The sequence below is a fragment of the Chelmon rostratus genome, chromosome 18 (assembly GCF_017976325.1).
Source record: "Chelmon rostratus isolate fCheRos1 chromosome 18, fCheRos1.pri, whole genome shotgun sequence".
In the NCBI taxonomy this organism is placed as follows: Eukaryota; Metazoa; Chordata; class Actinopteri; order Chaetodontiformes; family Chaetodontidae; genus Chelmon; species Chelmon rostratus.
Genome location: NC_055675.1, coordinates 16,852,040 through 16,996,218, shown reverse-complemented (window position 1 = coordinate 16,996,218; position 144,179 = coordinate 16,852,040). Strand labels below are relative to the sequence as shown.

Below are 144,179 nucleotides of genomic sequence, written 5' to 3'. Positions count from 1 at the left end.
TTTTTTACAGAACGACCATGTAATCTGACTGCAAGCCTCGTGTCCAGGCCGTGTAGTCAGCACACACGACTTGAAGATTACATATCCAGCGTCGTCCTTTGTCAGAGGGTGTTTAATTTCCAGGATGTACATGAATTAATTAACTTTTACTCGACACACTACTTCCAGGGGACATGAATTCTTGAATACTTACAATAATTCGAGTAAAATTAACTTAATGATTTAGAAGATGTATGAATCTTAATTATGTGCATTCAGAGTCTAATTTCCCATAAATCTTGTTGAGTTGAGATCTGATGAGCTGGCTCACCGGCAGAAGGCAGCTCAGAATAGATGATGGCAACCCAGAGTCGTCATAAATTATCCTTCTAATGATTTTTTTGTTGCAGGAAACCCCCTAAAGCATTCAAAAATTCATATGCCCTCCAAGTCATATGTCAAGTAAAAGTTAATCAATTCATATATGTACTACATTGTGGAAATTAAACACCTTCTGACAAAAGACTGGATTTCTAACCTCTGTGTCTATGCACTGGTTGTATGTGTGGCAGTTCACTGTTGAGAGCTACATCAGCACACTTCTGGTCGATTGCAGGCTCAAAACTTTTGCTCCTTCCTCCCTCCAACAACAAGCTGCTGGCCAAATGGCAAGGACCATACATCATCACTGGCAAGATAAGCCCTCTCACCTGTGTAATCCATCACCCGGACAAAAAGGAACAGAAACACATCTACCATGTGAACCATCGGAAAGAGTGGAAGGAACAACCCACACAGGCTCGTTCTGAGGTCGCCCTCTTTGTGAAATGGATTTGGAAGATGTGGACTCTGGTGTGGAGGCCTTAACAAAGATCGCTAACCCCGGCCGTGCACACCTTATAGCAGAACAGCTCCTTCATGTCTTTCGGAAAGCGCTATCGCTGTTTGCTGCCAGTCCAGGCAGAACAGCAGGCACTGAGGCCGTCATTCGGCCGCTCGATCGCCCTCAACAGCAGCTGGCGGAAAACCTTCCTCTCCTGTTCAAACTGTGCCACCCACAGCCACCGACAGCAAGCTGGCATATTGAACGACGAGGCAGCGTTTCATTAAAGATATCAATCTTTATTAAAAAGCCCCAAATCCAAAAAAAAAAAAGGGGTGCTGTGTTAAAGATAAATAGAAAATAATTTGATTATTTGCATTAGTTAAATAAGGATTGATGTAGGTTTTGCAAATGCCTCTGATCTTTATTCAGAATGTTTCCCCCTTTTTAACGACAAAAATATGACACGCTAAGAGCTAAGCTAAGAGGAGAAAAAAACAACTTTAATTACATAATGAAATGTCAAAGCTGCTCAAAATTACTGTTAATTATTAAATTCAGAGCGGCTCAAGCGTCAGCCAGAGGTTGGACGCGATGAGAAGACTCAGAAGACATTTCATACGCACAGCTCTTCAGAAGTGTCTATATTGAGTTAATGTATGAATTGATTTGTTGGTGTGACACTGTGTGGCCGTTTTTCTCTTGTGGTAGAATGTCCCAGATGATAACAAGAAGGTCGTCGGGGAAACGCAGACGATGGAGGCAGGTGAAGGAGAGCTGGAAGAAGGAAGAAATATAGCAGAGCAGTTTAGATGGATTTTGCTTGATTTGCTCTCTTGCTAATTTTGCTAATGGGAAAGCAGTTAATAATATTTGACATGTGCTACAATGTGGTATGAAGAAATAAGACAAGACTTCAGTGGAATGGTAGATAAGCTGCATTTATATGGGGCTTTCATCCAAAGTACTGCCAACCTTGTGATAGAATGTAATCTGTAACCTGTACCTGCTGAGGTCAGTTTTCCTAATGACGATGGCTCCATTGACAGTGAGCACTTTGTCATTCAGGCACCATACTCAGGGTCGCAGCGCTACAACTGAAATGGGAGCCATCTTTCTGTTGGCTGTTGTTTTTGCAAACTAGTGCTTCCAAGTCAATGATGTCGATGCCTCTGGCAAGAACGCTGAGGCTGGTACACTCTGTGCATCAGCCTTTAGACAGGGACAAGGAGAGCTCACCGGTAATTCCACCACCTACACCTATACTTGGAACAAGGCCTTCCCCTTGAGAGTGACCTCATGAGGACATACTCTGGATGCCAGAGACCCAATCAAATCCTTTATTACAGACTGCTCAGATTGGTGGAGTACACTTTTTGGCATCTCAGTAGAAGATTTAACAGGAGAAATGCCACATGTGCCTACCACAGCTGCTGCTGGAGGACTGCCCTGAAGCCATCAAGCATGAGTCGGCCATGGCAGGTGGTAACCAAAGCAGACTTCGGAGGCAAGAGTGAAGCTGACCGCGTTTGTTCCCTCAGCAGCACAAAGTGACACTGTTCAAAGACCAGCTAGCAACTGGTGAACTCAGGCTTGGAAAAAAAAAACATTTATTAGGCTATATTAACGTCTTATCTTTCTCTCTGAGCCCTTGCTTCTCTGAGCTTAGAGCTCTCCAGGTCCAAAAATATGAGCGTTCACAAAGGCGGGAACCAATGAAGATGGTGTTGGATAACAGGCCATAACCAGTTTTTCACCCGCTATATCTCAAAGGTAACACACTCACTCTGACCTATCATCCTCCATCATATGTCTACAATGTACACACCTTATCAAAGGCCAACACAGAGGCTCAATGAGTGGCCAAAATAGACCGTAGAAGTGAGAATCTGCTAATAAATGATTGTCTATGTCTGTTTTTTTTTGCTTATTTGTTATGCTGGCGTCATTCAAAATGACTTTATATTCATGTTGCATGATAAAACGGTACTTCACACATGCCTGTAAAAGGCAAGATAGCGAGCAGACTCAATTAAAAATCAAATTATGAGTAAACTTTAAAATCTATATTTCTCTGGTAAAAAAAAAGTGTACAGTGTACCCAACAGACACTAATTAAATCCATGAAACCACAGTCTCTCTTCAGCACTGAGACAGAACATTCATCCAAGTGTCTCTGTTCACACACACAGGCCTGCTGACAGATGAATACTGCATCAAGAGCGAAAAACAAAAGGTAAAGCACAGCCAAAGATGGCGCTTTTCATGCACAATCCTCGGGTTTACATTCCCCTGTTAACTGTCAAAACTCTCTTATTCCCCATGGTAGCGCAGTGTCATGGATAATGAATGAATATTATTGCAGCAGGAAAAAACGTCTTCACAAAAATTTGGAAATCATTTCCTGTTTAAGTTACTTCAAAAGAACTTTGAGCCCACTCAAAATGCTTTAATATTCCTCAGCATGACAAAATAAATGACTGAATTGACAATTTCTGTCTTTCTAGGAGAGTTTTTCTCAAAAGAAGAAAAAAAATATTTTGTTTTGTATAAACCACAGAGACACAAAACTAGGTCTATTGACAGCCGAGGGTAAAGTAAAACATAAATAAATCTTTGCATGAACACAGCAGAACTAACTAAACACACCAGAAGATAAAATAGCTAAATTTCATGGCAAAATCAGTTCATTCCAAGGCATTGCTGCAATTAGCTCGTAAACCCGTGCTCATTCTCTGCATTGAGTACATGATTAGCAGCCCAGTACAGAGAAAACAGACTAACCACAGCTAGCATGTAATACTAGCGTGTTAGCAGTTACCTCACCAGAACCAGTAGTTCAGCAGCTAGCTGTGAGTAGCCTCTAACGCAAATATTATGAAGATGTGCAGATTACTTTTTTGCTGTGCCATGTTCTGGTGTGAGGCAGCCAGCGACTTCAACTGTGGCAAAAAAAAAAAAGACAGAGACATTAATATCAGAACATTTGTCTGCACTGAATGTCTCATATAAATGTTACCTAACAAACTCTATTTTCAAGACTTAAACTTGCAGCCAATCTGTGTCATAAAGAAGCTGTTAATTTTTCAGCTCTTTTGTAGTCGGAGCTGTTTAAAAACTGGCACAAAGCATCTGGCAGGCACTGTATCTTCATAATTTGCCTCACTTTGTGCTGATTTGGCACGTCTCTCTCCAAAGGAATGAAGAGGGGCAGGCTCCATGGCGCCTGATAACCTGGATTCGCCTGGCTCCAAGACCATTTTCGCCGCAGCTGGACCCAGAGGACGCACAGTGGACTGGAGCACCAGTAGCAGGAGCAGTGCAGAGAGGTATGCATGTTGTTCCAGAAGCCGTGACGCTTTAGAAGGACTCCGTGTTGGTAATGATGGAGGGAGGAAGAGGGGCTGCGATGCTAGAGAAAGTCATCGGACCCCAGTGTAGGCACACAAAGGCTCTGTGGTGGTGCAGTCATGGGGGCTGGATCAGTAAGAACTGGCATGGAGCTAAAAATGTCCACAGCAGGCATGAACTCATTGATGATGGCAGCGGGAGACAAGGCCACGACGGTGCTGGCAGGCAGGGAGGCCACGACGGTGCTGGCAGGCAGGGAGGCCACGACGGTGCTGGCAGGTAGGGAGGCCTCAGCAGCTGAAGGTGAATTACAGCCGGTGTCAACCGGTTTGAAAGCAGTCAGTAGCTTTTTACCCGCTTATGTTTGTGACTCATGAGGAGGGATTGTTATCTGCAGGGTGCTTTACATCCATGACACCGTGTCCCTGATCTCTCTCAGACTGCATGACATGGCTTTTGAAGAGCTTTCGGATACACTCGGGGCCAGATGCATAAAACTCACGACCGAAGCTCTTTGTACGCACGAAGGCAGAAATATGCACACGCGTTCTTTTCATCGGATTTATAAAGCTGTGCGTTTGCCTGGTTCTGTTTTATAAATCTCAATCATTGCAGAACTGGGCCCACAAACCACCATTTCCAGTCCCGCGTTTGCCATAAATGGATGCAGAAACGCCTTGAAACCTTACTTCTGCCCTCTCCAGCACTTAAAAAATAAACAGTTTCACCGGCTGTGTTGCATCGGCGCGGTTCTCCAACAGCGTCAGAACAGCTGTCATTATGCAGGGCTGTGGCTATTTATAGCGTCTGTACCGCAAATTCATCACATGGATCTGTAAGCCAACACCGCGGTGATATCTCAGCCTTTATTAAACATCAGAAGATGAGCCATGATGAATTTATGGAGTTCATATTGCAACTTTGCAAAGTGCTTTACAAGTTAGGATAAAATTGAAAAGATCCTTAATGAAGGTGACACAGTGGCTCAAATGTAAATAAAAAGAACAATGAAATTCACTCATAAATCATTTAAAGGTAAGTTTAGGATGTGAGTTTGATTGACAGTCTCTCACCAGATTCACATCAGCTTCTGTGTGTGGTGCATATGTGTTTTGTGCATAAGTATTGTTTATAGACGATGTGTGGCCTTTACAAGCTAATGGCCCTCTAACCTATAGGGCGGCTGTAGCTCAGGAGGTAGAATGGATCGTCCACTGATCGCAGGGTTGGTGGTCCGCTGTCCATTTGTGGAAGTGTCCTTGAAGGGTCCTCAGAGAACTCCAAATTGCTCCCAATGCCAGCCCCTTCTCCATCAGTGTGAGTGAGTCATTTTAAAGCGCTTTGGATAATAGCACTATATAAATGCAACCATTTAACCCCAGTCCTACCGCACCGTCCCCTTTGTCATTCTGCTTAACCACTGCAATTTCACCGTGAGAGCAAGCCACCTTTTCCCACATGAGATGTTACCAAGTTGGATTGTTTACACTCTTCTGTATGCCGCAGTTATCACTACAGAGGACAGGATGTCAGCGGCTCCTCAAAAGATCTTAAAATTCCTTAAATTTAAATGAACAGATGCATACTTATTCACCCGCAACATCTTAATCTGTAAAACATGGCTTTTTTTTTTTTTGGAGCATCAGAGCATAAACACTATTTTTATCTTTAATGGTGACTTTTCTTCATTAGTGAATAGAATCCCTGAAACGTTCTTGACATCTGCATGTTGTTAAGTCTTCTTTTTAGAGAGTTTTGCAGGTTTCATCGTTTTGGTTTATTATTTTGGAGCCTTTTTTTTGTTTTGGAGGATTTTTTTTTGTTTTGCTTTAGCTCTTTTTTGTGATGCTCCTTGTTCGGTCAGTGGATGAAACCACACTTCTTTTGTCACCTGCCTGATTTGCAGTTGGTTTAGTTTGTCACTCTCGTGTGTATGCATTCACACCGTGCACGTGGATTTGATAACTTGTTTGTTTGCTCGGTGCTTCCCAACTACGCTCAGCACTGATGAACATCGCCTGGGGAGATGTCCAGAACGTACCCTGCTTGTTGGCCTTGGTTGATGATTTTAAGTCTGCGGTCAAATTGGATCCAGTGTGTTACATTCTTTACTCTAAGCTGCCATTTTTTAATGCCAGTTTCTTTTTTCAGTGCCAGTGCAAATTTTGCCAGCACAAGTTTCTGAAGGCCAGAGCTTGTTTTTTTTCACCTTCAAGTTTAGATTTCAGTGCCAGTGTCCTGTTGTATAATGCCAAATTTTGCAGTGCCAAAATAACTGTTTTGGCTTTACAAATTGCATAATTTCAAACATAACCATTAATTTTAACCTTAACAAATGCACAAATGACAAATTTCAACCGGTATTCTGTTCTGTTCTGATTCTATTATGTTCTTTGCCTCTTGTTCGTGTTACACTGAGGTTACACAAGGCTGGCACCAAGGGAGAGCAGTTAAGTGATTGAACTCTTGTTAATGCACATTGTCATGGCTGTACAAGAAGATTACACCTGACATTTTGTAACCAGACATCATCAAAGGTGCAGCTTCCATCAATCTGCCACTTAGCACGTGCTGTCCCTCGGTATGTGGGTGATCTCTAATTAGCTGAGGCAATTTCCTTGTCTGGGTAACATTTACATCCCGGCATAAAAAACGACTTGACAGCCCATCTAGTTCCTCCTTGCATGGCATTTCCATAAACTTATCTATCAAAAGTGTTTTCTCATCAATTCACAGACTTGAACAGCATGTGTTTATGGTACTTGATGCTATAACTCGCACATCGGCCCCACAGGAGCCCTATCAGCCACATACCCCAACATCTATGAGGATTAGAATGATGGCGGCTCACAACAGAGGAGCGCAGTCGCTGAGAGGGAAATCAAATGCAGCAAGTCTCACTTATCATATCAAATTGCTTGTTTGTATTCCTTTGCAAAAACTCAGGGTAAATAGAGACAAACAGCTGTTCATGTGCCGAGCAAATTAATTCACCCACGCTCTCTGAAGCTCTTTCTTCCAATGTCATTGTTTGGAAGTTCAGCACTTTTAAAATGATTTTCACCCCACGTGATAGCCGAAATGACGGATCGACATTCTCCCTAGTCTACTTGTACACAAACACACACAGATACACATTCACCCTTGACTCCACTCCAAAGTAATTTACAACTGGGATGGCCGCCATCTCTGAAATAGCCTCTCAGTTTGTTTGGAAGAGAAACGACACACATTGCTGCAGCCAGAGGCCACATGTCTGTCAACAGAGAGCAAAATAAAGCAAATAATCTATATTAATCATTTACAACTTCCTCTCATCAATTATTTTAATGTTCTGTCCAATAACATACATGCACAGACATGTAGCTGCTGAGTCAACAATGGACTCACTCCTCTTGCATGCTCCTGGGCGCTTTGACAGGCCACCCCACTGTGAGTATCAGTGCTAGCTAATCCACCCAGAGGGCGCATTATGTCTCTTTCTGAAACATATTTCGACTGGCTACAATCCTGCTGAACCATCTCTTACGTGTTCTCCATCCTGCCAGCTTTCAATCTTGCTTTCTTCCAAAGGAATCACAAACGCCAAGCCTGTTCTAACCACAGGGGGGGATTACAGAGGGTTTCGTGCAGAGGAGAAAATGTCTAATGCACTAATGTACCTTGCTCTGGCATTGTGACTGAAGCCTGTGTGTGTACGTGTGTGTGTGTGGGTGTGTGTGTGTTGTAGCTGTGTGTTTGCGTGGCATCTCAGAAACCTCCTCATTGCTCTAAATAGCCCAGCAGTGCTGTACTGTACATTAACTGACAAATCGTCAGCTAATGTACCTCGTCTCAGGGATGCCTTCAGATGCCGCTCCCAAATTTGTCTGTGTGGACTCTTGGCTGTTTTACTTCCTCTCATCTGGGGTTCTCCAAAGCCCTTGTAGTCCCATCACAGCGACTGTACCCCACCTTTGGAGCTTCTTTGGTGACAGAATCAGGACAGCTCCGCTGTCAGCAGCATCAAAGCCACAGCGAGACGGAGATGGATTAATAAGTAAAGAAAAGTGTGACAGAACAAGAAAGGCGCCCAGATCACACAAAGGCGGTAAAGTCACCTGGGGCCTCTGAAGGAGAAGAAGTTTTCAAACCTGTTTGTTTTGTCGCGCTCACTCAGAGAGTTTCTATGCATGAGCGTCTACCATTCCAGGAACAGCGGGAGCAGAGGAGGAGGGAGGATGGACTGCCGCCGCTGTCGCTGGCATACAGAAGTTTGAAGAGCAAAGGCAGGCATGTGTTCGCGCCCGCAATCACCCAGCATGCCGCTGTTCATTATTCCACCGATCTGTCAGCTCCCACCGCTGAATCATCGTGGCGACACAGAAGGAGGCGTCCCGATGCCGTGCGGTAATTTTTGATGTTTGAGGACATGAATGGTTCCTTGATTGTAGGACAGAATTTGAACAACGCGCATTGATATGCATGAGAGAAGACTTCAGATGAGTTCGAGCTTCGCGTCTTATTGGAACGACGGTCGACTCGTGACGCTGTGGATTTGAATTTTTCTTGCCCTTCGTCCCCTCCCACACTTCCTCGCTCTCTCCATAACTGCACTGTCTGCAGCAGCACATCCGTCATAACTGCAATAGAAATTCTTATCTCAAAATTTGAGGCCCTACTCCGAGTATCAGAGTTGAAAACCACAGGCGCCTACACTCTATTTCCCCTGCAGTCAATCACACTGAAGTTCAACTCTATTAAAAAAAAAAAGCACAGCCTGACGATAGGGGATAAGGCCTTTTTTTTTTTTTTTCTTTTTTCGTATCAAATATGTCCTGCTTGGAGCAAGGTGGTTTTATCAGATGCTTAGAAGTTTATGAAGCATCACTGTTTATCAGCTGCTATCTGGTGTTTAAGTTTAATCTTTATGACACCTGAAAAACAGCTGTGAAATTTACTGCATGGTGGTAAGGTCACCCTGCCGACGGGCTGTGGCTAACTGCTACTGGATTTGATCGACTCTCCGGCGTCTCGCCGGGCGCAGCCAATCGAAGCTTCAACCTGCCAGGCCCCTCGTGTCGCAACAACCCAACGCCCGTCACGGGTTATTACCAAAGACACACAAACAGAAACAAGGATGTAAACATGGTCCGTTGTAATGCAGGCATTACTGCACACACGCACACACTTTTCTGTGATCTTCCTTGACCCAGGAGTGAGGCAGAGGCGTAATGAAGCTAGCTCTGCTCCCTGCCTAATCTGGTCTGACAGGTCCTGACTCTCAGAGTATGATTAATGTGAGCTGCAGCTGCAGCCGGACGCATTTAATGTCATCTGCAATATCACCCCGCTCCAACAAATGAGGACCCAAATGTCATAAATTCCTGTGGCACGTTGTCCATATCCATTAGCAAACAATTTATTGCCTAGGTGAGAATTTTGTTGTTATTTTCTGGTACGCCGTGCCTCCGTATCCATCAGTCAGTCAGCCCCTGAGCCCTGGAGTGGCACAGAAAGTCAAAGAGTAATAGCCTGTATCCAGCTGCCATGAATCATTCGTCTAGTATTCACTCATTAACCAGGTGGTGGTTTGAATTAGGCTTTTCATGGGACCCGTCTGGTTTTCCCCCGAGGAAGCAGCAGGGGAGCAGCCTGAGCATATGGGCTCTGAGCATTCATACCGGAGTCTGTTAACCTGTGTGCCCATGAGTCAAGCAAGTGTTTATGGCCGTGATTGGTCAGGAGCAGCTTATAATGAGAAGGGAGATGCCATTGGTCAAGGCAGTGATTAATTCAAAGATGCAGAGCTCAGAACAGCTGCACTTGTCCCAGGATTCATGAAATTCGTCTGGCACCGTTAAAAAGTCAACATGAGTATAAAGGAGTTCGCAAAGTCGGCTGCGAGTAAGCAGATGAATTTTAATTCACAAGCAAAACTTTTCCGACTCGCACACCTGTGGCTGACCTTGGCGCTTAATCTTCAAGTGGTTTGTTTGCTTTCTCTTTTGTGACATCCCACCCATCTCGATAGCGTTACACTCACCACCAAATAGCCCACCTTGATGTGTTTTGAAGAGTGTGAAACGCAGCTTTTCAATTCCAGTTCTTGACATTTAGCGCTTGACTCAACAGAGCTCTGAAAGTCAGAGTAAACAAAGGGTTTCAGGCTCAAATGGATAAAGTAGCACAAATTACAGCCGAATCGCTGTTGATGTTTCACAGTGTTGCCCTCAATCCGGCAGTCGCCGCACCTCACATAGACACCGCTTGCAACCCCCCCACCCCCACTCGCCGCCGATTCAGCCTTACAATATTTTCTCATTCACTGCACGTCGCACGGTAGCATGCATCTTAATCTGAAGAGACGGTTCCATTTCAGCTCGCTCCCGATAACCTTCCCATTCATCGCTCCCCACGTACACCTTCAGTGAAAAGAGGGAAGCGCCCAGAAATAGAAATGAAAGAAGATGATTTCAGTGGCTGAATCACAGATTTAGTGGGAACAAGTTGAGAGAAGTTGAAAAATGGAGGGAGGAATAAAGGGAAGGGGGCAAGTTGGGATGTGAAGAAAGGAAATGAGGAGACGCGCAGAGAGAAAAATAGATGCCGTGTTTGGCTGTGTGGCGTATTAACTTCCTCCGGTTGGGAGTATTAGAGCTGGATCTCATTGCCGTCGCTCTCCGCCTGGTTAAAAATATGCGGAAGCGGTCTTTCAATATTTGCTGCGGTGTGCACAGAACGTTGCGTCATGACAAATGGACTGTTTAAATACTCCACTCCCTCTATATCATCCTGTTTAAAAAGCAATCAGTCTGCTTCCCTGCTTTAAAAGACAAATCCCGAGGGAGCATCCGAAAATTTGAGAGACAAATGAGGTTCAAATCGGAAATGAAATAGTCCAGAGGAAAGTAATGAGTGGATCCCGTTTGCCTGATGAGCATTATGCTGCTGACAAATTACTGGTAGACTTAATATAGAGCGCTGATAGACTCCGTGCAGGAGCGAGAAACCCTGTGGAGAGTGAAGACCTGTAGGCTCTTTTCAATTTCTCTTTTGTCTCCTGGAATGAAAACAAAAGGGAGGCTAATAAAGAGTGGCCTTGATTTAAATGTCATTGCGCTATGTTTTTGTTGCCATGGAAACACTTCAGTCATACTTTGTTGATGTCATGGCTGGTTGATTGTCTGGAGGGGACCTAAATAGGCCACAGAGGCTATATTTGAGCGTCGCCGTCGTGCCCTCCCTCCTCCGAGGTAACCTCAGCAGGGCTTTCGGTCAAACGAAGCGAGTGTTTGTGTAAGAGCGAAAAAAGGGAGAAAATAATAACAACAGCTCCTCACCTTTTCCGTACCAGTGGGGCGACAGAGCAGCGAGATGTGTGGTTTTTTGTCCTCGGGCTGCCAGAAATGTCAGCAACACACACCGGTGGTCACCAGTGGAGGTGGCAGGAGGGAGGGGGACTGAATGCTGATGAGGAGGCTGGAGGGAGCAGGGGGGGGGGGGCGAAGACTTTTGCTTACTGCACACACATGCCCCCAGAGGCAGATGTGTAAAAAGACGGCCGAATGCACACACATCCCCGGACACGACTAGTCGCGGCGCGGGCTCAGAGGAGATAAAATACTCAGGCGCACATATGTTCGTGCACAAATGCGCACAGTAGCCTCAGTCTGACCTCGGAGGCCGCAGTAGCTCAAAACCGGCTCTCGCTGAGCTGTTGCAGAGGGCGACAGGAGCAGACGGAGCTTCCGAGAGGGCCGACCTATTGGCCGCACCGCCGACCTTTTGCGGATCACCTGTTCAGCTCAGCTACGTCTCCAGGGAGTGTTTGCTCTGTCAAATGTACAAGCCCTAGCTCGCTGAAAGAACACACCGTATTTCTGATGCAGCAGACAGACGGTACGGCTTATGGAGAATAGATAAATCTAATAAAGAAGCGCAGAGATAGAACGACGAGCACCAGCTCGAGCTCAATTACACCTCCAGGGATGGTGAATATTTTTAATATTTCCTTTTAAAACCTCACTGACCTGCCAGTGGTCCCGTCATCATAAAAACTAAGCGTTGATCAAACTCACGGAACTTTTCCTTTAAAAGTCAAGCAGAGATCCCAAGGTTTCCAAAAATACCAAATATGTAGGGGTGTAAAGAACAACAATTCTACTAATATGAGCCAAAGATTGAGCTGAATCAATACATAAGACGTGACCCATTTTCTGCAAGAATCTTCTGAAAATAATTAACTAAACTGGACTAAAGTTGGATGTTATATGTCAAGTTGAGGCTTTTTCTTCCATTTAAAACACTTTTAACTTCACATCAGTCTGTATCTGAGCTTCATATAACTTACTGTAACGTTGCATGGTGCAATACTTTTCCTCTTTATCTACTGTACTACAGATATGTACCATATCATACTCGAAGGTTAATGCTCCCACTGACCCTGTTTTCCACAGCGACAGGCTACTGAAGCGTACTGAATGCAATATCTTTCAGAAAGCTTGCATAATGTAATATTATAATATATATATGATGTAATAAGCTAATATAATGTTGTTTTAATGCTCAATGACCTTTGTGACCTGATTCCAATTTGCTTTGCCCTGCATACCTATTAGGTTAGAAAAAAACCTTCACCTTATAAAGAATAAAAAACGTTCACTTAAATGTAGTTTCAGTGTGTTGCAGAGCTATGAAACTATAAATATATCATCATCTGTGTGACAGAAAAGAGCTAAAGGCAGCAGCTTCTGCTATAAAAATTCTTTTAAATTGTACTATTATTTCCACTTAATATATGTCACTATCTATTCCACCTTACCTATTTAATCAGTGTTTAGACTGATGGATTAAATGTCATTTAATAGTTTAGGGTAAGTGTTAACAAGTATATATTTTAAATACTATTTACCGGTAGTTAGTGTCAGGGCCCCTATTCTTATACTTCAGATAGTTTAAAAGGGTGTCTCATATCACATATCTCCAGTTTTAACTCATTTCATTGTGAACCTGCCCTCTCCAGCTAGCCTGCAACAACCACAGACCACGTCAAGCTACCGCGCACAACGCCGACTGAAGACCTTATGCTGCATTCGCAGTCTTCAAAATATGCACATGTGCTGTAAAATGTGCACGGTGGTTCCTTGAATGTCGCCGCTCATTTAAAAAAGACCACAGGAGCGCAAACAGTGAAGGCACTGAGAGGAGCAGTCAGCACCTGCAACTAGCATCAGCGGCTAGGACCAGCAGCTAGCCTGAACTGATGCTGCTGCAGGGTTAAATTCAGTCGAATGACAGTGAGCAAACTCAGGTAGGCCAACAGAATCAGCAGGTCAGCAGCATTTAGTAAAACACCAATCCTCCATGGAGTCAGCTAACAGGTTAAACAGTACATATCTGTGCATGTTTACTGTTGATGATAACAGACTTTTTTATAAGTCAGTATGGAAAAAAAAATTGAAAAAATAGTAATAATGCTAATCCTAAATGCAGCTGAATCGAATCACATCAGACCTGAAATCTGAAAATCTGAAGCATCCATAATCGGAGGCTGGTATATAAATGTGCAACAAATGACAATATAATAAAATACAATTATAAGAATATAGGTCTATATATATGTCTATATGTGTCTATGTCTTTGTTGAAAACACTGTACATAAAAAAACACTTAAACTGGCCATATGGCTTTTTTATAATATCATTATAATGTGTTATAAATAATCTATTAAATGTTAGTGCTGATAAATAATAAACACGTGCTAAATGTTGGAGTAAAGAATTACAAACTCAAGGTGCAGACATGAAAATAACAAGTCTTGGGTTTGAAATAATCAGTGAAATTAAGTAGAAATGCTGCTCTCACAGTAAAGAATAAGATGATTTTACTCAAGGGGAAAATAAAGGCTATTTAAAAAGTACTCATAGTTTCATCTCTCAGAAGTGCCTGTTTGGTATGCCAGTCAAGAAAGGTGGAAAGTCAATTACAGTGTTATTGTCTAATTAGTGTGAGAGGGTTGTAATTTGGGCCTCAAACTCACTTTATCTCCTCTTTTACAACCCCCATTAGTGGACTCACAAGGTAGATAGACAAGAGCCAGTTCTCCAGGAGAAAAACCCATAATAATTATGGTTTAGTGTTTCCTTCACCTTTCTCCTTTCGGCCGGCTTCAGCCTGGCCACAGCTCCGGGGAAATCAGAAGCAGTCCACGAATTCACGCTGACCAAATCTGTTAATTGCGAAATGCTAAATGTCTGTTTCGAGGGGCACAAATCCTGGCGTTGGCACTCTCGTTACGCGAAAATGATTCTCGTCGTGCTCTCAGCTCCGAAGCTGTAAAGTCAATAAGCTTCAGCTCCGCTCGAGGCCTCACAACTGGCCTTGGTGAATCAATGGAAGGCCGTTTTCCAGTGGCTTCACGACATCCCCTCACATCACAGTGCACGTGCTCATTATGTGCCGCCTTCCTGTGTTCTTGTCGGCCTCTTTGCCCGCTGCCTCGTCTGCCTGTCTGTGCCCCCCCACCCCTCTCTGCCTGTCTTCCTCTCACCTCACTCCATCTCCTTTGCTGGTAATATATGCTGAGACCTATTGATTTTTATCCCGACTACTTCTCTGTCTCTTTCACTTACGCTGCGAGCAGTTTTTTAAGGTCGGCGAAGGAGGATCAATTACGCCGCCTATTGGATTTTAATTTCCAAAATTTTAATTCACCAAGTGCAGCTGACATTGAAGCTCTTCCGCAGCATCCGACCAAGGGGATTTTCAAGGATTTGTTGTGAGGTCTTCGTATTAGCACCCCTGCTGAGGTGCTTCAAGGACTAGCTCCCTGCTAAATGATAGGACAGTTTGAAATAACAGACCATTTGTCCCTTAAGCACCTCATAAAAAGCCTCTAATGTTGTTTTCTCCCCATTAATCCAAAAGTAGTTTTAAATCACCACAAATTGACACCCTTGAGCAGAAAGGTCCTGGTTGCTCTTTAGAAAACGACGCCTCTCCTCCTCTCCTCGCTGCATGTGGTAACGAGGGGAAATTGAGCAAAATGTGTTTTTAATTAAAAACAATAAAGCGGCCATATTTCATGCCTGAAATGCACTCTGAGATTCAGCGAAGATGCAGTGGAGAGCGGGCAAGTCAACAAAGTCACAGTTAAAGCAGGAAACAAAAGGAGCGGCTCTCGCAGACATTAATCAGGCTGTCAAGGGGTGTCCAGATAGTAATTGGAGACGACGCGCATCATGCCGGTGTGTACTATCTAATTACTTGACAATCCCCGGCTCTCGGACCCTGAGAGGCAAAGTGGGTGAGAGCAGCACAAGTGCAGCCGCCTGCTGCCTGACGCCTCTGGGCTCCGCGCTTGAACAGTGTGATTTTTGTAGCGCGCTGCAGCTCAGTGACCATTACTCAGAATGGGAACAGATACTGCAGCCCGGCCAGGGACTATTGACGAGGGTTATTTTTACCGTGCAGTTTGGCCTGAGGGTAAAGATAATGATTATCACACATGTATTATTCTGAAAGGTTTTTCTTGTTGCCCTCTGCCCCGCACACACAGCGGATCAGAGGCTGCTCTAACGCTGCCCAGTTTCTCCAGTTACTCAAAGAAACATTTGCACTATTAAAGCCAATTAATTCATCTGTAGACCTTCATATAACTGCAGCTCAAATATTGGATTCTAATGTACTCTGAAGATAGAGATGAATAACATGAATCATTTTTACTGTTGTAGTTATCTTATTCACTACCTTGGCGAAAACATCAGACTTAAATAACACTTTTTGAATCATGCACCAAGTACACCGTGTGCTATTTTATTTTTTGCCTTCAAGTACACTGAAGTGTACTCAAGAAGTCCTTGATTGGCGCAACTTTTCACAAACTTCAAGTTTACTGAAGTCCACCAGTGAAAATCAAGATTCATGAGCATTCAAAACAAACCTGCAGTACAATCGTATTATATCACCAAAGTGTTGGAAAAATGCTTAAATATACTTAAAATGAAATAAAGTTAAAGTGAATTGAATTAAGCATGCTAACAGTGTGTTACAAAGAACTAGACGATAAGTCTACTTACTAAAGTACACTTTATTACTATGAAAAGTATTTGTAATTGAGTACACTTTTTTAAGTACAATTTATAATACACTTACAATGAAGTAGACTTTTTATAAGCACTTAAATACCTCTTTAAGTATTGCAGAATTAGTATATTCATTTTTAATACTTTTAAATAGAATTTAATGACGTCTATAAGGAAGTACACTTTTTAAACGTATATGTCAAACATACTTTAAGTTAGGCACAAAAAGTAAAAGTGTACTTGGAATGACTTTTCTATACTTAAGTTATATTTTAAATACATTATTCTACTGTTTGACCTGAGAAAGAGGAATTTGGTCTTTAAACATGGAAAAGCTCCCTGGAAGAGGGCAGAGGGCCGCAGATCTAATGTTACTCCACTGAAATATTAATCCACAGTCAACAAATGGTTAAGTTTAAAGAAATTCTGGCACAGAAGAAGCCAACAACAACAACAATAGAATGACTTCATGTTTATGTTCAGCTCCGAAACATGAATAAGTGACATTCCTAGAGCAGAGGGAAAGTGGGTTACCAAACAAAGTGAAATTCAATTTCAGGGTGTATGAAACGAGGCCAGTAATTGCCTCCCTTGTTGCCTCATTCCTCCTCCTTTCCAGCAACAATATAAAAAAGGTCGATTCACAAATTCGGAGCTACAGGTGCGCTTCGGCAAGAAGCCTCACCTACGAACGCGATGCGGCGCCGCGTTTTAGATCAATTCAAGATGTCTGAGAGAGAGCATCTGAGATGAATTAACATTTCATGAACTCAGTTAGCACATTAGGAATAAAGTAATCTTCAAAAACACGAGTGAGTAACTGGAGCAGGACAAGAAGTAATATTTGAACTGTGACTAATCTGCGGCGTTCGAGCCGAGAGTCGTATCCAAATATATCTGCTGGAAAAGTTAAAGCCCTGTGGAGTTTCCTTCTAAATAAACACAGTTATGTTTACCTGCTTCTCACCAAACTGCACAGCGTGAATCCTTGAGGGCTAAAAATGGATTGGATGAATGAATACAATAGTTGCACAGCCAATGTTTTGAGTATATCAAAACCCGCATTGCTCAGATCCATGTTATTACAGGAATTGGCTTGTTGTCTCCTCAGCCTCTCGCTGGTGCATTGCTGCATTTCTTGACGTCTTCCTGCCGCAGCCGGTTTGAAGACAGTAGGCGATATGCATCCGACACCCACGTGCTGGTGTGTGCATGTGCTTCCTTGTTTGAAGAGCATGAAGCAGAAACTCCACAAGATGCCTTTACTTTAATAACTCTATAGAGCAAGTTTCCTCTCGACCATCTCTCAACACGTCCCCGCCTTTCGATTCCTGTGTTGTAGGTTCAAATGATGTGTTGTCATCCGACCACGCCAGAAGGCAATAGTGTTTACAGGTGTTCCCGACGGCCGCGCTTTCAGGCGGGGTGAAAGCCCGCCGTCGTAGAGAGATACAGTAGCGGTTTGAATACGGAGATAATGGTGCACATTTTCAGGCCGCCTTCCCTGGAAGGTCATCGCAGTGTTGCACCACCACACACCTGCTCAATCCCCCTTTTCCAGCAGGTGGAGGCGTTTTCCACAACTGTTCGACCAGTATTCTGGTGCCACAAGGCTTTAAAATATAGTCTTTCATTTTGTTTTTAAAAGGCTAATATGTCCTGAAACAGCTGGGCCAAATGTCACATGTGTATCACTCAAACGTGATAAAAAGTGTATTTTATCGGGAACTCTTTGGCGCAAACGAGTTAAGATTTACAGCACCAGGACAAATGTGGGATCGACTCAAAGTGAACTCACTTGCCCGTGTTGATGGTAATGAAGGGACATGAGAGTGTGCCTCATTAATGCGTTTTTAATAGTGTTTGGACAACATTAGAGCTTTACGGCTCAGAGGAATAAACTACATCATGCTCGGCTGCACGTGCTGCACTTGGATTTGCTGACAGTAAGAAAAACAGAGAGCATCAGCAGACTTTATATATGAAATGAACCCATAGCCAACAAGCCCGAATCAACACGTGGCATGAATTAAACCATCTCCCCCACACGATTAGCTCGCACTTATTACAGCGGCGGAAAGTTCGATAAGCCCTATTCTTATCTATCAATGCTATCAATAACTCCTGGTCGTACATTTGGCGCCAGCGGACAGGCGCAAGACGACAGGCGTAAAACTCTGCTCGCTCGTCATATTTCACGAGGACACGCAAGGACAAAAGCACACACACGTGTGTACACTTCTTATTATCAGGATATACTACAGCTGCTGGGAGAGTGAGTGAGGTGTGTGTGTGTGAGTGTGTGTGTGCTTTTTAGCTCTTGCTCAGGCAGTTGGCCACAGCGATTTTGCAGGAGTGAACAGTGACCTTTGACTCCATTACAGCTGATTGGATTGGTTCTCCGCCTGCGGCTGGCGGGCTGCCCGGCACTACACCCTGTAGTGACACAGCCAGGGCCACACATTGCCTTCAGTCCCCTCCACTTACCCCTCCTCCCCTCGTTCATCCCTGTATCCATCTACCTCACCTGTCGTATCGCGCCTCCTTACTGCTCCCATTCATCCATCTGTGCCTTTTCCTGCCCAGCTACTCTTTTCTTTCATCTGTACAAATCATCCTTGATGCCTCTTAGACTTCCTCTTTTCCTCTTTCTGTGATACATCTCTCCTCTTCATCCATCCATCTCTTCCTATAACCCTCTCTGCCTTTCTGCCTTTCTCATGCCTCCCCCTTTGCTCCTGCCTTCCCGTTGTCCACCATTTTTTTTCCGAAACACACTAACTCGGGCATGCAGCCGCATGTGATTGCCGGGCCTCTCATTTTAAAACAATGGGCATTGATGTGCTTCTGTCGCAGCCCTCTGTGAATGTTTTCCACAATATTTTAGCACCTGGCTGCAAAGATTTGCTCCCATTCAGCCACAAAAGCATTAGTGAGGCTGAACACTGATGCTGGGCGATAAGGCCTGGCTCAGAGAGATGGGGTCAGATGGGGTTGAGATCAGGGCTCTGTGCAGGCCTGTGAAAGGGAGGCTGTCGCTCAGGTTGGTAAAGCCGGCGGGACATTAATTGCAGGGTTTGGTGGTTTGATCTCTGGCTCCACATGTCGAAAAAATAGCGAAGTTGCCTCGAACAAAAGCAGATAAATTCCAACAGCTGCTGCAAAGTTGGAGGCACGCTATTGTGTAAAATATTGCTCAGGTTAACATTACAGTCACAGTGAAAAAAGAACTGGAGCATCTTTATCTTTTTTGATATCACCATTTCTGAGGAAAACAAAATATATTTGCATTTTGGCAAATACAGAATAAGCTGCAGAGGTCTTTGCTTTTGCTGACGTCCAACTTGCTCTGCTGGCTACCTCAACCCATGAGCTAATGGTCAAGACCGATTGATAATGATGGGCAGGGTTAGCCAAATCACATCGGATAGATTTAGAATTCAAGGCGAGCCATCAAGAATACTTTTAGATTTTACCCGAAGGGAGAAGAAGAGGAGAAAATACATCAAATATTCTAAATGTGGCTGATGAAAATGTGTTTGTATTTCTCTGTGTATCCAAGAGTTTCCTTAATGGAAGCTAATGGGCTGAACCCAAAACATGAAAAAGCCCTCAAGCCTAAACAGAAAGGGAGGTGTCCATATAGTTTTGGCCATATAGTCTATTGCATTCTTGCTTTTCCCCATGTTTCTCTCGCTCTCCTTCTTCCTATTACCACTTTATTTCTGCTATCTCTTCCTCCCCTCCATTCTGACGTCCATCACTCCATCCTCTCTCTCTCTCTCTCTTTGTCTCCATTTTTACCTGCTGTCTCTCGCCCCGTCTCTCTCTCTCTCTCCCTGTTCCAGCTCACAGCCCAGAGCTTTGTTCCTGGTTAAGGTCACTGTCGGCTTAGATTAACTGTGGCTCAGTAAATCCATCACCCGTGCTGTGCCCATGTATTCCTGCACACAAACACAAACAAACACATGTTGCTCCCGTCAGGTGAGTTGTGTAACAGTCCGTGTCCAAAATGCCAACATTTCAGGTTAGCACTCATCTATTTTATAGTTATTCAGTGGGTTTTGTAGGCGCATGGAGGCGTCAACAATGGATGCTGCTAGGTTCTAATTTGAAAGAGTGTTCTACTGATTTGGCATTGCATTCCTATGACGTTGCTGGACTCACAATGGCCAGTGAGCCAAACTGATGCAGCAGAATAAATGGTATACAGCTACATTTATGTCGCGCTTTCATCCCAAGAGCTGTACAAGGTTTTTGCTGCTCGTTCAGCGATTCAGACAGTGATGACGGCGAGCTACCACGCAGGCAGCTTGCCCGACCATCCAGGGTTCAGTGTGTAGCCCAAGGACACTTAAACATGTGGACAGGAGGATCCGACCGTCAACCCTGTGATCAGCAGACGACTCGCTCTACCTCCTGAGCCATGGCGGCGGCAGCACCGGAGCTATTTTTTCCCCAGGCACTCTTCTTCTTCTCCCCTGTCAAATCCAACGTTTTCCACAATGCAACTCGGCGGCCGATAATTTGAGTGTTGATTTTGGTGTGTTGTGCTAGTGATGGTAATGTAGCCTCGAGCTAGCCTGAAGCAGAGGGGGCTGCAGAGGTCTGGTAAACTCGCTTATTTCTAACTCCACGCCACCAGATTGTAGTCTCCAGCCCCAATAATGTTGCCTCATCACTGGAGGACATTTATCAGACTTCCTGTGGAGCCCCAAAAGGCTTCATAGAACTTTTTTCACTCATAAGTAATTCTCCACAAAACCTGCAAACTTTGAGTTGTTTTTAAAGTTGTTTTCATTCAAGGCCAATGGCTATTAAGAGTTATCGCATTATGTGTGTAGTGTTCAAGGTCTTTCAGTAAGTTTATAACCAGAAGGTAACCTACTGTACATCATCACAAAGCAGGCAATGGCGCTTTCAGTCATCAGTAACCTTCAGTGAATGCATCAGCAGCTTGATTCCATCACATTCTGGCTGCGATCCAGTCTTGTTCTGCCCTCCACAAGTTTTTTCAAGAACTGAGGGTTTTGCCTGCCTGATTTTGTTGACTTGCTCTGATTTTATTGATTTGGTCATGTTTTCTTGATGTCTGTGTTTCTGTCGTGAGTAAAAAGGCTACGTGTGTAAAATGTGGATTTATTGTGTTTGTATCATACATTTGTATCGTACAATCAGGAGTCTTCACAGGGTGTTTTTATTGAGAAAACTGACCAGATGCTCGATGCTGTTCCTGTGACCGACCAACTTCCTGACTGACTCAATCTGCTCTATGCAGCATGTTGTGGCTTCTGTCATAAATAGACAAGGTGCACATTTTCAGAGTATTTTCCGAGTACTTCTGGTGGACTAACAAGCATCGGAGCCAGAACGCCACGCAGCCGTGCCCGCTGTGAATTCCGGCCTTTTGATGAGCAGCTGACTTCACTAACAATTTTGGCATAACATTAATCTTCACAGCCAAATTAGGTAGCTTTGCTTCCAGGCGTCCACGTCTTTGTTTTGTTAAGGACTTAAATGCATTTGGTCTGGGGTTTTGCTGGGTGGCGGCCCATTGCTAGATAATCAATTTACCAATCAGAGCTATGTGGGTACGATTAAAATGTGTACGTCGTCTTCCTTTGCCAAAAGCCAAAAAAACAGTTATATCCACGACAAAATGCTACAAAATAAATAGAAATAACAGCTCTAAAATTGGGATATTACCTTGATCATTGCGACAGAAGCTAACTGCTAGCTTCCATAGCTTCCGTGTTCCACTAAAAATGACAGCCACTGCAGATCTTCAGAAACTGGCCAATGTGAACAGCATGTCAGAATGAATGAATGAGGGAAACAAAACGGCAGTTTTTTTTCTGATTATCAGGCTACAGATTTGGACAAGTGCTGCACAGCTGGCTGCCACAAGCGATTAGACCGAGAGTCAACCACAGCAACATGACAGTGCTGCTGCTGCGTAGAGCTGCAACAATTAAGCAAGGAGAGTCAAAAAGTTTTTCAAGGCTGTTCATCACTTAATGACAACGCTAATGCTACTTGCAGATGCTACTCCGGAGCCTGTTTTTGTCGACAAAGCACTTACTTACTTCTACAAATACCACGCCGCCACCGTCTCCTTTAGCTTGTGCATTAATCCCAGGGCTGAGTTCAATCCACCTTCAATACTGTCAGCGTGCAGATTTTCTCCAAAGGCGGGATGAAGAGAAAAAATGGATGTCTTTTACCTTTAGAAAAATCTGTGTGTACAGTTTTACTGACCCTGACGCTACCACACGAAAGCAAACAAACACACATGTGCACACACCCTCGCATAAAATCAATCGGATTAATTCAGCCCTGCATCGACCAACTGGTGACTTTCAGTGGCATAATTGTGACGGATTATCCGCCTGCGTGAGAATGTGACTGAAAGCTTACCGTTGCTCACATTATTTCACACCTCGTGTTTGTACCGTTGTCCTATGCTCCGGGGTTGTACTTTTGTTTTTAGTGTGTGGATTGTGCAGAACAATAAGTCTGTCTACAACCTAATTTATGTGTGTGTTAATGGTGATGTAACAGGTAACAAGGCACTGAGGTTGTGAAATTGCTTTGTGCTTCTTTATGTCCTTAAACCATGTTTCTGATGTATTATTCAACAGTGAATTCAAGCAAAGCATTTAAAATCTGTGTGGGTGTATGAAGAATGCTTCTGTGTGTGCATGTCGGGATCTATTATCCAACAGTGGGTTCAAATGAAGCTTTTCAAAATCTGTCTGCACAAGTATGTGTGTGTGTGTGTGTGTGTGTGGTGTTAGTATACACTGCCCAAGAGTCAGCCTTGAGTTCATCAATTGTGGACCATGGCCACAAGGGCACCGTTAATGAACCGGGAACTTTGCTGCTATTACTGAAATTAAAAATGCAGCGTGATTTACATGGTAATGAAAGTGTTAGCTGGTCTTTGACACAGCTCCAAATGGACAGAACACAAATATCAATTAGCTCCTTTAATCCTTTGATGTGTTTCAAATTCGGGAGCAGTCGGGACAGAGGGAAGGGGGTCGTCCACTTTGGCCCAACAAACTGAGAGTTAACTGCAATTATGATGAAGCGCTAATAGACGTATGGAGTGCATTTCCTAACTGCTGTTTTATTGATCATCAGTGTGTTTACATGCGCTTGAATAATGACCAATTTAGCATTAGACACCTATAACATTGCTGGACTGAATGAAAAAGGGATCAATGCAGCAGAACCAGAGATCTCTCATTTTTTATTCTATGTGTTCTTCAAAAGCTGGTGCCATTTCTTTCTAACTCCACACCCCCAGATTTTTATTTATTTATTTTAGTGTTTGTATTTGTAGTCCTTAGCTGCAACAGATGGCACTCAGTTGACGTCACTTAAGTCATCTTATTTGGCTTTGCAAAGTTCCCTTTTTGATTATGTGCAGCAAAACTCCCCATGACTTTGCCCTTTAAGTAACCAGGTTACTCAGAGAACCCAGGTTATGTAGGTGACTGGAGGATGGATTGACATGCAATGTATGACCTTGTTACTGTACATTTAAATCAACATATGCATGCAACAGGTCCATAATCTGTTTTCTCCCTTACAACCAGCCTTATTTTGGGGTGATTTCTTACTTATTTGATGAAAGACGCTTTGACAGTCCTGACTTCCTGACTGTTTTTCTTCTTTTTTTTCCTGGTTGAATGTCACAATGAGGACAGAACAGACTAGACAGAGCTAATGTGTCTACATTTTACTAACAGTCAAACATTCAGCTCCACAAACCAACTTGTTTAAACTTCTAGATGCTACTTTGTGTAAATTTTAATTTCAGCCTGACTTTGGCAATACCACAGTGCATTGTGCATAATTACCGCTCCTTTCATCCAGCCAATCTGCTGCTCACTCAGACTTCACCCATGTACAAATGGCGAAGAAATCTGCATTCTCCAGGAGAAATCTAGCTGGGGAAATCAGGTTGCTCTAATGCCCTACCCTGATTACAGAGAGGCAAATGACATTAGCGCCCAAGTGTCTGCAGCCAGCAATGCAGCCAAACCATGATCGCGAGCGCTTTTGGTGCCTAAAGTGCGAACGAAAACTGAAAATAATAAGCTGAAAAAGTCAGCACTGACTTTTGGTTTGACACTGCTTGTTTGGAAGTCCTGTGTTTGACCCATTCATCCACTAGGACCTCCCCCCTTCTGTGGACCCCTTCAACTCTGTATCCTTCATCACCTGGTGACAGGTCTAAATAGCCAAATAGCTGCCATGTGACTGTTACTCACTTACAGAAACCAGGCGTCTTGTTTACATGATATTCAAGGATATTTTGGATTTTTTAAACAAGATAATGGTGGAATCAGAATCAGATTATCACAGTGAAAGGATGTGGTTTTCACACTGAATATGAGACTCTTTAAAAGCAGAGGGTTGAATGTAAAATCCCATTAGCCTCGAAAATGCTTGTGCAATGTGGGGGTGTCCGAGTGTTTTAATTTGCTTAACTCTTCCCTAATACCCTGAACAACCTTAAAAGCAATGGGAAAAAAACAGCTGTATATGCCCACATTTTTCTATAGGAGGCTTTGTTTGTGTGTGTGCTCTCTGTTGGGTGTGTGTGGAGGTTTTCTGCAGCTTCTTTTGAGTTTGCCCTACAGTCTTTGACAAAACCTTGACTAGGCTTTGATCTCTTTCCTCTCCTTACCCTTTCACTACATCTTCCTCCCGATCCCACATTCCTCCCTCTGTCTCCATGTACATCCTGCCCCCTTTCTCTTTCTCTCTCCCCCGGTTTTATCTCTATGAGCCCTCCCTGAACCCTCTTTGCCTCCTCTCTTTTCTTTGTCTTCCCTCTCTGAACGGATTCGAGAGAGAGACATCCGTCTAGGAATCAAAAGTTCAGGGCGTTGCGTCTCCACATGAATTCCTGCACACCTTGTAATTGCTGTCAGCGAGGCCTCCGACAACTCACTTAATTGCCTGCCATCCAATTTATGGCGAGATTGGGGAGGCAATGAGAGTCTGAGCTAAAGGAAAAAGCAGAGAGATGACAAAGGGAGTAAAAAGGGCAGGAGAGGTAGAGAACCAAGCCTGAAAAGAAGAGCTATGGGTCCATTCTGTTCAGGCGCAGACGAACAGAAATAGAGAATAATATTTCATAAAAGTGCGGATTATCATGACATGAAGCACAGTTATTGGATTCCCCCCACACTCAGGAAGGAGAATCTCAGAATGGACCTGCAATTAGACTCATTAGTGACTTGAGGTAATGATTCTAGGTGGGAGGACTGCACAGAAGCTGCCATTGTTCGCACAGACTTTCTACTACAGTGTAATTGGTATAAGTGCTGCCATTAACGCTGCATTGATGTATACTGTATATACTGTTGTTTTATGCAATGGTGTGTTTAGAGCTTTCTGCAACACATACAGATGATACCAAGTGTGTGTGTAGCCTGCGCTGGCATCTCTCTGCCGGGTCGTGCATCACATCTGCAGGTAATTCTAACAACAAGGCTTAAAATACCACAGGCCAGAGAGGGAGACCTTTGTGCTGGTGCTGGAGTGTGTCAGAGCTCTGCCAGAAAGGAAGAAGAAGATAAATATACACCAACAGTGATCACCAGCCAGTGCTGAACTCATAGACCCATCCACCCAGAGGACGTCGCCCCACAGAAGCAGAGGAGGAGCAGGGCAAAGCGAGGGAAAAAGTTAAAAAAAGAAGGTTGCCATGTAGTCACTTACTTGCTTTTTACTGTAGGCTCCCAACGAACCCACGTTATTTCCAGACAACTGGTGAAACATATCAAAGCCGAGTTGGCTTTTACAGATTTTACCTTCCTCTGATGTCAGCAGTCTTGAGGAACGATAGCTTTGCATTGCTAACAAGCACAGAGGCAGGCTGCTAGCAACGGCGGCAACAAAAAACAGATCCAGATGCACTTGTGGGATTATTCCATCTGTGAAGGAACTTGGTGTCAGTATTTATTCTTTTTTGGAAGCTCCTATTTGCCTCATCACACACACACACACACACACACACTGCAAGGTCTGAGCAGAACATATGCAGTAGGTTTGCAGCAATTAAAAACTACGGGTGACTGAGAGACAATCAGCCAATCCTCAGGCAAAAAAAAAGTCCTGATCCTAAAAACACTCGTGGTAATGCACTGGTAGCTTCCTTAATGTTTGTCTTACATTTAACGTAGTGTGTGACAGCCTGTGCTCTGCTCCCGTGAAGATTTCCTCCAGCACTAGCTGTCGTTCAGCTCTTGTTTGATCGCTGTGCTCTCACAAACTGCCATGAAGTAACATTTCAGGAAGCCAACAGCCAGCCAGGCTGGAAAAAAATATGTTAATCAGTGCAAGAAACTCAGCTTCTTGATGTAGTCTAGTTTAATTAATCAAAGGAGACCCATGCGTTATATGTAATCGTATGTAAGCAGACTTTTTTAGTCTCCTTACAAAAACTTTGCACAGTACACTGTGAGGAAAACTACTGTACAGACCCCTGAAATGTTCATTATGTTGACAAAAGTAATGCATAACAAGCCCATTTGTGTTTCAGTAACTTCCAACGCTGCTTATGGATAGATGACTTTAATAAGTTCATCACTCGCAAATCAGAGCTGAGTCATGGCTGTGGGCTTAGACCATGAGTAACTGCATGTAACCACAGTCAGGCTCACACAGGGACAGACTTGTACATGTACCCCTGAAGTCCCTTTGGAGACATGTGAACAAATAATTGACGACAAACATGCAAATCCACACAGAGAACACGCTGCAGTGATTTCTTACAGTGCAAGTTCAGGCTGAGGCAGAGTAAAAACAACCAGAGCTAGACCTAAATAAGCCGAGTGTTGTTCCTGAAGATGAAGTGGCCAATCCCTGCCGCTCCCCAAAATGAGTCTCCCCTCTGGGCACTGGCTTCAGCTTTGATGAATATTCATGAGTACATTGGCGGTATGGGAGCGGGAGGAGGCGGGGGACATTAGCTCCGGCGAGGAGTCGGAGGGAGGGTGCTGCTGTATCAGATGGCAGCAGGATGTGGAGGTGGTTGGAATGAAGGTTGTGGAAGTGTGTGTGTTTGTATTCTCTTCCTCTGGGGAGTGTGACAGTAGAGACCAGAGACAGATGAACAGGTTGTTGCCGTGGGGACTGCTGGCATATGGATAAGCCAGTGATTCAGAACCCAGAGGTCAGAGGTCACAGATATAAGATGAAAACATGTGGGTGAGTGCTGTAGTGTTTGTGCGTGTGTGTGTGGATGCTGCGGCTTGCAATACTCCTCAGGCTTACATCAATTCCTGTCCGTGAGGAAGAAGAGCAGGTGAAGCAAGAGGTACAACACGCTGGTGTAAGCAGCAGATGTTGGAAGCTGCACACGGTTTCTTTTTCCCGCCTTCTGCCTTAGTTTGACATTTAAATGTGACAGAAAGGGAGTGTAGCAGAAGGATGAGGACATGCAATAAAGGTTGCTTGATTTGCAAGTTAAATGGTTTGTATCTTTAAGGTAAAGGCAACACAAATGGCAATCAACACCATCAAGAAACACCATTTCCCTGCGTGCCATTTTATCACATTCTCTCCCGCCGCCCGGCCTTGACAGCCTTGTGCACGTCTTCTGTCTGTGTGGCGTAAGTGATGTGCACTACAGGCATAGCATGACCCAACACTGCAGGACATGCAACTGCAAGGACGCCAGAGCACCCACAGAAAGAACACGGCTGAAAGTCAGCAACTTATGCAATTGCCATTACAGCGGATGCATCCAAAGATTCCTGCAGAACTCTGTAACAGCGCTAATCACCAGGATGCGGTTGCACAGTAGTTGGTGAGTAAACACCTTTTTATGTTCTACTAGCTAGTTTCAATCTAGTGATTTACTTAATTGGGTAAAAGTGCGAGGAAGGTCTTATCTAGTAAAGGCTTTAATAAAGTGTAAATCAGATGCTAGGAAACATCTATAGTCCAATCAAAAACAATCAACTGCACAGCGACAGTATGAAAAACTGGAGCATGTGGAAGAAGTACTGAGATCCTTCGCTTTCATTACAGATTCTTCACAAAGTGAAAGTCCTGAACTCAAAATCTTACTTGAAGGATTCATTTGGATTTTTTAAAGTGAAACTATATGTATGTATCCAAAGTCAATATATTACAGACAGTCGATTTCAGGTCGGCATACCTCCCGTTTGAAGAAGCAGCAGGAGTACTGGCAAGGACGTTAAGCTATTCTAGCCCCCTAAAAAAAAATCTATATTAGTTTAAGTGTAGGCTATGTTTGGAATATTTTCACCGCCTTACCTTGGCCCCGATGGCTTTCCAACGGATAACTCGAGTCGTTTTCTCAATCTATGCTCTCTTCAAAGCTGACAGACTCCTTTGACAAGTAGCGGCGCAGGAGATAAGCAAAGTACAGCTGTGGACGGGGGCACCACAAAACGCATCCATCAGGCCCGTCCACAGCAGTACTTTGCTTATCTTTGTTGCAGCTACTTCTGCTGCTTCTCCAAATTGGGGGCATGCCACAAAACCCCACTTCAAAAAAATCCCGACTGACCCTTTAAGCAGGATGATGTACCTAAAGCATCAAAAACAGAAGTATTCAGTTAAGAAAAATTAGCATTATCCTGCTATTATGTTTTATATCATTAATTGTCAATCAAGCATTAATGCGTAAGCAACATTTCCTGCTGTAGCTGGTTGAGTTGAGTAATTTTTAACTATTTTGCATGAGCAACTAATAATTATTTTCATTATGGGATAATGTTTTCGATTAATTTTCTCAATCGAATTGGCTAATCATTTCAGCTCTGCTCATGTATGCTGCTGGGTCGTTTAATTTATAACAGGGCACCATGTTTTATAAGCACTTCATATGTTTTATGTGCAAAATTCTTAATGTGTAAAGCTGGTCTGCAGCCTCGAGGATGCGTGAGAATCCTCCTCCTTCAGCAGGGAGACTGTCGCAGGCCAGGCTAGACTGCGGGCTACACCACAAGTGTGCTGACAGGAAGCATCACAGGCAATGAGGGCCTTTTGGGGATGTGCAGACACCTCGCTGCACTCTGGGATTAAACTCGGAGGACTCAGGCCAAACCGCATGACGTCTAATTGTCTTGACGAATCCCCGCCAAAATAAATTCTGGACACTTTTCTAGGTGACAAACTGTCCTCAGGAGGTGAGTGCTGCATTCCTACCTCTGCTGCAAGAAGAGCTGCAACAAATGTGTGCTTTACAGTTGTTGTGTTGCATTATTTCTTAGAATTACGTTACTTATTAATGTTGAGAGAGCTAAGAGAGTTGGAGAGCCTCATTTAATGTATAGTTTAAAGATTGTATCCTGCACATCACCTGCAGCACAAGTATATTTCTTGTGGCTTCTTGATTACAAAGTTTTGTTAACCCAACTTTGTTGTTTCTTCTGCAGCACTGGGAGAAAGGGAGCAGGAGAGAGGAGTCAGAGGATGAATGGAGGCAGCTGGAGGGATGGAAAGAAAGGAAGGTGGGTTGGGAAGATCAATGAAGAAGGTAGAGTTTGAGCAGCAGAAGACGGTAAGAGTTATGCTGGATCAAAGAATATTGTTCTAGGCAACACAGAGAATCAGACCAGTGGGACAAAGGCAGAGACTGAGAAAGACCTCCAAAAATCTCAACACGGGGGAAACAAGTTTTAATGATTTATTCAGCAGAACATCTATTAAATCAGGGCAGAGGGAGGGCATTGTAAAAATACACTTTATTGCTAATAGTTGAAGTGTGTGTGTGTGTTTTGGCAGGGGAACAGGTGAGATGTGACTACAGAGGTTTGACTGCGGCTGCTACCAGCTGCAACGCGGGGATAGAGGCCCGTATCCCCAGAACCCGGCGAGCGGAGAAAGAGCTTTAACGGATGGAGGGTAAAAATAGTAATGGCACTGGAACAGAGGCTGATCCACGCTGCCAGCTTGTAGTCCTGCGGAGGGAAACCGAAAACCAAACCGGCACAGCTGCCAACGCTGCCTGGCGTCCCGTGAGCCTACAGCACCTTCGCAGCTTCCCAATCAGCTTTGAAAGGTTTTTCGATCTGTTTCGTCAATGCTTTAATTGAGTGCATTGTTCAGGAGTGTGCTGCTGTAGATTTTATCCAACTATCTGCCTGTCTACCTATCCATCTATCCATCCATCTGTCTGTTTAGCTTAGCTTAGCTTAGTTTCCAAACTGAAATATCTCTAACTTTGGGACGTTCATGCAGCCTGCTGAGCTCAGTGATTCTCTGACTTTTCCTTGAGGTTGTCATTTTTGTTTTTTATTCACTGAACTATCTCAACACCTGTTGGAAGGATTGCCATGAACGATCCTATGGCTTTTGGTCTAGCACCACCTCCATGTCGGCATTTGTGGTTCAGAACATGCAATTTGGTGCAGAAATCCATCTTTCTAAACGTTTGTGATGGCCTCACTTTTTTTTTTTTTTTTTACTACCATCACAATGTCAAAATTAATTAATCGCATTAATTAACGACATCCCCATCTGCCTCAGCTGTGCTTTGCACTAATTAGCAAATGTTGTCATTCTAACATGCTAACCCAAGATTGCAACGGTGGCAGACATTTATGACAAAACTGATGTTGTGTAAACTATATGACAGCCTTACGCATTATAAATACTCCATGCCTGAATGTTCAGACTCAATAAATCTCTATTTCTTACTTGTCTGTGGCTCATTTTCACATCTTTGCACACCCAGACTCCCAAGTGACTTCACGTGTTGACCTTTCTGCTTGCATCCTCACACAAACTCTGTAATACTGCCACGCACACCTCTTAACTTTCATCCTCACAACATATTAAACCCTGGTTTTCTTTACAATGAGCACTGCCTCGCCTGTTTAAACACCACATGCTTCTTAACATGCAAAATATAATACTTTATTTAATATGACGTCTCATGTTTCACATGTGAAAGTATGAGAATACATTTTTATTTTTTTTACAGGTAATGAGGACATGCTTTTTAATTATTTTAGCCTGTAATTAAACATGGTACAAAGTCTCCAGCCAGATCTTAATTGAAATGGGAATACTTGACCTCCAGAGGACCCACCCGAATAAATAAAGGTTGCAGTGTTTGAATAAAAACGAACTCCCACTGCACATTCCTCTTTGCTCTAGCCTGATGTCAGTGATGTGAAACATAAAAGAGCCTGTCTCATATATATTTTTTTCTTTTTCGCGGCGAGCCAGTCAAGATGTCAGGACCGTACACGGTGGTGCCGCTAACGAAGAAGCACGATGTTACGCCCGTGGCTGCACAGGACGGCTCTGAGGTCAGAGTGATACTGTCATAGCTCTGACTCCTTAGTTTGATTACCAGCGGCCCTCCTGACTGCAGAGTGTATTGACTGAGAATGTGAATGGGCCATCTTAGATATTTATGACCACCCTCCGCTCAGGCATTCCTGATGCTGCGGGAAAAGCCAGAGACAGATTGAGATTGTTCAGTGAATTGTCTGGACTTTATGTGTATATATCTCTGTGAGACTAAATATGTGTATTACATTTATGTGTGCACAGGCAAGAACGATGTTTGGGTGATTTATGCCTGCATGGGCGAGGGAAGGGTCAGGGGTTCAGTTCAGTTAGTCTGTGAGTATATGTGAGATTTGGAAATCCTATCTACGGCAAAATGTGTTTATATACTACTAACCTGCCTTGCCAAATATGTTTTGAAGGAAATGTAATTGCTGCCCAGAGTAAGTTCACAGCTAATCTTCTTTCCGCTCCAGAAAGTGTGATATTTTTAAGTGGTGTGGAGGTTGGTGGGGTGTACAAAGCACAAGGGTCTGACCAGAAACATGGACTCACACCCTGCATCAAGCATTATATATTGCGCTGCAGGTCAGTGTCAGTATTTAACCAACAATACAATCATTACCTTGTCTTAACCAAGTACTTTGAATTGCTGAAACATAACCGTTAAACCATTAATCATGCTTGTTACCAGGAGCAGAAATTGTAGTGAAAAGGAGCAAAGACAATGAATCGATTAGTCAGTCAACAGAATATTAATATGCAACCGTTTTGATCACATTTTATACCCCCGTTGAAACACAATGTGCTTTACATGGAGATTAAGAAGAGAAGACAGAGAAGACGCAGGAGAGAAAATAAGAATAATGCTAAAGATTAACAGTAATAATAATAATAATAGGCATGTAGGACGATTCACATATAGAGTATTCAGTTACAAAGGATGTAGAATTGTCTTAAGGAAAAATGTCATTATTCTAGCTTCTCAAATGTGAGGATTTGCTGCTTTTCTGTTTTGTTCTATAGCAAAATGAAAATATTCAGCAGTTTGACAGACAAATCAAGCAAACTGGAGACTCATCGTGGGCTCTGGGAACTAACGATGGGCAGTTTTGTCACTATTTCTTGAACAAAACGGTTGAACCATTTATGACTCTGCTCATGTGACGCTCTGAAATGAATCCGAGCAAGCTTGACACACACTCTCCCTGAGCTCACAAACCTCAGTGCTGATGCAACGTGGACACGCAAAGAAACTCCTCACGAAAACACACTTAATAAAACTGCCGTAGGAGACTGAGGAGGTGGAGGGAGGTGCACTGCAAGCAGCAGGAACATTGAGGAACAGCATGTACAGTTTGCATCTGCTCTAAGCGTGTCCTCATTTTATATATTGAATTCAGTTTTCAATTCAGTTTTATTTATATATAACACCAAATCACTACAACAGTTGTGTCAGGAAACTTTCCATATAGACCAGGTCCAGCCTCTTTGATGGACAAATACCCAACAATCCTCCACGAGCAAGTACTTGGTGACAGCTGCAAGGAAAAACTACCTTTTAACAGGTAGAAAGCTTGAGCAGAACCTGGCTCTGCACAGCAGTGACAATGATAATAATAACGCCTATAATAATAATAGACATATGACTAATAATTTAATAGTATTGTATATGGTATGAAAACATAAAAAACAATATATACAAAGAATGATGTGGCAATAAACAATAATTATTTTATTTTTATATATAATTTACGTATCATGTCATTTAATTTGTGACAATACATGATAGTATATGATATTATGCGAATAATATACAAAATATGTTATTATATACATAATAACAGTGATGTTATGTCTATCATAGTAATAATGGGAATACGACTGATAATGTTAACAGTTGCAGTGGGTGTTAAACTGGGACCACAGCAGTGAGAGCAACCATGATCCACAATCCAGGCACAGCCTCGATTCATGGGAGCCTCCGAGACGAGAAAGCACACACACACAAACAAATGCATTATTTACACTCACTGTGTGAAAACACATTATACAGGCGGCACTTTGATTCCTACAGAACATATTTGCTTTTACAGATTAAATGCAGATGAACATAATTTCCAGGAGAGTTGGCGTTGGGGGTTTGTGTGTACATTGATTAGTCATGTGTATCCATTGGGGGTAGAATGTGTCCTGGAGCATCATTCTTGTGTAGATGCATGTGTACGTTGGACTGATGTGCGGAAATTGGATAATATGTGTATGTTTGAACGAGGGTTCCCCCGTTTGGGCCCTCTTCCCGGCTGCTGCCATTCATAACTCATTGTCATGTTGCAAATAGCTTTAGAAAACAGAGAAAGGAAACGTGCAGCCCTGTTATTTTGTCAGTGTCAGTCGTTCGGTGCAGTGACAAGGATAGGTTGGTTGGGTTTGACGACGAGGAGGAGGCGGGAGGGTGGTTGGACCTTGAATTCATGCAAGCAAGAGACTGGACCCAACCGAGCAACGGGCTGGCAAGGCAGGCGAAAATAAACAGCGGGTCTGAGGAATCAATTCAGCGTGCCTGTCAGAGGACTGTCAAACTCCCCTCCATGATGGACAGTCTGGATGTTCACAGTCTATTTGCCGCCAGGCTGTGGAGCGGTGAGTAAGTGAACCGTGCCGGGCCGAGCACAGACAATATGAAGAGGGAGTGCGGAGCAATATCTGCTGTTGCCATGCTAGATCAGCATAAACGTCAAGGCCACTCTGGCGTGGCCTGAGGGGTCTTCTGGGGAGAGCTACTATATGTGTGTGTGTGTGTGTGTGTTTGCGGCGTGACACGTATTTATCAGCGTCAGGTTATAAGTGTAAACTGCTAACATCAATCAAGCCTGAAATCTTAATTAGCTCAATCCATTTATCTGTGGTGTGGTTTGGTTTCACAGTGCATATATCTGTGCATATTCACACCCACACACGATTAATTCACTGGAAATTCAAGATAGTGACGCCAAAGTAAGTAATTAACAGCCAGTTTCTGCTCTCAGAATTAGGCGGAACAGCCCGAAAACAAACAGTATCATCTGTAATTGCTCGTAATTATCACCCATGTGGTAGCCATGCTGTGCCACCCGCAATAACACGTTCGCTTTAAAAACTGTCTGTAGTTTCAGAGTGGAGTTCATCCAAGAGCTGCTGCCAGACAGACAACATCGTCCATCAAGACCCAGCTTTATCCCTGAGGCTTGACTTGTCATCGTTGCTCAGTGGATTTCTGTTTAAGCAGATTACTGGTTACCTGGTTAACGACACCTGACTCCTTCTGAACATGGGCATTCAGCCGAAATCATCCACAACCGATATTGATAATTGCTGCAGGATTTGGGCAAATGATCCCCGCAGTACTTGTTTGTATCAGGCCACGTAATTGTGGAAACTGTCATTATTTCTGCTCAAAAACATCTGCGCACATGCCCGCAATAAGTTATTGATCACAGTTTCCTCGCTACCTGGATTTGCATCATTAGAGCAGCTTCTGCCACACACACAAAACATTCAAATGAAGACTGACTATTCCTACGTGATGATGAAATGTGGAGTCACAATGACAAAACCCTCTGTCCTTAAACAGGATGAATCTGTAAATCAGTCGCTCCTGCACAGACTGGTGTTTTCTGAGCATCATGCCTCTGCACGGGATATTAGGGAAAGGTTTTTAATTCAAATCCCAGAGATGAGAATCAGGCTGTATGATTGCAAAGTTGGTTGTTTTGAGGGTTAAAAATACCATCTATTCACAATAAAGCTCCGTATCTGTTCAATGTAGGTGCAAAAACACAACATCTTGGCGCGTGGCGTCTCTTTTTGTTTTGCTTTCAGGCGCCTCCCTGTTGTCAGACACATCTAAGCTTCCAATGAGTTAGTTTTGCTAAGAATTAAAGCCCTGATCAACTTTTCACAGCGAGCTGTGTAGTCCTTTTGTTTGAGCGACTCAAGTCTTTGCCTTCAGGCGAGAGGCACCACACTGTCTGACAACTGATGAAGGCAGCCAGTGTTTGGCAATCAGATTACTGATCTGATCACACATAATCCAAAGCCCACCAACCCTGCTACAGAGCTGCACATTCAGACTGCGATTAACGTCCTGCTACGGCCCATAAAACACACACTTTTGTGGCATTTGCTGAGAAAAGTGACAGCCCTGCGTTCATAGTAATGCTACAAAGGCTGATTCTGGCCGTTACTGAGTGGAAAATTAACAGTCAAACAATAAATAACATTACATCCAACATATATTTTTTTGTACGAATTACCCTGTTGCTTATCAGTCAACATGCATAAAGGCAATATAATAAAACCAATTAGCATGCGAACAAACCAAGATCTGTTTCCATTCTCAGGATGCAATCACAAAACGGGGACCCCCCTCTCATAAATACATTTCTCAATAGCGCTGCTAGGCTACCTTTAAGTTTTGGGTAAATAATCTTTAAAAAATGCATTTGTTTTCAAAGTGCTTTTTTTCATTAAGGTGGAGTGGTGAGGTCGTTAGCAGGCTGGCTGAGTGACAAGATGGTTTGTATTCATAAGGGTCCATGTTAAAAAAAAACTGAGGAAGACAGTGGTTGCAGTCCATAAATGCACCACTGTATGCAGCACGACACAACGTGCGCTGTCTGGGGGCAGAATTAGGGAAGAAAAAAAAAAGAGGTCGATTGTCCTCTCCGTCCTCTGTGGACCCTCCTCCCTGTTTGCTCTCTGTGCCGGAGCGTTCATGCTCCATTGCTCTGGTCTGAGCGCTCAGCTTGCCTTGGGGTGTCTGGGTCCTGCAGCACAAGACGGTAAATCCTCCCGAGTCCTGATGGCTATTGATTAGGTATTCACATCCTGCCTCCTGCCCAGAAGAAAACAGCTCTGGCCCCCGCTCTCTCTCCCTCATCATCCCCCTCTCCCTATTCACAGTTGCACTTCAACCAGCAGGCCCTCATGCACATATAACAGCATACAGTATATGATGCAGGGTGCAGCCACAGCTCCTCGCCTCTTTTCTCAGCATCTGTTCGACTCAACAAACATCTTGCCTCTGCCTTTGTTTATCTGGCGGCGTGACTCTCTTCCCTTCTCTTTCTGATGTCCCTCTCACTTCCTCCTTCTCCCCTGTCATTTTCTCTTTGTCACTCCGCCTCCTCCCGTCCTCCTCTCCTTTCCTAACCTGTCACTCTCGTCCGGTCTCTCCGGGATGCGAGGAGCGCCGCGGCTGTAATTGCCACCCGCCGAGAGAGCGTGGCAGCGTGCTGTGGCCGCGTGTCGTCCCCGATCGTGACAATGTATGCAGATGAGATACGAATCGAGCGCTCCCCGTCGGTGGAAGGCCTAAACTTAGCTGACCAGGCGTTCACCTCAACCGCTCCGTGACACCGGTCGCAAAATGCTGAGTGAGCAGCGGCGATGAACCCGACGGCGTAAACAAACAAACAAACAAACAAACCCTCAGCGGAGTCCGAGAGATGCTGCTGCAACACGTACAAACAGCACAGACTTCAAACACAGACAACAAAGGACGAGCTCGGCGTGATTAGTGCGCTTCTCTCTAATGAAAAAAACCCATTCTGCCCAGAAACTCACTTCCTCAAACACTAGAGGAGTGTCAAAGCGTGGCAGTAAAGGTAATTTAGGAGGGAAAAATTGCAGCTTAGCTATTTATAGCGGGGAATGTGAGTAAACAGTACACAAGCGAGACTTACAATCAAAACTTGAATACATCATTTTTATTTGCTCACTATATCTCCATGCTGCAGTTTGCTGCGTGTATTTACGACCCCTCCCCCGTGTCACATTTCAGCACACAGCTTTTACCTAAAAATATGAGCGTAATATAGTTTCCAGGTGAAACTTGCTCCCTGTTTTGTTTTTTTTTTCTTTTTTTTACCGCATTGACTCAATCGCAGCGAGCTTTTGTGTTTGTGTGCGAGTTGGAGGGTTGTTTGTGTGCTGTTTATGGCCGTGTGTGTGCGAGAAGGAGACAAGGTGTGCATTCATGATTTTGTGTGGGTGAGCAGGAGCGTGTGTGTGTGTGCGTGAAAGTGAGCAGCGAATGTGTGTCTGCGGGTGCGTGACAGAGGGAAAGATAAAGAAAAAAAAAGCTTGTTTATTTGTGATTTTCTGTCTGAAAGTAGGATTGAGTGCATGTGGGTGTCGACGTGTGACTGTGTGTGTGTGTGTGTGTGTGTGTGGGAGAGAGACGTGTTTTCAGAATTTTGTGTAGGGATTGTCACTGTGGACGTCAGCGTGTGTGTGTGTGTGCGCATGTGTGACAGGAAGGGGGATTACTGTATGTGTGTGGGTGTAGGTTTTACCGCCTGTGTGTGTGATTGTGAGAGCGACAGAAAAGTATGCATTCTAGTTTTGCAAGTGGGTGTGTGTTTATTTGAGAGACACATGAAGATATGTGTGTTTCCAGGATTTGCTGGTTGTGCGCGTGTGCTCACATGTGTGTGTGTGAGAGAGACAGCGGATCCATAAACTGCCAGTCCCTGAGCTGGAGGGCTGCCCAGGAGCCTCTGCTAACCCTCTCTTAGGTGATTTAGGAAGCTATCGATTTCATAGTCTTGCTTTGTTTTTCCGCTTTCTCATAAATAGCAGATCAAACTCGCTATCGCCCCTGTTTGTTTTGTTCTCTTTCTCCTGCGGGCTATTTACGCTGACATTTCCACCACTATCCTTGTTACATGGTGCAGGAAAATCATTTCATTTTTCTGCGCCTCTGCAGACTTTCAGAGGCAATACCGGTGACGATGAAGATAATGATGGTGATGAAGAGCCTGAGGACAATGAAATACCAAGGATGAAAAGCTTTTTATGGGCACATAGTCGTTGTCATGATGAAGCTAATGAAATAATAACTATATGCTGACAGTGTTAAAGGTACTAAGTGGAATTTTCAGTCATCCTTGTTATTAATGACACCAGTGGCCATTAAGTGAACTGCAGCCAGCATCCTGTTGCTCAAGCTTGCGCTCCATGTTTCATTTTCATATTTAGATTAATGTTACTCTCTGCATTGTATGTTGTTTTGGACCACTGGCTCCATGATAGTTTACAGTTTCTACATTACTTAGGTCTGAAAGCCTGATGCTCCAGATAGCATATCAGACCAGGGCAACACCTTCAGCTAAATGTCTAGATTTGTGTGTGGCATTTCTTAAATTGTGTATGCGTATAAATGTCCTTATACAGCAGCCCCAAATGCATGCAGAAACACTGCTAATGGAGTAAACCGACTCAAAATGGCTATATTTCAACACATAGTGGGTTATACAGGATCTCTTGTTTAAGCATTAACATTACAAAGCAACGAACACCAGATATGTGCTGTGCAGCTACATTGGCTAACCTTAGCTTAGGTTACAATTAGCTCGTTGGCCCCTGCCTTGCTAATAACTCTTGGCTAGTAGAAAGCAGTCTAGTTATACACCTTTGCCTTGCCATTACATCATTTATTGTTGGCTAAAATCAACACAATTTGTCATAATATTTAAATTTGTATCATGGACCACTGGTAATAAGTAAGTAATTTGGCAAGCTAGCTAACATATTCACTTAGTTTTGCGAGCGATAACACTAGTGATCAGGCAAGCCAATCTTAGCCAGCTAGCTGTAATATAGCTATGCTTTGTGGATTTGGCATTAGTCGCTTTGTAATGTTAATCGAAAGTAATTTGCAAACCATAAGCTAACCAACTTACCAGCCAGAGTCTGGACGATTAGCTGGCGTTGTCCACTCAAGACTGTATTTTGCTACATTAGATTTGTCCAGCAGTTTGTCCGCATTAGTGAGCAAGCTAATGCTAGCTAACATTAGCTAGCCAAAACCACAATATCATAATAAATATATTATGATATTTTTTTGTAAATCTATATCATGCAAAGTGTGCTAGGTTTGACTTTAGACGTTTAATTTACTATCATAAGGTTAATTTAGGCTTTTCTGTGCTTATGTCAGCATTTGAATTACAATGACATAATCAGACAAATGAATTAAATCTGAATCCAACTTGATGATGAAGAGGTTAACGATGGGCTGATTGCAGCGTTGACAGTAATTGCAGCATCGCGCTAGCTCAAGCAGAGCACAGGAGTTACACTAATTGTTAACTAACTGAGCCAACTGTTTCATTCATGCCTCATTGATCAGCTGTTTCGCCACCAGCCGACTTATCGTGGCCATCATGGTCATGCAGGTGTGCAGCACCGCCATTTTAATCTGACATTCCTGAAACTGGAGATATGTGTATGCCAGCGGTTTATGCATGCCTGAGGTCCCTCCATCACCTATCCTCCCCCATTATTGTTAATTTAACATTTCATGTTCATGTGTGTGTTTGTTAATGGGGAATTTGCACCCAGTTGAGTCCTTGTGGCTACTCGGGTTCTTTGAAGGCTCCTTCAAAGAGCGGAGCCTCCTGATGACGAGCAAGAACACAATGAGAATGTATTAATACAAACGTTATACCAGGAGTAATGGCATTTATGATGATGACAAAGATAATGATCATGATCATTATGAGGTTGATGAAGATGATAATTCACTGTCTGTAATAATGATGACAAATACATTGAGGACACATGCGGAGGGCAATAAGGTTTTTAATAATAACGAGCCCATATGAGAGTCAAATGTTTGTCTTGCTCGCGCATGTTTATTTCTCACCTGCGCCAGTTTCCCATTTTGGGGATTTGACACAAGCATGAGTGCAGTGGAGTGAGAGGAGGGGGTGTGTTTTCTTCTGTGCTATTTTTGAGGCTTTTAGTCAGGGCTATAATATCAGATTGCCATACGAGACTAGATAATGTCTGGGTCTATTATAATCTGGCGCAGCTCGAATGTTGTAGTTTTTCTAGCCATTTGGCACATGACACAGCATGATGCAGTTTTCCATCCTCGTTAGCCTGATATATCTAAGTGAAATAAACAGTAAATATATCTGCCTGTTTGGCTATGAACTCCTCTCCAGGCTGATTTTTGTGATGCACTCCCTTGTGACACAAACATTACCGCACAGGCAGAGTCAAACTGAGCATAATTTCACTGACTGTGAACGCACAAATGCTTGGATTGATCATGTTTAGCGATCATGCCCTCTGACAGACCTATGTGGATGTTTTTCTGCCATAGTCTGGGGTTGTTTATGACGGGCTTTAGGAGAAAAACATCAATGTACCACTTTTCCATGACGGTCACAGGAGGGTTGTTGAATTGCCGTACAGTAATGAAGACCGAGCCGGCGTTATGTGGAACTTGTACGCTTATGCTTCTAAATCAATAAACTTAATCAGTGACTTCTTGCAATGTAATCAGATAAAACACAGTAATAAATACACGATTTAACAAAAACCAGCATGTGAAATTGAAACTGTGGAGTGAAACTCTCTTCAGTGTGTAGTTATACTGTAGATGCAGCATTAGGATTTCATGGAGATCATTTAAAATGGAGAATGAGAGTTTGTGAATTTTACTTTCTCTGTTTTCCAAACTTGAGGTTTCGTGTCGATCAGCAGATAACAGCACAGTCCCGTAAGCCGGTTTTGGTGGTTTGTAGGTGAAAAGATACTTTGTTTCAACAGCATTTCAATTACTACATTTCAACACATAATGGGTTATACAGGATCTCTTGTTGAAGCACTTAAAAAGTACATGCAGCAGAATGACTGTGCAGGTTTACAAGTGGCCAGGTATATTTCTAGGCCTAAAACCCAGATTAGTCTATAAAACCATCATACCTGGGATTGTCACTGTGTAAATATCTTCTGAAAGGAACCCAAAAAAGAAATTAATTGGGGATTTGGCCCCAAATATTTTGAAACTTATGTCATTACCACCCATGGATACTTTTTCTGTGTGATAACAAACAGGTTGTTGCTGAGTAGAATTGATGACATGATTTGTTGTTTGCAACAGTGAAGAGTACAGATACCAACACTAATGAAGTCAGAGGGAATAGAAACTAGCGACAGGCTAAACCTGATGAAGGCCATTTTCACCACATTTACACCTGGTATTAAAATGGGATCTGTATCCAGATACGTTATCCAGATAATAAATGATCTGATCTTACCTTTGCATTTATCAATAGTATTTTAATGGGTTCTTGTTATCCTTGTTGAGATCAGATCTCTGCCCTCCAGAGCAAAACCTGCATGAGTAATTTAAGGTGACGACAAATTGGCCCCAGACTCCCTTAAAAAATCACAGAGTTTTGTGAGTTTTTTAGTCAGGGGAAACTTTATGAACCGGCGCTTCCTCGTACCGCAGACCAGGTCCCAGTTCATGCCAAAACCTGACCTCAACCCCAATCTATGTCAAGTCCATCGCACCTGTCAGAGACCAGGCCACGTCTCGAGCCAGGTCACGGACCGGGACCATGCGCAGGGTCTGACCGAGGACCGAGTCTCCTCTCTGAAGGTCCGTCACTCGCTTCTGTCCCTCGAATCTGATCACATTCCGATCATGACGCGTTCGCACCTTGCATTAGCACCAGGTGTAAGTGGGGTCTTAGTGTCTGAGTAATCCTCGCAAGTCAGCAGTAGCTCATTTCCATGTCAGGGCTACAGCACTAAAAGACTGCTGCCTCACGATGACACGAACAATGCGGGAAGCTGAAAGGCAACCATAGCAACCATTTATCTCAGTATAATATTACTGATGGCATAAGGGCTAAATTAGTTACAAAGCTTCGATTCACACTTGCATTTAGCTAATTTCCCACTAAATTATCATCCCGATTTATCCTACAAATGGCGTTCCAATTTGTCTCTCTTTTTAGGGGATTCATTTGGGGTTTTGAAGCAGCCCTATTCGTTGCGGATATGCATCTCCAAGAACACAGATGCTGTGTTGTTTGCCTCGCCGAGAGCCTCTAACCCCCCACAGATGTGCTCATTTCCCCAGGCAAGGGGAAATGACATGCCTCTGTGCAGAATTTGGACATATTCCCCACTAATGATATAGAAATACACCACTAAGCAATTCTGCTGGGGACAGAGCCTGTCTCATTTGGCAAGATTTTTGTTTATATGTGTACAGCTCTTTGACTCAAAATGTGTCCTTAAGTCACTTCAAGTTCCGGTGGTAATTGGGTCGGAATCAGAGGAAAATCGCCCATTTTGTGTGATCCATAGAATAACGTCTCAAGGGCGTTAATGAATGTGCAGAATGTGAGCACACATGCTCACAAAAGCACAGAACTGAGTCAAATTGAAAGAATAAGCGTGGCTAATGCACCTCATCTGCCATTGATTGTGGTTTCTCCAATTGTCCGTTGTAATTATTTTGTTGGAGCGCCGCAGAGAGCCGCTGACCACAACCTTGCCCTGGGACACGCTGCCAGCAGAATAATAATAAAGCTCAGGAAGAAAATTGAGGCCAGTCTCTCCAGTCTCAGGTCTTTCATTCGACATGAGTCAGACAGCAGAATGTGTTTGTATCATTTTGTGAAGCCTAAATTAAATCTAAATAGATGAGAGCAGGCCCCCAGCACTCTCAGGACTTTGTTTCAGCGCAAAAGAAGGAAGGAGGAGAATTTAATATGGCTGAAACCAGCATTTGTGTTGGCAGTGTTGATTGTCTGTATGAGAGGGGTTTAGAAGAAGCTAGGCCAAACTGAACCACTGGAGTGAGCTCTGGGGATAAGATGGAGGATTAAGGGAAAAGGGAGAATGGGGAATGGGAAATAAGTTATGAAAGAGAGAGAGTCCACAGCGCACAGAGAAGGAGGTGAGCGAGAAATGAAGATGAAGTGAGGCAGAGAGAAAAAGGGAAACTGTCTCGAACGTGTTGAGACAGAGGATGAATGTTTGAGGCTATAGCTTTTAAAAACTCCAATAAAGCCAGCTGGCTCCTGGCCGCATTGGAAAATGGAAAAAGGAGGCTTTGAGTGGCGAGTCCAGGGGCCAGTGGAGCGAGGCGGGGCCCGGTGAGGCCGAGCAGCGGGGCGGCCTCCCTTTGTGAGCGAGAACTCATTTACAATGGTTAGGGCAGGGTGAGCCGCACTTAGCTGGGCCAAAACAGCACTGCAGCTTTCATCTGCAGTCTTCACGAGCCCTCCAATCCATCATGTGTTTGTAATGAAACTCTGGGTATTCACAAAACACAATTATTCATCATGCTCGTCCATACTTGAATATAGGCACGCTTTCTGGCGTGCCTTTCCCTTTGGACCGGCTCTGTGCATGACTTACATACAGCAGAAAGCAGCATGGGGTGAAGATGTAGAGGAAATGAGCCTGCTGGGCAATGATATGACTAAGAAGATGCTCCGCTCACAGTAAACACCAATCCTGTCTGGCCGGGCTGCAGTGATGAGTGAAGAATCCTGCTGCGGCCTCCCTGCCCGCTGCTCTCCTCCTTCAATATTACCATCTTTTCTCAAAGTCTGGCAAAAACAGGAGATAGATGCGGTTGTTGAACATGGGAAATTTGCTAATTCGCGTGTGTTCCGAGAGTGAAATTAGCTTAGCTTAGCATAAATATTGGTAGGTGAAAGACAGCTGAAGCCCCGATTTCAAAAACGTTTGGACGCTGTGCAAAACGTGAATAAAAACAGAATGCAATCATTTGCAAATGAGCTGTGTTCACTGACAACGGTTAAGAAAGTGTTCCTGAGATCATGTAGTAACATCCTTTATACAGTCATGTGTTCACAAAGTGGTGAACCTCGCCCCATCCTTGCTTGTGACGGCTGAGCCTTTCCAGGATGCTCCTTTCATACCCAATCATGATACTATCACCTGTTACCAATCAACCTGTTTACCTGTGGAATGTTCCAAACAGGTGTTTTTGGAGCGTTCCACAACTTTCCCAGTCTTTAGTTGCTCGTGTCCCGACTTGTTTGAAACATGATGCTGGTATAAATTCAGAATAAGCAGATATTTACACAAATCAACGAAGCTGATGAGGTCAAACATTAAATATGTTGTTTTTGTGCTGTTTTCAGTTGATTATATGTCAAAAAGGATTAGCAAATTATCACATTCTGCTCACTAATTATCACGTTCTATCTGTTTTGTTTAACCTGTACACAAAAATGACACAAAAATTTGTGGTTTCAGGGACCAGTATTTGAAACTTAGATATAAAAAATATCTACACTGTAGCCGCTTAACTCATCCAGGAAGGACTCTGCGAAAGACCGCAGGATTGTTGAGCTCTAAAGAAATGTCTACTTGTGGCCCAGTGGCACATCTGTGGGTTGTAACCATTCAACCAAAGAGCAGCCAAAGCTTTATTTTTAGGGGCTTGAAGAGGTAAAGTTAACGCCTACTCAACAAGAAAAAAAAAAGCAAAGATTAGATTAATGTCTTATTTTGTGTAGCATAAATCTTTTTCCTGTCCTATTAATCATGCTGCCACCTCCTTGAGTTTATCTTGCGATTCCTTGGGGGGTCCGGACCACACTGCTTTATCCTACAAACATGTCAGGTACCTGCTCTTAAATTGTGTTGCCATGATGAGAAACCGCTCCCAGGAGGAAAAACTGTTTATTTTTGGGGCATGAACACAGCATTATCCAGGCCGAAAGCGTCTCCTAAGGGTATGATCAGTGTTTGAATATATTTAGCAAATGTGTATTCTCCCTATCCCACTTTTCTGACACCTGTGAAGTCTTGCAAAGTTAGCGAGTGAAAACAGGAGAGATTTATTTCTCTGTCAGAGCCATCCAAATATTTCTTCTGTCTTCTTGGCAACAGGGCTCCTCGCTGTGATCTGCATATATAGAGCAGGACAGGCTTCATCAGAGGAACCGCCGTCGCTGGCGCTGAGCGCTGCAGACAGATTGAAAAGGTGCCGTATGTATGACTGCTAACATCCACAGAGAGGACGTGAGTCAGTGGATTTGGTTGGAATTAGGCGCCGGCGCCCATTGAGATATGGGGCTCACCTCGCCGTTACCCATAAATCCCAAATGCTCTCATTATTAAGTGAATTCATCTTGTCAGAGGCCGGGACGTGGCTCAATTTAGACTCCAGATTGCCATCCGGCTTTATTGAGTGGTCTCGCTCCTCAGTCAGAGGGAGGAGACGCCCTTGCCAAGCGATGCTGGCGCGATGACGGCCCGCCAACGACATCTTTACAGCTTCATCCTCCACTGACTTTGCATACGCTTACACCGCATCTCGCATTGTGCTGAGTCACTGTGATTCGGGCGGCAGGGATTTGCTCTGCTACGAGCGGAAAGGACGCGTTCGTGTAAATGTGTTTACTCAAAGATCGTCCGTTTATCATGTGAAGTCGTGCTTTGGCTCCTTTGTTTCTGGCACTGAATTCCCAATCAAACGGCAGGTCGGCCGAACTGCTTTGATTATTTCAACACCCGCCTGTTGTTTACTGCCTCTGCCAATGCATCAAAATCAAAGTCCTGACACACAAGCAGAGACCTCTCTATCTTTGTGCTGGTGCGTTTCTGTGGGCGGTCTGTCGTTATTCTGCTTTGCGTCCTCTCTTACGTAGATTGAGGAGGCCTGTCTCCGATCCCGCTGGTTAGCAGACTGAAGCCAGCGTGGCCACCGCCGCAGCCGTGCTCGTCACGCTGGGTGTGTTATCATTAACGGAGGCCAGATAGCGGGGAGAAACGAGACACGTGGCGACTCGGCCGTTGCTTTCGCAGCTGTGTCTCCCGCTCGCTCGCCGTCCGAAGCCTTTAGGTGTGCTGTTCTTTCGGCGTCGGAGAGTTCGCTGTGCTTTAAGGTCGCTGAATGGTCTGTGTGATAAGCTGGGGGAGGATTTATTTGTGACCAGGTTTATCTTTGGGTCTGTGTACTCTGCCCGAAAGAAATCAAATGCAGTTTTAGTTAATTTCCTGTTAGTTCAAGCTCAGCTGGCCATTTGGCAAACTCCTGGAAATAAGATGAGAGGGTTTGGTAAAATGAATGCTGTGCGCAGGTTCAAAGGGATGGTTTTTGCTTGTGTGGTTTGAAATATATAATAGATGTTAGCGAATGATGTCAGTTGAGTAAAAGCATGGGGTTTTAATAGCGTTTTCTTACTGTGGGAGCAGATGGTACCTTTAAATGTGCCCTTTGAAGTTTTCTGATAAACAAACAGTTGTATGCGTTCGGCTTTTCTCATCAAAATGCATTGTGTGCATCTTCGAGGCCTAACAAGGATCATGGTGAATGCATTTTCTTTGGAGTATTTTGAAACCTGCACGGTGTATATCAGGCTCGAAGTCTTCTTTTCCTCGTTTTTGTGCTGCATTGCTTCCTCTGTTGGCACATTATCACCACTGACTGCTGATCAGTGAAGGAAGTGAAGGAGTGTGAAAGCAAGGGAGGCGATTATGAAACGTCTGTGTTTATTATAGCTTCAACATTCTAACCGCATGACTGTGACATTGTTGGAAAGACTGGGTAAACACCTCGTGCTCGCCATTTTCTGAATACCAGCTCGCTCATCTATTTTCAGTGTTACGTCAACCAGATTTTTTCTAAGCAGGGGGTCAGACATTGAAATAAAAAAAAATACATATTTAGGCATATTTAGGCTATTATTAATATTTTCACTTTCTTATGCAATTCATGTTATTTTTTATTAGCATGAATGGACTCCTAAAACACACAGAAATGCTCTTACACCTCTGCCAAGGCTTTGGGTTACGCAATGAACGAGTCCTTATCTCAACAAAAAACTCTTTCAGATCCGAGAAGGCAAACAAAAATACTCGGTTTGAGACTCAGTGGAACAGCTGGCCAGCAAAAATGAACACAAGTGACGCCTCTTGCCTCTATTAGACAAGCTCGGTGATTCCAGACAACTGGTGTTACCTCCTATAGTCCAGGGAGCGCCGCTCTTGGAAATGGCCACCATTAGAGCCAGGTGGTTTGATGGTGGGTCCACGGAGGAGAGACGATAGAGTTTGAGAATAATCTGATTCTGTAGAGTGGGTGAATGGGCTGGACTTCTTGCAGAGGTGAGTAATGTTAGATACGCACATTTTCTGAATTCATTAATATTCTGTGGGCCACATGGGAAGCTTTGACGGGATATTTGCTTCTTTGTTTGTTAATACACAAAGTTTCAGATTCTCTAAAAACGGTTACAAGTCAGAGTCACTCTTCTTAATTCTTCCACACCTTCTTTACCAAACACAGAGTGTTTTGAAGTTCTGGAAAATAAAACACATGCTCGCTACTTCCTGTGTCTACAGCCTGCACAGGCGTGCAGTAAACGCTGATACCTGCCACACACACACGGTGCACACAATATAAACGATATCTCTCCAACCATTCACTGCCGCTGCACCTCCCATTTACAGCACGAGATCTCCCAGATAACCCACTATCTCACAAATTAGAATAGTCACTCAGCCAGCTCCTCTTCAGCACATTCTTTAACGGGTGCAGATTTGTGACAGTCTCAACCACCAGGATTCAATTTAAATCTCCACTTGACATGCTGAGTATGAGATGGTGCTTTAGCACAATCTTTCCTGCGGAGGTGACAAGGATTTTCCACCAAAGCAAGTCTCGGTGCTGAGTACGGTACCGGATTTCGACGTGCCCTCATGTACAGAGCGTGACCTTGCGAACTTGTTTTACAATGCAGTCAAATTGGTGGCATTTTCAAACTCAGTGTAGCTGCTGATGAGTTACATAGTTGTGCAGCTTTACTTCCTCATTAAGTCTAAATGTCAGGCAGTGCCACAGATGGAAGAGCTGGAGTCATTTAACCTAGTTTGTGACAGTAAACACAGGTACTGCCATCAACCACGAAGCACAGCGATTTGAGAGCAGATGTCAGCTTCACTGCCAGTGGAGAGCTCTTGAAATCACATATCATAAACCTTGAAATCTTTCAACTTAGCTCAGAATGCTAAAAGTCGTTGACCTCGAGGTATTGTGCAGCAGCGCGCAGAGCAGCCATTCACTACATTTACTCTGCGGAGCGGAAACTGCCATGTGACTCAGCAGCTTTCATGAGGAATAAAGGTGTGAATCACACAACAGATGAGATTGGAAATGCTGGGAAGTGTTCATTGAAAATGAACAAATGGTGGGAACTCGCCACACGTCAGTAGAATTAATGAACTCTTATGAATGAGTGGTGTAACATCTGACAGGCTATACAGCAAGTGTATACAGCTTTGCTTAATGCAGAAGGGTGAGAGAATTGTGATTCATTCCAATTAAGACTGCAGACAACATTATCCATTAATACATTCTATTAATTATTTCTTCAGTGCTTAGTCAGCAAAATGTCAGAAAATATTAAAAAATGCGAAGAGAAGCTGTAAGCAGTCAATGTTCAGCATTTTTGTTTGATACCTAAATGATAAATAATCAAAATTATTGCCAATTAATTTTTAGTTCATCCATAAATTAGTGGACTGTACCCAGAGCAGCGCAGGTCTTTGCCTAATATGGGAGTAAACTAAATATCTTTTGGATTTGGACTGTTAGTTGGATAAAACAAGCAGTTTGAAGATGCCACCTGGGACATTTTCTGACAATTTATGCACAACAATTGAAAATAAGCAAATTAATTGATTATGAAAATGATAAATTAAAACTTCAGACAGCTGCCGCACTACCCGTAGCCTGCTCTATATATGGTGCTGTGCAATGATTTTACACGTTGAATGCATATTTATATGACATAACACACACAGTTTATTACCAGGCTAGGTATATCTTTGAACGTCAGTAATGCTGCCATTTTCATACCATGTGCATGAGTTTGCCATCTTTCTTCAAATCGTAGAATTTGATGGTGATGATGATCATGATTAGGACAATGCCAGTGGTGATTGGGAGCTGTGAGAGTGGACAAAGATACAGGCATGGTTAGATAGATATGTCAGATGCTGCAGTGAGAGCTATGCGGAGGCTTCAGTGACACCTGCTGGAAGCATGACAAGCATGCGAGAAAGCTGCCTGTAACAGTGATGTTTAACTAATTTACAGTGTCACTTTCTTTCCTCAGTGGGTTTAACTGCTGGCCACATTTACATACCTCGAGCAGCAGCCCTGCAGACGTAATGTACATGACATGAACCAGCAAGGTGGACAGAGATTACAGTGTGCACGCAACAAAACAAAAGATTTGACTGATAATAATCCATGCACACAGTCCAGCACAACCTGTCATTTAAATATAGTCACCGACATGTATAGATGCTGCTGTAGCCTGCTGGATTTACTGTGTGTGAAAAGACTGAGAGTGTGCAGCCGTGATGCAACACCACCATCTACTGTTTAAAAGCCATAATGCATTTATACGTCACTGAATATTTGATTTCTTTGAGGTTGCTCCCACATCCAAACGCAGTTTCTTGTATTTAAAATGCATTTGGTGCAGATCCTGATCTAGATTTTATGTGACAGCTGTTTTACAGCTGTAATAAGAATAAATGGCGACTGTGGCCTAATGTAATTTACGTGGAGGTGGCTGACGCAGTATTACTTGGGGAAAACCCTGAATGATTCACACGGTCCAGGACGGGACAGGAACCCCAGCAACATAACAATTTATCATGCCAGAAGTTCATGTGTTTGATTTATTGCACCAGACCCCATTAGAGAGGATGTACTTTAATCAAGATGGAGTATATTGGCTTGCAGGTATATAACGGCGTTAAAAGTCATTATAGATTCAGGACCTGTCTTCACATGGCCTTCAATGAGGTATTAAAATCTACTTTCCTCCATCTTACAAACCTTTTCCAAAGTCATGTGTTAGTCACTGCAAGCCTGGTGGGCTCATGAGGTCTGCCCCCTCAGGATAAGGTTCAGCAGTCCAGATCAAGAGGATGGACTATTAGATTTGAGGAAGAGAAGACAAATGGTTCAAAATAGAAGAAAAGGAGGATAACTGTGTCAATCCAGAACGACCAACCTTGAACAGAATAAAGAGCTGTGACACCAATTATGAGCCACTAAAACTGCCACGGTGACACGATCTTCACGGGCAGTTCACACCTTAATTCATGTGACTCTGGTGACTCCCTGATGACTGTCACATAACGACTCTCAAGTCACATGTGATGACGACACCAAGAGGAAAAAAAGACCATTTTACTAAGCCGCAATTAAAATGTGTTGAATCCAGAATTTCTATTTAAATGTATCTTTATCTTGTATTCATCCCTTTTATTAACGTCATATAATTATGATGATTCTCTTTCTGTGATTCTTTAATTCCTTCATATTTTTACTTTTTTAATTTCAAGCATTAAAAAATCCGTAAAATCATGTAAAAACTGACACCATTACATTACGCTATTAACAATTAGCCTTTCTTTTCTAATTAAACACAAATTTGGTTGTAATTGTGCAGCAAAACTGGAAATTGGGTGATATTTTCTCTCAGAGATGTCTTCATTAAAAGCAAACTGGCATATGAATAAAAATGTAAAAGTTCTGGGTAATTATTAAATAATCTTCTTTTCTTTATATTGTTTTTTATAAGGATTTTACAGAAAACCATCTTTGTTTCTTTTTTATTGAAAACTGCTTAAACTAGTGTGACAGCAAGCTGTCCTGCTGAACAGCAGGGGCCCCACGAATCACATGCTGCATTTAGATGCATTCATGCCACGAAATGTGCCATAAAATTCTTGGCATGCAGAAAATGTACCCCGGGGTCTGAAGCGCTGTGGAATTCACAAAGTAAATAAAACGTGGTGAAATAACACAACATAATTGGCGCATCACCAGAGTAATTTTGCAATGATTGGGAAAACTGCACTTCTGAGATGCTGGGGAGTCTATTATCTATAAAATGCATTTGATGGCATGAAATCCTTGATCGTGGTGTGTGTAATTTTATATTGTGAAATATACAGTATGTCAAGGTGCACTCATGTTCTATCAAACCTAATAGGAAACATTATGGAAATAAGGTTTACTGATTAAATAACCTGGCCAGGGTGTCTGTTCTCGGTTAAATACCTGACAACACTGATGCTAAATCATATAAAAATTAACACACTCATGTAAAATCCCCATAAAGCCGTCCTGCTCAGTGATGTTCAACATTGCCTATAACAGCCACTGTAAACAGTATGGCAAAGTCTTCGCCACTTGTCAAATTTATAGCCTCTCATGGTATATCATATCGCCCAAATCTCGCACATATTGCAGTTTAGTGGCATTAAACGCTCTAGTGGCGAGAAAAAAATTGAACATCAGAAATGCTCATCTGCATCACAACTTCCAATATGTACTAACAGACTCCTGCAGGAGTCTGCATGTATCTGTGAGTGCAGCCCGGCAGAGCATCAGTTATAATGTTCTCTACCTTATCTGATCACCGGTCCACATGCATAGCATTTCTTATCGTTGCCTGACATATGAGTGCATTTCATGTTGGCCGCTATATCACTGTAAAATCTTGCCACACTCAGAAAGATGCATTTCCGGTAGCAACGAATGTGTCGGCATACGTCTCTTATTGTACCTTCTCCAGCTGAGAGGCCTGCAAATGCATGACTTGGGAAATTAACGCAAAATGATGTACATAAACTAATGCAATGAACTTTACCCTGAACATTACACCAGATAGATCTCCTCAGACATTTTTGACACACAATTTACCTGGAACCACTAAACTGACAACTGAACTTTCTGAAACACAATATAATCGCATCATCGCAACACAATCTCACCAAAAACTTAATATACAATAACGCTGAGTTATTGCTCTGCACTAGATGGCTTATTGTATACAGGCGAGGCTTCGCTGACGAGCACCTGAATGTCAATACAGGATTTAATCAGCTGCAGGGAAGCACTAAAGTAGAAGCAGCCTCGCTCAATGCACGCCAGTGAATCCTACATCTGTTTCTGATAAATCATAACAAACGCTCCATCTCCCATCAGTTTCACTCCTGCGGTATATAAAACCTATATTACACTACCTGGCAGCTGCAATTCACACACTGAAAATAAATACAGACTGCTGCTTGCTAACTGACTAGCAAAGCAGCGATGATGCAGAATCACAAACTGTTGCTTTGCTCATTAAACCAGCAATAAACATTACAGAGGCGATTACAGAGCGAGTTGTCTCATCCTGAGGCAGATGTTTGCTCGTCGCCTTCCAGCGCAGAAGAAGACATTTTTATTGTTCCGCTCCTTCAGGCCAAATCCCCCAACTTGCGCCGGTCAAGCTCGCCGGTTGTATTGGTCGGTGAACACTTTCTTTAGGGACTGCTGTCTCCAGCAGAGCTAACATTAGCTAGCATCAATATCAGTGTGTGTCAATCAATGTGTTTTATTACAGCATTCTCCACATGCAGTATGTGCAAGTGTATACACATTTAGATGTTGACTTTTACATCTGCTATATAACTGCATCATTTCTTAGCTCTCATACACTGCACAAAGCTAAGTCTGAGTAAGAGAATTGTCTTAAATCAAGGCATTGTATGCTAACCTGGCAGTTTTTATGTTAGAGCTATTCACTTGTTTCAATTTTTTATTTTTTTGCCCTTGATTACCTTCATGTGAAATGTCCCTGTTCTAATCTTTGATGATTTTGGTTGTTTTAATTGATGTTTCCCACATTTTATTGCTTTTTTCATGTTTTTGCAGCAAAGGTGACCACTTCTGTTTGTGTATTTGGCTCATTTTGTTTCCTCTCCCGTACAGGTCTTGCATTTCTTTTCTTTTCTTTAATCACTTAAAGCCTCATTTGAAACTCTGTGTACTGTTATCTGTCTGAAAATCCTACCAAAACAAAGCCTGGTGGGAAAAAATCTGCTCCAGAATCGCAGTCACACTGTGCAACTTTCTCCCTAAACCTCCATATTTTCACCTCCTGATTCAAAATTTGCATTTCCTCAGTGTTTTTTATCGTAATCGCTTCATTTGCTTGTTGTTTTTAAATGCGTCGGTTGAGTTTCCACCAACTTCAGATGGGTTCATACTGTAATCACTGAAATTTCTCTTACAAACGGCGGCATACTCAGTACTCAGCGTGAATGCTGCAGTGCCCCCTGTGGTGGCGAGAGATAACGATGGACATACAGTACAGAATACTTCATATAACTTCAGCCCCCTTTGCATGTCTATTATGATTATTTTGTTTTGTATTCATACCCCATACATTGCCTGCACTGTTTATGCAGGCATATATTGATGTTAGCTTCATGTGCTAGCCCATAGCACACTACTGAGACACTAACAGGGGGATGGGGGTTCAGATGACACTGGAGAATTGGACTGGCAAGGATGGATTTTTTTTCTGTTTTCTTCCTTCTACTGGATGCATGTGGATGATTAACTCTGCTATGTGTTAATCAGCACACACACCTTGCAATTTGAAAAATAAAGCCCTTCACCCTCTAATGATTTCCTGCTTCTTTACGGTGGACAGAGGTTTACGTGGGTCGCCACCCTTGACGCCCATGCTGCAGCAGGCCTCGCCAGGAAGTCAACATCATTACCAGCACCCTGACGTTTTGCAATGCACACAATTAAATAAGCTAGAGTCATGCTTCTGCTCAAAATTAACAATTTCATCTGTGCCACACGTTATCAGTATTAGAGGTTAAAGTTCTTTTATTGGTTATGACCTCATTCTAGAATTCATCAGAATTTTTAATGAGCAAATCAGTCCCTGTTATAATCATTTCTTTCCATTTTGACTCCAGCACATGCGGTCCAATACCTCTGAAATTTTCATTCCACTTATAATACTCTCAGTTTGCCTGACATACATAATTTACATTGTTTTTACCAAGGCCAGAGCAGTCAAGCCTTCCAGTGTTGCTGTTGTTCAGTAAATAATGCAGGTAAGGTCTCACCATTCACTCTCAAAACAGCAGTCGTGCAGTCTGTAGCAGCCTTCCTGTAAAACTAAACCTCTATGTTAAAAAACAGGGCGGCAAGCGGAGCCATGACACTGTGTTTCTTCACCATACAACTGTTTACAGGCAACAACACTTGACTGAATAGACAACAAATTACTGTCTCAGGTTTCTGCAAGTCCCCTTAGTTAGTCTTTTGTTGCTCCTGTCCCAACTTGTGTGAAACGTTTTGCTGCATCAAATTCAGAATAAGCAGATATTTACAAAAATCAATGAAGCTGATGAGGTCAAACATTAAATATATTGTCATTGTGTTGTTTTCAATTGAGTATATGTCAAAAGGTTTAGCAAATTATCTGTTTTATTTATGTTTTACACAGCATCCCAACTTGTTTGGAATCAGGGTTGTACTGCATTTTCTCATGTTACACTCAACAAACAATCTTAACTGCTGAATCATACCTAATATTCCAATCTATTGCCATTTCTCTATGTACTAAACCTTGGACTAATTCCCCAACTCCACGCATTGCTTCGTGTGAAGAGTTCGAGCTTCCAAGATGGCGCTTTACTTACCATGTCTCTTGCATGCTGATAATCCTCAGAAGGCTCTGCAGCCACAGGGCTCCCCCGGCCAGAATTTAATTAGGGACATTGCAGTTGCATCTTATGAATCTAAGGTCTTACGCTGGATCTTCTCGCTAAGATGTGTCACACATTTCATGAATTGTATCACAGAGTACATTTTAAGAATTGTCACAATGATGCATTCATCCCGGGTGTTACAAATTAATATGCTAATGATGTTCTAATGGAACATCTAATGATGTTTTAATTATTCTGTTTCATTTTGTTTCTTTTCCATGCATGCTGTGGCATGAAAAGTGACACTACCCTCAACATGCGTTTGCGCTCGCCTTCTTACAGACCTCTGAATCACTGCCCACATCTCTGACTTTTTTCCCCCCTCGAACAGAAGAGCAATCCGGCCCGATCATCAGGCTACGTTTGCAGACATAATGCAACATCAGACCCTCGGTGCTCGATGCTCTCCCTACTGGTTCATTCCGCTCCGGCTTTTCCTTCAGGTGAATAGATTTCTCATGTTCTCCTTTGGAAACTCTTCCTCAGTGTCTCAATCTGAAAAGGTCAGCAAAGATAAAAAGGTCAGGAATGATCGACCCGGTGACGACATCCCAGCTGACTAATACAATTCTGCTGCTCCTGTGTGTGTGTGTGTGTGTGTGTGTTTGTGTGTAGTTGGGAGGGTGTGAGTGGAATGTGGGGGTTGTGGCACGTGCAGCTGGTGCTTTGCATTCATGTGTGCCAGCAACAACTATAGGCCACCCTTTGAACTATGAGTCATTTTTCGGGTATTAGATTAGTTTGGTTGATGACACAAAACTGAAAGGTCTTCTGAGTCATATTTTCTCTTTGAACCAACATCCACACTGTCCAGAAAATGCTTCAGACTGGTTTATCCCCCCTCAAAGTAGTGCACTGTGGCCTTCGTGCCACATGATGGCGCTACTGCATCAGCTTTAAGAGTCCAGACCTCTAAGTAAGACGGAAAATATGCGTGCACCAGCTGTGGGTGGGGGTTGTTATTGTGATTCAGCTCCTCGCCGGCGGAGTGAGACCTCTCAGAGGCACGCTGGATGTTTTTTTAAAGATAGCTGGAGAAGCAACAACAAATAAAAAGCCTTTGGGTGTTATGAATTTGATTTAGTGGCTTAATTCTCAAGTGAGACTGAAAAAAGGGGGTTAGGAAAACATTCACATACAACAGTACAAAGAGAGTGGTACAGTAACTTACATGTTCAAGGGCAACCTGAAAGCCTGTTTACTGTTTCCCGGCATTCACACACTCTCTCACACACGGCCCTTTGGCATCTTTGTCCTTTTGCTTGGAGACATCCAGTGCTTGACTCCAACTGGACTCAGTTTACGAGGAGTAAATGTTTAACTATACTGAAACAGAAGCTACTGCGCTCACATTCTTCTTATGTTACGGCAATGAAAAAAGCACATGAGAAGCGTCTTTAATGAGCCCCTTTCAAATTGATAATCTTTTCTGCTGCATAAAGTTGACCACCTCAAATTAAAATGAATGTCATGTAATGTGAAGCATGACTGGGAATTACTGCATAAGCAGGCCTCTGCATGAAGACTGCTGAGTGAGATTATGTCCGGCCTTTACGGCAGTGGTTTATAGCTGATGACTGGTCCAGAAGTCCCGTCCACTCAGGTGAGCTGTTGACAAACGTAAATGGATGAGCTTTGCACCATAATTCTGTCATTTTTACAGTACATAAATAAGCAACTTCTCAAAAAGCTGACATGCAGGGCTGTAAACTGCGTCACGTAAAACGGTGAGAAGGCTGGTGTTCAGAACACATCCTATACTTTACTTCTGCTTGGAACGACAACTCGCTGCTCTTAAACTACTTTTTAATGTACTCCTGCAAAATGAAAGTGAATATAATTCTCCTGTCTGTCCTTCTAATTCCTGTGCTGTTATTGTGCAATTGCTCATGCAACAGAAATGTAGTTTTGGTTTTACTTGTCTTTACTTTGGTTTTAGGTGAGTCATTATTAAAAAAAACTTTCAGTTTCAGTATCGTTGTTCTGCCACACCCTTATTTCCATCACTCCATTGTGTTGCAATGACCTTCCCTGGAGACTAAATCTGAAACTTAAAGGATTTCTGATATGTTGACTTGCGCTTTGTCCCCATTAGGAAGTCTTCACAATGTGACTGTGTAGACAGAGTTACGTCCCCGCAACATGAGTAATACATGTTAACACACACATACTTGTACTTCTGTACTCTCATTCACATAATGCATTCCCTAGCTCTTTAAACCTATCCTCAACCACCACACCTACATGCCTAACCCATGCCTAAGACTAACCTAAAACTAATTCCAACCTAAACCTTCAAACGGCCCTTTGGGTTCGTGAGGACTAGCCAAGATGTCCATTTTCCAAAAATGTAAAAATGTCCTCGCTCTGTTGGTTAAAATGTGTCCTCACTACATAGCAAACACAAGTGCACACATGCACCACGACTAAGTTCTGAGTTTTACTCAAACTGTTGTTACAGCTACATTGGTTTAGGTGTACATGATAGGTTTAGTTCTTTATAAGACAGAGTAGGCCCTTTTCTCTGTGCCATGTGGATAATGAAACCACTCTGTTCTGACTGACAGATAAATGTAAAATATACTTTGGAAAATGTTTTTGAGCTGAGCATCTGAGCAATGACACAGCCTAATGTGAATCCCCTGTCTCCTCCACCTGGTGAAAAGTTTGCTTTGGCTGTCTAGACATGTTCCCAGCTGCACTGAGTTTATCAAGCTAGATAAAAGTTGTATGTCAAAGTTACAGTGTTTGTTTTCTCTTATCACTTAAATGAGGAAGAACTGACCGATGCTGATTAGGTCGAGGAAAGCGAATATGGAAGCAGTAATCTGAGAGGTTGTAACAGATGGAGCAGAGTGCTGCTTCTGGTGGAGCAGGTAGGTAACGTGATCTCAGTTGATGTGAGTGAGGATTGAGGGGTGTAATACTTGATTGCACAGGAGTGTGTCCAAGAGGCTCTGCCCTGCACCACTGCTGTACCGGTCTGAAGGTCAGGCAGACTGTCACCCCTCGGGGGGGAGAGCTACCCTCCATCACCCAGGTGGCACCAGGTCTGTCAGTCTATGAGCCCGACTGCAGTACAACAATTTAACACTGGTGTGCGCACTGCAGCTTCCACTCATCCTGCTCCCACCAGCATCAGCCAGAGTCAAGGCAGCCAGCGAGAGCATGTCACAATCAGGAAATCAGATCAGTGTGCCTTCAAAATAAATGATCCAACGATTAACCAATAAATTAACAGCATGTAATTACAATGTGTTAAGTTAAAGTGTCTCAATCTGGACACAGGAAAGGAAAGTTTATTTGTGACAGCACTTTTAAACTCAAAGGCAGTTTAAAGTATTTTGCATAAAGCCAAGATATATTTAAGATATTAAGCTATTTAAGAGGAAAATAAATACAAAGAATAATAATCAATTTAAGTTAAAAAGAAAACCATCAAAACAAAAATTCAATGCAATTCAGCAAATATTTATAATTACTTATTTATATTACTTAATAATTATAATTGGCATATGTATAGAGCAGGTATCAATGGCTCATTATTTGAAAATCTATATTTAAGGCATGGCTCGTCACCAAACACAAAGTGCGGATGGTTATTTGCATTAAGTTGAAACAATCAAATAAACATCACAACACAAAGAATCATACAAAAATGTAAAGTCCAAATAGCAATAGCAAACATTTAACTTGGACTTCAAACTCAGAGCACAGCCTTTTGTCTTTATTTATAGTGCTTTATTGCTTATTGCCTTATAGCCACCACAATCAACTTCAAATGACGAACTAAACTGTACTTGACACCACACACACAACTTTATGTTGGAAGTTACTGTACTTCGCGACCACGCAGACTATTAATTTGAAATGCTGTGACCGGATGTTGAGCTTCCCTCCTCTCAGGTCTGCATTGACACCGGCCATCCAGCACAGAGCAGCCTCGACTGCCGTATTCAGACATCCCAGCTCTCCCAGTTCCTGCTTCCGCCGCAGCCTTTCCTCTCACTTTTCTGGAGCAACAAATCTCGGCTGCTGCTGCGACGGACACAGCCCCGGTCGGATGCTGCTGGAAGCCGGTGTACCATGCCGAGGTAGGTGCCAATAACCCTGCTGCATGGCGGAAATGTCGGAGCTACGAAGGCATTGCTCAGCCCATAGATTCCGCCGTTACATCCCGGCCTGTTGACTGCGTCGCTGCTGAGATCACGGTTACCAGATAGCGGTCACGGTAGGCAGGAATTTCTGGTCCCCGTTCTATGAGAGCCGTTACCCGGACGTTTTTGCTCTGCTCCGGGGGGATGCTCCGTTTATACTTGGGTTCCGTTACATCCTTAAAAAACGGCCCGCGTTCTTCTTTGTTGCTTATTCGCCTTTGGGGAGCAAGTGGGCATGTTCAAAAACAATTCACAGCGTATCCGCGTAACGGCTACGGCACGTTAGCCCGAAACCTCTTTCACCACCGCGGCGTTACCTGGACCGTGCCGTGTCAAAGTGGTTCAGTTCGGCCGCCCCGTTCGAGGCTGGGAGCATCAACAGAGCTAGGAGCGTGTAGCTTTTTAGCTAGCTCGCCCGTGCGCGTTTGTTTTCCGTTGGTCGCGGGCATGTACGGCGCGAGCTCTCGCCGTTAGGCGACACGCGAATGCATTTGACCTCGCACACGTAACGTGAAAATGAAGACACATGACACAGGGGAGGGGGTGTCTGACACGACCGCGTATCCTTGAGTGTCTTTTCCCCGACACTGGGTGTTATGTGTGGCGAGCAGACAAAGCGGCTGCCTGTGTTTCAGCCTCAGTGCGCCGCTGCCAGTATCAGGACTTGCCTGGTAATAATGACCACAGCCAGGCGTGCGTTTGTTTTCAGTATCTGGAGGTGTGGTTAATGTGTAATTAGGCCTTCTGATGTGTGATTATGAAGTAAAAGCGGCTCAGTCAGTTCTTCTACATACCAGGACGGTCAGAGGGAGCCAGCAGGGTGATTTCTGCTTCCCATCCCTTCCCCTCTCTCTCTCTCACACACACACTTTACACAGCAAACGGTAATATACATGGCAGCAGCCACACACACAGACGGTGCATGTGGCTCTGTGTTCAGTGTAGCTTATCTGATGGAGCCTGGCGTCAGTGCTGGTAAGACTGGAGGTTGAATTCCCAGCAGGGCCACCCATTAGAAGATGTATGCCTCCGAATGGCTTGTGGTAAACGTACTGCTCATTGGATGGATGGGTGCAATAATGTTAGGATCTCAGATCTGAAGTTAAAGCATGTCGGGGAAGGATATACTGCAAGGCTCTTTTTTAATCTCATTTAATAAGACAGATTCAATGGAAAATAAGTGCAGCATCTTATTGCATTCGCATAAAATTGATTTGTGATACGGATGATTGATGGCTTCCCCTCCCCTTAACTAAAACATTCCATATAACTTAATGTCTGCAGCTGATATTGCAAGGCATATTTCATGTATGTGAAGCACTGTGATTTTCTTCCTTTGACAGCGTATTGTCTGACAATAAATGATCAGCTCATAGTGTTCTATAGCGCCGCAATTATCCCAAAGTTTTGATCCATTTGCAGCCAATATCCATTGTGTTCTTATTTGAATTGTAGTCGCTGACTAGGGGGAAACTCAACACCTATGGACAACTAATGCATCATTAATGTAATCTAATAAAGTCAGCCTTGGTAACTGGAAGCAGATTGATTGAGTTATTAGCCTTAACCCATTCATGAATAAGTAAGCAGCCATTTATATTGCGGTGACAGCATTCTATGCCACAGCAGGGGGACTCTGTCTTAAATTCCAGTGGTGAGGAATGTGCTGCTTCAGATAGACGCCTGTTTGAATTTTAACTGTTTTAAACTGTCAGGGGCCAATTATTTTACATAAAGCAAAGTGACTCATGCTTTGGCAACAAATTGCTGTGATCGGGGCTTTACCGTTTTTAGACTGAATAGGCATAGCCATGGGTGGACCCATTTATATCAGCCAAGTGCAAATAATTGCATTAGAGCAGTTCATTCCAGGCTGTGTAATTTTTGATGAAGCACTTAAATGAAATAGCAGTGATGACAGTCAAAATCACCCTTGAAATTGACTTAGCAGGTTTGAAGTTTTTTGCAGAGTGCCTCCCAGGTTGTGTTGTCTCCTGTTGTTGATTTGACTGCTTCAGACAAATGTTGCATCTGCTACCATGTAGCTACTGTAACACCCGATACTGCATCTATAATACAGGAGAGTGTGCTTTCTAGAGAACCCCCCACCCCACACGCACACACACACACAGACTTCAGCTGGTCTATTTTCTCTCATGCCTCTCCCTTCGTTCCCCCCCTCACTCTCTCTCTGCCCTTTGTGCTTCCACCTTCCATGCCTCATGCCACTGTCAGTCTTCATTTTGACTAATGAGTTCATTAAACATATTAGTGTTGCTCCGCCAAAGAGGTTAGATGCGGTGAGCAAAAATGGGCGGTGACTCATTTCATAGTTTTATCTGTATTTAACACTGTGCACATTTGTCACATGGCAAGCTCCATTTCTCTTTTTGGTTTAGTGCAGCAAGCCACTGCCAAGTGGAGTTTTATTTAAAATAGCAGTTGGATGTGTTTTTCATTTCAATTCTGTCTGCAATACCAGCCTATCACCTGCACAGCAAGTGCCTCTGTTTGCATGAAAAGCCATTCTAATTTCAGGCATCACAGTGTTTTGGCTCACTGTACAGTGTGTGTATAATGCTTGATATTGGCTTCAGTGTGCTGTTTATACATCCCCTTTTTGCACACGGGTGTCCCAGATCCACCCCCCCACCACCACCACTTTTTTTTTCTGGAAACGTCAGACGGATGAGAAGAGAAGGCTGAATTGAGCAATGGAGGAAACAAACAACACATTTTGAAGACATGTTCCCAGTTTGGGAGACTTATGCTACAAACACAAAGAACATTGAAGTGAAGAGCCTATGCAAGACATGGTAATGCTTGTCGCGAGCTGCTGTAACAATGCTACCAAAGAGGAAGGCTCATCTGGAAGCATTGTTTTGTTTGTATTGTTAATCCATATGCAGGGTATTTCTGCTCCCCAATTCCAGACAATGTACTGTAAATAGAGCAGAAGCTGTTGAAAAGAAGCTTTTTGCTTTGTTGTTCCTGCTTTGAGGAAGACTGATCTCATATGGATACATGGACGCACACCCATCTGATTTCTGAGCCTCATCCTTAAATACTTGGTCTGTCAAGAAAAGCCAGATAATGAAATGGTTCATGCGGTGAACAATCACTCTATGTCCAGTGTTGCCATTTGGCTGACATTTTTCATGTTACTGTTTAATGTCTGTTTTCAGTCTCCTCCACCCTATAGGCTTTTGAAGACATCAGCAAAGAGATGAGAAAATAAGGACGTTAAAAACTTTGTGGAGAATCCTATTGATATCATGTGCATTAGAGTAGGGACTGAACCAATTGCATGCCATGTGCTGGAACATACCTGTAGTCTCTAGTTTCTTGTAAGCTTGCTGAATGCAGCCTTTCCAAAGGGCAAAATCTGTAGGAAAAAAGACCTTTCTGCCATCACTTTTCTCCTGCTCTCATGCTACCGGAGGGCCATTATTATCTGTATTGTAAGACAGAGTGTCTGTCTAGTGATCGTACGAGCCAATCACAGGACGAGTGAGGGGTAGGTTTCCATGGAGAAAAGCGGGCTGGGCGTCTGAAGCTCAGCTTCAGCAGCCCAGCCTGATCCAGACTGATAGCATTCTCCGGCAGCAGAAAAAGAAAAGGCCCCAGCAGGCCTGCCCTGCTGTCTGCCTGTCTAAATGTCTCGCTGCTTGTTTACCTGTCTTACTCAGCTGAATGTCTAAAGACAGGCTGGAGTTCAGAATAGGAATTCAGTCAGATGGGCACAATAGGAGCTTGGCCCGACAGCCATGTGGAATCAGATCGGATTTGTGTAGGGACTGGATCTAGATCACATCATGCCTGTCTTCGGTGGGTTTGGAGAATGTGTGAAAAAGTGGGTTGGGTTTGGGCTGAGGCGTAGACCAGTCAGAGATCCCGACCTGGACTCCCCCTTGAAGAGTGTGCTGCCCCGGCTCTGTTTGGCCCTGCAGGGAGACAACCCAGCCTGCAGTGCACTCACATCAGAAAGGATGTGTATTTGTGTGTGCATGCATTCGCTTATGTGTGCTTGCTTTTGCTGTATCTAGGGGAGTTATTGCCGCTGCAGCCTGAGCTGCGAAGCGGGTCTTACAACATGTCTTCTCGGCTCATTGGAGCCGTCCAGAAATTGGGCATGTACCCATCTACATGCAGCGCTTAAAATTTTGTCCTTCCCCTTTTCCCCCCTCCTTTTAAATAGAAAGCACTTAACTGCCTCTTGTTGCACAGCCTTCTGTGTGCCTTTTCATTCATTTGTGTCTGTATATGCACACATTTATATTATCTATATCTACGCGTCTGTGTATTTTTTTAATTTTTATTTATTTTACTGTATCTGTGTGAATGCTCAGCACCAGGACAAGAAGAATACAGTTAAGTTGCTGCTGCCTCCTCTGCATGAGGAACTGAATTCTCATGAGTATGACACACACTGAGAATTTTTAGCTCATCAGAAGTTGCTGAGGGACTCACTATGGGACACAAACAGCCCCCCCTCTCCCTGCCAACCACCCACCCACCTACCCACAAAATCCCCTGATGCTCAGTGCCCATGGCCCATCAAACAGCATTGTCAGCCCCTCTGAGTCCACAGCTCAGGCCAGGATCAGAGCAGGCATGGAGGGCTGGAGGGATTCAGGGATGCTGCTAAAAATTCTTAGCCGCCTGACAAGATACTGCACTGTCTGGGTCTTATGCACCCCACAGCGTCGAACTAAAAACAGGATCTAAACCTACTTTGGCTCCTAAAGGGCTCTTTCTAGCATGGGAGCCTCCTGAAAATACAAACCCACACTAGTGGCGTCTACGGATGGATGGGACAGAGATTTGGAGTGTCGAAGAGGCAGATGGGTACGAAGGGGAAATTAGGAGAGAAGAGAGAGGTAGTAATTGGGACAGCTGCGCAGCTTGAGGCATAAGCAGTCAGATCACCCACCTCACTCCCATCCCTCCGCTCTCCGCTCTCCCAACCCCAGAAAATAAAAAAGAGTGCCAGAGAGCCAGATGCTGGCCATTAGGATCACAGTGACAATAGCCCAAATTCATTCTGCAGCCAGAACACAGAATGCACAAGCCCAAAAAGACACACACACACACACACAGGAATAGAAAGGAAGAAGACTATGAGCTCATCTGACAGAATGGGTGCATTTCCCACACTTGTGTAGAAAGGTTGTGTGACAGGCCTGCCTCTGCACTGGGGTTTGTGGATATTATTCTGTTTTCAACAGGAAGCCCAAATTCCCAGCAGCCACTCCACCTCTACCCACACACACACACACACACACACACACACACACACACACACACACAAGGACTATTGAATGGCTTCCATTTAGCCAGTGGTGGCTGATCCAGTACTGGCCAGTATTGGGTGGCCTGTGTGTGACCTCCACACAGGTCCGAAGAGGGTTCAGGCCCATGCCCCGGCAAAGTGGGACCTGGACCACGATGAAAGGCCTGCATTATCTTTCTCACAGGCGGGGGGGCTATTTATGTCACTGGTGCCAGTCCTGCTTCCTAGAGGGTTTGTTTGCCGTGGTCGTTGGAGTGTTTGTGGATTTTTGCTGTTACACTGTTGATCCCCAAGGGGTAAATTCATTTATGTGTCCTCTGTTGGGAGGTCAAAATGTAAGGTCAGCTGCACTGCACAGTCCTCGTAGCTGGAAAAGATTCAGTGTTTCGCTTAGCACTAAGCCCCCGGTTGTCTGCGCCAAGTTCACAGGAGGTGAGGTGGTTAATGTTCATGTGTCCATTGCCATATCTATCAAAGAGGTCATTGTAAGCGCGTGTGGCATGTGCAGTGTGTGTTACACATGGTTGGCAGCGTAGGGCGGCGGCTGAGAGGATTGTGAGGGATCGTAGAGGATTGGCCTGATTGGATTTCCGTTGCAGGAGTCCTGTCACCTGGCGCAGCATGGCGCTCTGGTAGACAGTGGGGTAGCAATCAGACAGCAGTCACACTGTGAATATACAGCAAAATCTGCATTTACGCACTGCAGACACAAGTATCTACTGTACAGAATATAAAGCTAAACCTCCTTATAGTCAAGTCAAATTATTTTTACTGATATTGCCCCAAATCACAAATTTTCCTCAAGGAACTTTAATGAAAAGAACATGAAAATTAATGGAAAACATGTGCTGCCAACTGATACCACCTCAGCCATTCACTCTTTTCTCCTCCATGGCGACCAGGAAAGAATACAGAATACACAAACACACAAGAGGCAAAGATCAAGCACACAGACAGGAGAAAGGAAACCAACACACAGAGGGAGAGAAAGGCAAGGACAACATGCACACAAGGGAGAGGGAGAGACAAGAGGAGAGGCTGATTATCCTGGAGGACGGAGATCCAGATCCAAAACATGTGGAATGAGGTACTGACAGCCAGGAGAGAGGTCCCATGATGCCAGTGGTCCAGCAAAGAGAGGCCTTAGTGAAGAGAGGACAAGCAGGAAAAACTGGAGAGAGATAGGCACGCAGCTTGGATCCTCATTTGCTTGTCGGACAACAACAAACACAGGGTTAGAGAGATGCAGCGGTTGTCAGAAAGTTTACAGTATTCTTGTCGGCAGGGCAGACATGGACTTTGGAAGTACTAGGCTTAATAGATTGAGATGAGACTGAGAGCAAGCTGCAGTAAGGATAGTGGTATCTGGTGCAAGGCCTGAAGTAATAGGCAGCTAACTGAAAGTTAAGGCAAAAAGATGAGTTTTGAGTTTGGATTCAAAGGCCTCAACAGAGTCAAACTGTCTGATATTAGCAGGAAGGTTATTTCAGAGGAAAGGGGCGTGATAGGAAAAGGCCCAGCAGCCTGCTAGCATCTTTTTAAGTCTGGGGACAGTCAGAGCCTTGTATTCTCAGTGCATGGGGATGGAGTATAAGGTTAAAGGATATCAAACAGATGTGAAGAGGCATGTCCATTTACAATTTTATTACTCATCAGAAGCACCTAAAAGTCCGATCTGACACAGATACACCACTTGATATGAAGTTTTCAACAAATTGGCCAAATCCTTGATTCAGTTCTTTTAAGAGATGCTAGTATTCCCTCAATGGGAAAGTCCACCTTAAAACAGTTAAAATGGTTCGGAATTACTGGTAGTGGTTAGTGTCTGGAAACATTTAATTGCTTGATGGTATTTTTCCTGCAACTCTGTCGAGGGTGTCATGCGAGATTTTTCCCTTTTTGACAACCCCAGCTGTAAATTTACAGTTTTCATATCCACCCCTCACAAACCAAAAAGACTTTATTTTGAACCTTTTCAATGATGATCAATGATTACACTGGCAGAAATGCTTTGTTAACCAGGCTGTGATGCAAATTTCTCCAATAAGTAGCCTTAAAAGGCCAGAATACAATGCAGCGACAAGACATTTTGTGTTCTAATGAAAGTGCACAATGTTTTTTGACTAAAAAAAAAACCACTGATATTCTTTGCCATCTTTTCCACCCCTACATATATATATAGGTCTGTAACCCACTGCTGAATAAAACAGCTTGTTCCATTGAGCTTGTCAGGCCTTTTCTCGGGGGGTTGTTGAAAAGCACTCTGGGAAATATAGGAAATCACTAACTGAAGTCAAATTAGAAGAGCACAGCTGAAAGAAAGTGGGTACAACAAAACAGTAATGATAACAATCACGGAATAACTCCTGGAATGCATTGTTCATCACATATTGATGATTTTCAACAGGCTAAGCGTATCTGAAGGGGGATTATTCTTTTTAGTTCTTTTCTCACAACTCTCCTTTAGGGCTGAGGTGGATTTAATTGAGGACATTAGGAAAGGATCAGGGTGGTATTTTACAATGAAGGACTCTAGGATTTTAACCAGATAACTGTGAGTGGTCTGTTCATTTGTAATCATCAACACACGCCGCTGAATTCAATCCCTAAACTTAACATGTTAGGATTTCTGCCACATATTCGGCTTCGTCCGGATGCAGTAGACATTTTTTTATACTGCCACTGGCTTTGAGTTGCATACTCCTGGTCATTAGATGTAGACAGCAGAACATTGATGTGGACAATTCTGGTGTTTCTAATTTTGTTCGCTGAATGCACGCCCCTCAAACAGGCAGAAATATCTGCATTTACACTGTGCAAACAGAGGGATCACAGAAGTGTTAAGGAGTGGATTACACTGTGATCCTCGCACTGATTTGACGTTAATTCATACCTGTGCAATTTACTTACCCAGAGACAGAGAGAGCCGCAGAGCTAGATCTGCAGTGTTGACAAAACATCAGCATTATTTTGACATATATTGCGGCAGCGATGCATTTTGAGGAATAGATTTAAGGTTATATTAATTTAATAGATGTGACTTGAAACATTTCCAGGAGCCTCGTCTTTGGATGATTGTGGGAATATCTCCCAACGGACCTCTAAGTGATGTCCAATCTCTTGGTGCTTAATGATATTTCTGGGTATTAAGGAGTTCTGTGTGCCAGAAAAATCTACTGCCCAATGTTTCAGTTATTGATTGAGTTATAAACTGAATTTATTATGCTATGTTGCAGGCTTTGCATTGCAGATGTTGCATTCTTTTATGCTGCAGTATCAATATGAATTGTCAGCCCTTGTGCAGTATAGATGGCAGGTGTTTGTAGGTTGCAGGGGCATTTCATGTAAGTAATGTGCATGCCTTATGGAAAGTAACATGTATTACTCTCAAGTCAACACAGACCTCATAGGCTGCCAGGGATTTTCCATCAAAAAGGGGCATATTGATTTTTTTTAGTTCACATCACTTATGAAAACAGTTATTTGAGAAGTGAAAAAAAAGCTGTGCGTTCTTGTGTAAACAGTTACCATAATGTCGAGGGTGAACTGAGCTGTGCATTTGTGAGAAAGCTACACAAATGCTGCACTCATTAATTTTGTCACATGCCATCCCCTGGCCTCTGCCATCTTTGCTCTCATGTCAGACCCTGCAGATCCATTGCTTCACAAAAAATGTCCAAGAAAGCAACTTCTTCATATGTTCTATTTGTTCTTGTTGAGTGCAGTGTTGGAAGTGTGCAATACCACAGTGTCGTACCATTCTTTTTTTTTTTTTTTTTTTTTTATACAGTGGTTCAACTTAAACCATTGGTCTACAGGATGTAATCTCTCTCAGCATTGAGCTGGTGACTGATACAGTGGAGGGTTAAGTGTTCTCTGGTGTCTGTGAAGCATCAGTCAGGCATAGTGTATCTATGGTTCTTCTGGTTGCATGTGGGGAGAAGTGTGATTTTACCAGCATGAGCCTGAGCGTCAAGATTTCGTGAGTTTGAGGAGCAGGAGGACGGTATGGTCTTTTATCAGTTTGGGAATTGGGAAGTGCAGCTGCTGCTTCTCTTTGATTCTTCTTGAGGCTCCATGAACCCAGAAAGTGAAAAAGAACAAAACAGCCTCTAATATTTCATGTCTCTTTTTCCTCCCTCCCTTCCTGTGTGTCTTTGTCCCTGTTCTGGTCCCCTCTTGTTGTTTCATAAATTCTGATCTCTTTTCAGCTTGTGTCGTAGAGGGCATTGGGTTAAAAAACATTGCAATTGAAACATCTAGCTCTGCTAGTTTTGCAGGGCAAGACTGTGAACCATGCAGTACGTCTTGTCCAAACCCAACACCTGCACTGAGCTCCCAGTCAGATTTGTAGGCCGTCTTTGCTTTACTCCCTCAGCACTAAGGCTGGGCTTTGACAGCATTTTATCGAATCTAAATCCAGTATCCACTTGCCAAAGCTGAATGCTTTTCAGTTCCTTATTTCATTAAGTTTAGCTTTCATCATTTGCAAATACAGTTTAAATAACTGCAACTCAGTTTACAGCCCTGTTTCAAAAAGCGTTGGGATGCTGTGTAGAACATAAATAAAACAGAATGTGATCATTTACTCATTCTTTTTGACATATACTCAATTGGACACAGTACAAAGACAATATATTTAATGTTTTTCCTCCTCCACTTCATTGATTTTTGTAAATATCTGCTTATTTTGAGTAACTAAAGACTGGGAAAGTTGTGGAATGCTCCAAAAACACCTGTTTGGAACATTCCACAGGTAAACAGGTTGATGGGTAACAGGTGATAGTATCATGATTGGGTATGAAAGGGCCATCCTGGAAAGGCTCAGTCGATCACAAACTAGGATGGAGTGAGGTTCACCACTTTGTGAACACATGATTGGATAAAGAGATTACTACATGGGCTCAGGAACACTTTTTAAAACTGTTGTCAGTAAACACAGTTTGTTTGCAAATGATTGCATTCTGGTTTAATTTACATTTTGCACAGCATCGTAGCTTTTTTGGAATCAGGCTTGTAGATATGTGACCACCTGTTGTTTGGCGAGAAGCCAGAGAGACAGTTTTTAGTGGTAACAACCAAATTCATCAACATTAACATCATTGTTGTTACTATCGATCTAGCCTGATTAGCTGTCACAACCTGTGGCTACAACCTGAAAATTAGATAAGCTGATATGAAATGTTGATTGTTGACTGATATTGATGGTTTTTGACACACTGAAATAACAGCTGCTGACTTTTACACCTGATTTTTCACAAACTGCCTCAGGTCCTGATTCAGAACTATGAGGTTAGTTAAGTCAAAATATTAATTTGATTTGCATAAAAGTAGAACTTGGACCATCCTTTATTTAACGTGCCACGATCATGAAGGATGTAGAGCGAGGTTACAGAGTGATGTGTCTTTTCACCCAACTCTAATCAGCATTTTTATATTAAGCATCTTGCTGCCCCTGCCAGCTTGTTGAGTCCTTCTTCAGCATTTGTGAGAGTGGCAGCACTGGTATTCACCTATGGCAAAGCCCATAGCAAACCAGCATGTGACCATTTGCATCTGACGTGCCTGTCATGTAGCCCCTGGGGTGTTGCTCCACACGGTGTCACCTCCTCCCTCTCTTTTCATGTTGTCGTGGTATCGCCCTCCACTACAAACGGCTGCTCCTTATTGCTAGTTCCATCAATGCGAAGGGGACTTTAAAGGGCCTGCTTGGCAGACCCATTCCTCAGTTTTAGCTGTGGTCTGGGAGAGCAATAACAACATGCCAGTCAGATATAAGAGCCCCTAATAGGACTCAATGAGATGACACAGCAGTCCAAGGCCTATTATGCTGTTGGAGCTGTGGGACAGACAGGGAGAGGAGGGGGAGAGCGAGAGCAAGTGACTGACCACATACCAAAAAAAAAATGATGAAACGTTCCTCATGGAAACAGCAGGAAAGTGCAACAGAAGACTGGATAGACAGGATGGAGGTGTTCTGAAGCAGTGGGATGTACACTGTCTGCCTGTCGGTGACCCAGAGCTAGTTTTGACGAGGATCGAGGAGACACTCGTGCGATGCCAGCCGCGCTGCCAAGTTTTCAAATATGCATCTGTAAAATAGCTGTGTGACAAGCCGCTCCAGAAACAGAAAACAGCCTCCCCTAGCCTGGTTTTTACTTTTCTTTGATCTTGTGACAACGGCAAAGAATTGAAGTTGGCACATCAACTCAGTGAGGAGCTTTAAACACCCGGTGAGGGCTTTGCCTCCTCACTTTGATTTGTGGCGTAAATGAAGGATTATTATAGATGAATCCAGTGTTATGGTTGTCCTCCAACTCTTGATGTTTAAACAAAAACCAAAACAGTGTAACCACCTGAACTGCTGTGCTGTCACATTAGAGGATGAATGCAACCCGCATGGCATACTCTCTTATCGTTATTCCTCATGCTCAGCATGGACGACATGTTATTGAGAGTCATAATGGTATCGTATAGTCGCTGTGAAATAATGTACCCTGTGTGCATTTGGGAGCTTATCACATATTCGCCATTGAAGTCCTTGTCCCAGCGAGCAGGGGAAACTTTACAGCATGGAGATGGCCAAGTCTGGCCAGGGTCAAGCAGTGAGGGTTGAGCTTCAAGTGTAAGTTCAGGCTTCTGTTTGAAGGCTGACCCATCCACTCGCTTGAAATGACAGAACGCCTTCCGCACTCTTCTTCTCTTTTTACTTCATAGCAGCATCATCAGCCTCACTTGGTCTTTGCTCTCCTCTGGCAATCGGCGCCCTAATTGAGGCACTCTTGAGCCATGTTTATCACCGTGGCAACGTTGCCCTGCAGATAATCATTGTCTTGTGGATTAGCATAACAACAGAGGAGAGGCTTTGCTTTAATTCCACTAACACTGGACCAAGCTCCTTTGTGTCGGCTCGCCTGCCGGGCTTGTCTTAACTGGGATTAGAAGCATGAGCTGCTAGCACCCACCCGGCCCCCACATTGCGCTCATGCCCCTGCCTACGTACTTGAGTGAACCCACTTCGTACCCTTGGATTTTGCTTGGGGGCAAAAATTTCAACATTTTATTATGAACCCTACCTTAATGTTAACACCTTTGACCACCAGCATTTTGTTCCACAATTTACCTTAAAAAGAGTAAGATTAACTACTTTAGCTAGCTACTGTTCATTGACTGAAAGCTAAAACAATGAGAGTTGTTTTGCTTCTCTCAAAGGACTGACATTAACAAGGCTATGCTTTTATAGCTAAAATAAAGGCAAAAGCATCTGCCAGCCCTGCCCAGGCGGCTTGTACGGCATGCTCTGAACCACGCTGTTATACTGTTCATTAGCTACCTGATTGTTTCTCTTACCAGAAAGTAAGTTTGTCCTTGAATGCATGCATGAACCCTGCCGCCCCTCTGAAGTGAAGTGTGTGCAAGCACATGGTTCAATATGCTTCAAACAAATTAATTCCGAACAAGTGTCATCCTAACATGTTTTAAGGCAAAAGAGTTTATACCTGTCATAAAGAAGGATGTGACATGATGAGTAGTTCAAATGGAGGTGACGCCTGTCTTTGAAGGCATTCATGGTGTTGAACTCGGTTGCGTGCGGGAAACGTGACAGGAGTAGTTGTGTGAAGAATTAAAAAAGAGAGTCTAGATCCTGCATACCTTCTCTGCTCTGCACTCCCGACCAGTTGCTGCAAGAAGTGGGCCTGTTGGGATTGTCAGTTTCGGAAAGTTATAATAATTGTTGAATGCGATCCCTTGATAGGTGCAGTTGGCAATTCTGGAGAAAGGTAGATTATGAGTCTTATTTCCAGGTCGTCAAATACTGACACGTTGGGTTGCCCACTGGCCCCAAAGCATCAGCTGTGACATCGGCAGAATGAGACTCAACAATCAGCTGGCTCTGATTGGTTGTTTTCATGCACATGCTAATAGGAGCAGTGGGAGGAGCCAGAGGAACCTGTTTTTTTTTTTTTTTTTTGCCATAGATAATCTGTCTCAAATCCTGCTGTCAGACTATAGTGACAGTTTAAGCAAAAAAAAGTCAAAGTTATTCTTATATAAGTTACCTACCCTTAATGCACAGGCTTTGGAAAGTGTAGGCGAGGGGATTTTAGATGTTGTTCAATGATCCGCTTTGCTTAAGGTATACTGATGTTTTAATTTTTGCTGGAAATCATAAACTATTATACCCAGCTGTAACCCAAAAAACTTACTCCCGATTATTAATTAAAATCATGACACATCGGACTGGCATGCAGAACTGCTGGCTGTTTTTCATTTATTTTTTTATGAGAAGCGAATCACAGTTGGTATCAAGTGGGTTTGGTTGGCGGCAAGTGCTGGGAGAGGCGTGCAGCAGGAGCGTGCCGTACTGTCCGATGTTGATCTGTCATGTCACTGCAGTGGGGCCTCCGTGGAAGACCGGGTGTAACCACTTGTCTGTCTCTGCTAGCTGGAGAGCACAGAGGCGGAGGAGTGAAGGGGAGAGGAAGGGCGTAGGGTGGAGTGGGGGCAGCCTCTGACCCCATAAACACATCAGATTAGGAGGAATAATAGAAAGAGGGGTCTTGGCAGGGCTTCACTAATATGCGTGGTAATTTTAAGACGCTCTGAAAAGTCAGCAATGTGTGGGTGGGCACATTTGATATGTGTGTGAGTGAGAGGGAGAGATCCTCGCATCAACAATCTCCATGGAGGATTCCTGTGGTAAAGCGTTCTCGGCTTCTCAAGCAAACAAGTGGTGAGGCGTGCAAAAGGAATTTCAGGCCCCCTCAGAAAGATGACCACACCATCGCAAGCGAGCTCCTTTGAAAGATTAACAGAGTCTATATGCTTTTGCCACAGACAGACACGCACAAACACATACACACACTCCTTTGTCTCATCGTTGATTTATTTTGCGGTGAGGTGGTTTCACACTTTTTTTTTTCTTGTGGCTGGCATTATCTTAAGTTTGCGTTCCTTTGCCAGGCTTCTTTCAGGGCTAATTTTCTGTGTTTAAGGCTACCAGCCCACTGGCCAGCAGTGTTTTAATTCAGTTGAACTCGCAGTGTCAGTACTTGGCAAGGCCTCGGCAACATCACATAGCCAGCAGCTCTGGATAACATTTCTCTTTTTATCCAAGCGACAGTTGCGGACACTTGTGATAATTCCGTGACCCGTGGTTGAATCAGATATTTCAAAGAAAACAATAATTTACAATCCAAATAAGTAACAGCACTGTGGGCTGCTTGTTCCTGCCCTCCAGTGCAGTGCTGTTTACAAGTGGGCAAGTGGTGGGGGGAGGGCGAGTGGTGTGAGGCAGGCTGCTGGAGCAGGTGACATCTGTGACCCAGCACAACAGCGGTGGATGCCGGACACATGCTCCTTCCTCAAAGGCTACTGGCACCCTTTCTGCCTCATTGGGCTCATGCCCACACGCACAGCCTCAAACACACACATCTGAAATACTTAATCTGAGTGAATCCACTGTACATAAGGTTATCTTGAAAGTACCATGATTCAACACACCTTTATGACATAACGGCTAGAAAAATAATTTCCCCCTGCATAGCTTCGTCTTTTTGTCTGTGACAGTGACTGGAGAGAGCTTTTCTTTTTTTTTTCTCTTTCATTTTAGTCTGTTGACCCACACTTTACAAGCTGCTAACAGCTACTTTGTGAACATGACAGACTGCCAAACATCAGGATCATCGGCTTACAGAAAATGACCTCCCGATATGTACCGCTAAGAGCTGATAGTAGGTCAGTTTTTCTGTTTCACACAAAAAAATCTAATGGAAAACCCATCTCAGGAACAGCTGCTGCTTTGTGATACAGCACATACACGCACACACACGCACACAGAGTGAGTACATACATACGTACACGCCTCCATGTGCGTGCCGAAATTGGAACTTTTTCCAGCTTCACAAAATGACAATCAGATGATTGATCTTGCTTGCTGAGCTATTAACCCATTATATTTACCAACCCATTAGCTTCCTGATAATTGAACTGGTAATTAAAACATAGGCCTTAGTTTTTCTCCCATGGAGTCCCAACGACCCCCACTGAGCTGAAGACTATTTTATACAGTAAAGAGCAGAAATATACAGCAAAGATCAGAACATTAACACTCTTGCCTAGAATTTTCTAATATACTGTATTTTCAGTCAGTCTTGCAATAAGTCAAAATGTATTATTGTTTAATTCTCTTTTAATGCAGCTCTATGTGATTTATAATGCAGTTTTACATCAGCTTTCCCCCTCCATATTGCCCATCTCCTCCCCTCTCCCTGGAGGGAGTGCGTTTCTCCTCCTGGTCTCTCGTTGCATTCTGATAAAGCAGACTCTCCCTGTGATGTCTCTTATCTCCTCTCATCTGCTGCAGTAAAGACGGTCTCTGTTTGTTTTATGCTTCCTGCCAGTTTTTCCTTTTTCCATTCGCCTTTCCTTACCCCTCTTCTTGACGCCCAGTGCCTCGTCCCAGTATTGTGTGCAATGGATCAAAATTGTCAGAATAACTTAATGGTGTGCTGACCTGCCTCCTGACCCCCGCTGTTTATCAAATCCTACCCTCTCCACACCCTCCCATTCTGTGAGACGTATAGATTTGTTGCTCCATATCTCTGGCAGTGCAGTGCTCTGCTTGCTTACTGCCGTTGACAGAGTGTGTGTCCAGCTCAGGCTACGCTTGGCTGCATCAGGGTAATGCTGCTGGCTAGTTCAGATCCAGCAAACAAACAACATATATTATATTGGAGGCAAAGAGGGTGGTTGTATAGCCAAGGGGCCTCACTCTGCATGTGTTTGCGTGCATGTGTGTGTTTTTGAACGTGATTGTGTTAGTGTGTGCATTGACCTACAATGCAGGCAACACTGCAAGAAGCAATAGACCCATACTGTGCCCGACCTGGTCTAACCACGCTTAAGGCAGCGGTGTAATAACAGCAAAGTCGAACTTGCCAGAAATAGGAACAGTCAAACAGAGCAGCATGCAAATTTATGTACAGTTACTGCAACTTTACATTGTTTGTTTAAGTGCACTCCATGGTGGGTGGCGCAGGAATACAGAGGTCACCACAACCCACTGAAACCAGGAAATAGAGCTGAAATGAGATAAAGTGAGAGACAACACAAAGCAACAGCTTTAGTTGCTTAAAAATTTTTTCAAGCAAAAAGGCCAACAATTCTAGTAGTTTCTTCACCAAGCAATTAATGGAAATCTGAAACCAGTCATGAAAATAATTGTTAGTTGCCACCTTAAATTAAATATCTTTGGTTTTTAGAATGTTATAAATAAGCCATTTGAATGCGTCACCTTGGGCTCAGGAAAATGGGAATTTTTCACTCTTTTATGACATTTCATGGAACAAATGGGCAATTAATCGATTGAGAAAATAGCTTAGAACGATAGTAATTGTTGGTATTATTGGAAAGAGCTCAAGTTTCAGTCTTTTTTTGCAGCCACATAATTACACAAAAACCTGAAGAAAAAGAGCGGCTCTGGTGAAGTAGCAGCATGGGCAGGTGAGGGAATGCCAGCCTGAGGAGTTGCTTGGCTATAATTGTGAAGATATCCTTTTAAGAAGCCAAGCAAATAATGCCTCAAAATGATTAATTTTAAAAAAAGCTGACTACAGGATGTTCACAATGAGAATTGGAAAAAAGCACTGAACCTGGAAAAGGGAATGGAAAGTGTCTCTGCAAAGCAAAGCAGCATTTTTTTATATTTAATAGAGGTGCATCGAAACCATACAAACAATCTGAGCATTTAATTAAATGGATCAACCAGATAAATGAAAGTGTGCGTCAGAGAAATTAATTCACAAGAGGAAACTCGATTGTAAACCTCAAGTCTTGTATTTGAATTTTTTTTTCTGCATTCACTATGAAGATTTTCACACCAGTCATTTTTCTCTATAATGGAAAAACTGAGCAGGGAAAAAGGACACATAAGAAGTATCAGTTCTGGTATCTGAGACAGAATAATTAATTTTCGGATGCAGAGTATGAAGGTGCCTTATCAGGGCTGGTACTGATGTTACAGATCCTGTCTGTGCACCTCTGATGTTTAAGTCCACTGTGACTCTTTCATGCAGTGGCGACCTGTTTGCAATGGATTTGACAGGTCTAACCAGCCGGCCTGCCTGTCCACACTGTGGAGTTTAACCAGTACAGGCCTTTGTTTTACTTCACTAACCCTAATCCAAATGCCTCCTTCTGTCCACAAGAAACCGCTGAAATTAATTTTTACAGCAAGTTTACCATTGACTATAGAAGGAGTGAACTCTTGTCAAAGAAGCATTGCACATCCATGAGTTTTAAATCATAATGTTTAGGAATTTAGCTCTTATCTTGTCATCCTGGGATTTTCTTGCTACGCTGCTGCATCGTATTTGTGATTCATGCTTGGGTTTCTGTGGCACAAATGGCTCAGGTCATGTGGTTTTACATCAAAGGAACGCTAGATCTGTTGAGACACACCTCTGTCAATACGATCTGACACACTTATGATCTCTCATTTCATCATTTCGCATCTCTCTGTCCCGTATGTCACTTTTCCTCACGCTTTCTTTTTTTCTCAACGCATCCTCTTTTCACTCGGCCTGTTGTATAAACACAGGCGGCTGATGGATTAGTGGAGTTGTATTAAATGGCACACCCTCTTGATGTTTCTAATATTCCTTGTACTAAATCTCCCTCTGTCCTTCTCTCCAGTCACACACACAGACACACACATGCACAAACTGGCCTGAGATCAGGTGTGTGTATGAGGTGGCAGTCTGCTCTCTCTGTTAGGTCCTCAGCTCCCACCGGCCCTCCAGATGGCCATGGTGTCAGCATCACACCTTTTGCACACATGAAAACTCCCTACATCCTCCAGCCCCCCTCCGCACCCCCTGCTCCCTACAACAAAGTGCGCAATTACAATTTAAGTGAAAGATGTCTTGTACAAAAGTCCTCATTAGCATTAATCTGGCAGTGATTACAGCGTCGGGATTTCTGGCACAATTTCACCTGCCTCCAAGATGCACGGGGAAAGGAAATGCAGTCTGAGGAGGTCAAAACTCCGACAACACTTATAGGATGAAAAAAAACTTAATTGTGAGAGCAGCACGCCACAAGCCAGACACAGCGAAGTTATTCTTTACACTACAGATGAGTACAGTTTACTGCATAACAGAAAGAACTGTCAGATGAATGGGAAAACGTTTTTAAATGACATGAAATATGTAAAGCATGTGTAAGCATCTGCCAGCAGAAGGGAAGCAGCTTCTCCCTTCTTTAACATTTTAATGGGCATTGCTGTGTTGGCAGAAAATAAGAAGAAATTATGCAACAAACTCAACTACAATCGCAAAAATGTGGAAGACTGTTTGAACAATGTCAGCCACACACAGTGTTTGCAGTTTGATCATATGCATTTGTGCTTTTGGAAAACATATATTTTCCAAAAGCATTTATATAACACTTTCTTTAATTGTGTTTTTTTTTTTTGCATGGCAAAGAAAAAAATGGCAAGCAAGAATAAATGTTAACAAAACATGAGGTTGTTGGTGTTTTAAACAAATCTTGTTTTTGATATTTGATATACAGCGTGATATTTTCCCGGTGAGGGACCTACCAGACACTTATTTGTTTTACAAGGGAAAATGAAAAAGCTTTCACAAACCGTCTATAGATTGAACTGCTGTGGTGCTGGATCAGTAGAAAAAACAGACTTTTATTTCTTAAAACACAGCTCATTAAATTATTCAGTGAAAGTTTGCAGAGGATGTGCGCTCCTGTTCTGCAATGCCCTGTTTCACATTCATGCAGCAGCTCGAATTCGCTCGGGGAGTTCTGCAGGAGAACCGCACGTTTGTTTTCCTCCTCCTGTGCTACCGAGCGGCTACGCCAGAGCAGATTGGACAGTATGCGCTTTGCTTGTGGGTGCATGTGAGGTGCGGCGGGATGGGGGAGAGGGGAAAGGGTTCGTTTGTCCTCAGCCAGGCCTTTTCTGGTCACAATAATCATCTCTGTGACTTGTTGCTGATTTCTATTTCTGCTTCGATTCAGTCCACTTGTTCGTCTTTTAATTCGGTTCCCGTCATCACGCCTTTCAGTCATTATTGCTGCGAGGTTCAGCCATTCAAAGCTATTCCCATTCGCTCTGGGTACTCAGCAGCACCCTTTTTCATTAACGTGCTTCATTCACTCCGTGCTGTTCTCTATTAATGCATTCCTCCTTTCCCCTCCCTGGTGAATTCCTCTATACTGTATATATAAACTCCCCATTTGTTGCCCCTATCATGATCATCTCTCCTGCTGCCCTCTCCTCCTCTTCTTTCTATTGCTCTCCCTTTCAGTCTTTCTTCTCCTGTGCCATGTGCTCTCTGTATCCTTCCTCCCCCTCTCCTCGCATTTCTGTCTCTCCCCGCCTGCCTCCATCCTTACCGCAGGGTTGAATCATCCCCGTTTCTGCTTGCCTTGTCACGTTTGGCCCCCCTGCACGTCTGTCCAGGCCTCATCACACGGAGATGGCGCTAGCCGGGCTGACATCTCGCCACAGCGCCAAGGGCCTCTGATGCCCGTGACGCTAGCACTGACCTGTCCCTCACTCCTCAAAGCACTGACATCATCAAAAAGGGACACATTTCTGCCCCGGGGGCTATTAATTGCCAAGTATGGAATGAGCCACATTTTCCTGCATGCCATTTCCTGATTAGAAGGCGAAAGAGACAAGACTTTTACATCTCTGTCTTGTCTTTTTTCTGTTATCAAATATTCTAGCTGGCTGCAGATTTTTAGGCCTTTACATGTAGTTTCGTATCCTGCCGTCTCCTCTCTTGGTATCATCTGGCTGTTGTCAGAGAGAGGGACCACATCAGCACTATTCTCTTCAGAGCTCCACCTCACAGGGGAGCCACTGCTTTCACACGTACTCGGCTTCAAACGACACACCTCGGATCAGACGTGCGCGCATATGCTCACATACGCGCATGCACTTCGCGGTGGCAGAACCTCCATCCTTGATGCAAAAGTGCACACAAATGAAAGCCCCGGCCTCCTCCTTGGTGGAAAATTGAGTCGTGGTCCTTCTGCTGGCGCAAAGTGACAGACAAGCCAAGCGAAAAATGGAATCAAAATGTCCCCATATAGGGGAATGTGTGGGCACGAGCAGTGGAACTGTGTGGTTCTATAACAAGCACATGCAAATCATGTCAAACCAACCCCAGGCTCATTAAATAAAACATGGGAGTGAGGACAAAAGTCTGCCTCCACTGTAACCTTGCATATTCATAATGAGCACTCATTCCTAATGTGGAGTGGAAGGATGTTACGCAGGTCGACATCATGTGGCTGGGTCTTTCTTGGATGCTGTTGTTTGGAGCTGAGGCTTTTCTGAGTTTGACAGTCCAGAATTATGCATTCTTCACTTTTTCCAGTAACTTTTTCTGTTCTGGCTCCTGCACAGAATTTGTTTGCGCCCTAAAACTCTGTGTGCTCTGAAACAAAGAGAAAAAAATGTCAATCAGTGTGATGAAGAAATAAATTGCGTTGAAGATTTTCAATTACCATTTTAAATGCACTTATAGTCGAGGTCAGTGTACGTATGCGAGGGCACTCAGTGCAGCTGACAAATTAATTTTAATTGCAGTTGGCTGAGATTTTCCCGGTACTTCTGGGCAGGAAAAATTTCACCCCCTTCATATTTGTATCATCGGTCATCGCCTTTGTTGAAAATTCCAATGACAAAATCACAAAGACTTATTTTTTTATGTGTATTTCCTTTAACGCCCGTACTATTGTGCCTTTTATCAGCAAGTGCTGCGATGCACTTCAATACCAAACTTGCAAATTCTGCTCAAGTGTCGAGGCAATGGGGAAATGACACATTCACAGTTTGTGCAAGATTAAGATAAGCGATGAGTTGCCGTCATTCATGAGGCAAATGAATGTGTGTTTGTGATGAAGTCGAGATCAGTTTATGTAACAGAAGAAAACAGGACTGGATGTCGTCATTTCAGAACGCAGAAATCCACTGCGATGAAGTTAGTTTTGAGTAGGATATTTAAAAAACATTCACTCCAAATGTGACCCGTGACCCACATTGGAAAGCTCTTTTCCTTCTTCATTCTTCTTCATTCTTGTTTTCCATCAGGCTCTGTGTCCTTTTGTCCATTTCTGTTTCTTTCCTTTGTCTGCCTTCAAGTTGGTAAGCAAGAAGTTCTCTCTTAGGTTCTCTACAGGTATGCAAACAAACTGTGCGCACCACGCATGACCACACATTCTCCAGCCTTTGTCACCTTTGTCTCTAAGAAATCTAGCAGAAACTACACAAGGAAACTGTACACAATATGGATCGGTCTCATCTGATTTGCTTAACAAGGTCAGTATCAGTGCTGATACCAACTAAGTTTATTGTATCGGTGCATTCCTTGATTGTTTTTATTAATTTCGCTGAAGACTTGTGCAGTGCAAACGATGGTATGTTAGATTAGGTGCTTTTGGCTGGTGTCATTTTTAAACTGTGAACAATTTGACTTGAAACCCGAACTGTATTGAGGTGTGTCCTCCCCAGAAGTTTTCTTTAAGTCTCACATGATCCAAGCACGAGAGCCAGCAAGGGAGCTATAACAAACACTTGAGGGAGGTGGGCAGAGAGGCCAGGATTAGATGCCTCCACTGATCTCCGTGATCCCCAGCCAGCAGAGCAGGCAAAAAAAGTAAAAGATAGCCCATTTAGATCAGGCCCCACTGATCCATCGCCCAGAGTGATGGGTGAGAGATCTGCAAAGAGGACTAGGACTGTGACAAGCAGTGTTCATTAATGCTCCAGCTTCTGCTGTAGAGTCCAATCAAGGGCCTCCACACACAAGCACCCTCAAACACTAAAGTAAAGCTCTCTCTCTCTCTCCCTGTCTCTCTCTCTCTCTCTCTCTCTCACACACACACACACACGTGGCTATCCAAGCAATGAGACAGGCGGGCTGAGCGTGGGCACTGATGGCTTCACTGCCTCAATTGATGGGTGCTTAGAGGGGAGTGAAAAAGGAGAGGTGGAGATACGGGGCCAGCGAGACTGAGCGCGCGAGAGATGGAGCGGCGGGTCTGCTTTGTCGATGACTCTCTGATAGCCTGAGCTTAGCACCACTTCTGCTCAACATGCAAAGCCATTACATTAACCCACATGCCGCACAGCTGTTTCCATTAAACGCTGCGGTCCCGAAAATCTCTTAGCTGTCACCACATACGCTGCAATCCTAATAACGCTCCCTCACTTCCAGGTGCTGAATTGTACTGGTAAAAAGCTGTGTTGTATTTTACAGATATTAGGCGTTTAGCCAATGCTTGTATCCAGAGTGAGTCACAGGGAGGGCAACGATAGAATTAGTTTATAGTCGTAAATTGACAGCATTAGAGGGAACCAATATAACATAAATATCACTCTCTTCAAGGAACTGGCATCGCTGCGTTGTGGCAGAATGTGATCATGGATCTACAGTTGCTGGCGTGTGACAGACCTGGCAAGGCGCAGAGCGGTGTCTGTAACAGCGCTGTGTCTGTTTGTACTGTCATTCGAATGTTTACCTCCCAAACACCCATCTGAAATGTAATCAGCAATGTGTGCATTGACTGTAAGCCTGTTTGGCGGTGTGATTGACTCAAATGCTGGACAAACAGGCAGAGTGCCTGCGAGCATTTTCCTTAGATAAAAACGGACAAATGCTGACTGGAGGCGCGTCGCCCCTGATCTATCCTTGACCCAGCTGGTAGGGAAGACTGTGAGAAAACCAGACTGAGAACAAGAGCTGCTTTGAGAGCAGTTTGCTTCATTCAGGTAATAACGGCCAGGATAGAGTCTTTAAGGACAATTCCGCCTCAGTAGTTTTTGATTATTCTCTGCATTCCTGTACCTTTTCAAAGCACAACAAGCCGCTTTCTTGCATCTTGTATTGTCTAATGAGATGTTTGCTGCTTAGTTCTTTTTCATTGTCAGTGTGTAGCATCAAATTCTGTATAAACACCACAACGTTCTTGATATAATATTCCACTGTGGGTGGCTATTTTCAGCCTTAATTATGTAAAATCAAGTGTTACTTTTGCAAACTGTAGCCTGTTAAAGCGCGTCTCTTTGGCTTGTCTGTTGGCCTAAACAGGACAACCTGCACAGACAACAAGAACAAAGTTTTCCTTAAAAAAAGAAACAGAAAGAGGAAGACAGACACTTCCTCCTGTCTCATTCTCTTGCATTGTTCTCAAATTTGCGCTTCTCTAAAAATGTGCAAGTTTATAGCCTGATGCGGTTTTGCCGAATTGCTCCCTGAAATCCAAAGTCTAAAGTGTTGTTTTTGAATCACTTGCACTTACATTACACACGATTTCACATCGACAGAAAATGTAAAATATGAGCAAACTCTCTAATCAGGCTGGAAATGTCCTTTTCGTATGAGTGTGATATTCCCCAGGCAGCACTTAACTGTTTCAAAAATAGTTGCCATACCAGTCAAATAGCTGCCTTCACTCCATTTGATAAGATAGGAAATATTTTCAGTTGTCTACTTGGTGACATTGATATTAACAGCTTTCATCAAGTCCTGCTTGTTGGTTTTTGAGGGTGTCATGCACTCACATTCTTTCAGAGACCTAAGTGAAGTGTACCCGTGAAGATTTTCTTACTCTGCCTTCCTCTCATTTGCACGGTTCAGGCTTTTCTGTGCAGAGTCTGTGTGCGATCACATGAGACAGCAGGAAGTAGGGACAGGACGCATCAGTCTCATTAGATGTGCTGATATGTGTGTGTCTCCTGTGTGCACGTGAGTGGTTTTGAGTGGCTGCTGGGCATCTCACAACCGGCGCGTCCGTTTAATTCAGAGCTCCCCTCGCAGTGTGTCCCTTTGAGCAGTGTGGAATGAAAACCGATCAGGTTGTGCTCCATCAGGGGTGCGGTGTCGAGCGGGGTAATGAATTCCAGGAGGCTGAGCATGCTAGCAAGTTCATTATTCCAGCTTGGTTTAGGAGTAATTACCATTTTGCATCCAAAGCCATTCAAGACCGGGTTGCTCTTGTCAAATTAAGCCAAGTGTGAATTCAGATAAATATTCGCATAAACACGAATGCGCAGGGTGGGCCTCTGTGACAGCCAGAGATTGGTGTGGCCATTTTGTTTTTTGTCCCCCTCACACCCTCAGTGGTGGCTTGCTGATAGCCATGTATATCCAGGACCTGAGGAGCTGGAGGCGTGTCTCTAAAGGGCTGATGACTTCCAGGTTCAGGATCTGATGATGAGAACATCACTGAGGGGCCTGACGTGAACTTGTGACACCCTTCCTTTCATGCTTGTCTGCCTTTGAGCCCCAAACCTGCTCTCTCGTGGGTCATTTTCATATTTTTGCATAAGATTGATAGGGCATGAGCCTAATAAGCAGCCATGCAGAGAGCCTATATCAGATAAGCAGACTCATTTGGGTCTCAGAAGAACGTCATTAATTATGAAAAAGAACAGGCCCCTCTAGTTGTCTGTGTTGGTACACTTATTCCCTGACTTCCCCGAGTGCATAGTCACAATGGTGGGTGTGCAAATGTATCCACAGCAAGCGTCAGAACTCTCCTATGCATCATTAAATCCTTCTACAGAAGTTGTCCAATCAGTTTTACTGAAAAGATGGATTCAAGTACATCCCAACTGGCATGTAGAGGAAGCCTGATTCTCTAAAAGTGATTTAAAGTGATCATGTCTCTTGCAAAATCTTTAGCATCGACAGCAGATTTGTGCACCCAAATTTGCAGTTCATAACCCTTAGATTAATAATTTCTGTGTTTTAATTAGTAATTAATTCTCTCAAATAAAATCTAATCTGTTTTCCTCTCCTTTTACCTTAAACATCTATTAGCTAAAAAAAAAACTTCATTATAGATGCATGTATCAAGCTAAAATACACAAGAACTATAATCATGCTTCATTATCTCTTGACAGTACATTATGTGTAGAATAATTTGCTTCTACTTCGTATTACATCGCTTTACTGTTGTGCCCATGACTAAAATGAATAATGCCCCTCCAGCTGTTATTAACAGATACACAATATGGCAGCAAGGAAACATGCTGTTCTGCCGAGTAAAAGATGAGCCATCAAAGCATCACTGTTTTTGTTAAAACATCTCTGAGTTAACAATGAGCATAAGAACATATTTTCACTAATGAATTGCTGTCTCTGGCACGAGACTCATTCTGCTGAGACGCACATTCTGGCTACACCACCACAATGTCGACTGTGTGCATTATGAGTCCCTGCACCCGATGGTATTTATCACAGAAGGTCTTTTGTTGTCTTGAATAAATAGACATATTACTAGGAGTCCAGAGTTCAGCCCACACTGCCTGCAAGCCACAGGCACACGCTGTCTTCAAGGGAAAAATATATTCACTGCTTGAACATTTGGACGGGAACACCACGAGTCAGTTGAAATATGAAGGCATCGTAAACACTGTAGAAAAGAACAGGGTCCTAACTCAGTCTGGATTTCTAAAGGAGCTCTGAAAAATGTTCATTTCCAACCTATAGTTTCATTTCCCGTTAGCCTATTTTTAAAGCAGTATTGAAATCTCAGTTAGGAAACTCTTCATTTCTACGGTTCACAATGTTTTCATATAGGCAGAATGCATCTAGGCAGAGATGTAGCTGCTTTCGCTGGGTATTAACGCTGTTATAATTCATACATCTGCCCCGAAATACCCGCGGTGCCTCTGCTACGGCTTCCCTCCGTAGCTGTGACGGAGGGTTGTGCATGTCATTTGAAGAGCATGTGCACCACTGGGATTTGTAAACTTGAAATCACAAAGATATCTTGTTTTTTCTCTCTCTCTCTCTCTGAAATGTGAAACTTGGAAAGAAATAATAATCTAGCGGATTTCTGCAGGGTGAATATTTAGTTGCTAGGCAACAGTTGGCATTCGACAGGAAACCTCAAGTAAAGGAAATGGTGAAAAAGGCAGAGGGGCTGGGGGTGCGTTTGTGGCAAAACGGAAACATGAGTGGATCGAAATAGGTTGTATGGACAAAATGGCAATTTCCCCAGGCCTGAAGTGGCCGTGTTGTTTTGACAAATTGGCCCACATGCAGGACAGTTGTTTACCAAACCAAGGCCATTTAAGCAGCGTGGCCCACCATTATTTCAGCCATTTTTGAGAGCACTTATCGGAAGCTCTAAACTTCCAAATCTTTTTTTTTTTTTAGATTCCTCGCAGTGATAACTGAGTTTTTAAAGTAATATAGAGCTGCCGTGCGTAGAGCTATTTGATCGCTAAAATGTAGGGGGTCTCTGATAAACACAAAGCTGTAATTTTAACCGTTATCTTCCTCACAAAACTCCCCCAGCAGCAACTGTAGCTGTCCATGTAAGCCCTCTCTCCACTGCTTTCTTTCTTTGTTCCGTCATCTCTGGCTTGTCGTAGCCATTACCTCCCTCTCTCTGCCCTCTGGCAACCAGTGAAGAAGTCCATGACATTGATGCAGGATTTTCGTAACGCAGCTCCCCATCCAAGCCCATTTCCTTCGTCAGATTGGGAGTTCGGATATTTATAATCTTGGGGCACCAGCTAATGGTATTTGCAGAGCAAAATCAGTTTAGCGCGTGTTTTCCGTAATGGCCTTGACTGCGTGGCATTGCCAGCGGCCTTGTCTTGAACGGTGGAAGGATGGCTCTAATTTGGGCTAATGGGTGACTCAGCCGTCATCATCATGTGTCCCTCAGTGGGCTGCAGATGGCTGGTGAGCCATGGGTGCAGCAGAGCCGCACACACACACACATACACAGCACAACACAATACATCAAGTCAGTGACACATGCAGCCAACGCTGACATTTGTAGAGTCACATCCAGCGAGAGAGAGCGGGGAGGAGGGTGGGGGAGTTATGAAATGATGCTTTCTTAGCGATATGTGCGCAAAGAACATAGGTTACTCTGTGGCCAAGCTAATCAAATCGTTGCCGGACTGGACGATTAGTCAAGTTTCATTTTCAATAATGTATTGGCTTTCAGCAATTATGAAAACAAGATAATGGAAGATTCGAGGGAACGCAGTTTTGAGATGATGCACTTGTTATTTCTTGTGTTATAAATCCAGCGCACCCCTTTTCCTTTACAGTGACGTGCTGTTGCCCCCTCCCCAAAAGCCCCAACTCACTCTCAGCCAGGCTGTGGCATGTTTAGTTAAACTCACTGCGGTCAAGTGAGCCGTCGTTTGCAAAAGCCTGATAAAGCCAGCTGTTGCTTGGATTTTGATGTGGTACTGATGTTTGGAGCGGCCAAAAAGGGCGAGAATCATTTTGGCAATTTCCATTATAGTCCGCCCTACGTAAATCAAATATTGAATATTTATTTATGATAGAACATATAATTGTCATTATTACAAAACATTAATTTCTTTAGTTGTTTTTCAGTTGCACTATATTTAAAGTTCAAGGAAATCCACTGTCAAAAATTAAAAAACTGCATGTTTCCAAAGGCAATGACTGATTATGTTATAATCGTGATCTCACTATTGACCAAAATAATCGTGATTATGATTTTTGCCATAATCGAGCAGCCGTAATTCGCCGTCAGATTAGATTAAAGCATTGGACCTTCCCTTGGGCATCAAGGGTGATGGCTGCAGTTGGCAGGAAATAGCTGTGAAATGATAATGCATGGTAAGTGACCGCTTGCTTTTGTTCGAACTGTACTTAATCTCCAAATGCTTGAAAATAGAGACAAGGTGAGCAAATCACCGTGGCAACCGGAATGTGAGGTGGGTGCTAGGCAGGCAGTTTTTAAACAGGGATGGCAGCCCGGTGTGCTGGATGCAGGGCCGTGTGAGGAGGGGGGCTTCGAACAGCATGCTCGATCTCCGGTGGGGCAGCGTCTGACTGAGGCCAGGCAGGAGTGCTGCAGTGGCTAGTTTACATTCCACAGAGTCGGCTAAGCTTCACCAACCTCTGCTCTGCTTAGACATGCACACACTAACTCACACACACACACACACACACCTATACACATATATATGCTGATATATTTGCAATTTCTCAGAGACTTACATATTTACCATTCCTGTATGCCCCCTTCAGTCCAAAATTCCTATACCTCCATCATCCCATCACTACCTATACCTCCAGGACACAATCATATTTCGTCTCACATCAACCATGTAGACAGATAACAAACCACCTCATCTGTACCTCCTAACCCCGCTCCTCCTAACCCCGCTCCTCCCATCCCCAGGTAACCTTGACAACAGCGTCACTTTGCTTCATTGCAGTGGAGGGTGGAGGAGGGAGGGAAGGTGACAAGGGGTTGCAATGTGGGGGAGTCAGTCCCAGGGGAGGGGCAAGCCAGTTTACAACTGTACAGAGCAGAATGTGTTTGGCTGCCCCTACCCCCAGAGACCCATTACCAGGGGTCAGAGCTCTGGTCTCGGGGCGGCTCTGCACAGACCTAAGTGTGCACCTGTCAAAGATCAGCCGCGTGACCTGATTGCATATGGGGGGGCATGCCTGGAGGAGGTAACTGGTGTCTACTGTGTATCACTGGTGTATGAGCTACTGAAGGAATGAGGCTAAGAACATCTGTTTGACAGCTGGTCCAGATGAATTTTGGTTTAAGATTTAATAGTGTGGTTCAAACATTTCTAGCTTCATTTGGCATCTTTATTTGGTGGCTCCGTGGCAGAGAAAACACTGAATGTTGTGCATTTATAATGAACAGAAGTAAAAATGCTTCGAAGCAGCTGCCTTTGTCTTGATAGTCGGTGTAGGCAGTAGTAATGAAGTGGTTTAAAAAGAGTTTTAACTTGCCTGCTCTGCAGTAGTATGTTTTGTATGTTTGTGCGTTTTGAAATCATCACTTCTTTTTCAGCACCAATAGCCAAATCCCAATATCAAAACTTTATTTTAACAAACAGGCCTAACGTATTGCATCTCAAATGAAGGGAATTGGATCCGCTTTTTTTATGCAGCTGTTTGGATTTCAAGCAGCAACATTTTCTGTGTTTTTACATGATGAAAATCTGTGCAGTTTCAACGCCAAGAAGCAGTAACTTGTTGAACTGCGGTGACCATAATACATTGCACTTATGATGTAAGATGACACTTAAACTGTAATGCAACTCAATGCAACAGTCTTGCAGTAAATACGACTGTACCTTTGTGTGAGGCTTATATTGTTTGCTTATTTGTCAGTCTGTGTCAGAGAGATGTTGATCCAACTCTGCAGTCAGTTTTGAGGTCAAAATTTGCTTATGTTGTTTCGTCCAATGGAAAAGTAACACCCAATGCGGTACACATTGCAATATGCTGTCTTAAACCAAAATTCACCTGGACCAGGTGTTTCTGTTATATTGAAAAATAATGAAAACACAGACCATGTAGTGTAATCTAGTTCAACACAGCCACAAACTACAGCTTCAAAAATAGATATTAAGTTGAGTCAACACGTCTCTGACAGTGTCAACAAAAAAAATGTTGTAAGCAGATATATTGCAGGGCTGTTGCATTGGGTTGCATTACAGTTTACAGTTCTTATGATATTTTGTCCACCTCTTGTAAGTGGACAGCTGTCACTATGCCATATATTCACTATAATGACAACGCTTGAACCATAACATGCGCAAAATGCTATGGAGACAATTGACTGCATCTTTGTTCACAAACTGCCGATGATCAGTTGGAAGAGTAATAGTCCCGTAAATTTGCATGAGAAAGTAAAGTAACACTAGTCTCATTAGCCTATAATAGGCTGAGAGACTTTCATGCCTGAGCGTAGATGAGATATTGAGCTGACTAAATGAAATGTCAACAAAAATTCTGCCAAAACACAGCCCACTTCAATATGGACACACAACTGAAAATTGATGAAAACAACTGTCAAACAAGTGGTGGGCCGAGGATTTAAGAGTGTTTTACAAGTCATTAATAAACATATCCCACGCCTTCGTGCCCTATCACTGATATTGACTGCCAACTATTGGGAAACGCTGCATATCCCACAAGTTTGTGGACCTTGAAGCAAGCAGAGTGTGTGTGTGCGGGCGTGCGTGCGTGCGTGCGTGCGTGCGGGCGTGCGGGCGTGCGGGCGCGCGTGCCTGCGTGTTGGGAATATATATTTTTGTGTGCTTGTGCGCCTGTTCTTTGGTTTGAGTACGTGTACGCTTGAGTACGCAATGGGCTCTGTGAGTCCTGCCTTTCCCCCGCATCGCCCTCGGCTCTGATGGAGCCACTGGAATCAAATCAAATCAAGTCAAACTCATTTCATGCCCCCCCCTCCCCCTCCGAGGAATTCCTCTGACATCCCTGGCACCAACAAAAATAAAAGATGACATTAAGGAAGCATGTAAACATCCAGCTGAGTGCACACGTGAGGACGGCACAGAGCACATGCCTGCATGCGCACACACACACATGCATCACTACGTAAAGATAATTCAAAGCAGTGGTATGTGACAGGCCGTGTACATAATGTTCCTTCCTCTCTACCCCTGTAGTCCCACAATGCCTAGTTGAAAGGACCTGTAGCCCAGCATGTACATCTTTTTTTTCCCCCAGGAGACAGCATATAATGAGAAAGCACCATTATGAGTCCAGCAGGAGCCTGTGCCTCTGTGCTGCCGCTGCTACCACAGTTACCCGTGAGGTCTTTCTCTTTGTTAGTTAAGGGGAAGAGCAGCCGCAGACGTCCCTCGCTCTCTGCTTGTTAGCCAGCAGTAATGACTGGGCTGTCGGGAGCCAGGCTACCAGGCCAAGGCGCTGGAAGCCTGTTCCCCTCTGCTGGCCCTCAGCTCACCGACAGGAAGGGGAACAGAAGCAGACACCACAGAGGACACACTGGGAGGATCAGATCCGACAGACTGAGGAGGCAAGAAGGGAGTGCGGGGGGTGGGGGAAATTTCTACCTCCGGACAGACGGAGACCAAACTAGACCATTACCGACTCACACACAAGCACACGGGATCCAGCTAGCACACTGCCTGTTCACAGACCTGGCATGAGATCAATGCTAGCTGAGCAGCGCTAAGATCAATGCGTACTTTGTACAAAATGTGCCTGGTAGGTTTATACGGTTCTCCAGGATCGTGTAATCACAGGGATGTGATTAGGATTTCTAAACCAAGTGGCTGTTTGAATTGGAGAACTTTGTAAAAAGGCAGCGTCTTCGCTCAGGATCTTCAAACGATCAAATAAGACTTTCTTTTATCTCGAGATATAAGGCAAAAAAAAAAAAAGAAATCTTGCATGTTTAGTAGTTTCCAGGTGATCTGTGTTTCTCAGTGGGTGAGCTACACACACACTCATATCGTGTGTGCTGTGACAGAGAGATATTATCATGTCCGTTTATTGTGTTTACGTTGCATGAGCAGATCAATAATTCATAGGTAGACAGGCCAGACGTCTGTATTACGAGGCAATATAGCAGCAGTTACTCAGGATGCCTGTTGCTTGGTCACCAGGAAAAGCAATGGGAATAACTGTTGTGCATGTCACATAGTAATAAATGTGTGGATAAGGAAGTTGCATGGGTACTAATAAACATCCCCCAGGGCCACATAAAACAATGATTAGTATGATGGACAGAATCTCGAGGACACAAAGGCTGTTGACTGCATTTTTTACCTGCCTGTGTTGTGGTTTGCAGATGAAGATGTTAGCCATCAATGCTTGTAGATTAGCCGTTGAAGTGTTTCGGCTTGGCCTGTATCAGTAAGTTCCAGCGGGGAAGTTGTGAGCCATGGAAACGAGCTGGGAAAAGAGTGCAAAGACGGGTGCAAGAAAAAACTTACTTGAGTAGTATGCATCAAATTAAATGTATCAGATGAAGTATGTAGCGCACCGTGAGCGTACTACAGAAGATGGTGGTGTTTTTATCATTATTTTACTATCTAGTGCCTCAGCCCAGGGCCACAGTCTCCATTCGTTTTGGCGGATTGCGGATGGAGTGCAACGTTGTGTGAAGACTCACAAACAACATCTGCGGCAGTGGCAACCAGGCACTCCCTCTGTGCCTTATTCTCCTTCCAAGTCCGCCCACGTAGCCTCTCATCTGCTCAGGCCATCATCCCTTCTTCCCCTCCTTGCTGTTTCTACTGTGGTTGCCTTCCAGAAGGCCCATCTTTCATCTGGACTGTTGACTTTGCGCAAGGCTGGCCGGTCCGGCAATGTGGATTCACTTGAATGGAACTGAACTGAGCTGACTGCAGTGCCGTAACACAATAGGCAGTGCATTATTGATTATGTTTGTGATCTTACCTTGGTGCTCGGGAGTGCCCCTCCTCCTCCCACCTTTCCTGTTCCCATGCATAATTTCTGCAACCCTTAATGGAAAATTGGATGAACTGTGAGAGATTTCCAAGAACTCTGGACTCCGCATTGAAGTTCAGCTCTCTCTGTTTACCCACTGGTGGATTCTAGTTCTGGGCCTGTCAAAGGTCGGCATGGCAGACTGAGACAAATAGAGAGAAAGTCTGTACAAGAGTGAAAGGAGAGAGCTCTATTATAAATAGATGCCATCAATCAGGGGAATGTCCTTCATTTGGCATGCGTCAGTCCTGGAGGGAGAAATGCATATTCAATCTTGAACAATGAGTGTCAGTCACACCGCTTTCACCAGACACATGACAGCTGTGTGCAGTGGCTGGTTGCACACTCAGAGAATAGGAGCTGCAAGCAAGTGAGGGGGTGAAAGCCCAGTCATTGCACAAGGGAACTGAATAAGCAACTAACCGGTTCCCCAGAGGAAGATTGATGGACTTCCCTGTGCTGTCTAGACTGGTGTCAGGACCAATGTTCAAGGCAACTGACAAGATGCACACCTAGCATTACATATATGTAACATTGCTACCACGCCGTGGCCCAGAGCGCGGTGAAGGAGAGCGACAGAGCCTTCCCCGTGGGTTGTCTCTCGACTGATCCTGCCGAATGGAAGGGGGGCAGCGTATTGTTGGTGTGTTATTGAAACAAGGATGCAGCTGCTCCCAGTTGGATCACAATGTTCCGGCAGCAGTTGAAGTGTAAGTCTCTTCCTTCACTTTCAGCTTTTACAAAGTCACGTTGCGTAAACTCCTGCTCTGGCTTTGCCAAGTGTTAATAAGGCCTCAGCAGCGCCCGCACTGGATAGAAGGAGGGACTATTAAGAAATATTTTGCTCGGCGGCAACACATGATTTTATTCCTCCATCTTCCTCTGCGAGAGATGGAGCAGCAAAAGGTGTGTTTGTGGGTGTGATTGCATCAGCTCAGCCCGGCACGCTGTGTATTGAGTTTTTTTTTTTCATCTGCTGTTAGTTAATGTGATTTGAGCAACAGGTCCTGCTTAGTGGCAGGGTGTGTGGAGAGGAGAGACGCGGTGGCTGTTTTCTCAGGCGCCGTTAATAGGGGTCAGGGAAGACAGTGTGCCAGTATTTCTCTTTAATCGCATTTAGGAAACTTCATCCCCTAAAGATGAGGCAGGGGTTTTTTTTCTTCTTCTTTTCAATGAGTCTTGTGTCTTTTTTTTTATTGAGCGCCTGAGGAATGCAGAGTTGAAGCATTTAGGGCCAAGCCCGAATGACTACGCTAAAAAAACCTCTGGTTATGAAGAGCCACAGAGGGAATGTTTGCACTGTAGCCTGTAATTGTCAGTTTCATTACACTAACAACCAATGGTGTATCCGAGTCAAACAAGTCAAGGCTGAATGTAGTGAATGTGATTAGTGTCTCCAGCAAAGCAGAAACTCTTCAGCCTGATGACGGGATTGTTTTCCTACAACACTACAATAAACTCTTGTTGAACCGGTCAAATATAATCATGCCAACCGCCGCTGCTGCACCTCAGACAAAAAATAAAAAAAGCCTCCCTCCACATGAGGTTCTGCACAATCCATACATTAATCACAAAAGGCCACGTCGAGTGAAAGGAGCATCCAAGCGGAAGCTGAAGGGCTGGGCAGACACACACAGTGCCAGACGTGGAGCCGCAGTGGAAGAGATGGAGGAGAAGTCAGGCAAACAAACGAGCACGGACCCGAAGCAGAAAACACAACCTGACGGGGACGAGGAGTTCTGTCAATATGGCTTGTGTTGTGACGCATGCAGGCTGCTGTGGTGGTGGGAGGAGGAAGAGGCAAGGCTGTTGAGAGAAGGATGGAAGAAAAAGGGCAGAAAGGGGCGGTGAGGATAGGTTATGAGCTGCAAAAATTGGATCTTATCTTGGAAATTGTGTCCAAGCTGTACCAAACTCTGTTATATCCAATCCCCTTGAATCCCAACATGGCTAAGTAATTTCTCATCATTAAGTGAGGGAAGGAGTATTTTCAAACAATCCTGACCCAAAGCGAAGCAATTAAATGGAAAATCCAGTTCAAGCTTACCCAAGTCTGTTCGAGGCAGGTCCCGGTGGGTTTGGGTTTTAATGTCAAGCTCGAACAAAAATCTGTTAAGATGAGGAAGAGGAAATGGAGTTAAGAGGAAGCCAGTGAGTCAAGCAATATGGAGTGGAGCAGCGAGTTGAGAGGAGGACAGCAGTCAGCTGAGCACGGCACAAAAAACACCCATCTCAACTTTTCAATTATTAATTTCGTAGTCCGCTTTAACATTTATTCATGCCAGTCGCCGGTCCATCGCAGGACCAGCGCAGGTGGACCAATGCTTGTCGGCTGTGGGAAATTTCCAGCTTTCACTTCATCTCGCGTGCGTGTCTTTTGAGCGCGGGAGGAAACTGGAGCACCCGGAATAAACTCGAAGGGAAGACCAAATGTGGAGGGTCGGCACGAAAAAGGCCGCGTGCTTGGATGCGAAATCCTGACCGTCACTGAAGCACCACGCCATTTTTAATATCTGCAGAACTGTCTTTAAAAGCACTAATGCAAGGACAGAGTCACTTTAAACAGCTTTCATGTGCCTTGTGCAAGGACTCTCTTTAAAATGGGGTGACATTTAAAAGTACGTGGAATGGTGCTTTATTTCAGGAGGAAAGCGTTTGTTGTCTGGGGAGTTACCATGTAATCAACTGGCTCCTGCAGTTGCTAGATATTTTTTCTCTCTTGTCTTGGGAAAATAAAACAACAAGATTTTAAGGCTGAACAGAGGATGAATAAATATGTCACTTGTTACCGCTGATGTGTTGTTGCAGTGTGGGGATTTTAAGGTCACGGAGCAAAGGAGCTAAGGGTTGAAGACAGGAGAATGGAGGTAATGTAGCAGAGAGCGATGAATCGGAGGGAGATGTGTGTTACTGCTGTTTATAGAACTCCTTCTCTGTATTAGTCAGGACTCGGGCCCCTTGGGGAGCGCTCTTCATCTCCCCCTCTGTCTGTGTCTATAGCCGCCATCTTTCTTCACCTCCCTGCCTCCTACTCCGTACCACAATGCTTTTTTTTTCCTTGTCTGTGGCTGTTTTATTTTTTTCTCCGCGTTCTTGCTGTCTGGGCATTCTTCTGCTGTGTGCATTTCGCTCTTCCTCCTTCTTCGTCTTCCTCCTCTCCCAGCGCAGCCCAGGTCTCTTCTGCCACAGCTGTCCTCTCCATCTTCTCATTCCCCCAGTCGTCGCCTTATCATTCAAGCCTCGCCCTCGGCGAGGGCACTTGTGGTGGGGGGGGGGTTACTTTTGCCCTGAGCCAGGGTGTAATGGGAGTTAACCGCTGACCATAAATTCTGCCACAGAAGGTGAGTGAGGTAGGGAGTGTTTTGGGGTGGGCTGCGCTGCTTATAGTCTTGGAAACATAACTTATTGCACAGGAGACCGCCGGGCCCCCTGTTCTCGTCAATCTTGGCTTTTATTGGGAGATTGCGGTAGGAGATCAGGACAATTTTTCTCACTGTCTACCTCTGTTGCTTGTGTCCCCTAACCACTGGCATCAGCCTCAGACACATTCCTTCTCTGTCTGTTCTCACTGCGGTGCCATTTCTGATTTTCTCCCTTTACTTTCCTGCCAAACCTGTCACTCAGACTGTGGTTACGCGTCAGGATTTTTTCTTTCTTTTTTTTTTTTTTTGATACCTGATCACAGTGTTTCATTGGTTCACACAGCTGTGCATCCACACTTAACCTGGAAATGACTATCACATCTCCCATGGGTGCATTAACTCAAAATTCTTTTTTTCCTCCATCTCTTCATGTCACTCTCATTGTGGATTGCAGCAAAATTACACAGAATGATAATAATAACGTGAGCCTGACCACTTCCAAGACTAGTTTCAAAGGTCTGATTGTAATCTGAGCAAAATCCATATTCAGTGGATCCAGGCGTATCACATTATGCGTCACCGCATATTCAGATGATAAAAATCATACAATTTAGCACAGTGTAACAGTAGCTGTTCTCTCCCCCCATCCTCTTTATTTCTCCTCATCTCCCTCCCTCTCTGGCCACTGATTTCCTTCTATTATCCCTTCTTTTCTCTGTTTTCTCTTGTGTTCAGTTCGTCATTAGGCCTCTTTACAGTGGCTGAATGAAGGTTGGCACCCTCTGTATGGGGTCACCACAGGCCCCTCAACCCTCCCCTTCACTGGCCCCACCTCCCTAGCTCGTCCCTGGCACCCCAGGCTGCGAAAGGTCAGCCGTCATTGGGACTCATTACGAGGAACAGAAAGTGGAACAGACGGGAAGTGTGTGTGTCTGTGTGTGTGGATCCAAGCAGCGACATAGCTCAAGGTACATGGATAACGCAGACCATGAGCTTCCTCTTTTCTGTTCCTCGCAAATAATAACGGTCAGGGCTCTTTATAGCGCGCTCTCTGGCTTTCACAGACAATTGTATTTCTCAACACTGCTGAGCTTAAAGTAAATGATCAATTTGAAATGATGCTTAGTTCCACAATTCCTCTGCAACCCTTCCCATCCCATCCCCAAATAAACACTAACTCAAACTCTCACATACACACTCTGACACTTAATGTGCTCTCTGCTCGAGGCGTGATACATGCAGCTGCTTGAGTGGCATTGACTCTTGCTCTTTTCCCTTCTCTCTCAAACACACACACACACACACACACACACACACACACACACACACATACCGTTGCAGAGCCAGTTCATCACCCTCACTGACACGGTGAATTTACAATGCTGCCCTTGACCACGTCTGAGCTCCGAGATCCACCTTCACTCGTCAGGAGACAGATTGGGTTGGCAGGTGGGGCCCCCGCCCAGATCCCTGTTTTTATTTGGACATAAAAAGTAATAAAACAGGGGAATGATTGGTGCTTTTTACTGCTAATCATACATCCCACCGTCCCAATTAAAAACTTGTTTGCATAAACCGCCAGCGCAAACATGCCCCCCTCGCCGGGCCACCGAGGTGTGTGTATGTGTGGGTACCTATCTTTGTGTCACCATGTGAGTGCACGTGCGCTTGTGAATGCGCGTGCATGTGTACCCTGCTGTCAGCGAATTCTCCACAGAGATAACCTTGAAGGAGAGGCTGTGTGCTTAGCTCTGATACTGAATGCCAAGCTGCAGCGGGCTCAGCGGTTGCATGGCTGGAACTTCTCTGAGACCTTTAGCCACTTCTGCGAGACTTAATCCCAAAGTTGCGATGAGGTGGGCAGCCTTCACTGCTCAAGAGCTCAGGTAGTTGGTGAAAGTGATGATGAAAGTGCATCGCTCTGTGAATACACAACCCTCTGTGAAAAGAGCTGACAAATATTTGATTTTTATACTCTGTGGTAACCCTGTCCAAATTACACCATGTCTCCATTACAGCGCATTGGCGTTTGCAGGCAGACATCAACTTGCATGGCTGAATTAACTAGATAAGTAGCTCCAAAGCTAAAATTTGCCCACCTGCCATCTTTAGAGCAATGTATGCAGTGGGTACACTGTGTCATCCAAGTTATTTAGTCAAGTGCAACCACCTCACCCATGCTCCTATAATACTTAATTTTTGTTAGTTCTGGTAATTGCATTAAACATAATTTAGTGCATCATGTGAGCTCAGTGTAAACTAAAATGATAATGCCCAGCTAGTTTCCAACATAGGGTCCCTCTACAAGAGTTGGCATCAAGATAGGCAAATGATGCGGAACCCGCCTCAGCTGATATTATAATTTAGTGGCGCAAACACCCTTGCTGAAAATTCAAAATCAAAAAACCCACTGACATACAGCGGACCTTTGGTACCCCTCCAGGTCTGGTGTCAGCGGGGCAGTTTGCAATCCAGCTTTAATCATTAGTGTATATGTCTGCAGACACAATAACAAATGGCAGCGCAGTAACCAGCAGCAGTGTGTGTTTTATTGGCCCGTTTTTATGGATGTTTGGCATTTCTCAGCTCCGCTTTGATAAATATTGCTGATGATGTTGCCCATTGTGCTCATGAGTCACTGCATGTTGAAAATCAAACCTCTTAAACTGGTGAAATGCTAGAAAGATGGATCTGATATAATTAATTTTATATGTCTTTATGTGTAGTTATTATGTGAAAATGAAATCTGTTTGAAATATGGTCAGAATGTACTAACAAGACTCTTGTGTACAATAGTAAATAGTATTTACTGTTTTGATACTTTTTTTTTCTTTCAGAGCTTTGGCTCGTGTCGTAGCCAGGATTTTAACAAGATGATGATAATTTCAGTTTGACTCAATTGCTTTGCATAAATACAGGCATATTTAAAGATCATTAAAAACCCATTGTTTTTTGGGGTTTTTTTGCCTGTAATTGTAAAACCTTACCTCCTTTGCTGTGCTTTAAAGCCCCCAAATTCCCACAAACAATTCTAAGGACATGACCTTGTGTTCGCCTCGGGCCTTTCCATGTGTATGTTTTCAAACCCAGTGCAGTTACTTTGGGCGTCATGCCTTTAACCCTCCCTGGTCTCCATCTATCTGTTTCCTTCTCTTTCCCCACGCTTGTCCCGGCGCCAGGCTTTCTCTCTGCCATTTAGCCTCAGTTAATGGACTCTTCCACATTCAGCTAAGAAATGTTGTGAAGTAAACAGCAGCTCATGAAATATTTACCACTCTCGTGTATGTGTGTGTGTTAATGTGTGCGCAGCGAGGCATACCTGACCGAGCAGGGTGACTCCCCCACGCCCACTCGTGGGCACACACATGCACATAAAATGCCGGGTACGCCCCGAAAAAGCCACGGGTGTCTCCGCATCTCGGCTCTGAGCCAACCGAGAAGTGAAAAGCAGCACTGGGAGTGGGAGCACTCTGCTGCTGTGTGAGTCACACGGTTGCTGATATTCATATTGATGAAAGAAAAATAAAATATCACAGTCACACTTAAAATTTAATCACAATGTTTTTGTTGAAAATGGCAGGAAACAAGGGAGCAAACATTTCAGGTTACAATCCCTCCTGAAGCATTTTGTGTTGTTTTCCTGCTGCTTTTTGGGACGAATACATTATGATCCCCTGATTCTTTCTTTTTTCCTGGCTTTGTTAGATCCACTCCTATGTTATGTCTTTTGATCTTGTACTTCTTGTACTTGAAATGTGTCAACCCAGTGTTCCCGACACTTGCGTGATCCATCCCTAGGGAACTGGCCTAGAGGCCGGAAGGTCGCCGGATTGAGCCAGCAGACCAGCTGAGAAAATAGCCAGAGAAGCTGCTCAGTGGGCATTTGTTGGAAAATGTGGCCGCACCAGGCAGCTATCAGGCGGAACTGAGTGTAGCTTTATGGCTATAAAGAAGGCTGTTTCTCAAGAACAGCTTGCTCAGCAAACCATCCCTGGATAAATAATGGTTAAAATTTGCTGCCAGAGTTGGAGTTGATGTTTCTCTTGCTGCCATTTCTGTAGTCCAAGCACCTGCAAGCTGCCCCCTCCGTCCTGCCCATAAACCGATATTGAGAATCAGACATCTCAGATCAAACTGGTCACATGCCGGGCTAGAAAATCCAGAATTTCTTTTATTTCAACACTTTCGACAGGATCAACACAAAAAAGTACAGCTCCTGTCCGAGGTCACATTCAGCTTCCTCAATGAAATCGATATTTCTGCATCACAGCGTTTTCACTTTTCACATTCTTCCAGTGCTGCTACTGCACGCAGTTGTTCTTGATCTCCAGCTACCTGTCTCTTTTCCAGACATATGCATCGTATCTGCACCACCAGCATGCCATAACGTGGCCCGCGTGTTGTTGCGTATCCCCCATAAGATTGCCCCCCAGCAGCACACACTATTACTCTCTCCTGCACCAACACAGATGAGAAGCAACACACACACACACATATGTATATATCTACAGTATACATTGTATAGTATAGACGCTCCCTTCTAGATGTCCCCGAGCTGGAGTGGCCATGTTGGTGTAATAGAAGCCGTCCTCAGCTGGGCTTTCATGTATAATTCAGTGGTGGACTTCATCGCGGTGCTTATTGCCTGGAGACCGGAGCGCGCTGATAGATGACCTCTGCTGCAGCCTGAGTCACGCTGAAGATTAACCAGCAGGACTGAAAACAGGTCATCTCTGCTGACCCCTCAGGCTCCTGCATATTGCTGCAGCAGCACAGGGGCGTCTGGTGACAGGGGGCGGCAAACGGCTCCACGGTACCACATGCGCCACGCGAGCCTTTCCCGACCTGCTCCCTCCGTTGGCGTGACAGCGAGGTGAAGGGCATTGTGGGAAAATGATGACGTTTGAAACGCGAGGTCGAGAGGAAGATTTGGCGAGCGGCCGTGCAGGTGGAGCAGACAAGAGGTCCAATTTATGAACACCGTAGGCCCTCTTATTCCTTCCACTTGTAAAGTTGGAGGACTGTACATTCAAAAGGAAGCAGTGACATATTTCATTTTGTCCAGAATAGCTAAGACCTTGCAATCATGTTTCCACTTTCCTTGGAAGATGAAGGGGGAGGAGGGGGTCATGGTGGAGGAAAGCAGAATAAAAAAAGAGACGCTATATGGCCAGCCTCTCTAAAATCCCACTGTCAGCATATCTGTCACACAGTCCAACTTAGAAATGATTGTGCCTCAGTAGGGAACTTTATTTATTTAACTGACATTATTATAATTTCCATTATTTATGTAGCCCCCTGTTCGTGGCGACTGGAGGGCAGACGTGAGAGGTTTTAGAAAATGCTAAAATCTTCAGGGCTCGGCTCGTACTTGGCTATATCTCTGGTGGAATATTACGCTGCCAGATCATCATCAGCAGAATAAATTATAGTAGAGTATCATTTTCTCTTTAATCAGGGCACATTCTGCTGACACGGGACTCAATAGACGTCTCCTCATTCTTTTAGTTATGAAACACAGCAATCCGAAACTGTTGGAAGAGGGACCATGAATGTGTTTCTCCTCTCCTTTGTCACTTCATCACAACCAAGGCTAAGCTGAAAGGCACGTTGAAAAGAAACTGTAATAACCTTCTTCACTCACTTTCTGATGGCTTTCATTTTAAACCTGAATTGACTAATAACAGTTTATAGAGTGCATCTCTTTAATAACAATTATGAGGTGCTTGTCAGTATTTAATTGCAAAAGGGTGATCTCAGGTTCTGTAACCTAAACTCTATGCACTGTGAGCTCCCAGTGATGTGACTCAGATTAGCTTTCACTGCTCTACAGCCCAGACTCAAACGTGGTGAATTTGTTTTTACCATCAATGGCTTATGCAACAATCAAAAGCTCACATTTATGAGCTTTAGTGTGCTGGACGTGCTTGATCTTTTAGATTATGCTGATCATTTTTCTTTTGACCTTGTAAAATAATATTGGCTTTGTATTTGTTAAAGGGGTCTCCAGCAATTTGGTATTGCACCATAAAGTTGTTGGACTTTTGAAGGCAAATTATAAAAGGAAGTTCAGCATCCTGACAGCCTGGTGGACGAAGCTGTCCCGCTAGTTAAAATCAGTGCTTCCGTTAGTTAAAATCAGTGCTTCCAGTTTGTAAACCAGGTTTTATGTCAAATATTTGAAGGGAGCTAAGAGCTCACTTAGCCTGGGGCTAAGGTGAGGGATTCAAAGACCTAGTTCGGTACCTCGAGCCAAACGTACATTATGCCATCAAGAGCTACTGTGATTAAATGCATTGAAAAACACTTTGAGGAAGAGAAGGATGAGCTTAAAGTCAAGCTGGCCAGGGAAGACAGGCCAGCTCTGACCGCTGACTGCTGGACAGCTCCCAAAGTTACAGCACAACTACCTGCCACTTCATCAGTGCTGTCTGGGAGATGCAGTCCAGTTACCGGTTAATAGCTGTGCAATTGAAAGCAAAATGAAAGCCCTTCAAGCCTCAGAAGAAATTCAAAAATTGGCGAAGTGCGTCTTGCTTTTAGTGCATTTGTTATATAGAATTACAAATACATTTTTGCATTTTTTAAAGCTTTTACCTCAGTGTTACTTGGACTGAAATCACTGGCTAACCAGTGTCTCAGGTCGGCCATTAACTGCAAGGAGTTTGTGTTAATTTCCCCCAGTGTTCAACTGATATACCAGTAATATATTACTAGCAAAGCTTGACTTTCAGGTATAAACAGAACAACTAGCTAGAAGTGTTATCTCCAAAAAATTCCCATATCCTATTTAGCAGCAATTGCCTGCCTCATCCAACAGTTTTATATTTATCAGTTTTAGTCTGCTGAACACAAACCTCATTATGGCTCCTCAAACACAGTGACAAGGGTTTTTGCAGCCTGCCTTTTAGTAAAGTCCCAGTCGTGCATTAGCTGGTGGAGTGCTACCCACTCGCAGCTCTTATTTTCCATAATAAAACACAGCTCAGCACATCCTTGTGCTGCATGCATAAAGAGGAGCCACCCTTGTGTCAACCTAGGTTAGTCACAACAGGAGCACCGGCAAGGAAGCAGCGTCTGCACAGATTTCGATAATCCCGCATCATTCAATAAGAAATGAAGGAGAATAGTTTGCCCCTCATTGTTTCGGTGATCTCAGCTGCTGCATTCTGGGCAGTTTGCACCAGTGAAGCGTGAAGAGTCTCTATGGTATTACAGCATGGCACCATTTATGTCCTACATATCAACTATGCTGCCATGGTAAACATGATGAGCTACTGTTAACCTACTTCTCTGCTGCCAGGCGAACCCCAGCAGGAACACTTTCCTCTGTCTTGAACGCTCACAGGCAGAAACACCAGAGACACTGTGACGTGTCAATCAAGCCCACCCCACCACCACCACCACCACTCACACAAAGTCTAAGATGTTTGGCATTATTCCAGCACGCTGTGGTACTCCACACTCAGAGATGATAGCGCACATACACACACTTAGATGTTGTGCACACGCACACACTCACAAACACACACACACCTGCCAGTCTTCATCCCATCACACAAGTAGTCTCAGTTGCATGGCAGGGCTTTGTTGGGGAGTTGACAGCGAAGGTTGCTTCATAAACCCGGCACACGTCCATCTCCGTCTCCCCCGCTGCGTTGGGATGAAGGGAAGTGATGATCCAGGGATTTTTCATTCCCTCTGCTCCATTGAGCTCACTGTATCACCTTGACAATGTTGCATTCTGTCATGGAGGCTACCGGGGATGGCAGCGGACACTTGGGAAGGAAGAAAACACTCGGGGAGAACTTTGTGGGATTTACTTGCCTCCACACAAAACCATTAGCTGTCGTGTTCGTTGAGCTAAGAGCGAGAGAGAAGGTTTTGGAAGTGGGCTGTGGTTGAGGATGTGGTGTGGGGTGTCGAGGAGTTAAAAGATGTATTCTCGGTCGTGTGTGTGTGTACTGTGTTGTGTGTTGTGTGTGTGTAATGTGCAAGCAGGCAGTACGTGGAAAGTGGAACATCCCTGTCCTGCCTCGACAGCAATGCAGCATAGCGCAGGGACAGCACATCACTATGTAAATGCAAATTGCAGTGTCATGCTGATCAATCCTGGAGGCTGCTGAGACAGGGTTATGTTGGGACCAGTCTGCAGCATCTTTACTGTATCTGCCTGCCTGTTTTGTGCTCTCTGTTTCTATACGGCACTGTATGAGGCATGTCTCAGGCTTTGCTCTCCTCTGCAGGAGTGTTTGTCTGTCAAGCTAGCTTGCTGGCCTAGCTCTGCAGTGCTCTTAATTTGCCTCTGTTTGACCAACCAGCACATAAACTGTTTTGCAAGACAAAATGTTTTGCAAGAAGCTCAACTAACTTCAGTGTCTTTTCTTTTTTTTGTTCCTACAGGACAAAAATCGAATAAACGTGTCCTGTGGGACAGGAAGGAAAGAGCAAGACGGTGTGGGACAAGCTGGTCAACAAGGAGCTGGGTGGAGGGGAGAGGACACCAGTCGGGCCGTCAAAACACAGATTTCTGAGCATGCTAGCCATGCTTTAGCACACACAGGAGAGTCTGGTTGATCGCTGGAGAGACACCCACTTTCCCTCCACACTCCTGAGCCACAAACGCACGCATCTCCCTCTCATCTGTCATTTACTGAAGACCATCCCTGCAAAGATGCGGATGCCAAGGTTGGCCCTGTGGCACTTGTGGTGACGGGGCACAGAGTGTGTGTGTGTGTGTGCACATCCGGCAGGCAGGCCGGCGGGTCGGTGGGTGTACAGGCACACCAAGAGGCATTTTGGGTGGGCGAGGTTGAACCATGCGGCCCTGGGCGGGTTCATGGCGTTGGATTACCCTGGTGCTGTTGGCCTGGGGCACGCTCCTCTTCTACATCGGAGGTCACTTAGTGAGAGACAGCGAGCACCCGGAGCGGTCCAGCCGGGAGCTCTCCAAGATCCTGGCCAAGCTAGAGCGGCTCAAGCAGCAGAATGAAGACCTGCGGCGCATGGCCGAATCGCTCAGGTAACATCAAGCTGGATGCTTATTGAACGGTGCTTAAATGTAACAACACCAAGCATTTGTTTCCTATAAATAGCTGTGTTTATGTGCACACGTGTGTCCTATCAATGTGGTTGAACATATAAAATCAAATCCTAGTTCAGAAACTGGATAATCCCTTACCTGGCTTTGAGAAACCTGAATATCCTAGCTGGATTACTGTGATTGAAACGACATGTAAACACCTGATCGAAGTTTCAGATCATGTGCATCCTCAGTGTTAGTCATATAGCAGGTAGTGAGTCAGTAAAACAAAAAAAAAATATGATGAACAATATAATGATGAAAGCCTGACACAACACTGGTAATGCAGAGGATAAACCGTATTAATGCTCTTTATCCATTATCGGTGATTAAACACAGAAGCCAAATCCAGCAGAGTGGTAAATGCAACAGAGTCCAGGAAGCCAGAAACCAAAGTGGGTTCATCATCAACCACTTGAGTGACTCATTCGGCACACAAGTAATAGCATGGTCTAGATGTCGAGGAGTGAAAAGACATACAGTACCTGCATTTAGACAGATCAGAAGCCAGGTCACTGTTAACTTCATGTATGCAAGATATAAATTACCTGGTTTCTCCTTCCTGTGGAAACATCATATCCCTAATATGATCGAAACTGAGATAACATAAAAAGTCTGGATATTAGTGTTCAAGTAGACATACCTAATGAAAGGTAAGCAGGGTATTTCAGAAACAAACCTCACCAACAGTAACAGCTGACTCGTCACCATCTTCCTTTTCTATTCTAATCCACAGCTCAACATATCCTTATCCCGGCTTTTCTGAGCGTCTGCCTGAGTGGCACGTTAGAAAAGTTTTTGCAGGTTGATCTGTGCATGCATAATGCATAATTTCCCAGAGTTTTGTCACTACTGTGTCTAAGATTTTTTGCGCACAGTTGAGCAAACAAATGCAACCGTTTTTCTTGCCTGGTCAGTATGCTTTACTTTTTTGAAGTAAAAAAAAAAACTATGGTGCAATGCATCATTCCCTTAAGTTTCTGCAATTTCCACCAATTAAGTACAGCCTCTAGCTCAGTGGTAGCCAAATCAGAATAATTTTACAGATGCCGGAACGTGGCACTGAGATTGTTTCTTTCGTTTTTGTGCGATTTTAATCAGCATCTAATTAAATCAGCATCTCGCGCCGCGTACAGTTGAACAAATGTTGCTACAAAGTTTTGTCAAAAGCTGATCAGTGGTGTAAGAGATGCTCTGTGTGACAGACAGATGGATGGACTTTCACACACCTCGCCAGATTTCATTGTGTTATTTTGGCAGACAGTAGCACGTTGTACGAGCCCATTAACCACATAGCATCGTTCACACGTTCAAGCTATGTGTAATAGAGAGACAGATGGTTCTGCTCTTAACTCCGCATGCTGACACTGTTTCTCTTTACACATAAACACTCGGCCTGTGCTCGGGTGGGCACGTCTGTGAGTGTGCATACGTGTGCAGGGACTGCAGTAGCGTGTCCTGGTGTGTGCCATATTAACAGGGAACCCGAGCTTCAGATGTTGCCATTGCTGCTCCTCTGTGATATCCAGATTCACTTTGATGCAGGGCCCTCATCAGCGCACACTAACATAAAAACACACGTTGCTTCAGACAGCTGGTCCCTGATTAAATCCCTCGCTTTTGTAATTATTCAAAATTGGCTCAAAAACAAAGGTGGAATTCATGGCATAAAAAAACAAGTGCAGCTTTCAGTCGACCAGTGTCCAGATGGGTCCCCGACACACTGCACGCTTGTTGCTTGTTATTGAGTTCTGTTGTTGATCTGGGACCGAGGCCTCCACAGTTGTTTACTGGGGCAGCGCCACAGTGCCTTCTCAAGTCCCTCTAAGCTTCGGCTAAGTATCCAGCACAGCAAGCCAAAAGCAGGCAACTGGCTTGCTGAGGTTAATCTTTATGAGCTATCAACAGAGACAGGGGTTGGTTTGTCCTCTGTTCGATTCTGTCTCTTTCTGCCTGCGTGCGTGTGTGCATGTGTGTGTGTATGTGTGAGTGCATGTGTGCGCGTGTGTGTGTGTGTGTGTGCGCATGCATTTTTCAGATACAGACCCAGCAGACACAGAGAGAACTCCACCACCGCCTCATCCTGTTGTGTCTCCTATCCTTATATTAGAACCCTAATAGACACAAAGAGGCTGTTAGTGAGCTGCCCATCATTCCTGCCACAGCCCCTCCCTTCTCCATCCGTCCATCGCCTCCTCCTGTCGCTCGTTCCACTCCTTCTTCACCTCCCTCCTCCTCTGCCTCCCCCCACGACCGAACCGCTGACAGAGGCATGGCGCAGAGCCAGACTCCGGCCGGCAGGTTGTCACAGACTGACTGACTATGTAACAACTCACTAGCTCACTGATGGACTAGCTCGGCGCATGCCTAACCCAATCCGTCGACTTACACGTTCTGCAGATTTGGACGGAGAACATGAATCTCTGAATGTTGTATAAGAAGCAGAAGCAGGCATTCCGCCGACATGAGGTAATAAAGAAGGTTTCATCCGATGCATCTAACCTTCACATTAGTGCATTCATTTTTTATGAGTGGCCTCAGAGAGATTTAAACCCATAAAACTGACATTATTACACCTTTGTGTTGAGTTGTTGCGCAGTAGAAACCCACTGCATTGCGATTGATTTATAGTTCAGAGTGGGATTTAACTTGGTTAGTGCCATCACGCCACAGCAGCGCTAGATGGATGTGTAGTGCATTATTTGGTAGCATTGTGCATTCATTATGTACCTGAAGGGATCTTGTTCACATTGTTCATCCGCTTTATGATAGAGAGTGATAGTCATGCTAAAGCAGTTTGCGTGGGATTTTGATTTTCTTCATCACAAATTGCGAGTTTGTGTAGCACCACTGAGAAGATGAAGATAGTTATTCAGCCTGCTCAGTGGATTCTGTACACAACGCTAATCGTGTTTTGCCAATTGCTTCTGAACTCGTTGTTATTTTTAGAACGGAATAGTCATGTAAAATCAATTAATCTATCAATCAACGCTCAGATTCAAATTAGCATCACCTGGCTGGCCCACAGATTCAGTCCAGCGGCTCGGTTTGCGGGCCATTCATGAGTGATTTGAGTGACAGGCAGCGGGCCAACCTACCAATCACTCAGCAGCATTAATGAGAGGTGAGCACGAGGTCGAGTCGCTCAGTCTGTCTGGCTCCGCCCTCTCTGCGGCTGTCAGTCACCTCGGGCACGAAGCCACGGCCCCTGCAGAGACAATGACATGCGCCAGCCTGATGGTGTGACATCGGAGGCGGCGAGGGGTGCGACTGACAGCTGGGCTGAGCGATGAGGACCTGATCGATCCCCTAGGCATGCCAACAGAGGGATTGAGGGAGGGAGGAGGGCAATGCAGAGGAGGCAAAGGAGGAGGGCAGCGTGATGGATGGCGCCAAGTAAAGAGCAGCAAGGAGGAAATGGAAAATGAGTATTGAGAGGGTGAAAAGAGTCATGGAGACCACAGCCATTGCACCAAAATCTTGCTCACACATGCCACCATTTGCCTCATTTGAATCCAATCGGTAAACTAAAAATGTAAAAAACAGACAAGTAGTTTGGTCCACCCACCTATGAGGACGCACTGAGAGGACTCATTTATCATGCAATGGTTTTAACCCAGTGCGGCCTGGCCAAACAGATGCTGCTGCCGCTTCCAGACCTGAACTCCCATCGACCGGGCCGTCGCTCAGGTTTGGAGGGGGACGGTCCACTACCGCACACACTTCCCCCATTGCGTGTGTCTGTGGTCAGGACATCTCTGTCAAGAAGGCCACAGAACGAAGCCGGCTCGTTGTGGATATGCTGAGGCGCTGACGCGCGCGAAGCGGAGGGAATGTACCGTTCAGAATCGGTTTACATGGACTTGTCCTGTCGGAGTCAGCCGACATGACATGCATACAGCAAAGGAAGTAGACAAGATCAGCTGATTCGACACAAGGCAGAAACATTCGCAACAGATACACACATCTGCTCTAGTGCAAATACAGTACAGACAGAGAATATATGGTGATAGCGTTGTTCTTATCGTTATCTCAAACAGGTCTCTAGCATCGTTTTGAGCAGGCGGAGCAGATTTTCGTGGTAATGCCAGACTTGCACTGTTTTCTTCCCTCTCCCCGTCCCGCATTCTTGCGCTTTATTAGCTTGACTTATTGGAGTCAAGTGGTTTGGTTTGACATATAGCAAGTTCCCAGGAAGGCTGGAACATGTCAGCGTTGATGGATCGCAGTGTGGTGATGCACACGTTATGAACATGTACAGTACACACACACACAGTATAGGAACAGTGAATCAAAGTTCCTTCTTGATGTAAAGGCAAATTGCCTTCATGTAGCCTGCTTTCATCTGCACCTCCCAGAACACTTTACATCTCCATCCATATGTATGGCTCCTCAGGTCAGCACATGAGGTTTTCTTTTGAAGTCAACCACAGTATATTAAATGTTACCACAGAAATATGTATGCGCCGCAGTGCCGTCCAGGCCCCCACCGTTCAAGCTGCTCCGCCCGCCTCTGATCACCCGGTGAACTCCATGGTTAGCGGGTGCGGGGGCAGGAGCCGATGGAGCGACAGCTGGGGCAGCGTTTCAGAGGAAGCCGGGATAGATGCTGAACCTCACCTGCTTTCCGGCTCGGTGCTCAGTGCCGGTGGGGCTCATCACCCTCCGCTTTCATAGCTTGTCTTTCACTCCACAGTATCTCCCCCCACCTTTCCGCCTCCCCCTCCTCCCTCGAGTCAGAGTATTTCTCATCTGTTACCTCTCCTGTATCGTTTGATTAAGACGCTGTTAAATCCAGCTGCTGCGTCTAGTCTCCGCTTCAGGTCCTCTAGAGATACCGTCAGGGATCATTCCTGTATTTGTGTACAATGTTTGCCTCCTTCCTGTGTGTGTGTTGGGGGGGTTGATACCGCTGAGTGTTTGGATATATTTTATATCTACATATCTTTGTTGGGGATGCTTGTGTTTTGCCTGCACCAGCAATGTGTCTCAGCAGTTTACGTCTCTCTGGAGCACGTTAGCTAACCTCTGCACCACGTCGCTTCTCATTAGCTTGTGCTGATCTGGCCTATTTCCTCTGCCTTGTTCAAGGAGATATCACCTTACAGTTTTAGCAGCACTTAAAACCCTTGGGAAATGATGTCACTAGGAAACAGTCCTACATCCTGTGCAGTGATGTAACAAGCAGGTTAGGGTGTGGCCGTTGAGAAATATTGTTTGAACAGACTTAGCTGTGAGAACAGATAGTAGAGTTGATACTCGGTAAGGAAACACACCTGGGTCTTCTTTCAAAATGTGTCAGGCAGCTGAAAAGGGGCACACAGACACAGACTTCACATAGAAAGGAAGCATGAATTTAAGACACACAAATAAATACCCATGATGCCACAAAGGTACGGAAAGGTTTATTCTTGTCCATCACACGGTTACATAATGTAGGAGTTAACACATCCTCCCTTTTCTCCTCAGTTATTTCCATGACTTTGAAGCACAATGCTCAGCTAGTGCTCAGTGAAGTGGGAGGCCAGGGCTTCTCAGGGGCCGAGGCTTGAACAGCGGAGGGGGAGTTGTGCAGCAAGAAGGGCTGTTGCAACTTTAAAAGTCTCATCTTTATGCCTGCCAGCGACTGATGTTCCTCACTCAGCGAGCAAATTGAGTTTGCATGCCTTGATGACTCATTAACGTGGCCTTTGCAGCACTTCACCAATGCCCCTGTGCATTTGAACATATTCCATTTTTAATAGTTTTCTGTAGAGGAATTGATTTGGTGTAATGTCACTGGAAGTTCTTTTTGCTGCTTGGCTGATTTGAACTCTGTGTTTTGAGCATGTCAGAGTGCTCATTTGTGTTTTCAATGCATTCATGCAGCAGTTATTCATAGTTCATCAGCATAGAGCTGTGAGCATTATTTATATTATTTATTCATACCAGGGAGCCATAATTGACAAAACACTGAAAACATACATATTTGACACCAAGCAGTTTACACATATGCACTTGATAATAGCTTATTACATTAATGTGGAATACATTACATGGCTGCCCAAACGTCTGTTCAACTATAATGGGCAATTAGGCTTTGCACGATTATCGGCCGTAAATTTTCGGAGCCTTTTAAGTTTGATGCTCTTCAGCACAGATCTCAGTCACGCGTGTTTGCGTTTCATTAAGAAAACGCCAGGCAAACCATATAGCCGAGTCACGCCTGGATGGCGGCGTAAGGGAACGATTAGTTGTTTGCGAGCCGTGTGCATGTTCTGTTTGACAATGGGTCTTTTTAGTCCCACTTCACACGTATAAGAAAGAACAGGCCGCTGTGACCTCCGCAGCACCAATCAGCATACAGTAATAATGAAAGGGGATTTCCACTGCGGCTGCAGATAAATAGCCAAAGTACAGTAACAAATTATATTCAATCTGTTTACTGCACTTGAATGGCTTTGACGCAGTTTTGTTTTTTAATTGGCAAGTTAACGTTATCGCAGTGTGTTTTCACTTATCTATTTTCCTTCGCTAAATTCAATTTGTATCCACTACAGAGCCACTATAGTGGATTTCCACACAGCTCGATGAGGAAAGGCCTTGGCACTGAAGGCTCACATTCTCAGAGCCATCAAACAGACAAGGGAGAACAGTAATTTTTTTCTTTTTTTGTATAGTTTTTAAACAAAGTCACAAAGAAGTGGCATCTAACTGCCACTTGTCCCCGTAATTTGACACTCAGCAAATAGACTAGTCATTGGATATAATGTTTGGCTGCATTGTTGAGAAGTAGATGGGCTGGACCTTAACAAACATGGAAAATGATCCAGTACTTTGAGTCCTCCTTGAGCCTAAAATAAACAAAGCAGGAAAGGGCTCCAGGAGGCTCCACTGTGGTGTCTCAGCGAACAAAATGGAATTTTCGCTAGTGAACGCTGAAAGATGGCAGCTGTCGCAGCTCAGTTTTCACTGTAACTGTTCAGTCTAGCAACATCCAAACGAGAATGGAGGACCCCAGTAAGATACAGTACATATCAGACTAAGCAGCAGACGTTTTCACTGCTTCTCCAAACTCCTGCACCCCGTTAATGATTATTTAAACTAAGTGTTGTCAACACAGATTCACTCCGGGACCGATTTTGGATCGCGTGGGAGGAATTTCACAACATTTGCGCAGCAGCCACCATGTTTTCCCAGACTGAAACACATAAGCAAAGATTAATTACAGCCAATCAAGAGTAGTATATACATCCAATCCGGCATAGGGATGGTTGTTGTTGAAGTGAAGAAGAAAACAGCCAGACATCTATTCTGTGGTGTCTCAAACTAATTCATGGTGCTCAAAGACCAAAATGAGTGAAAATCAGTCTGATCTCTGTCGTCTTGTCTGGTTTGCAGCTGCAGACTGTGGTATGAAAACAAACGGTTATCATTCCATGTATATTTACTTTTCTACGGCACTGAACTGATGACTTACGATGATAATACTGAGCGTGTGACATCGTAAATCGTGATCCTACTGTGACAGTCTCACACTGTTGCCACCGTGGTTGTAGTCATGTGTTTTGCAGGTGATCCACTAACTTAACATGAAGTTGGAGCTGAACCAGTTGCATAGTCAGTGGCTAAGATAAGATAAGAGATAGATAAGATAAGATAAAACTTTATTTATCCCCAGCCGGGGAAATTTGGGAATTACAGCAGCACATAATAGCAGTGGGAAGAAAAATATCAGCAGAAATAGAGAACATTTGAAAAAAACAGAAAATACAAAATAAAAAGTAGACTATATAGTTGTACGATATATGTATGTTGACAGCAATTTAAGTGGTTGTTTCATCGTTTGAAATAATTTAGCACGTAGCCAGCTGCTCAAATGATTTTAATGTTTTGGGTTTTTTTGTTATTCACACTAAATCACACTAAACACAACCTGGTCTTTGAATGTGTCATTCTTTTACTTAATAGAGTTAACTAATTGATAGCTTCTTTGATAATAAATCACTACACAGAGTGCAATTTTACTGAATGACCTTTGACATTGAATTGTTTTTGTTTACTTCGATACAGTTCTACAATTTCAGCAGAGTATCTGCATAGCTGGACATTTTTGCACTCTTCCTCCTGTCAATGTGCACATGCTCCCATGCTCACCCATCGCATCTTCTCTTCCCTTGTGTCTTTCACCCCCCAGGATACCAGAGGGTCAGGCAGAAGCCGGGTCCCTGGCTGCAGGGAGGCTGCGCTCCCTGGAGGACCAGTTAACCAGAGCCACAAAGAAGATCCAGAGCCTCCAGAAACTCACTGGAGATGGTAAGCAGGGCAGGGCCGTCTGAAAGGTTGCAGGAAGGGATTTGGCACAGAGCTTGGAAAAATGAAAGGATTGATTTTGACGGTACGGGAGTTGACTATATATGGTATGAAACAAAGTCAAAGGCTTTGTGAGCCTTCGCCTGAAGCGAGAATCTCAGTCTAGTCCAGCGTTAAACCTGCTGTAGCTCAGCAGCGATGATGGCAGAGCCGCGCCGTCCGTGCGACGGCCAGGCTTATGCGTGTATTTGCCACTCAAAGCAGTGGTCAGAGGGGCGGGAAAGATGTCAGGTGAGCGGGGAAATGTGTGAATGAAGTGAAAGCATTGTGAATGCCCCAATGGCAGAACGGGAGAGACAGTGAGAGAGAGAGAGGGGAGAAAGGAGACAGACAGAGAGAAAATAAAGAAGGACATGTGAGCGTGGAGGGCAGCACGAGGTCAGCCTTTCCATCTTGCCGCAGGGGAAGAAAAAGCTAAAAATACCCTCCGGCTTTTTTCCACCAAGGGAGGGAGTGAGAAGAGAAGAGAGTGCAAGATAGGAGGGTAAAAAAAAAGAGCCTTTCCCTCTCCACCACCACCTCCTCTCCTGCTTGAGGCAGTCCTTCCCTTTCCTCCATTTTTTTTGTTTTGTTTTGTTTTGTTTGTTTCTCTCCGCAGAAACCAGAGCAGGCAGCTGTGTTATCCATGTGGGTTACTCCACATTGTTTAGCTCGGGTGGGGTATAGAGTTCCCTTCCTGTTGTTAGAACTTTGTGAGAAAAAACATGAGAGAGAGAGCCATGAGGCACAAAAACAGTGATCAAGTGCTCCTCAATGAGGTCAAAGCAACACCCAGAGACAAAGTATGAAAGAGGGAAATTTTATGGTCATATTCCAAAACCGTGCTTTGTGCCATCAGCCAATTCAGGCTCACATAATCTAATACTCTTGCACTGCTAAAGACCTCTTGGCATCCTTCCCCGCTGTGTTCCTCCCAGCTGCATTCCAATGGAGGCGCTTTAACGTCAGCGATACGTTGTTGTAGATCATGCTTGTGCCTCAAATGTCATACCAGCTGAGAGTCTTTGTTATGTTTTATTGTGAGCTGTCCTCTTTTAACCCCCCCCTGCAGGCCCTGGGCCCACTCAGGAGGAGCTGCGGAGGAAGGTGGAGAACGGCGTTAAGGAGTTCTGGTATTTTGTCCGCAGCGAGGTGAAGAAATTGTCCAACGTCGAGCCCAGCGAGAGGCAGAAGTATGCCGACACGCTCCTGCAGGACCTGGGACACCAGGAGAGGTGGGCATGCCGTCCCCTGAAACAGCCATGATGCATGTTGGGTGGTTTTAACTGAATTGCTCATAGATGTGACTGTTTTTTCCTTTTACTTAACATGCAGAACAAAATTGGGAACGACCCATGAAATGCGGATCAGTTATGCAAAATATTCAACATCACTGACATCACACATCCCAACAAGTCAGAATCAGAATACTTTATTGATCCCCAAGGGGAAATTGGGTCAGTTGCAGTTGCTCCCATTGTACAACAGTAATAAAATAGAAAAACGAAATAAGAAAAATCTTAGAAAATGTAAAAATATGTAAGAAATGTGTAAAAATATGTACACTACACAACAACATAAATCATCCATAATAATAATAAACAGTATAAAACATGTTAATGTAAACTATGTGTATTATAATGAGCAACTATCTTTATAGAAATATATGGATGTTTATTCTTATTAGTAAACATAAACCCTTGCAGTATTGTTGTCTGATCTTATATCCATCAGGCTAACTGATATTACTGAGCAATCAGCTATCACAGCTGGTACATGTTGGCCTAGGTATTGAACTTCAATACTTTTATTGGCGTTGACCTAAATGTTTCATAGCACAGATGAATGAACTGTCAAATATCCAATTTTATATTGGCCAAATTTTTGCTTTGGTTTAGACAAGATGTATTCTTTAAGAAATTTGGCTTGTGTTCTAAACGTGTTTATAGTTCTGCAAAACATTCAATCAATTATTTCAACAGAAGAATCATCAGATTAATCATTAGCAGAACGTGAATACATTTTTTTGTGCTAATGGTTTTCCATATAAGGAACAGCTCCTGGTAGTGAGTGTATCAGTGTCTTGCTGCATTTCTTCTGTGTCGATGCTTTCAGTGTTGAGTAGAGACTCACAGGCTTCTCTGTACCAGTGACTGATGATGTCAAAAGTTGAAACGAGGACATTTGCAGCAGAACTTGAAAGCATCACTTGCAGTGGTTGCTGAGAAACAAAGAGCAAAGGTCACATCCTCCCTGTCACCGGGATGGATGGCTTCCACGCAGCTGAATGAAGAAAGGCCTGGCGTCACTTAGCCAAGTGGTTCATTGTAATCCTGCTGAAGTGGCTTACGGGGCCCATTGTCTTAGTCATCGCTGCCTAAGCAGCTTTCCAAAGACTGATTCCTCACCCTGTACGCACACACACACACACACACACATAGTCACAGACTTTCACATGCATTCACTTTCTGTCTGTGTGTCTCTGTATGGGCTGCAGGCAAAGGCTGGGAGAGCCAGCACAGATAGGGGCAGAGGTGGAAAGAGCAATGAAATGCTTGACTCAAATAAATGCACTGCTCCCTCATTTAAATTCTGCTCAGGAAGGGGGTAAGGTCCTTGTCTCGAAAAATATCCCAAGCAAAATAAAAATATTACACGTTAAAAAAGTATGCAATTACTCACCTGCTCTCCCAATGAACGTGATCCCTGCATAATGTAGAGTTTGACATCAGGTGAAATAAACCAGTGTGAAAGTTCACAGAGATCTGCACGATGGTTCAACGTTCAAATGCCTGCAACAGGAATTAACACCTCTGTTTCTACAACTGAGTGCGTCACAATATGGGTGCCAGCGCATCCGTCTTAATCTGCTTTATAGAACAAAATAAAGCAAATGAAGGATGGCATGTTGAGTTTTGGGCGGAGAACAGCGACTGTTGTTGAGATAATTACTACATATTTGAGATATTAAGGAGTTTTGAAGATGCATCCCTAGGATCATGCTGCCAGCACACGATATGTCTGTAGAGCAGTGAGGACCTTTTTTCTCTCCTCCCTTTGGCCCGTCTTCTGTCTTACATGGCCTGGTGATATTCTCACCGTAATGTAAACCTGAAACCTTGTAATCGCTCTCCCATTGGTGCAGCACCAGTACTAAGGAAAGCTATGCTCTGCTGCCAAGCCCAGCGGCTGCAGCCTCAGCGGCTGCCGTTTGAGCCGAACGGAAGCACTGGGGAAGCCCACCAGTTTCACATATGCCCAATACCACACAGAGTTACATACAGGATATACACCCCCAATATATAGGGACCTCAGGACTCCAGGACTTGCTGTGTGGTGTTCCCCTGTCTTGCCACCAAATCCCTCAGGGCTTGCCTGTTGATTCCTTCTTGTTAAGTGTTACGGGCAGCCAGGTTTGCTTTTCCTTCCCGCAGAGGGCTGCCGATGGCTCCCCCGTGGTCTCCTGGAAGAGAATTTGACATCCGTTCACACATTGTGGTTCCAGCTTCAAAATGGGACAATGAGTAATGATACTGTCTTAGTCGTGGAGAAAGGCGCTATTCACCCTGCTGCACTGTTAAAATGGGACGTGGTACGTTTATCTGCTCCGTGTGCGTGTGTGTGTCTGTGCATGCACTGTTGAATATTTGCATAAGAACTCTCAGTCACACAGGATGTGACTGATTTGGGTCAAAGAAGTGAGTAATAAATTAAGCTTGTATAAGTGTGTGTGTGTGTGAGAGAGAGAGAGAGAGTGTGTGTGTGATGTGGTTGCATCTGCCCTGCATATATCAGAGCTCTTGGCCATGTTTTAAGTGGATGGTCAGGATATTTGGCAGTGTGTGACATGGGCACAAATTCTGTCAGAGGCTTGTAGATGGCAGACCTAATCCAAAAAAGAGCTAAACAACCAGAAATACAGTGTTGTCACGAGTCAGCTTTCACTTTTTCTATAAATATCCTGAAAGCATGTTAACATAATGTTTAACACACAGGACAATGTTAACATATGCTTTCTGGATGTTCTAATCCAAAGCGCTGTAGGAACTTTTGTAGTCAAGGGCGTTGGCTTGAAAATTTACCTGCTGGAGTACATAAGTCATATGATTGACATACCTTTACTTTTATGAAGCTGGAAACTCTGTTGAGAAAAAAGAGTCTTAGCTGAAGTTCACTTATTCTATTTGATGCTACGGAATAAAAAATAAGGCCACAGACAACATATGCAAGTATATAATGCAAGATATATAAAATGTGCATGTGCTTTAATATTTTGCCACTGATCTTTATCTGAAGAAGATAAAGAAAGAAAGAAGTAGAAGTAGAAAATGTTTATAGCCGGGTGGGAATGTCTGTTTTTGGCTGATCCTGTTGGCTGATCAAGCTACTGTACTTCATCATGTTGATTCAAAAAAGTTCTCTCGGTTCAGTATTGTCATGAAGCAGCTCTGCATATTGATTTGCAATGGTCTCAATGCTCTGGACAGCCAGGATTTTGGAGCCAATTGAAATGGAACCCTAGAATACGAACCTGAACCCAACATGTATAAATAGGTTTTCCAAAAAAGAGAGACCTGATCCAAAAGGGAGCAGAGGACAGCGCGATCCGATCTGAAGGCCCGAGGATAATCATTTTGATCCGAAATCCAGTTGACCTGAATAGACCCAAATAAACACCAACACTGGCAGCAGTAAGACGCTTCACATATTAACAAGCAGTCGTGGTCAAAAAGTCTAGCAATACATGTCCTTTTTCTCTCCTTATCACACTCTCCAGCTCACATCAGAAAGCTAAGTTTTCTACAATTACGATGCTCCAAGTGATCGTAGTCCACTCTGATCCAGGCCGAGACCTGTGGCAACACAATCGTACTATACCCTCATCCAATTAGAGTGGAAATAAGTTGGATCCAGCGGACTCGGGTGGTTACCAGGAACTGGAATAAACCTACTTAAACAGTATTGAGAAAATATGAACTATGAACTGAAATATGAATATGAAAATATGAACAGAACTACATCTGGAGAACATGCTGCTATTTTTGCATTGCATTAAACACATTAGGACAACACACAAGCCGAGCCAACACTTTGTCACAATTAGTGTCTCTTCAGCTTGTTATTTAAATAATTAAAGTTGTTGAAATGTGTCTGTGTTGGCAGGTCCATCATGACAGACTTGTACTACCTCAGCCAGGCGGACGGAGTGGGCGAGTGGAGAATGAAGGAAGCTAAAGACCTGTCGGATCTGGTCCAGAATAGAATCACCTACCTACAGGTATCTACAGACACACCTGCTGCTTAGCCAGCTGGCCTTGCTACTGTCTCTTTTACACACACACACACACACACACACACACACACACACACACAGTCATAAACACACCCCCATGCAGACACAAAGATGCTGTAAGCATTTTTGCGAATGTTTCCCTCACAGGTACAAACGCGCATATGCGTTTTTCAGGACATCGTTCACACTTGCTTGTCTCATTTGCACCATCCATAACTGTCAGCATCAGTTTCCAGGAGGAGCAGGTGAGGGGTGTGATAGCAGACTGTTTCAGCAGTCGGATCTGACAAGCAGGATTCTTGTTGCTTGTCAGCGGCTTAGTGACGCGTACACGCATGCGCCAAAACACACATGCAGACTTGCAAAATGACAGCTCGGCAGACGCGGCATATGCAGAAATGCAAAAATGTCTACGTGGGACAAAAAGGCGCGCACACACATATTAACTCAGGCTTAGATAGATGCACATATGCTTACAGGTCCGCATACACAACCTGAGACCCATGACACATCCACTCACCCCCAGCCGCCCCCGCTCCCCTTCCCCGGCTCTGGTGCTGCCGGGTTCTCGGGTGGGGCGGTGCGGCGTGGCACCGGGCCCTGCAGCATTAATGAGCCGGTGTGTTTGATGAAGAGGACCCAGTCAGTCTGGCTGGGCGGAGACAGCACCACTAACAGCTGCTGTCACCACCGCTGAGGGATCACACCGCTCCACCAGCTGCCATCACTAATTCATCACACACACACACACACACGCAGAGTCGTGCACAGATGAATTCACCCACACCTACGCAAGCAAGTGGCACGCACACATGCATACGCACAAACGCTCAGCCACAAGATTGATGCAATGAGCGGACCTGCATGTGTGTGTATGTCTTCCTATCTCTTCACACACACTCACACATCTATATGTACACACACAGGCAGACTCCTCCCTCCTATCCTGCTGTCTCTGCCACCCGCACCAGCCTCTCCCTTCATTCCTGGTTTAACTAACTCCATCTCTGCGTCTGCTCCATCTGGCCACTCACAACAGTCAGTGAACATGACTGGCTTCTTCAGATAGATTTCTGTTGGACATGATTTGCATCTATTTTTGCACCACGAGTCTTTATAAAGTGGTATTAATTGACAATGCATGATCTTTAGAGATCGCTTGCCAGTCAGTGGGTGGGTCCTTGTACCCACTATAATCTAGCTATAGTCAGTATTTTTATATTAACATTCGAAATATGTTGCTTATAGTCATGAACCCATACACTTAACTCTACAAAGCTTTATTGCATCTTTTCAGCTTGTTGTTTTGGTTTTCTGGCCACAGCTTTCCTGGTTTTGGTTTTTGGTTTTTGGTTCAATCTCACCGGTCTCATCAGCATCATTTTCAGTTGAGGTTGTTAAAAACCAGCTGCACTCTACCTTCGAAAACACCGAACAGCAGCTAAAGTTTGAGAATTTAGTGGAGCGTATAGCAGTTAGTGAGCCAGATATTTCCCTCTGAAGTTGGTGACAAAAACTGACGTAAAAGGTGAGGGAATAATGGATCGAAATTTGTCAAGTGGAGAAAACTGCATCTCCAATTTACTGCTGATGTTGCTCCACATCTGCCGGATGCACAAAGGCAAATGTCTGCAACAAAAGGAGAACTGGTGTGTCTGTTTACAACAGAGCCAAAGAAATGAAGTGAGAGCATTCATTGTGATAATACTGAAGACTAAAGAAGACACTGTTTTGTTTTACAATAATGGCGAACCAATGATCAAGTGTTGTCGTCGGCTTTGTGTGAAATCCATGCGTTGTGCTGGCTTTTGTTTTGCACATCTCGTCCGGCGCGTACATGCATCTGTTCCTGTAAATCCCTTGTGCGTGGGTACACAATTTGAATCCAGCAGTTGGAAGGGAAAATTCAGCAAGTAACAGTGACATAGACACATTTGCAGAATTTCAAACGTTAAATGGAATATTGCCTGCAGTAAATTGTACTGGGTTTCATATAGTAGAAATCTTGTTGAAATGATAAAAACGTCCGCTAATGACATTTGAGCCTTCTCTGAGTGGAGTTCATTGACAGTGTAGTAATGACCCAGTCCTTCTCAGTGATGCACTGTTGCTTCTTCAAGCATGAAAGGTGTCAACAACCTGTGCACTACAGGTGGTTTTCCTCTAAAGGGGTCGAAGAGAAAAATGCAGAACTTCAGTGAGCTAAATTTACTGTGAATCTTCTGGCAACACAGAGGAGCAAAACAGACATTTACCTCCACAAAGCCTTACTTTAGCCTTCAAGCGAGCACAGCTTCCTTTCATCTTCCACCACGGCATTTGAATGTGGGCATCACAGTGGATAATTACCTGAGCTTTACATACAATTTCTCTATTTCTCATACCCAGTTGTTCTCAGCCATATTCCCAACATAAACAACATCACTGTGGTCTCTGAACTGAATCACTCTGCAACTGCCTCTGTTTTTCACACTCCAAAAGCGCACCATTTAAACAGGCACTTAACCTACAGCACAGACCGGCACTCAGAGGCTGCCTTTGTGCACGCATCCGCCGTCATTATCCTTGAACCGAGTCTCTCAGCGGTTCGGAGTCATTCCAGCCTCATCATTATCAGCCCGGAATCCAATGGTGGCCTCCGCAACACGTGGCTCGTGCCACGCATTGATCTCATGCAGACGCTGCACGCTCAGATGGCAAGCTGCGTCGAAAGGAAGGCTTCACGCGTGCTCGTTTGTCAGGACGCCACTGTAGGTTATTAGCACAGCAAGTTAGCTTACGCCTATGGGGGTAGTTGAGAACTGGCAGCCTGTAACTCCCAGGAAACACCTGTGTGACTTGTTCTGTCAGCTCGATGGCTGCTGTACTCTGTTCATGTTATTGAACAACGGTGGTGGTAATCAGTTTTCAGCACCTAAAGGAGTCCGTCCTCTCCTCTCCTTTCTTTTTCCCCCCATTTCCTCTCCTCCTTTTATATTGCCCTCTGTCCTCTTTCTCGTTTCATCTCCACTTGTTTCTTTTATCCTCTCATCTCTTTTCCTCTTCGCTTCCCTCTCCTCTCCTCCTCCTCCTCCCTCTCTTCCTCTTCCTCTCCTGCTAGTGTGTGATAGGCAGTGTTAGCCGGTGGGTGTCGTGCGGCCTGATTACTGTGAACCATCCACAGCTGCAGCAGCCTAATGAGGAAAACACTCCCATCAGCCGCTAATTGCTGTTTAGGAAGACGGTTGGCACGAGCGTTGCGGAGTCGCTCAGACCGGCTGCCGAGCGAATCACAAACCGCCCGGCGACTCATCGACAACACAGCATGTGTCACTCTGTTGGTTTCCACTTTTTCGTTGTTTTTTTTATGCTGAAAAGAAAAAAAAAACCTTGTTTCTTCCCCCAGTGACTCTCATTTGGTATTCTTCCCTTCAGACTTTGTGTGATATTGGAGCTAATTTATGGGATGAGGGAGGGGGGGGAATGGAGAGGGTAAAATGATGAAAAAGGCATGGAAAAGGACAAGAAGTAAAAAAGGAGCAGTGAAAAGTGAAGGAATGAAAGAATGCAAGAGCAACAAAAAAGGAGATTAAGGAGGAAGAGATATTAAAGGATAAGGCTGGTGATGTTCTGTATTTTTCTTCTTGTCAGCAGATCCCAGGAAAAAAAACAAAACCAACAAGTTAGGCCATCCCTCAATACTTTCCAATGCTCAGCTCCAAGTCCATCGGTTCCAAGCGAAGACTAAAAAAACTGGTCACAAATATGTAGTTTGTTAATAACAAGAAAGCTAATAACAAAATAAACTCCTAAAATGTTAAGAAAGTATGTATAAAATGGAAAAAAAACATACGTTTGCCCTCTGAATTCAAGTTTCTCTCTTTGACAGAACTAATTAACTTAATCGCCGTCTTAACTCACAGTTTAAACACACTTTAAACTTCATTCAACTTCATTCAAACTTGACAGAAACAAAAGAAAATTCACCAGCCGCCTTGGTCATCACCATTAGCATTGAGCATGTTGGCATGCTGATGTTTGCATTTAGCTCAAAACACTGATGCACCTACCCTTTGTGCTTCATGCTTATTGTCAAGTGTTGCCATGCCAACACACAACACTAAGATGGTGAACATTGTAAACGTCATACGTGCCTAACATCCGCATGTTAGCGTTTAGCATGTTAGCGTGCTAATCTTAGCATTTAGCTCAGAACACTGATTAAACTGTATTTGTATCCTTCTCATAAAGGATAGGTTTGGTGACATTCTATATTTTTATTATTATAATGACTTTTTGACTTTCTTGACCTGTCAGTGGCACCAAAGTCCCGACATTTGTCTTACAGTAAACTGTTAAAAACAGCTCCCAAATATGTACTTCTATTTTCAATGCAGAGCTGGTCAATATAGGTTTCAAACAGGAGTGAAAAGTGACTTTTCAGCTGTGGTTTAGTACACATTTTGTTCTCTAGTGAATATTTACTGTGTATGTGGGATCTAAACTTGGTTTGGTTGAAATAAACCCTTAATTCAGCCAGTTGGATGTGAAAATATTCTGGCTCTTCACACTTTTTTCCCTGCTGCCTCTTTGTGCTACTGGGTGAGTTCACTGAATGAGAGTCTGTCGCTGAGCAGAGGCAGACCATAAAATTAGCAAAATAAAATAACAAAAATCTACAAAAAAAAAAAAAAAACAGCTGATGAAGCCAATCGCCCACTTGTTACCATAAAATAGAAAAATATGGAAAGCCATCAGTTTTATCTTTTAACAGTAAGAACAAATAGAGGGAAGGAGATAGTAAAAGAGGAATTTGCAAGGTTATCACACAGAGAGAAGAGGAAAAGAAACCGGCAGGTGAAGAGAGAAAAGCAAACCGAGAAATAGAGTGAACAGGTGTAAAATCGGAGTGAAGTGGAGTATGAGACAGACGGACAAAGGGAACAAAGAAAACAATATCAGCCATGTGTTATTACAAGTCAGAGAGCAGGGCTTTGAGAGATCCAAGACGAAGGTCAGGCAATAAAAAAAACGCTGAAACGTTCCTTGTTCTCCTCCTCCTAGAACCCCCCAGACTGCAGTAAGGCGAGGAAGCTGGTGTGTAACATCAATAAGGGCTGTGGTTATGGCTGCCAGCTCCACCACGTCGTCTACTGCTTCATGATCGCTTATGGCACCCAGCGCACGCTCATCCTGGAGTCTCACAACTGGCGCTACGCCCCCGGAGGCTGGGAGACCGTCTTCCTGCCCGTCAGCAACACCTGCACCGACCGCTCTGGAGCCACCACCGGACACTGGTCAGGTAAGCGCAGACGCACACATATACTGGCATAATGAGCTACGCGCGGTCGTAGCCTCAGTGCTGCCTTCGACGACTGTGATTGGTTGCTTGATAATCAAATAACCCTTGCTTTTTTATTTTTTTTATTTTTTTATATTTTGACTATCCCAGCTAAAAGATAGGCCCTGCCAGACCCCTCTTTTGTGCTGCTACAGCGAAAACAAAGTGTGAATTCCCTGGCTAAGCAGGACTATGCAATTCCCGTTAAAGCACTTTGGCAGCCGGTCTCGCAGCAGCAGGTTATTGTTCAAAGGTTTCGTTGCCAAGAAATCCTGTAATGTGCTTTCAGTAAACAGCCCGCCCCTCTGACCTACAGTAAGTTTCTACTTGTAGTGTCTGACAGAGACAGAGATTGTCAGGAATCATATTTGCACTAGTGTTGTCCATTATTTGTTCACTCAGCCCCCTCATTTTGATTCATCAGTTCCTGTATATCTCTATTAGTATGGACCATCTAAAGACCACAGGAATTAATTTCAGCAGTTATGATTATATTTAACTGAAGACTGCCTGCGTTTCTGTGTTGCAGCCACAGATTGTTGCATAGACTTTATTTTTGTATAGATATTAACACACCTAATGCATGCAAGTGAAAATCTTCTAACACTGACAACGCCCTGAGCATAGATCCACTACTCTACTCGTGATGCAACTGCTGTGTATACACGTCTATGTGTAATTTCCTTTTTGTTTTTCATTCAGGTTCATCTAGTTCCTTGGCACTCGAATTTATTTGCGCAGTCGTTTGTAATGTTGGAAAGTCCGTCAACCTTTTCGCCCCATTGTCAAACAACTTAATTTGCTTTGGACAACGGATACCTGCGCGTGTGTAAACACACCAACATGTGCGTGTGTGACTGTAAATGCAATATTTAAACACCACTTATGCAACAAGATGTATTTATTTTGGTGTGCAAGTTAAAAAGCGTTGGCTCCCAGCCACAACTATTCATACTCGTTTCAACTTTTATCTGCTCATTCATACTTTAAGCCAGAAACTCCATTTAAACCATATACTGTTCCACATCTTTCGTATATTATGAGGTTTATTCAACATTTAAATCGCATTCATAATTAGACCTTTTCCAACAACAATAAACTCCTTTTATCACGCAAGGTCTATAATATGCACCATTTGAGCACTAAGGATAGCCAACAACACAGTGCCCCGGCAACGTGCACACACCAAGATACCATGTCAGTTCGTCATTCCTCCAACTCAGTCTGCTGTAATGTGACATAACTGTAATGTCCTTTTCCATTTGTACTCCTGCAGCTGCTGCCAAGCCAGCGAGTTTGAAGCATGCGTCTCTCCAAAAATCAAAGACAAGTTGAACTTGTTACTCAGAGTGAGAGCAGATAGATGTCTCACTACGACAAACCTCCAAAATTTGCAGTGTTTGCACGGAAGGCAAGATAAATGTGATTCACTTGGTCATGAAGTTGCACTTCTCACAGTAGCGAGGTAGTGGCTTTTTGCACCATCAACCCTTAAATCACAGCGCATCCTGTGGTTTCTGGGTGTTTGGTGTATAAGGAAGGAGAGTATAGGGGCCCCACAACAAATCTTTGCACAAGATGTGCGCAGTAAATTAAATAGAATTTATGACACACCGATATACAATTTATTTGCTAAAAATCCCCATACATCCCAAAAGATTTGTGTGCGCTATAGTGAACTGGTTATTAACTGGAATGTGTAATCCATGTACGATCCGTTTTAATGGTTTGATTTTAGCACTAGAATGGCATAAAAATGACTTACTTTGTCGTTTAAACAACATAATACAGAAACAGGAAAACACACTTAAATTCTCCTGAGAGAAGCAGTGCAGTTTAGCTCCCAGCCATTAGTGAAACAATCCAATTCATCTCCCTGCTTACTCGACGTTTTCGATCCTTCATCCCTTTCCCACTTTTCCAACTATTCACACTCTTTTAACTTTTAACTGCTCGTTCATAATTTAAGCCAGAAACCTCATTTAAGCCTTAAAATGTTCCACATCTTTCATACGTTATGAGTTTTGTTCAACTTTTAAATCCTGTTCATGATTAAACTTTTCCCGCTTTTCCAACCCTTCACTCTCCTTCAGCTGCTTCTCCATACAAATTAAAAACCAGCAGTGCAGTTCTGTGTCCGCTTTTCAACATCTAGCATTCGCACCACATTTTTTAAATTTCTTCTGCTTAGTAAATGTTATAACTAACTAAGCTACAAGGTGGTGCACACAGCAGGCAATATACCTGCAAAACATTAGCATGTTAGCATGCCGACGATGCAAAGCGCATGGCTGCAGACTCTTTTTCTTTTATTTATGTGTATTATTAGAATTCTGCACCACTCATGGACTCTCCATAATGAACACCACACTCAAGCATGACGTGGTTCATATGTGTACCTGTTCCAGAATACTTTAAGCTAAAGATGGACGTGCTTGTTCGAGAGAAATGGATCTCCCCACGGATGGAATGGTAGCAGATTCATTATGAATGAGATTGCACAGAGGCATGAATCGAAATTGACATTTTTAATGCGATTACTGGCTAGCCCTGCAGTATAAGTGTGTTTGCCTGTGCTAAGCTGACCAAACCAAAGCAATTGTAAATGAAGATCAGTGATGATTCGGAGGATGAGCCTGCCTCTCCCGCTCCTTCACTATCAGTTTCTGTCTCATTGCTTTCTTGTTCTCATCGCGGCATCCTTTCTGCTCTTCATTTTTCTCCTATCGCTTCATTTGACTTGTGCTCTCCTGGGCTCTCCCTTTTTATCTCCTGCTCTCCCAGCGCCTTCCTTCTCTTATTCTCCTGCCTTTCATGTGTCCTTTTCCACTATCTAATGTCTGTCTCTGGTGTCGGTCTTAGAAAAAGCCTCCTATAGATCCATATATGCCATCTGGCTGCTCGCAGTCAACAGCCAATTCACAGCAAATGCCACTCCCCTCCTCACGCCTTTTAGCATTCTGAAATCTTGGCCCTAGAAAGTTTTGCAATTTGCAGAGACAGTGTTTTCCATTGACCAAGCCAGCTAACTAGCTAAGCATAGCTAATGTGAGCCTAATGAGTGCTTGGCTACGCTTGTGGTAATGCCTGTTTTGTTAACAGTGCAGGCAAGAACATTCCTTGAGGCACTGTAGCACAAAGGGATGCTAAATCCTTGGATTAATAACTAGATATACATTGAACATCTCATTAATTAGGTGGAATATCTGTATTTGTCCAGTACAACTAGAGCATGTCAATGTAGCGAATACTGATGGCTTGAAAACTTGGTGCCAATTCAAGCCTCTAAATTTGCAAGTGTTGTGCTACAAGATAACATGTTCTTTTGTGGACAACCAGTGCTTCTTACCTAAAATGCAAATGAAAAGGGGTTTTGCATAGTGGCTGGTTGGCAGGGATCTTTGTACCTGCACAACACTGAATTACTCCTGAACCCTTATCAACTTGTCTCTGCTGTATCATTTTGTAAATGCCACCAACCCTTTGTGGTCACATTCCCATAGAAATGTGCTCACTGCTATGGATATTCTGCGCTGACAATCCTTTGTAGTGTTTGCCTAACCTTGTGTTTTCATTGGAAATTGACTTTGTTGGTATTCTGTGTAGCAGCCTTACCAGATTCCACAATTCCTCATTTATCTTTACATGGTTAGCCCACTTTCTCTTAAGTGTCTCCCCTAGGATGTGAGGCATTTATAGGAAGAGAGAAGATGCATAGTATATCCATCTGTGACAGGGTGTTTCTGTCAGGAAAACATATAGCCTGGGGGGGAAATCAAAGACAGCAATAAAGTCATTATGGGAGATGCTGATTTTCTTCCCACAAATGGGAAATGAGAAAATCCACAGAACACACAGAGTGCCCCTCTAAGATCTACTTTGTGTTAGAAAAACACAAGAGAAAATAATTGAGAGGAGAAAATAAGTTTCATGTTCATGTTACAGGATAAAAATATATATGATATATAATATTATATCATATTATATATAATATTATATATATATATATTAACTCACTGTGGGCTCGGCTTTCACATTCATGGCTAGAAGTAGGGAGAACCCAAAAATGTCTTTTGTGCAGTATAACATAGTTATAATGCCATGAATCATAAAAAAGAACAGGTGCAAGTTAAATTTCTTTGATGATTCTTTTATAAAAATAGGGAAAGAAATGGGATCTATGCTACATTTTTCCAAGTGCCCTGAAATGTGACTGATGTTGGAGTCATTAAGTCATTTATGTTTTGCCAAGTCCACTGAGGAGCACAGGCTCAATTTGTCTGTGTTGTTTTGCAGGATCTGGTTTGTGCAAACAGCTTATTTCTTGGTGAAATTTTGAATGACACATGCAAAATGAAGTGATTTTGATGACGTATCACTCTTTTAAGCTTAGATTTGGTTATTTGTCCTTATGGAAGCGTACGTCACACCTGATTCATTCAAGGACTGTGAGAAATTTGATGTCTATTTCTTTTTTTCTTTTTTTTTCATAGTTTCTAGCCATGATTGATGGTGTAATTTTGGTGAAAGAAAACATGCTTTTCAAACCTGCCTGCAGGTGTCAGGTTTCAGAGGGTTAACGAAAGAAACCAAATTTAAAGTTGGCAAAACACTGTTATTAATTAGGAACTAGATTACGAATCTGAATTCGTTTATTAGATTCTAATTATGAAATGGGAACATTAATAAAGGTTGACCCACCTTGTCTCTCTTGGATCTGGATAATAGTGTCAATACACTCCTCAAATTTTAGTTCTTACGTTGGATACCAGCTGGGCAAAAAGCATTGCCTGAATTTTAGTTATGAATTATGACTACAAATCTGAACAGACATTGAATGCCAGTTTTTAATGCTTGACAATTTTAGAGTCTCTTCGCTACACACATATTTCTGTCAGCACCAAAAGAAAGTAATGAGTCTTCAGTGTCCAGCACTACTGTCTGTTTAGCCCACTGGTGCTTTTTACTACAACTTTTATGTTCAACGGACAGCACGAGAGAGCTTACCACCAGCTCACAGGCCTGGTGCAGCAGACTCAATTCTGAACACACAAAGGGGAAACCAGTCTTCTTGTGGAACAATGGTTCGTTGATCAAAGAGCTAATTTGCCAAAGAGAGTATATTCCTTTGAGGTTCTCTGTAGAGATATTACTGCCTTATGAGTGAGTCTGAGAGCAGCAGGAGAAACATAATGTTCCCTGCCATGTGAAGACTGGAACAAGAGTTCTCCAAGTTCATAAACTCAGTCTCAAATGTATAATGAATGGAGACGCTCCGTATTTTGTGTCTGCTTGGTGTCACTCTTGCTTCTCCAGTTTCGTAGTTGTGTTAATCTTATGAAATATTTATTAGGCCCGGTATACATCGTAGGTTTAAAATAAAGTTGCAAGGCTCCAGTGTCGGTGCAGACCTATATGCTTTTAAGTCATGATGCATGCAGGCAATCTATGCAGAGGCTCTGGAGTTGTGATGAAATTTAGAAGAGCTTTGTGATCTAATTACGTAGCTGTGGGAGGAAGACATACTGCATATCTGTACATTCATGCCAAGAAGTGCAGGCCTCAAAATATGCCCATTCCCCCTTATGTGAATCATGCCAATGCTGTTATATAAGCAAAGACAGGCCTGGGAATATTTTTTGTGTTCAATATTTAATGCTCCTACCAATTTATATTCAGTTCATGCTCAGGCAAACACACACACAAATTGAAGCCTCTGTTTCTGTCCTTGTTTTTAACATGTTTTTTGTGTACCCTCTCTGTGAAAGGCCATTTTTAATGAGTCATTATGCCATTTATTTGGAAGTGTGTCGTGGATGTGTTTGCAGCCCGTATTAGGGCCTGTCTGTGGCAGTTAGAGAAGCCACTTTAGTCTGACAGAACACAGGCCTCAAACTTGTTTCTACGTAAATCAGGGGTTTATGCACACACACACACTGACAAAAAAACTCTCCTCGGGTTTTAAGACTGAAAGAGAGTGAAGGTTTTGTCTGCCAGGCATATCCCTTCTGGTGAGATGAGATTAGCTGGGGCTCTGTGTGTTTGTGTGTGTGTATTTGTGTGTGTGTGTGTATGTGTGAGAGACAGAGAGAGAGAGAAAAGAGTGAGTGTGTATGAGAATGCACATTTCTTTTTATTGTTTTATTTGAATCCCCATTAGTTGCCACTGTTAGATCACTTCCTTTTCTACTGTTCACAGGAACTCATACGTGTGCTTTTTCCTGTGGGTGGGTACACGTGTGTTTGCATGCTCGTGTCTGTATGTTTTCCACCTTTGTTCACACATGCAGGTGTCATGCATGTGTCTTCGTGAATGGACAGTTGGCCTTGAAGTGTATGCAGGTCTGGCAGTGCCCAAGGGCTTTCTGTTGCCCAGGCAGGTGACCTTCGTAATCAGCTATGCTCCACCTTCCACCCAGGGCTTCTGCCAAGCAGGACTCAGCCTGAAGGGGCCTATGCCAGACCACCAATCCAGGTCCTTGCATCAGCCTCTGGCTGTACACAGCCTTGATAGAAAGGAGCTTACCTTGGCCTTTAAGCAAGGACAGGCAAAGAGCAGCTGTCAGTCACAAAAGCTGGACTCGGTGAGGTTGAGGGATTTGGATTCATGCTGGAAACAGAACAGGAATTAATATAATAAGGCTCAGGAATGATGCTGAAATATCAGCATCACAACATAATATTTGTATTTTTCACAGAGAATTGTAATGTATAGTTATCTTAGTAAAAAGAACAACTGTAAACCTACAAATGTTTGTCAGTTATTTGACCGATCCAACAGAATACAGATAAATATCTGATGCCTCCAACCTCCATATACTTAAAAAAAGAAAACAGAATAAAAGGTGAAGGTTGTATTACCTGAACAGGTAAATCTGATTTCCATCAGAACTAAAAATACCGCTGTGGCTTTTTTAATCCGACAGACAAACAGTTATTGACACAAGGCTTGAAGCAGTCGTCTAGTATTGACACATTCAAAAATCAAAAAGCACACGTTTGCTTAAAAGAGCTTTACAGTCTGTACAGCACCCCACAGTCCACGGTTTTAAAAAAAAGCTGAACTGGGCTCCATGTTTACTAAACGACAAAGTGACATCATCTGGCGAGGTGCGTTGGCCACTGTAAGCACACATGGTGGATTACTTTGTAACGTGAACAGTGTATTTCAACTGTTTACCTCACGACGGTCGCACCGAGGGATGAAGTCATATCTGATGCAGTGCTGTAACTTTCCACAGTGGTAAAATCCTCTCAGAGAATTATAAACCACTGTGCAGTGTCTTGGTGTCTGATAAGCATTCAAAATCAAGGATATACATACTACAAATCCTGTTCTTCCTGGATTATATTTCATGTCTCCTCAGTACCTGAGCAGCTGAATACATGGAAATTTGAACACTTGCTGCTTTTCTGTGTGTTGGACCATCGGTCAGGCAAAACAAGCTGAAGTCATTACTTTGGGCTGTCTCTTTCACTAGTTTCAATGGTTGAATAGACAAAACTAATGTTTGCTTTAATGATAATAAGCATAATCATGAGCCACAGCCCTAAACCCGAGTCGTGCTGTCAAAAAAAAAGTATTGAATCCTGAATGTCTTATACACTGTTTACTCCTCTTTGTACTATCCAGGAGAGGCCCATGATAAGGACGTCCAGGTTGTGGAGTTGCCTATCGTGGACAGTCTCCACCCTCGGCCCCCCTACCTGCCCCTGGCGATCCCTGAGGACCTGGCCCCACGCCTGCATCGTCTGCACGGCGACCCCTCCGTCTGGTGGGTGTCCCAGTTCGTCAAGTACCTGGTGCGCCCGCAGGCGTGGCTGGAGAAGGAGATCCAGCAGAGCACCGCCAAGCTGGGCTTTAAACACCCCATCATCGGGTAAGGACACTGAGCCGTCACTCCTCGCCGTGCGTGGCTTCGTCTTCTCCTCTTTCTGTGGCTATAAACACGTAAATAATAATCACTTTGTCTCTATAGCAAATCTCTACAATTTCGAGGTGCTTCACAATCAAAGCAAACAGAAGGCATAGGAAGAAGAAAACAAAACATAGCCGTAAGGGCTGCGGTGCAATACAAACACTGCTTTGGGTGAGGTTAATACAAGGTTAATACAATAGTATTAAAAGTAATTTAATTTGATGCAAGTGTTTTGTTTGGTTAATTTCCTACCTTTATCTTTGTAAAGCTTTTGCTTGTTCATTACTTCACTGCTTTACACTCATACAGCTCATATTCATGCAAATCAACTTGTTCAAGAAATGTCATCATTCTGCACTCATCACTCCGTTTTTCTAATAGCGGTGATATGATATGTCTCATTCTGCCTCCTTTCATGTATTAATGTCCCCATGAGGTTTTTTTTTTCGTCTGTAGTCTGGTCTAATCCCAGTCATTAAATAATGAGGATCTGGATACCAAATCCTGATCTGACTTATATTGTTGTTACAGCAGTTAAAAATCTGAATACTGAATAAATGGCTGACTGACTTTAAAACCAGTAAAACCGAACAGAGGAAGAAAGAGAAGCTTATAACACAGTTAATGAACGCATTAAAAATGAAGAGCCTGGCAGCTTTTCTTTTATCTTCAATGGCCTTTGTTAATGAAAGGATAAGACTGCCTATATTCTATATTTTTTTGACTATTGTCAACAAATCCCATGAAAAGACCAAAAACAACAATGATTATATCCTTCCAGCAATTATTGTCTGTGTGACCAAAGCCTGATATAGTTTATTTCTCCACAGTGCTATTGTTGTCAAAAAACTATTAAAAACCCATAAATGAGCCGCGCTCTTGCACCAGATGACATGCTGCTTAATTATAAGGAACAGTTTAGCAAGTTTATTTTGAGTTAACCCCTCATACACCATGCCGGTGCCATAAATACTCACTAGTATTAATCATACTCCTGCCTTATATTTGAGGCCAATTTTTAAAGATTACGTTTTCATTAGGATTGATCAGACTAGAGGTTGAGCGCCACAGACAGGAGAGGAGTCACTAAGTATTGAGTGACAGAATAACACGTTATTGGTTTTGATCTTTGTTGACAATAAGAAAAAGATCATGCTATGCTATGCTAGCTGCTCTGCAAGGCTGTACGATGCTAACATCAGCATGCTAATGTGCTCACAATGACAATGCTAACATGCAGATATAACGTTTACCATGTTTGCCATGTTAGTGTAGCATGTTAGCATGCTAAAATGTGCTGATTAATTGCAAAGTGCATCTGAAGATTCGGGAACGCTGCTTGTTCAGCAGGTATTTGGCCGTAAGCTATAAAGTCAACAATTTAAAATTTTGACCTGACGATGGCACTAAATGGAAGGTTAGGGGATAACTAAAGTTATTGTAGGACAACATGGATGTCTGTAGCAATCAGTCCAATAGTTGCTGAGACATTTCACTCTAACCACAAATATCAACCTGATGGTGGCGCTAGATGTCAAGTCAGCAAGCAGAAGTCAAAGTCATGAATGTTATAAATACTTGTCAAGTAAATAATAGTTGTTGAGATATTTCAGTGTGGACCAAAGTGGTGGACGGACTGGCCGACCAACTCTGCCATCCTCAGCCATGTCGCCGGTGTGTCTAACACGAGGGAATAATGGCGTCCTTATCCTTTAACAATCACTTCCGCACTGCAGACAGGATCTGCTCCACATTTCGTACAAAGCACCTCAGTGTCCTAAAATCTGAATACACCACCTAGATATTATTTTTCTCGAAACTTGGCATAAATGGTGCAGATGTGATGACACGAACCGTTCTAAATATGCCATTATTAGGTCCGATTTCAGACCTCGATATTGTCTCGGCTTCGGTTGTGACTACTCAGCATTGTGCCGTCTCCAGGGGGGGCTTCTGCTCTCACAGCTTGAAACTGATTCAGGACCTCTTTTGGTCCAGTACAGTATAATTGGAAAAGTTTTCATCAGCGTGAGATGCTCAGTTCCCACGAGGGCCACTGCTCGTGGGAATGTATGCAGCACTGCTACTGTAAGCAACTCCAGATAGCAGCTTCTAAGAGGTGGGTTGGGCACGTTTAGCTGTTTATTTACTCGTTTAGTTCTCTCTGTATCCCTGTCAGGCGCTAAGTCAACGAACATTCATGTGCTGTCTGCCAGCCTCTCTTCACTCATAAATAATTCCACCCGTCTTTGAGCAGCGTTTCAAACCTGGATCAAATACTTGGCAAATAATTTTCCTCTGTTGTCTAGAAGAGAGGAGGGAGGGGATTTACCATATTAGGACAATGCACATAATTACTGGTAAACTGTCAGTCATGGGAAAGTATGGGAAATGACTTTCAGGTACTTGTCTAAAGTTTCTGCACCGTCCCGTGAGGCTGGCTCCAACCTCCTGGTAAAGGAAGTAGTTTAAAACGAACGCTAGGAGTTATATTCTAATAGTTTCTGAATCAGCCTGGTTTAGTTCTGTCATCCCCTTCATATCGCTCACATCCATATGTTCATAGCCTCTGTGCCGGCTTCTCGCCCTTCATAACTCCTCTTTTTCCTCACCTTCTTCTTAACATTTTGCTGCGAGCGACTGTCGCCGTTCCTCCTCACTCTTCCTGTCCTGCTCTGTTTAGTTCTCACTCCCTCTTGTTACGCTCCCTCTCTTTTTTCTCCGTCTCTCAGATGCTCCTCTCTTTGGTTTTTACCTCTCCTCCTTTCATCACCCAGGCAGCTTCCGTCTCTTTCTCCAAACCCTCTCTGACTCTCCTCCCCCTTTTCTTTCCCTTGTTTTTTTTTTTTTTTTTTAATTTTCTGTGACTCATCCCAACTTTTTCAGTCACCTCGTCCTCTCACATCCTCTCATTTGTGATCGTTGCTCCGTCTTCTATCTGTTCATCCTGCTGCAAGATTTTTAAAATTTTTAGATTTCACACTCACCTCTCCCTCACGTTCCCCGGGCGTGCATCCCTACCCACAATTCTCTCGCTCTCATGGTGTTACACTCGTCTCTATCACAGTTCTTTGTGTTTCCCCCTCCACACACTCATATATCCCACCCTTTTTCTCCCTTCATATCACTGGGGAGAGGGTTATTGAAATGTAGTGCTGGGTAGAACAAAGTTTTTATCCCTTTTTCCCCTTCCCTCCTCAGCTCTTGATACATCCACTCCTCTCTGCACTGATGTTGCAACAAAGTGCCTGTGTGCTTCTATCAGCACTGTGGGGGAAGGCGATATGTGTGTGTATGGAGGAGCGTGAGCGGGGCGGGGGGGTGAATGTGAGATGAAAAAATGGGGTTGAAAGAGATCCATAGTGTCAGTGCAAGAGAAAAGCAGGAGGGCGGCAGCAGTGGGAGATGCAGGCCTTGATGGAGAGAGTACCAAGAGGGATAGGAAGGCAGCTTGTCCCCAGAGCACCCGGCAACCGCAGGCCGACCCCCACATGTCTCAGCCACCACCAGCACCACTCTCTCCCTGCTGCTCCCCCAGGACGCGAGCTGCAGGAAGGCTCCAACTAAAAGCAGCTATCAGCACAGCTCCATCCTGCCACCATTTAATGCTCCCTAATGGTAGTAAGGACAGAGAGAGAAAAAGAAAGTAGGGTTAGTGCTTCTATTGTAGATACCAGAGCAGCGTTATCGCCATGGCAATGCACTTACCACAGGGCAAATTTAGTATTTATTTAATCTATAACATCTTGTTTCTGGTCTATTCTGTGTGAATAATACTTACAATTTATTGTGTACAATGCATATTTAATCACAATAATAGTAAGAATTTCACAATTTACAGCATTAACTCTCCTTTTGGCTATGTTTTGGTCTCCACCCAAAAAGTAATCTGCTCATCAATGAATGGCAAGAGATTTATCTTTTTTTTGCCCAATAACAATGACTAATTCTCGTCAGAAAGGTCTCAGATATAACCAGTGCAGGGTTAAGTAAGGAAGACGTGACTTCCCAAAATTCCGCCGGGCACTTAGCATCTGAGCTCCGTCCGCGTCACTTATGATGGAGCTGATTGTTGTCATTCTAGACAATGCGTGCTGTTCCAACGGGCGCTTTTCAGAAGCATGTCCCCGCTTTGCTCCATGGAGAATACATGCCGTGTCTATTTTTGACAGATGACATGTTGATTTGCACAGAGCAGGTCAAGCCAGACAGGAAGCCAGACACAGGAGCAGTGTAGAGAATCCAGTAAACTTTCAAAATAAAACACCCTGTGCAGACTCCCAATCGTAAACCAATATTAAATCGGACCGAATATAAAGGAAAAATGGACAAATCAGCAAAACCTGTGCAAGTGCAAAAAAAGTAGGCACACAAAGCGCTCTGCTTCTGAAACGCAGCCAGTGAGGACGGAGAACCTCCAGCAAGCTTGTCTGAGCCGGAGACTGCAGTAACAACTCGGCTGCTCTCTTGCAGGGACAGCAGGAGTCTTTCCTTCTCTAAATACCTCAAACTATGTTTATTTACCATGGCATAATGTAGAAAATGGTGGTCCAAACAGTTCAAAAGTTCACGCTGTTGATTGTAGTCGATTATTGGGACCTACAGTCACTTTCTGCCATTTGCTACATGTTGACTCCTCTAAAACCACTCAAGTGAACCAACAGTTACGTTTGAGCCTTAAAATTTGTGTGATGAATGAAGTGATATGACCACAACGGTCCCAAGATCTCAATCCAGTTGAGCCCCTGTGGGAGATTGTGGAGCGATGTGTCCATCACCAACGTTTGAACGCCATGTGAGAGAGCATCTTGTCGGGAAATGGTGTTCATCCCTCCAGTTCCGCAGACAGTCTATGCTAAGAGAGCTGCAGCTGTTCTGGAGGCTCTTGGTGGCCCATCACCTTATTAAGACACTTAATGTTGGCCTTTCCTTCAATTCATCACCCACCTGTAATCATGAAGCGTAAAGGTAAATCTCAAGACCGACTGTGCCATGTTTTGATGGCAAAGTACATATTGCGTAAGCAGCAATTTTACAGCAAGTGCAGGATAGATGTGAGCTGTTTTCTAGAGATTTAGATGCTAACGGCAGCTGCAGTTCGAAGGCCAAGTAGCCCAGAGCTGCTGGATTCTTCGTCAGCTGGGGTCAGTGTCAAATGAAAAAAATGTGTTCCGCCTATATGTTATTGTCACAATCCGGTCGGATCAGCACTTGCTGTGTCTCGTGTGGGTGTGTTTGATGTCTTTAATGTATGCTCTTACGCCCACCGCGAGGATTGCCCTGCCTTGCCAGTGTACTGTATGAATAGCGAGAAATGAATTGAATTATTGTGGCACTCGTGTGGGAGAGTGCTGAGGGAGGAGATGGCTGAGAGCGAAGCAATGCCTCAGCACGGCCTCCGCTGCTCTGACAGAGAGAGAAAAGGCCAAGACAAAAAGAGGGTTCACAGGGCCAAAAAAAAAACCCCAGCAGACATGAAAGAGGCCAGGGAGCAGGAGAGACAGACCCTGACAAAGGATGGAAAAGCCCGGAGTCGAGACCCCTGTCTGATCAGAGAGACGGAGCCCAATGAAAGACTCCGACACCCCTGCCACCCACTCACCCAGTTGTTCTCACTTCATTCTTTGGCTTTTATTTGCCGCGTAAATAAAGGGTCTGTTTCTCCGGCAAGCATCCCCAATACTCTCTGATTGATCGCTCGCAAGTGGTAGAAATTAGGTACAGCCTGCTTATTCTCCTCCTCTGAACCTCTGATTCTTTCCCTTTGACTTTTTCCATCGCTGCCTAGTTCTCACAAAAGAGTTAGAGGCAGCCCTGAGGTTAGAGAAGCTGTTTGAAGCCCCCAAGCAAGTGGAAAATCCTGAATGGGGGGGGTGAAAGACTAATACTCTTCTTTAAAAAGGCTCCTGACCCTCTATGTTCCACAGGAGCTGCCCCCTTGGTCGGCAGTAGACAGCTGGTTGCACCGGGCAGCTCCCAGAAGAGACTGTGTGAGTGTGGAGGAAGAGGTGGGGGAAGTGGTCACTCGACAAGCAAAGGTTGAAAATTTTATTTTTTTTACTCTCAGATTTTGAGTTTCCATTTGCTCCTCGAGGCCAGAAGTCACAATGCAGATGTGGCCGGGCAGTTTTGTAATTGAATAGCTCTGAATGGAATAAAATTGGCAACACTCTCTTTGCTTACTACTGAAAACACATACAGTCGTGTCGCTTATTTCGCCTGTCTGTCTTGCTCAAACTTCCTCCCGCTCTGTCACCGTTTGCCTTTTCTTTTCCCCCATTTCTTTTCCTTTTGTCCCATCAGTTCCTTTGTTTGCGATTATATCAACAATGGAAAGATTCACCAAATGTGCCATTCAAGCTGAAGTGCAGAGAAAGAGAAAAGAGCCACTGTTGTGGACAAGTGTTACAACACATGAATGCACGTCAATGAATAAACAGACTGTGGAGTTAAAGCCAGGTTCTCTCAACAAGAATAAAAGACTTTAAATGAAATACATGCATGTAAGCCGCTGCTCAGAAGTTTCAAATCGCCTGCCACAAAAGCTTGATTGAGTCAGAATGGTCTTTCATGCTTTCAGGTTGAAAGTCCTCCTTACAAATGGATGCTATTCCGTATGAAAGGTTTGTAAAGAAAATGTTTTGTACACAGGGAAATAAACGCTACAATGGTTGAACCAGACTGACACCTGAAAAGGCAGAAAGAGACAAAGATTCCTCGGAGCAACAGTGAAATAAGAATATAAGAAGTCAGCAGTCGCCCGTCAAAGAAACTGGAAGCTTAGCATTGAAATCTGTGCAGATTTAAACAGGAGCAGCTTCCTGTTTCAGTGTCAAGTCCATAATAATGCCTGGAACAGGCTGGAATAAACAGGTTTGTTGCTATAGCAAAGCTGTTCTTCAAACGAAATACATTCGTTCTGTGTATTCTGCAGTTTTTTGGCTGTGTTAATATGGACGTTACTAAAGAAAAGAGGAAAAACACCAATAAAACTTTTGAACAATGTGTACGTCAACCGTCCTCAGAGTTATTGATTCGTGATTTTTCTTCACCTTGTTTTCCTTACTTATGACTCATTTGTAGCTTATGTGCTCTTTGACGCAGTGCTTTAGTCTACAACACTTTACAAATCCTCTGTGTCTTTTCCATTTTGTCTAAGCGCTCTTTCCTGAATGTGTCTGTGTCTGGAGGAAGCAGACAAGATGCCTTTTTTACTTGACATCTCACTTTGTAATTCAGGCTTACAATGGCTGTATTTCTGAAAGAAAAACTGCACAGCTCCGGTCTGGTATGGATGCTTTGGGTCCAGGATTTGACGACCTCGGAATGAGACTCAACAGTGGAAGCATACTCTGCCTCATGCACTACTGTCAGGATATAGTGACAGTTTCAGCAATAATGGCAAAAAGTCATTTTACTCAAAGTTACCTACTGAACCTTAAAAGCAGCGAAAAGAGTCCACCGGTGGCTTCAAGGCTGTTTTGCTTTACAGCACAAACTTACAGTTTTTCACTGTGTAAAAAAAAAAAAAGACTTTCTTGCTGTTTGAGTGGAAGACACTTGGTGGAATGAGTATAAGGCCTCTGTCATATTGATGTATAGATATTAAAAATGCCTGTGATAACTTTACAAACGCATCGGTTTGAGGGGTTTTGGTGCGACGACCTGGCGAAGCGTTTGGCAGCTCAGCTCGGCCACCCACCACAGACAAGTTTGATGTGTAGCAGCACTTCATGAATTTTCATCACCTTTAAATTGTGTTTAAGTTTGTCAGGACAGTTTTTCTCCCACCATCCAGACTCACCAAGTCTTGCACAGGTGCATTAGTTTACATACATTATTGTGTTCGCCTTCCCTGCTAGCTTCCAGCGCCATTGTCCGAAACTCAAACCCAAACCGAAAAGCAGTGAAATGGAATGAAAAGCTTCTCGCTCACAGTAGTTGTAAGGTGCTGGTCTGTAACCTGGTCTGTGCCCCTGTCTGTCTGTCTGTAGAGTCCACGTGAGGAGGACAGATAAAGTTGGGACGGAGGCGGCCTTCCACCCCATCGAGGAGTACATGCTGCATGTGGAGGAGCAGTTCCAACATCTGGCCAGACGTGTCCACGTGGACAAGAAACGAGTTTACCTGGCCACTGACGATCCCTCCCTGCTGCAGGAAGCCAAAACCAAGTCAGTGTCCAGGAGTGTGTGTGTGTGTGTGTGTGTGTGTTTGTGTGTATAAACATCCATGAGCCAAACTTTCCAGTGGAAAGTCTCTCGACTTTATCGGACTCCCGCCTTGTCGTCCCTCCCAGGTATCCAGACTACGAGTTCATCAGTGATAACTCCATCTCGTGGTCGGCAGGCCTTCACAACCGCTACACCGAGAACTCGCTGAGAGGCGTCATCCTGGACATCCACTTCCTGTCTCAGACTGACTTCCTGGTCTGCACCTTCTCCTCGCAGGTCAGTCCGCTCTCTCTCTCTGCATAAAATGGTATTTAGATCTTTTTTTCTCATGAAGCTGAAGGTTGGGGTGGTTTTGACGTTAAAGCAACACGGAAAGCTGACTGGAATTTTGATGTGTGCTTGGTAGAAGATAAGCAACGTCAGCTTTATAAGGAAAAAAGGGATTACTGTCATTGTTTTGGGGCATTTGTTGTTTTACACATTTATAGGAATGAAGTAATTTCCATCAGTCATGTTTAACAAACTACTGAAGACACAGAAATAAACTCTGAACACAAGGCCCACTACCTGGAAATGTTCTTGAGCTTTCATCTCATGGTTTGCTCAGTTGTCATGGAGATCACGTGATCTAAGTGCGACCACCTCTTGTCACATGACCGAACTTCCATACTCAGGTCACATGATAGCAATTTAACCATTTCTATGAAAGCTTCTTAAATAGGACTTTCAATCTCAACAATGTGTTTTGTTGTTGAATTAACAACAGTGATAAGTTAAGAACTGTATTACAGTTAATGAAGAAGAATAGAATAAATAACCACATGACCCTGACTTCAAGAGCAGGCACGGAAATACAAATAAAAAATCAGATTAAAAAAAAAATATGAACACACAAAAATCGGTCAAATTGATGAAAGCATTTGTGGTAAATTGTGAAGAAGTACTCATGTATTTTGTTGAGTGAGAACAGTAAAAGCACAGTGTAGAAATACTCTATCCAGAATGGTTCATTTGACAATAACATATTCTGTTTTCCTGGGTAATAATTATTGATTTATTAATGTGTTCATCACACTGCTGGCTAGTTTAATCTATAATAATACATCCGCATTTATTAGCTTATGCTAATTGTGCTAATAATATGAATCTGTAAAGTAACTAGTAACTAATATTGTCAGATAAGTGCAGTAGAAGTATAAAGTCACATCAGTCATTAAATGAAAATACTCAAGTAAAGTACAAGTACCTCCAGATTTTGCTTAAAGGTATACTTTAAGGAACTTGGATGCATGCTGCTTACAGCCTGTACCTGGTCGCTACCTTCTCAGAAAGTCCTCACCGCTGCTATTGGCTGGGGGCAGAGGGGAGAGTCTCTGCAGATAAATGCACCACCACACACTTGTAGTGAGTCATAAGTGATGATTGAGGAGGATAAATTTTAGTCTGTACATTGCTTTGCAGGAAAAACATGCATAGGATGCCTTTAAGTACAGTACTTGAGTATGTGTAGTTAGTTACTTTCCACCAGAGCTAGAATACGTCTACAGATCTAAAATATGAATCCCTGGTTCTGTGTCCGTCTCAGGTTTGCCGTGTGGCCTATGAGATCATGCAGATGCTGCATCCAGACGCCTCCTCTTTCTTCTACTCCCTGGATGACATCTACTACTTTGGAGGACAAAACGCCCACAACCAGATCGCCATCTACCCCCACCAGCCGCGCAACAGCGAGGACGTTCCCCTGGAGCCCGGCGACGTGATCGGCGTAGCCGGCAACCACTGGAACGGATACTCCAAAGGCGTCAACCGCAGACTGGGCCGCACCGGCCTCTACCCTTCCTACAAGGTCAAAGAGAAAATAGAGACCGTGAAGTACCCGACGTACCCCGAGGCAGACAAAATGCTCAACTCTCAAAAGAAGTAAAGGAGGAAATGAAAAAAAAAAAGAAAAAAAGACGAGGAGGAGTGAGGAGAAACACGCAGACTCCGATTCCAGGGAAGGAGGCTGCTTTTGTACAGAAGAGAGAGGCGTACTCAGTGCGCTAAGCTGAGAAGAAAAGAAGAAGCCTGTACCCAGGGGTGATAGGAATGAGAATGCACTCTGTGTGTTTATGTGAGAGAGAGAGTGTGTGTGTGTGTGTGTGTGTGTGTGTGTGTATGTGCGTGTGTGTGTGTGCACACTTGTGTAAATGCCTGTGCATATGTCAGGTCATGGAAGACTTGCACCCTACCACCACTCCCCCGCCCGACGCTCTGACATTGGGTCTGTAGAGACGTAGACGTTGAACATTGATTTTAAATAAAGCAAGAAAACAATTAAAATCCACACAACTGACCAAGCTCGCTCTCCAGAGACAAGACTGGGACTACTGTAAGACTGGACCCCCAGAGTTAGCTTCGAATCAATGAGGAAAAAAAAATATGACAAACTGGAAAAGGTGTTTTGATTTTTATTTAATTCTTTTCAGTGGTTTTTGATTCTAATATTGCCTTTTTTCCTCCCTTTTTCTCCTGTTTTTTTTTTGTTGACTGAATGTACTGTATCCTCTTGCCATGCTCACTGCTGCCCCCCCTCCCCACCACCACCGCCACCTCCTCCTCCTCCTTTTCCTCCACTCACTGTGCTTCCACCATCTCGTCTTTACATGTGCAATTAATTTTAAAATACCATACTGTGCTTTTAAATGAGTGTTTTTAAAGGTCTTAATTTTGTGTGCAAGGGGCTCGTGCATTGTATACTGTACAGTGTGTGTGTGCGTGTGTGGAGGGATGCGTGCGTGTGCGTGTGTGTGTGTGTGATCGAGCGTGTGCGTGCTGTTTAAGTCTAAGGGGCCATGTCACGACCTGGTGCCTGGCTCTTGGTGAGCGGTGCGTGTTTTTATTTCCGGCTTTCCTCCCGACTGAGTAGTGTTTGTGTGGCCGGCGGGAGACTGGCGGCGACCGTGGGGGCTGTCCACAGCCCCCAGCACTTGGAACAATGGTGAACTCCAGTCATTCCGCTGGTGACCTCTAGTGAACAATGGTAAGATTATGTGGAGTATGGTGAACTCATGGTGCACGCACACACCACAGACACAGGAGCCGTCCCGAGGCTCACCAAAAGAAGCACTCCACCGAGAATAATGTCCTTTTTCGGCATCTCTGCAGTCTCTTCTGTCCATCTGTTTGTTTGTTTTTTTACTTTTAACATCGCTGTTTTAAAATAAATGAGGAAAAATATGCCTATGTTTAAAAATGATAATGCTATATCAAACTCAGAGTCCCCATCATGAAGGCTTTTTTTTTTTTCATAACTTATGTTCTTGGGCATTGTCTTTGATAACCACAGATCAAATAAACTTGAGAAACCAACACAGCTTTTTTTTTTTCTTTTTTTTTTTCCATTTTCAGTCTGATTCTGTTCGCCATCTGCTCCTCCATCTCTTAACGGGCCACACCTGCTCGTTCAATCAGGCTGCGCGCGCTTCAACGACATTACGCGCGATCCAAACTGAAAATCAAGGCTTTTTTCACATTTGAAGTGTTCATTTCCTGAAGGGTATCCATCTATTTTTGAAGAGTAAAAGTCATTACCTTAAGTTCATCTTTTGATTTCTCCATAAAAAGGAGGGCCCGGCTTCTAAAACTGACACCATTTTGGCATCCCAGGATTAGAGCTACCTGCTACCTTCAAACAGCAGCAGTAGTTTGTTTTATAAATCATTCAGAAGGAGCGTGAATCCATTTTCCAGTCGTTTTGGAGCGAAAAACCCTTAAATCTGTCTTTGATTTGCATTTCAAACTGAAGAGCCGCATCAGTACCTTCAACAGAGACGTTACCATCCCTCATTTGAATATTCCTTGTGACAGCTACATGACGTTTCTGCCCCAAATACCAAACATCTCTCCCCGTGGAGCCACGACGCCGCTACGTCACTGAAGCACCAGAAGACTTCCTGCTCTTGTCTCGTGTCCCACTTCCTACTTCCTGCACGTCTCAATCGTTTATAATCTTATTCTCTGTGTCTTATTTATGGGCTGTCTTGTTACTTTCTTACTGAAGGTGCTCTGGGAGTTTCATTACAGATCCCTCTTTAATTTCAGCGCTGATCTGCATGCTCCATTGGACACCCATAAGGAAAGCCGCGGCGCTGGTAGCGGAGATGAGCTTTTTGGTGTGCGCGAGGGAGGGGAAGAGTTTTATTGCTTTTTTTTTTCCTTTTTTTTCCCCCCTGCCTGACAACAATCCGCAACCAATTTAGCCCACGTTGACGAAGTGTTCACAATGCACATGCAGTGTACAGCAGTTCATTGAACATCTCTTTTCACTGGGAAAGAGTCCCTCGTGGGCTTTATAAATGCGCATGCTAACTGGAGAGCACTTTAATTAAAATACACTCGTTGCTGTCGCAGTGGCCTGTAACAGTCGTTTAAGAGAGACGTTAGTTCAGTTAATTATTCTGTTAATTGGACTCTGCTCCTGACAGAGAACAGTCTGGGTTTTGGGAGGCGGGTTTCTTTCTTTACATACGTGGTCTGATTGTCAGAGAGTGGAGCGCTTTGAGAGCACAGCGAGGCCTTTTACATGTTCTGTCTTGTAAGATCCAATCTGAGTCCGTTTCCAGATATGAGTGAACGCGCCTTAAAGTAACACTCACTCAGCCATGTTGTATACAGAGTTATTGGTTGTTTCCTCCGGAGGTGACGACGACATGAGAGACGGGAACCGAAATCCACAGTTCTTGTTCTTTTTTTTTTCTTTTTTTCCTTGCTGCAGCGGAGGGACAGTGACCCTGAGAGTCAAACCAGCAGCTCTACGAGGTTGGACCTGGCACGGTGTTGCTTTGAGCTAAACATTAACACAGTGATTACTCCAACTGCTCATGTAATAGGTTCACCATTTATAACCCTAGTTAACATGCTAACATTTGCTAATTAGCACTAAACACAAAGTGCAGCTGATGGGAATATCACTAGTTTTGCAGGTTTTTGGTCAGATGCCAAAATATCAGACTAATTTGAAACTTTGATTT

General features: G+C 43.8%; 1 protein-coding gene across 1 annotated transcript; it reads left to right on the top strand.

The window, feature by feature from the left end:
• Nucleotides 1-58,854: 58,854 nt before the first annotated feature.
• Nucleotides 58,855-142,438, top strand: fut8b (fucosyltransferase 8b (alpha (1,6) fucosyltransferase)). Its single transcript, XM_041958548.1, has 10 exons — nt 58,855-59,043; nt 103,455-104,073; nt 112,310-112,428; nt 113,537-113,699; nt 117,628-117,742; nt 122,801-123,038; nt 130,711-130,957; nt 138,991-139,167; nt 139,293-139,443; nt 140,753-142,438. Exons 2-10 carry the CDS (start codon nt 103,871-103,873, stop codon nt 141,089-141,091), a joined length of 1,752 nt encoding a protein of 583 aa, XP_041814482.1. The 5' UTR covers nt 58,855-59,043; nt 103,455-103,870; the 3' UTR covers nt 141,092-142,438.
• Nucleotides 142,439-144,179: the final 1,741 nt, after the last annotated feature.

Excerpts from the sequence above, each read along its gene's own strand:
- fut8b (XM_041958548.1), top strand. The coding sequence starts at position 103,871 with ATGCGGCCCTGGGCGGGTTCATGGCGTTGGATTACCCTGGTGCTGTTG. Across the intron at positions 117,743-122,800 it reads ATAGAATCACCTACCTACAG|AACCCCCCAGACTGCAGTAA; the intron begins GTATCTACAGAC and ends TCCTCCTCCTAG. Across the intron at positions 139,168-139,292 it reads CTGCAGGAAGCCAAAACCAA|GTATCCAGACTACGAGTTCA; the intron begins GTCAGTGTCCAG and ends CGTCCCTCCCAG.